We start from the raw sequence: 105,947 nt of genomic DNA on the forward strand, positions 1-105,947 counted from the left end.
TGACAAACTCGCTCTTTTTCGTTCTAACCGGCCAAAGCGTGTATCTTCTCAAACGCCACGCTCTCAATTCTCGCGATAAGTTGTAACCTTTGAAACACAACAAGACGTCCCTTATTTCGGAATTTCTCACTACTATTAACGAAGAAGAACAATTTTTTACATTGCCAGCCCACCATGCTGATTGGCACATCCTACAAAGCAGTTGGGAAGATCTTTTCCACTAAGATACTCACCACCACTCTAGGACATCAAACCATGGGTACCAGCCTTACAAATCTTATGTCCAGAGCAGCATGCCATTTTATCAATGGTACCGTCTTGCCGTCACTTGGTTACAAAAACGCATTTCCCTCCCCTTATTATGCATCGCGATAAAAACAGCCACAGTCAACACGACCAACTCATTTCAGACAACGTTGTCTCACCGGAAGTACATCTGCTGGAATCGTATCTATGTTTGTCAAGAAGTTCTGGGACAAACCATCTTTTATCATAATTATACCTTGTTGCATGAGAATGTTCATAAACTCAACTTACCTTTGTCGCCAATATACAAATCAACTATACCATGCACCTGGCTACGAAAAATCCTCAACGAGCTCCTTGACTCATACAATGATCTTCAGTCGATGCTCAGCTCTATGTCTGAAGCCAAACTTCTGAAGGAGCAAATGTAAGCCTTACTACGACTGATGAAATTATGGCTAGCGGCTCTTACTTCGCAGACATTGTCACAGATTTCGAATTAATTTCTCTCAGCCCTTATATTCATCTTGCAACTCCTTGCAACGATGTGGGCTCTATTCTACACTATCGGGTTTCTCCAATCATCTCCTCGACACTTGTAGTATGCCAGATCCCTGGTCTCATACGTTCACGCTTGGCCATTACAGAATTCGTTGTGAAGTGAGTATACGATTACCGTCCCTATACCCAATACAAGGTTCGTTGAGAGTATTCCCAGATTTTTTTCTTAAATATAAGTGGTCAGGAAAGCATTAAAATTTCGTTGATGTCATGAATTGTACAAGTCCCTTCTAAATATTTTTCGGATAAGTCCATATCCGCAGATTAGCGTCAAATGCTGTTCAGAAATCATCAAGGTGGGACCTAAAAGCAGAAGAACAACTAAGAGAAATGGATGTTGTCATTAAGGGTAAAAGCCTTGCGGTCCCGAGGTGGTCTATAAAGCAGTGACCACCGAAGAACAAATATCAAGCAAAGGCGAGCGTCGTTTACCAAGCATTCTGACACCGTTGCACACATTCATTAGTTGCATGAGAGGCTTCAACGGCATGAATTTGATATTTTTCGAAAATCGGTCAAGATTTCTAGTTCAGAATTTCAACAGCTTAATGTTCATTAAGCTTCATGGCCATCATTTAGCAATATGGAACCCGAGTAGTTATATAAAATCAGGGCTACGTCATCATAGGTCGCAATCAACATTCAGACTCGAGCTGCAATGAAAAGAGCAACAGGATCCACTGTGGCAGTTTTTGTAAAGTGTTATGGAAGTCTATTATGGTTCCGCTATTGTAATTGAATGATATAAAGATATATAGGTGTCTGAGGTTTTCCTTTTAGTTATATCGGTGCTCAGTTATCTAATTAGGTTTGGAACTGCGTAAAGCCTCACCTCTGCTAAGTGCAAAGAGACAGTAAGCAATAGTCTACCTTCCCTTCGAACAGTTAACCAAAGTTGAGCGCCACGACTTCAATTGCGTTCCCCACTTCGATTTTCATCAGTACAACACCCACATTTAACCCGTTATCATATACAAGAAAACGTATTTTTTATCGTATTAAGAGGATTTTGATAAAATATTCATGGTAGTTAGGCGTGATACAGGATGCTAAAGATATAGGCCTAAGTGGTTGTTTTTTTTTAGAAAAAACTAATGAACCCATAGCGCATTAGAGACAAATATCTAATAAAAAATTCATAGAGACAACTCTGTTCCATTTCATATGTAGTTGGTACTTTGATAGTACCGTTGGTACCGATACTTGGCGAAAAAATGTAGCCTACCGATGGTGCCGATGGTTGACACTATTTCAAAACGTAGGTAGATACTTCGCCGGTACCGGTACTTTTTATATAACGGGTCCTACTACAAGCGCAATAGTTGCCCTTATTAATGGCAAGCTTTGAGCTACTCCAGGTCAAGATATATGTGAAGTAACTTCTTGCTACTAGGCATTTGTAAAATAAAAAAGAACAACAAACGCGAAAACTTGCCATTAAGGTTTGTAGTGGCTTGGGAGCCACATCCAATACCATTATATGAATTGTGGAAACATATGCGCCATTTAGTTACTGAAACATTGTTCATGATAAAACTGCAACTAGCATTTCTGCAAGCTGCAATCTGGCTGCAGTTGCAACTTGATGAAACCACAATTATTGTCGTTTAATATTTGGAAACTGCCCTAAATAACTTTATGTGAAAACGCCGTTTAGTGCGTTACCAGGTGATTTCATAACATCCTAGTTTTAACTGAATGTAATTCCCATTGCCAACGCTTTGCCTTTATCGTTCACACATTCTGAAATGTTCGTGTATATTGTGTTGAATATTTCCGTTCACATCGCTCCGCTTTATAAACTCGTGCTGATACGCGAGTAGGCCCCGCAGACAGAGAGAGATCGAATCGTACGAACGTATTACGTCAGTCGTGTTAAAATGTAATTTGTTAGACTTGTTTTAATTGATGAATGCTAAGTTTGTGATTGTGTAATATTAATCGGAACCTGTACAGCTCCTACAATAAAGGATTGTTTTCTGATAAACTGTATCTGTTAATCGTAAGAGCTTTCGGCTAGTAACAGTAGTAACACGTTAAGGTTAGAGATTTCTAACCGCACGCAACCGGAGTCAGATCATTAATTCGGCAGGTAAATTAAGTCCGAATAACATAAGTTAAAACAAGCAGTGTCTCTGCAGGTTTACTTGAAATGAATTTTATACAAAATATCTGTTAAAACCTTGAGAAAATTTTCTAAATTTTCTTGAAAAAAGTAATTCAGTAGGCTACTTTTTTCCTAAAGTACCGACGGTACCTATACTATACCTCTAATTGCCAATGCATATTATATAACGTTTAAGATTAACAGGCGATGTATGCGGACTGACAAGTTGTACACGGCGTCTCAAAAGTGAACACTATAATTTTGGTGCTGTATGGTCCACACGGATACGATAATACAATTCATTGAAAGCATTTTAAAGCGGTATTTTAAAGCGGTAATTTTAAAACCACTTAGCTTTGTGGCATACGCCAATGCATGCTAAATATATACGGTTTTGCTTGCTAATGCAATATTACCGTGATGGTTATCAGTATTTTTACATTTTCACAGGCATGTGTTAGGCTAGTTGTACAATTTTTTATCGATTGAAAACTGACAGCAGCTGGCTAGTCTTATTAGACCTACAAAAAGTGTTGAAGTTCACAAAGCTAAATTTGGCACATATGTACATAAATTATAATTTTTTTAATGAAATGGCCCCCTAGAGCACTGTATCATGAAAATTTGGGGCTGGTCCGAGCATTCGGCTACCGAGGCGAAAAATACTCTACAAATGGAAAAGTTAATCGCTCGATTTCTATGCGTTTCGTAGCTGCACAATCCAATGTTCGATAGCTGTAGGCAAATTCTGAATTTATTCCAATAAAATTCCATTGTCAATAAAATGTTGATGATTGACAATTGATTAAAAAACCATTACGATTATTCTTGCACGTGTCAAGCATTTGAACTTTGCTGCTTTTTCCCGGTCATTGTTTGCGGAGCTATCATTTTATCACATTATAATGGTTAACCTTTATTTTTCGTTCCCCCATAACTAATGACGAAAAATAAACAATACAATACGATACCCCAAACCTGTCCCATGGCCCCAGCCTCATGGTACTTGTCATGGTTTCCCTTCTAGCATTTTATTACTTAACCCATATGTCCCACAATGCCTTTCAGCTTCCGTCTCGTGAACAAAAAGCTCAGCGCCATGTTTTGTTATGATGCAGAAACGTGACTACTGACTAGGCCTATTTGTTGTGTTGGCTGCTACTGGATTTACATCTGAAGACATCTCATACTTAGTTCTACTGGCGTATCATTTGACTGGTTTTGTCAATTCTGTTTTTTGATAAGTTTATGATATAGAGCTTTTATATAGTTACGGCTAGGTGGTGGTTTTCTTGTAAAATTAGGCTAGGCTAGGCCTGTTTCACGAGTCGCCGACTCCTGTTACCGGTCTGTTCGGTAACCCAGTTGTAAATAATCGTCTTGATTTAATCCATTAGTCAGTGCATGATTATACACACAACTTGAGATTTTCTATTGTGCATTTACCACACTAAAAAGTTTGCTAATTAAATGTTGGTAGGCTTAAATGGAGCTAAAGTCCGCAAAAAGCAGAAATTTTGACTTTCACAACATGTGTACATTATTTCAAGTAAAACGTAACGTACTAAATTCAAAAATTCCGTACATTAGACCACTTTGTAGAATTATTCCTGGACACAGATTTGAACACCGAAATTCCAGAAATATCCGGGAAATTCTGGACGCATGGCAACCCTAATATAGGCTGACACCAACAAATCCCGAATAGGCTTTGTAGGCTATTAAAACCAAACAATAAACTTTTATCCAAAAGTTACTAAATCTTGTAACATGACGTAGGCTAATTGTCAGCGCACCTTTATTTTAAAAATAGTATTTAAAAAGTGATTGAAAAAACAAAATCGTCTGGAAAATGACCTTCATTGTAAATACTTTTGACGCCATCATTTTCTGACTAACAATAGCCTAGATCTCTTCTGCGTTACGGCAGCCGTTTCTTGGATGGAAAGATTTTTTGATCACCTATACTCGTAGGCTTATAATAATAGAAATTGTTGACCCGCTTTGAATCTTTTATACATTACAAGCGTTCTGGGCATTGGATTGTAATAATTTTTCTCAGGTAAGTAGCATATGAATGTTTTTACATGATATTGAAAAAAGTTGAAAATAATTTTCCAAGTTCTTATTCAAAACTCTTTGAACCCTATTTGCAATGGATTTATTCGATATAAGGTCACCCTACGTGGTCAGCATAGAATGTAATGTGAAATGCATAAGGTTTGCAGAGGGTGTGAATTTTATAATTCAGTTTTTATTTCTTCTAGTTTGTTTTAAAACTTTATTTGATACACAAAACAACATTTGGGTCACGTAGCTTGTGTACCAAAAAATCTTGCTGGTTCAAACCCAACTAAAACAGGTTACATTCAATGTGCTACAACAAAATTGTGAAATTTATACCATCAAATTCTGAATTACAGTTAACAGTTTTTACAGTGTACTCAGTCTTTCCTCAAATGGAACCAGTCAACGATATTTCCGCCTGTGTATGACATCAACATTTTTTACTTTCACACTTACCGGTACTCATGCTGAGTTTAAATAATCCAAACAAAATAATCGCATCTAGGCTAAATTCGATTGGCAATATAATTAAAAACCAATTGTATGTGCAAGCTGACTACCCAAGCATGGTTTCTCTGCCTATTTTTGTACTGACAACTAAGATTTATTCTAAGTAGAAAAGGTCGTCGTCACGACATGGTCGTGTTGTCTCAATTATAGACCCTTTTCCAAGTTACTGTCTTAGTGGCAACATTTTTTTCATAGCTTATACTTACAATAGAAAATGTCAACCCACTTTGGTTCTTTTTTAAATTACAGGCGTCCTGGCCATTGGATTGTAAAGGTTTTGTTCAGCTGAGTTGCATATGGATTCCATTATGCAACAAAAAAAAATTTTGAAAATATGTTGCCTTGAAACAAAAATTAATATTAGAATAGTGATTTTTTGGTAAAATTCAGATGCTGGGTACTTTCATCGATTGGCTACCTGACCTGACTTATGTAATGCGCCGCAGTTACCACCCAAACTTTTATGCATTTTATGTGGTTTGCTGATCATGTATATAAGGGTCAAATCGAAGAAGTTTTGTGTATAGGATTATGTATAGGATTTTGTGTATTAGGGTTATTGGGGCACAGGCAAGTGTAGGTCACACCTATTGGGTGACTATCCATAATGGGAAGTTTGGAAACTGCACGTATAAGATTCATCAACGTATACATTTGTTCGTAATTTCTTCTTCAGGATATCATTTATATAATGAAAGGCCAGTATGAAATGCTTGCATTTTACCACAGAGAGATTTATGCTAAAAATTATTTAATATTAAAACTCCAATAATTTTCTGTCGCAACTAGGATTTGCCTAGTTCTTAGCATAATGAATGGAGCTGATTGCTGCGATTGAAAAGCAGTTAGCTTGTACTTGCAATTTGTAAATGCTTGTTTCTTGTGACATTATTTTGTGGTGCCATGCCAGAAATGCTGAAGCCGATATTTATGCCAGTAACTTAACTTATTTGCTCCTCTGCCAAGCGGGAGATCTCCATCATACAAACTTTCCATACACAGTGAAAGGCAGCATTCATTGAAGGTCTTCACGTATCGGCTAACGTAGTAGTACTCAGCCGAGATATTTTTTGATGTGATTTGTACCTTGCTCCAGATTGCCATGTTAAATTTGGAAACTACAAACCCAACTCTCTAGGGCAGCGGTTCTTAAACTTTTTTGAGCGCGACCCAAATCTGAGTTTCATGATCACCTCACGACCCAAACCTCAAACATAAAAAAATGTATTTTTTGTAAATTTGAAATTTGGATAATAAATTTGAAGTTTAGGCTCTAGTCTAGTACTACTCTTGTACTATGAAAAGCTAAACTTTCATACTATCAAGCCTTACTGGTACTACACTGACCTATTTACTAAACCATTCAGCTCCAAAATACATTCGTAATCAACAAATCTTAACCTAGTCTTTTTAGCAGCTACTTGGCTAAGTAGTTACGCCTAGTGTAGCTGCGCTGCCATTGAAACTCTTAGAAACTAGGTATGATGCAATAATCTAGGTATGATGCAATAATAATCTAAACTTATGATGCAATAATCCACTAAGAAGCTAAATGAAATGCGTATGATGAAATGCAATAATCCACTAAGAAAATTGAATTTTGACAGATTTGAATCACTATGTCGCGACCCATTTTCTGACCCTCCGCGACCCATGTTTGGGTCGCGACCCATACTTTAAGAACCCCTGCTCTAGGGTATACTAGCCAGTATGCGAACATACCCAGTATGATCAGAAATCGCTAATTAAATTTATATTTTTGATTTTTTTAAATTAATTTTCACAGGCAAGATACTAAAGATGGATGATACTAAAATTATTCATTAACTGAAGTGATTATCCTTAAATTGTTTAGACTCAGCGCGCACATACCTACTCACTTCCACATACAAAAATCAAAGAAAGATAAATGAGGTCTTGGAGTCGTCTTCAGTTTTCATCTTAAGATTTTGTTTATTATCGCAATAGAGGAGTTAAGTTATGAGGCCAATTGTAAAGTGACCAACCTACAGCGTAGCATTAAACGTTTATTCACATACTATTGTATTGTTTGCACTGGAGACATTGCCTTTGTTTGCTTCACAGCACTTGCTATTTTTAGTACAATGCAACAGTATGCGTGAGGCTTTGACAGTGAGTCTTGCGACAAAAAAATAACTGTCTAGGTAGTTTCAGTGTAAAGCTTGCAATTAAACCCTAGGTTTTGTGTTTATCATTTCGTACGCTTGTCTTTTCATCTTTCAAGCAGTGTTATTAAAAGTCATGCAATAAATTTCTTGCATTTAGTGCATTACAATAACCGTAACAATGAAACTTGGCTCATTATTGTTACGCAACAGCAGCAACTGAAATTTAAAAACTAACCAACCATTGCTTTTTACTTTACAAACCACAAAACACATATACAGTCGAAATCGATTAATCGCACGGCTAAAGGCTATAGAGACAGTAGCACGTAAATGATTTGAACAATAAAGTAAAACTTCACGAAAAAAGGCCTTCTCTACAGTGATTATTAACCACAAAACTACGTTTCATTTAAGGATTGTTACGGATCGTTACATCACAGTAGAACAACAAGACTAATTTTTATTTAAGGATTGTTACGTCGCAAAGCACAAACCACGTGTCGAAATCGAAAAGAAGGAAGTTCACTTGTTGTGTCATAATGCGTTCTGTCATTCCAAAAATCGGCGGAGGAGCAAAAATGCGTGCACCGGTGTTTAAAAAAGAGAATAGCGGAGAAAATGTAGGAAACGCATACATCGGTTAATCGCATAAAAAAGCTTGGCAAATTGACTATGCGATTAACCGATTTCGACTGTATACATTTATGTTATAAATGTGAACTGTAAACGCAACTCTTGAAAATTTACGGTCAGATATAGTTTTAAGAGTCGCGCTTGCAGAATAACATTTTTATTGAATGTGTTTTGTAGTTTATAAAATAAAAGGAAAAAGTCGAAGTTATTTAATTTTTAAATTCTAATTGTTACCATTGCAGAACAATAAAGATAATTAATCTAAGTTTCTTATTATTATCACACACTAAATACAGGAAATTCAATTCAGCAATTGCAATCTATTTAACTGCATGATACTGATAGACAAATAGGTGCAATCTAGCGCTGTTTTTACGACAGGCCAATTCAGCCTCCGCGACTAAGAAAACACTACTTAGTTTTTATTAGTTGAGTTTACTTTATGCACTCTATTGTATACCCAACAGTTTCACCTAGTTGAGCATTCAATGTCTCTAGAGACATCTAGTTTTCAGAAGCTTGCCTGCGAGTGGGCATCCACTCAAAATAGTAATGAGCCATTCTGTACTTCCAATCGCCACTTTCGCATTTATTTAAACAGACAATATATTGTTTATGAAATCTAGAATTAGGACTCATTTGGTGACAGCTGCTATATCATTCGGATTAACCTTGGGATGAATAACTTTTCACTATTGAAACGACTTCAATAAAAAGTTAAGTGATTGCAGCTGTCACGAAATACAGACCGTGATAACTGATAACATAGGTATACAGTCAGACAAAAACAACTTCATTATGTAAATTTAGGGAGGAGTTTAAAAAATCTTTTCTACTCTCCCACTACATTCTTTTTAAATATTTCTAGCAGTACTGGCCATTTCTTGCTCATGCATAAAATAATTATATGTAAATCCCATTTTTTACACAGACTTCCAGCATGAATATATCATTGCGACAAGTACATGGGTAATACAAATACATACATAATCACTGGCGTCCATTTTCCTGGACGTGCGGTGGGCCCTGGATGTTACAGACCTCAAACAACCAAAACAATTTACAATATGGTACTTAAAATATCGTTGTCCAACTCAATATTTTCTACCAATTTAAGTGTCTCGCCATAGTGACAAGTGTGGCACAGCAGAGAGCGCAAGGACAGATAAACAAGAGTGAGAGTGGAAAGCTGAACATGTAAAATGAGATAATAATGATAACAGGTAAAAGTGCAAACAACGCGCAACACTTAAACTGAGACATTATGGCACATTTTAATGTGGTTTATCTATGTTGCCAGTTACCAGTGTAAACCGTGAAATTCTTAAAATGTGTGTGTCTAAAAATGAATTCAATTCGTAGGTTGCAAGCAACTTTTCACCGTGTAAATCAACTTTAAAATGTCCAGCCAAGCCAATTCAAATTTGTGATAAATAATATCGCACTAATTTTTCGATTCGGTCATCATTTCACAGCTGAAGCGTCACAATAAAGGATGGCAATGAAAAACATTACAAAATAAGTTCTCAACAGCTTTTAAACAAGATCAGTAGATAAAACCTTTGGAAGGATAAACTTTGTCAAAGAAAGGTAAACACACCCATTGTTCTCAGAATCGGTCCCATAATTTGTTTTTAATAGCACCTTGTTTTACATACATCAATTCTTTCGCATTCAGTCTGCAACCAAACTTCATATTAATCATTTGCTTGAAAATGAAACATAGTTATTTGCCAGATTTATTTGGGCACCATTAGACAACAAACAAGCGACCCATGGCCTATATCATCATAGTTATGACTTGTTTCAAAAACTTGTTTTATGTTACCATTGTATACAGACTAAACAGGAAAACCAAAATGAAAAAAATAATTTCTAAGCAATTGAGTTAATGACCGCAATAATTTAATAGATACTACAAAGACAAAAAATTATTACTGACTGGTGCAGCCCTATGTAGGCACTTTTATTCTGCCCTCAATCATTGGCAGGTGCGAGCATCTATACTCTATAGTTTCTTAATTCACAGAACCTGGCATATCTGTGCAGGGCTCTCTTGCTGTTGTGGCTGCAGTAGACATGTTACATAATTGCAAATTGAGTTTTCTCAAATCTATGTTCTTTTTTGTTTTGTCTTGCTTAAGGTGTTTGTAAATATTGTATAATGCAACGTTCAAATAATGCCGGAGGGTCAGGAGCAAACTTGTGGACAACTGCAAATATTGGCTTAGGATCATCAGGAAGCACATTTTCAGGCCCTGCAAATAGAAGCTTATCAAACCCGACTGTAAATGTTTCTGTGAGTACATGCTATGATAACTATGATGATATAATGTTTGTAGCGTATATAGATCTACTGTGCTATCTCGATTGTTATTCGTGTCTCGTTTAACTGGCCTTTGATAATCCAATAGCCTGGAGAAGCAGCTTCATGAAGCAACAATACAGTAAAATAAATGAACTATGAATACTCATGTAGTTATGTTATGGTAAGCAGTGCAGATAGTTAATCTCGGGAGCACTGCATGTGCTATTGATAAGCTGTTATTCACCATTTTACGCAGTCTTATACTGTCATGGCACCTGCTTTCAATGTTTAAACCATTATTGTGCTCTAGGGTCACGAAGCGCTACCTGTGTATGGATACAACCAGCCAACAGCCTCATTACATTTTAAGCCAAATTGGGGACAACCAGATTCTGACCCTATGACACAACAGGTGAGTAACCTTGACAGGTTATCATTTTTGCTAAACTTTGCTTTTTATTGCTTAAAGTATTTGTAGTACTGTATATAATTTTAATTTGTTGATAAATCTACTTGTTGTTCATTGGCATATTGCTCAGTTTAAATCAGGAGGGCCCAACCAGTCAATTGCAAGGCTATTAGACAAAAGTTTTTTCTGTGTAACTTTTTGTTTTGTGAGTTGGGTCGACCGCGTTTTCCAAGTAATTGAATAAGTTTATTTATGTTAAGTTTTATTTATTTTCAACATGCTTTCTTGAACAAATGTTACTAATAAACTGCTGGCCAAAATTAGCTGATTCTAATAAACCAAGTCTTTGGTTTGGTAAAATCAACTGCGTTTAGGCTTGAGGTAGACTCACGAAGGGGTATTTACAACTCTTAAACAACTTTTAAAATCGTTGTATTAGTTTCTATATAGCATGAAGAATTTAGCTAGCTTTGATTATGACATGTGTAGGGATGTGCAATTCATAATGTCGAATCCTTGAGAACCAACGGAATCCAAAATTATTCGCCTCCTATTTTTGGAACCGATATTATTCTGATCATTGCTCACAGAGGCTTTGATCTACATCGTATAATCTTTTCCGAGACAATTATTATACATGGTTTCACGCAACACGAGGTTACTACTCTACACAAATGTTTAAATTAGTATAAATTTGAAAGTATTTACCCATGACGGTGATTAATGCATCAAATTGCAGTGAAGTGTTAAAGGCGGCAAATGTATGTGCGACTGCACTTGCGTTTCAATAAGTTTGTGGTAAGACTCCCTAGGAATTAGGCCAACACGTGTTTATGATCATAAACAATTTATTAAGCCTAGAAAACAAGATTAATTTGGATTAGCTTTAACTCAGGCGTTCAGCTTTTATGAAATTAGCAATAAGGTATATAGTGTTAAATCCCCTTACGTAATATCAAAATTAAAAATTTATGGACGAAGTAGCGCTTTTAATTTTCCGCATGTGTTCACTCAGCAATCCTGATCATGATTGTTTGCAATTAAGGCAGATGATATTAATGTTTTTATTATCTATAAAAGTGAAAAAAATGCATGCATCAGTTCAAATTCGTTTAAAACAGTTAAAAAAAAAAAAAAGCAAAATCCTGTCCAACAAGAGTTGCATCCTATCACAGTTGTGAAAAAGACGACCTTTTGCTAAAGCATGTCGAAGTAGAAAAATATTTCATCTTATGTATCGTTGTGTTTTTAACAATGACATGTTTCTTGGTCAGCTTAAAGATAACAAGCCTATACAAAAGCCAATAGTTTAAATGAAAGTTAACGGCAAGCCTGTGAAGTTCAGAGTCGACACTGGAGCGGATGTCACTGCCAGTTCTACAGAAGTCTACACAAATCTCAACTCAGCTCATCTTGCGTAGACTGGTCAAATGTTAACAGGCCCACGGAAAGTAAAATTAAAGGTTCAAGGGGAAATCAACTGTCCTGTATGTTGCGACAATATATTTGTCACTCAAGATATATTCGTTGTTGATGGTCTGTCGAAGCTTCAGTTAGGATGGCCTGCTTTGCAAGAGTTATCTACTTTCAATACAATGGATATGTTAATGCAAACAACTTAATCAAAATGTTCATTAATGTCTTCACAGGTGTAGGGAAGTTTACACACAACTACAACATCCAGATGAATGAAAAAGCTAAACCATATTCCATTTCTATTACATGACCAATTGAGTTTAAAAAAAATACAGCAAATGGAAGACCCGGGCGTCATTTCACCTGTTACAGAACCCACCACTTGGTGTTCAGGAAGGCTTGTTGTTCCTAAAAAGAACGGTGCTGTGAGATTGTGTATAGATTACACTAATTGGAACAAACACGTTTCACAAGAAAGAATGATTTTACTAACTGTCGATGAGCCTCTTGCGCAACTTACCAACGCCAAAGTTTTTACGGAATTGACACAAAGTATGGCTTTTGGCAAGTACCTTTGACAGAGCAATCCAGACTCCTGACTATTTTTATTTCGTCTTCAGAAAGATACTGTTTCAATTGTTTACCCTTCGTGGTGACATCAGCCCCAGGACATTTTCAGCAGCAGATGTCAAGTATCTTGCATGGTCTAGAACAGGACTTCTCGAACTTTTCTGTTCTGCAAAAATTTTACCCCATTTTAGAAAAGATATTCCATATCTTCCTGAAGATACACCCTTGATAGGTGACCCTAGCTCGTACACGTTATCGATATTAAAACAATAAACCACCCATCACATATCTCAAGTGGTGTTTTTGCCTCTGGCAAAATCATACAAGTGCAGACAATCAACCGAAGTACAGTGACTGTAGCCTGCAGTAATAAAAGAATCTCGTAATGGAAACAGTAAAGCGAATAAAAAATAATCAAAAAACAATTCAATTTATATAAATGAAGTTTGTTTCGCGACCCACAGTTTGAGAAACCGTGCATTAGACTACAGAGTTTCTCCTATTTGTCGCCGCAGTGTTTTCCTCAAACCTTAGTATTGGACCGTCCCGGTCTAGAAGGTGCTCTTTGCAGCATGGACAAAATCGTCGTGTTTAGCTCTACAGTAAAGCAGCACAATGAACGAGTAGTGAGTCTTCTTGAAAAATTAATGGATGCTGGAGTTATTCTTAATGATAAATGTGAATTTTCATTAAAGTACACATAATCGACGCCAGCAGTGTCAGTGCAGATCCAGAGAGATTTTTAGCCGTTTTGAGTCTGCAAAATGTCAGCAGTGTGTGCAGGTTGTTAGGAGTGGTCAACCAACTTTCTAAATTTCTTCCAGGTTTGACCGACATTACTTTGCCATTTCGAGAACTACTCAAAAAGGATTTTGAATTTTACTGGGATGAGACGCATTGAATTGCTCTTGATCTTCTCAAAAAGCGCTTGACAAACTCTCCAATTCTTGTTTATTAGAACTCAAATAACACAATTGTTTTGTCAGTGAGTGTCGTTTTATTGCAAAGAATTGACAGTGCTACATCCTGTCGCATTCGCTTCTAGGTTATTGAACATCATAGAGCAAAATGATGCTCAGGTAGAAAAAGAAGGCCTAGCAACAACGTGGGCATGTGAAATATTTAAAGATTATCTTCTAGGTTTGCGATTTACTATTCGCTCTGACAATAAACACCACATTGGTGAACATCTTTGGCAAAAAAACACTGGATGAACTTTCTACTTGTCTCCAATGATTTCATATGCGACTTTTATGTTATTCTTTTGTAGGGATGGGCCGATACGAACCCAAACCCAAATAGATTCGCCGAATATCGCCTTTATGGAAGATTCGGGCGAACACGAATACCAACAATGGCGAACCCGAATACAATATTACTTATAAATTTACTGACTTTCGTAAAAAATGATGATCTAGTTTCCCGACAATGCTAAACTAGAGTCAGCAGTACTTGCAATGAAGGTCGTTTTCCTAACGATTTTGCTTTTTCAATGGTTTTTTAAACACTATTTTTCGAAAGAAAGCGATTTGTTTATCGATTATGTCAGTTTAGAAGCATGACTTGACAACTTTTGGAGGAAATTTTATTGTTTGGTTCTAATACGAATAGATTCGGGATTTGTTCGTGTCGAACTTCATGATATTTGGGTTCGCACGAACCCGAATAATCTTCCTCGCGGCACATCCCTATTCTCTTGACATTGTATGTGTTGCAAGAAAAAAGCTGGCCCCAGCAAAAATTTTGTCAAGATTGCCTGAAAGTAATTTGACAACAAAATCTGATGAACTACATGAAGAAGTTGAAAGTTTTGTTAACGTGATACTGAATTTGTTTCCAACATCAGAACACAGACTGGAAGGAATCCGTAAGGATGATATTTGTTGTAAAGTTATTGAATATTGAAAAAACAGGATGGCCTCGGCAATTAAATTCCAACATAGGGCATTTTCTCTCGAGTTGGCAAACATATTATTTCACCGCTGCTTCCTGCTAAAGGTAACGTGTCTCGTTATAGGGATCACGTCAATTGACCGTGAACAAATTCACCGGCGACACAAATCAACCGCTACGCATTTTATTTTTATTTTTTACGAAAATTAGCATTGTTGTTTATTCAAATTATATGATTTAAGTGATAATATGATTTAAGGTCAGTTGGTTCTAGGTAAATTTACGTCACGGTCAGTTGTCCCCCGGTCAGTTGTCCCCCGGTCAGTTGTCCCCGGTGAGTTTGTTCGCGGTCAATTTCCCACGGTTAATTGTCGTGGAACCCTCGTTATACCCTTCTCTTTGCAACGAGACATTTTCACAAAAGAACATTTTAGACACAGGTTTAAACAAGTGTTGTGAGAGAGCCAAGTTATCTGTCTGGTGGTCATGTATCAATGAAGACATAGAAACTTATGAAAAGAATTGTAGTATTTTACCCAGAACAGCAAGCAAGCAACAGAACCAATGGTACACATCAATCTACCATCTTACCCTTGACAAAAAACTGATTGCAATTTGTTTAAATGGAAGAATGGTTTTTATGTTTGTGTGGTTGATTTTTTTCCAGGTTTATCGAAATGTCTTTTCTCATTTGTGGTTCCCGCATAGTCCCGTGCCAACATGGTTGTCAAGAACTTGTAATCTATCTTTGCTTGCCATGTTATATTCGATGTTTGATAATGGTCGTCCATTTTATTTTTTTACGTTTACTAAATCTTCCGACCGATACGGCTTCAAACATACCGTGAGCAGCCCTTACTGCCTGGAAGCAATGATGAAGCGGAGAGAGTGGTGCAGACAATGAAACGTCTTTTAAAGATGAGTGACTATCATTACTTGACGCTACTTGTCTCCCGATCAATGCCGCTTAAATGCGTTTTCACTCCACTTTAACTGCTAATAGGAAGACGGCTTCATACGACAATTCCAATGCTCCCTCATAAGTTAGTACCACAGTGGAAGTACTTAAAAGAATATCAAACTGTCTAAAATGACATTAAGGCATGACAAAAACACTACTTTGACAAGTGTCATTAGTAAATTATTCTACTTTCACTTAGTTGTACTTAGGCTAGGGCTGGAGAACCAGCGACCGGCTTGCCTATTTAACGTGGCCCGCGTCAGAATTTTGTATTACAGAGTATACATACAACATAGCATCAAAAATATTAAATGTTTATGTACAAGTATACCCTTGCGATGACTTTGACATTATTGGCCATTTATATTCAACATCCCCACACAACTTCACAATGATGTCAAACTTCATGTTGCTGAGCATATTGTTAGATCCTTATATTGTCATTTAAAATTTATTCTGGAAAATGTCTTTTGGGAAAAAAAGGAAAGATTGGTTATGAAGGTAGATTGTTCCAGAAAGAATGGACAAGTTCTTATTTCTTTACTTAATTAAGTGACAAACCTTTTTTGTGGCAAACATGTTGCTAGCAAAACAAACAAATAGCTTACTACAGATGGTGCTCCAGCCATGGCTGCTTCACAAAAAGGATTAACAGCCAATAGTACTAGCATAGCATCTTATGAAATACATCGGAGCCGGAGCTATTTTTTAAACAACTGGCTACAGCTCCATTTGAATTTTTCGTTGAGCTCCAGCTCTGTTGAAAATGCACTGCTCTGGGACTCCAGCTCCAAAGCCCTGGTCCTGATAACAGTTCTAAATTCGGGGAATATTAAAATATTAAACAAATACTAAACAAATTGTGAGTCTATGGAAACTTGCACGAAGACAAAATCAGGAACCGAGATTTCAGCTATGAGGAATCAAACCAGTGTTTGGGTAACTTTTTTATTCCATTCACGTAACCGTAGTTAGGCTTAAATCTAATTAGGGACTTTGTTGCTGATTGTATGAGTTTGTGCAATGTTCTGTATACAAGTGTATGGAGTATTAGTAGCCTACGTAGTCAAAAATATCAACAAAAAAATCTTTTGTTTTTTTAATCTCACTCACCTTACAACAGTGCGTACTGGTTTACTCCAGGTCAAAAGATCTCGCAAATAACATTGATCCATAATATTTCAAAAAGGAACATCAAGGTCTGGAAGTTGGTAGTAAAGTTAAATAGAATATATACATTTAAAAACATGCAAGAATCATCTTAAGCAAATCATGAGAGTTGAATTTAATCATTTTTAAGAAGGAAAGGAGGTAATGATCGGACCATGTATGTAAACCAATCTAAAGATATTTCAACAAAATTTATTTCACTCATAATTTCTAATTCATTTACATTTTCATTTGATATCAATATCATCCGTCGCTTTGCTGTTGTTCTTTTTTCATTACCACTTCAACATTATGCATCCAGTGATTATGGATATTTATGAAAAGAGTTTGTAGGGGCTTAATGCGTAGGTTTTGCCAAAGACAAACGTTCATCGTATGATGCCCTTTTAGAACAATGTTCTTAAATTTCCATCATTCTTGCATTCTTGACCAGCATCATGTCTTTTTGTGTCCACGATGGTGTATTAACTTAAATAACGTAACAAAGGATATGAAAATGGGTATTACACTGTCATACAAATTTGCTGCCATTTTTTACTTTGCAATTTTTTTATTGAAAGGACTTGTTATGCATTAAGACAAATAAAATGTTTAGGGACTAGTGACTACCGTAATACAGGACCCCCAGTTTGGTCAATTTTCTTACTTTTTACAGGCCTCATCTACAACTTTATGGAAAAATGATCCCTCTGTGCATGGTGGTAGTTCTGATCACACAAGGTCATTCTTGGGTACAGAACAATGGGGTAGGGAATCAGGTGGTGCACCTTGGGGCTCAACTTCTCACACAGAATCATCATCCAGTGCGACTGAATTGCCTGGGTCATCCTTACCACCACGAACTACAGATCCAAGCATGTTTAGTCATGTCACAAATAGTTCATGGCTAGCAAGCAGAAAATCTCCTGTTTTTTTAGTGCAGCAAGAGGTTGGTAATGTTTACTTTGTCATTGGAAATTGCAGTACCTGTTTGCAACATTTATCTTTTACTAGGCTGATAATAAAACAGAAACTGCCGAAGCCAACTTAAATGCAGCATGTTCAGAAGGAGAAAAGGAAGTCTCAAATCACGAAGTAACTGAAGAAAGGTGTTTTTTTAGATTGTGTGTATACTGTATACTGTAGATACATTTTTGTATCTACTGTATACTTGGTATTACTGTAGATTGGTATCTTTTGGCATGGTATAATAATAATCTTTATACTCAGACCATGGAAATTCTTTGCACAATCCTTGCCTTTGTGCAAGGTCAGATTGTCACACAGCTTTTAGTTTGTTTTTTGATTTTTTATGTAGTATTGCCTGGATTTAGAACTGTATGCCAGATCCAGTGAAAAAAAAAGCAATTGTCGCTAATGCCTTGCCATAGCGTTACTGGGAATCAGACATGAAACACACATTGTTTTTGTGAACCCAGCACTCGTACCACTTGGCTACCGAGCTGATATAATTCTAATATGAATATGTACAAGTTGAACTATATTTCTCAATTGAGAATTCCCAAATAAAATTATTACTGGTATTTTGTGAATTCAAATAATCTAATTAGACCCAGCCTACGCACAATTCGTTGTACGCATTTGCAAAAAATGTGTTTTCAGAAAATTTCATGACAAATGAGCTTCAGGTCCTAGGAAATGCATGTTAATTTTTTGCAGGTACAGTTTTTGTTGTTTTTTGGTTATGGCACTACTATTTTTTGACAAAAAAAATCGACAAATAATAAGACGGTGTTACCTTACATAAAATCCAAACACTGATTGATTCTGTTGGCCAAACTTTGTTATGACAACTTGGTCATAATTTAATATAAGATCATGATGGATGTACAAAGAAGCGAGGCCATTTAAATGACTCTCACCCATGGTCGATAATAATGTTTTATGTATTTCAGAGTACTGAAGGTATCATCAAGAATAAGGCACAACTGGCAAAAACCAAACTTTATAGTCTACATACACTTCATTAATCCATTTGAGTTACCTTCATTAGGGCAATGGGAATAAAATTTGAATTTGCCAAAATTATATAGGTTATAAATTTGTCGCATTACCTAGGAACAATTATGACACATCAATGTGACGCTATACTAATACATACTTGCTAATACTTTGACATGGTTATAAAACAGCAATATAAAAATAATATAAAACGCCTACTTATAATAAACAACGAATGCAATACAAATTAACTATATTTTTATACAGTCAACCCTCGATTTAACGGACTTCGATTTAACGGACTCAATATGCGCAGATCTATGAGTAAAAGAATGTACCAAAAGAACGGTTTTTATTGTTTTGGAATTCGCCAGGCTACTTGCGTGAATGCGTGAAACGATAAGAAAGCTGTCTCTCATAACGTCACAATACTAGCGTATTGTGATCTATCAGCGTAGTGTATACGTCACAATACCAGCGTATTGTGATCTATCAGGGTACTCTGTACTCTGTTAACAAGAGCCTTCATTCGGTGCAGCTTAGAATCAGTTAGAACCTGCATGTGTTTAGTACGGTGCATAATGTCTAAGCCAAATGAAACACGTAAACGTGTGAACTTGTCGGTGATGCAGAAACTAGAACTGATCAAAAAGCTTGAAAAAGGGGCCAGCGTTGCGAGTGTTTGCGATCAGTATGGTGTCAAAAAACAAACAGTCTCAGACATTAAGAAGAGCAAGGACAAGCTGTTGAAATACGCTACGTCTTATTGTGTTGATGCGGCGTCTTCCAAGGGTGGTAAAGTGAGCAACAGAAAACATATGAAGATGGGTAAGGAACAATCTTTGGACGCAGCAGTTATGAAGTGGTACGTTCAACAACGGTCCAGTGGAGTGAATGTGCGTGGGACAGAGTTAATCGCAGCTGCTGCTAAACTTGCTACCAGTCTTGGCTTAACCGATTTTAAGGGCAGTGATGGGTGGCTTTGGCGATTCCGGAATCGCCACGGATTATTTAACGAGGTTCTGCATGGCGAGGCTAGTGATGCAGATACGGCAAGTGTGGCCCCCTTTCGCGAAAAATTAACAAAGCTGATTAGTGACGCAGGCCTCACCCTATCTCAAGTATATAACGCAGACGAGACGGGAATTTTTTGGCGTTCTATCCCGAAGAATTCTCAAGTCCGTCAGGGTGAGGAGAAGACCAAGGGGAAGAAGACAAGCAAGGAAAGGCTGTCGGTCCTGGTCGGGTCCAATGCGACCGGTACTCACCGACTAAAGCTAGTCGTGGTGGGCAAATCGAAGAAACCACGGGCATTTAAGGGATTAAACGTCGAGCGTGACCTGCCAGTAGTTTACTACAACTCTAAGAAAGCTTGGTTTAACTCTGCAATATTCACTGATTGGTTTTTCTCGCATTTTGTGCCTGCGACTCGGAAATATCAAGAAGAAGTGCTGAAGATTTCTCCTGATGATGTACGAGCGATTCTAATACTCGACAATGCCCCAGCGCACCCTAGTGCAGAGAAGCTTGTAAGCGCTGACGGCAAGATAAGGGTCCTTTATCTGCCCCCTAATACAACATCGGTTATACAGCCAATGGACCAGGGGGTTATTAGCGCCTTGAAGAGGCGCTACATCCGACGTTACTTGGATGAGGTCCTGGTCATTGTAGAGGACGAAACAGATGCTGAGGTCGACACCAGGGGCCAGCGAACCTTAAGCAACATAAAAAATTACAATATTCGTTCAGCCATTTATAACTTTGCAGCAGCGTGGCAAGACATTAAGGTGTCTGTCCTCGCAAATTCATGGAAGAAAATCTTAGAGGACAAAGATTCAGAGGCCAACTTTGAAGGAATAGAGGCAGGAGATTTTCTTCAAATGTTGCAGCGTGGTGGGGAGGTATCCACCTCCATCGATGATATAAGAGACTGGCTGGACGAATTAGATCAGGACCCAGGGTATCAGTTCATGTCTGAGGCCGACATAGTGGCATCTGTGGTGGATGGTGGAGAAGAGGAAAGCAGTGACGAGGAAGAGGCGATTGAAGTCACCAAGGTGAAGTTGTCAACTCTACAGAGTTATATCGATGCCCTCATTGATTACTCCGCCTACAGCCAACTACCTGAGATGGCGCACCAATATGGGAAGCTCAGGATGATCAGGGAGTATATCATCAAAGAACAGCATATGGGGGGTCGCCAGACAAAAATCAACAGCTTCTTTGCCCCTGGCCGCCCTGTTCAACATGGTACTCCAGCCAACCCATCTGTGTCGTCTCCATCTCTCTTACGCATCCCACCTGCCCCTGAGAATCTGGACAATGATGCCCCATGCTGCAGTCATCGTCCCGCCATCCCTGAGGTTGATGTTCAGGAGGTTGGACATGATGAGTTGATGATCATCTCTGACTCAGATTAATCTACATTTAGCTTGTTTACTGTAAATATCCCTGTGTACTGTAGTCGCGCAAGCTATACAAAATACAAACAAGGAATGCATTTCATGTGTCTTTAAACTGCTACTGTGTTGTACTGTACAGTATTTGGTTTATTAAGCGTGAGCATCTGCGCAGTATAAACATGTTTGGTACGCGTAATACATCTCTCCATCAAAGTACTGTAGTGTTTTATCGTAGGCGTGTTTTCCAAGCAAAAGCTAGAATTTGCGGTGACAGATGGTCTACGCCAGGGGTTGGCAAACTACGGCCACACACACGCCAGTCGCGCATGTATTGCAACATGCTTTCAGAAACTAACCGTACACTTCTCACGCATTGTTTGATTCAATTGTTTGATCATAAAATACAAATACGGTAGCGGCTACCGTAGTAGGCCTTTGTGATGAAGATTGCGTAGCTTTAAACGTAACTGAGTGTGAAATGCAAAAATTGTGTTTAATATGAATATGCGTTTATTTACACACCGGGTAAATTTTCCTACTTTGTAATGAGAGTGTGCGGCCCGCCGGCTGCAACATTTTTTCTAATGCGGCCCTCAGTACAAAAAGTTTGCCCACCCCTGGTCTACGCTATAGCAGAGTACTTGACTGTACACTGTACAGTAGTGGGAGTACGTTATTTTCGATTAACGGACTTTTTCCAGCAACGGACTGCTGCTGGTCCGCATTTGTACGTTAAATCGAGGGTTGACTGTATTTTACTTTTTGCCAATTATACTGGGTTAACACGGTTGAGCCACCATAAACTTTGTACACAGTAATTGCAAGGAAAGGGTTGTTTTTGTTTGAGAACTGAAACGTTGAACTTTAAATTGAACGACAATGCTATCCAGAAATGGATAAAACACTATCCTTCTGTGATAAGTAGAGTTTGTATTAGTGGAAACATTGACGTGATGAACTTGGTTGAGTTGTCTTCTTAGCATGTTAAACTGACTCTTGTAAAATGTTTCCCGTGGCTAAACAAATTTTCATATATGCCTTTTTGTGCATTCTTTCTAGGGTATAAATGAAGTTTTTCTTAGGCACCATTGCCTGATTTAGATCAACGGTTGAAGATTGTAGCAAGTTAAAAAGTGTTTTTATAACTTCCATCATTCTTGTCAGGATTTCCATTGATATCAGAAAGTTAGATCACTGATTCCTCGCCATAGCGTTAACGTCTTTCCCCCATGCCATTGGCAGTTAATCGAAGAGTCCAAGGATATTTCAATACATCAGTGCAGTTTCCTAAACGTAAGGACAGCAGACAGTTTTTTCACCCACCATGTTTGTCAATGCTGTTGCAACTATGTACAAGGACTCTGTGTGCATTCTGTTGCAATAGCTCCTCGAATAGCTAACACTCTTTTGTTGGCTTCTGCAAAGAAAACGGTAGTGGTGGCAGTGAATTGAACGGAAGCAGCATGAGTAAGGCATAAATTGAAATTATGCGCAGCACACTTGCACAAGAACCCTTTTCTGTACGACTTCAATAGCATTGATGAGATCGTTTGTGCACTAGGAGATATCTTCATTGCCGTTTGAGGAGCCTTTTGATGACTTTTTTGCAATACATCTCCGAAATACATCATAAAATGAAGAAGGGCGCGAAAGTTTCCATCATGGAACTTGTCAGCAGATAGCTCGCCAGGATTTAGGATTCATTTGAAATACTCGCCATTCTTCACTTGCTTTTCTTGAAAGGCTGAGTTCAACTGCAGAGTAATACTTCCAGTTTCATTCATTCCTTAAAGTGAGAGGCAAGCCCAAAAGCAAGTTGGCTTTAAATTAAAGAGTAGCTGTCAGTAAACATAATGGTGAAAGAGTTTTTAATAACATGTAGTGGTTAAGCTGTTGTTGCCAAAGTTATATCTCAAATTTCGCTTCTTATGACGGAGTGCATGGTCATTGTGACGTCATAACGTAAAGGCTTATTTACAGCAAAATGTTCTTGTGATACACTCAACTACGCTTCTATTATACCTCTTCCTATTTACTTGTTAGCCACAGGAAACATTATATTCATACTTTATCCAAATACCTGAGTTGTCTTTATTCTGTTATTGTGATGTAATAAGAACTGCAATATTTGTCATAATTAGCGATGAATTTGTGTTTTTTAGCTATTTATTTATGGCAAGAACTGCTTAACCGCTACATATTACTACAAATCCTTTCTCCAGTATATTTACTAGTAATTACTCCTTGATTTGGGGCCAAGTTGTTCTTTTGGACTTGTCCTCACTTTTAACGGGACGATCTGTCTCTCTCACCTTTGTAGCTGTTTGTCCTTTTATGCAATATACATATTTGCTTCTATTGTTTTGAAAATCTGCTTTCACCAATGAAACCCATGCAAGTATATAGCACACCTATTACACATTCTATTACCAATGAATTACCATGAATCCATTATCTTTACAACAAGAAACAATTAAGGTTGTTAAAACTTGTATAATGACGTGATGCTACTCTATTCCTGCTTGGTGTAATTAACTAACTAGTGTTTTGTTTTCACTTGGTTATGTATAATGTGTTTTTATTGTCTTTGTGTGCATTAACAGTACTCAACAGCCAAGTAAACAACCTATAGTACCGGCGGTTGTTGAAGATTCTGAAAAGCTAAACGCAGTTTTGCAAATGGAGTCCCAGACGGATAAAGCTCAGAAACACACTGACGATTCCACAGTAGCTGAGAAATCTGACAAACTTCCTGGTAAGCTTATTATTCCAGTTTCAATAATTAATGGGCAGAATTTAGGCAGTAACTAACAAATTTCTATCAGATGTTGTGCTAAAGTGCTAAATAATTGATATCTGTTCTCATTAGTATGCTTACTATGACAGTTTTATTTTCGATATTTATGAAATTTTCTTCTCATAATTTTTTTTTAATGGACTGGATCTTTGTTTAGTGTGCATTATTTGCTGATGTAGAATGTAATTTATTTTCAGAGTCGGTGCCGGCACCATACACAGATGAAGAAGGCTATAAAGTTAGTGCACCAGAAGAACCAAAGCCTGAACCTACAGATGTTGAAACTTTAAAAGAAGGCCAATCATCATCTGATGACAATGCTGTTGGAGCAACAATTGAACACATCCAACAACTTAACTTAATGGACTCCTATGTTGCTCAACAACAAGTAATACTATGCTTTTATCTTGGATGCTTATTGCTTACCTTCCTTTTTCGCTTGTCATATCACAGCTTTTTTATGAATATTATTGTGTTATTCTTATTCGTTTTTTATGTTCAAAGGCCAACTCAGGTATAATCATGTATATATAGTCAGTTGGGGCAAAAAAAAACATAGGGGTACTTGGGGTAAAAAAGGACAACCCCCCCAACTCCCCCTAAGAATGATTTTTTTGAAAAAGCTTTGCATGGTTAGAAACATCATTTATTTGCATAGTTTTTTAACATACAATACAGGCCCAGAGGTAAGTACTCTTCAGGAACTATGCAAATCACTAAATTGACCCAAAAACGGTCCAAAAAAACTTTTTTTGCTCTTTACTAAACTTTTTGTGGATTGAAAACGATGGTTGAAAATCACAATCTTTTTATGTGTATCTACATGATATTTCAGTATGATTGTACTCCAGTACTTCAATTTTGATTTCTGTTAACCTTTCATTCTATTCTATGTTGTCTTTTTTTGCCCCATAATTACACAATGTGTTGGGGCAAAAAAAGACAGCTGTTTTTATTTTCCCTGTGCTTGTTTTTTTTTACCCCATCTTTAATAACTTTTATTTTAAAACAATTTTGGTTGCTATAAGGCATTAAACTAACATTTTAATGTTTTACTTGCATTGTCTCAGTTTCCTGATCTCTAGTAAATACATTAAACCTAATGTACTGATGATTCATTTGAAATTAAGTTAAGCGAGTGAAATTAAGCGTGAAGTTTCACTCTCCAATCATTTTGTGTTGTTCTTTGTAGTTAATTGATTTATGTACCATTCCACTTTGTTGAACTCCTGCCAAATAGCTATTCAAAAGCTTAACCTTCTTGTAAGCATTTACCAGTTTCAGAAGTCTCTGTTCAGTAGTAGTTTAACCAGTCCTGGTAGCATTGTGTTTCTCCAAAAGATGAAGAAGGCAATCCAATTTTGGAAAAGACCAGTCCACAGGAAACTGAATGGTCAAGTAATGTGGAAGAAATGCCATCCACCTCATAAATCCGCAACATTTAAGCTGTTTCCACACCGTCGACGAGCACCACAGTACAATCACGGATCAGAACAACAAAGGACATCATCAATGAGTTGCAACTTCACGCTCCCGAAAGGATGAAGTATGAAATACGGCTTGTGTCAAAAGATGAATCGGTTTCGATAGAAAGTGTGTTAAAATCAAGGGGACGACAATCAAATGACAAGAAGAAAAAAAGAAAAAAGAGTGAAGATGAATGGAAGCATTTTAACAAATGAAGAATTTAACAAGCAAGTTGAAAACTTTGAAGCAAATGGAACAATTGCAAAAAAGAGAAAAGCTGGGAGAAGGAAAAGGAACGCAGACGAAGATGAAGAAATAAAATCACTGGACTTGGAGGAGGAGGAAGAAATAGAAAGAAGGATGGAGCAGGAAATTCAAAGAGAAATGGATGAAGACATGAGGATGAGATGGTAGAAGAGTCTGACGATGAATCTGAAGAAATGAATGACAAAACAAGAGAAGACACAGTTGTTAGAATGGAAGATGTAGAGGAAGAGAGAAGAGATGTAACTGAAGAAACTGTAAACGAACAGAAGAAAGAAAAGAGAACATTTAAATTGGAAATAAACAAAAAGCAAGTTGGAAAGTACTTTGCAGTGTTTTGGAAGAAGCCAAAAACATATTATTGGGGAAAACTTCTGAAGGTCTTCAGAGACGAGGTTGATGGAAAGATTGAGCAAGCTGAATTTAAGTTTTGGGACAAGAAATCAACTTCAAAAGATGCAGTGTATTGGGACTGGCAAACAAAGGAAGTGCAAAATAATATTTTGGTTTTGCCGAAGAAGAGGAAGTGAAAGAAAAATTTGTGTTCCTAAGCAAATATGGACTTCATAATGCATAAACTTTTTTGTTTGTTTGAACAAGATGTTACAGTTTCATCCTCATCTGTATATATTGCTATTTCTTCTGCTTTGTATTGCTTTTAATAAACAAAATTTGCTGTTGAAATTGATTGTTTTTTTTTACCCCAAGCATGGTTTTTATTGCCCCAAACACTGGGGAAAAAAAAGCAACACAAAATATTCGATAAAAATAAAAAGAATAAACATAATGCTCCAATTTTTTGGATACATCAATGGAATATTAATATTGATCAATAGAGGGTAAAACTTTACTTTTTGGCCCATTTTTTAGCGAGAAAATCAAAAGTTTGTCAATTTCGCATTTTTTTGCCCCACTTGACTATATTTATTAATTTTACATGATCTTATGAATACTGCTATGACAATCTGATATTTTGTTGGCCATAACTATCTTTGCTGACTCAGTGAAATGGTGTTACAGCCCATGTCAGATATAACATAAGTTATGAAAGCTGAAAAATGAAAGATCAGTTACACAACTTTTTAACAACATGTTACTCGACTTCTCAAACTCTATGGTTCTGCGACCCCATTTTAGAAAAGAACTTTCTATGCGACCCCTTGTGCGGTAGCCTATACGTTAATCATATTAAAACAATAAACGTCCAAATACAAATCTCAAATGGTATTTTTGTTTCTGGCAAAATCATACAAGTGCACACAGTTCACCGAAGCGCAGTAACTGTAGCTTACCGTACTAAAAGAATCTCATAGATGAAACAGTAAAGCGAATAAAAAATTAACAAAAATGCAATTTAATTTATAAAAATGAAGTTTGTTTCACGATCCGAATATTACATTTTGTGGCCGGGGTCGCGACCCACACTTTGAGAAGACTTGCTCTACATGAATATGAACAAAAGTTTAAATAGTATATATAACTTAATGACATTAAATTGTAGCGTTTGAAAAATAAAAAAGATATTTTAAGCAATCCTTCAGTTCAGGTTTACATTAAATGTAACGAATGGAAATATATGTGAGTCAGAGTTTTGTTTAAGTACATATACTGATGTTGAATTTTCCTGAGCAATCGTGTTGCACTTATAAAAGTAGCACTAAAAATTCTCTACTATGTGATAAATTTTGTGCTTACAGAGTTCACAGTTGATTAGTTATGTTTGCACGAGACGATTTATGCAGCAAAATCAAAGCAAGCTTTTGCTATCTGAATTCTAACACAGATAGCACCAATTAAACTTACAAGTAGAACCCTGGTAAGTAGGACATCGACAGGACTCTTGTCGAATAGACATGGTCATGGCGCGGTGTGGATTTCACACCAGAGCATGATGTCAAAATTGCTCACAAGACCTTAAGCATAGTACATGTTTACATGATTCTGTTGTTTGTAAGAAATAATATTTGCAGTATTATCATTCACATTACCTGGTAGACGTGGTTCTTTGCTTGATCAAACGTTTTTTTGGACTTTGTTTGTGACTCCATTATTCTTTTAAGATCACAATGAGAAGTGTTAAAAAGTAAAAAGTTGTCACATTAGATTTGTTTTCCGTAAACAACTATACATATGCTATGGGTTAAACCATGCGTGGGTGCAGTAGTAGGCCCACAGCAAGTGCGCGCTTACATAATGGCGAGAAGACAGTCCTACCTGCTCACAGCTCAGCTGCAATTTAGTAGTTACGAATTTACAACTGTTATGCAAACATTTTAGCGTTACAAAACAATAGTTTAATGGTCAAGTGAAACGGGCTTCAATTTGTTGTAGGTATGTGCCGAATCAAACCAGAATCTGATTATTATGCACAAATATTGACGTTTTTGCTATCCTGACAAATCTGAATCTTAACGGCATATTCAGGTCGAATACTCCATTACTGTATTTGTATTGTATGTATGAGTGCATGTAATGTAACGAGATGTGAGTTTATTTGTTATCAAGACCAAGGGAAAATAAAAAAAAAACTTTTCAGCTCCAACATTTATTTACCAGGTAAAAGGTTGTGAGACTTTGGTTGAATATTTACTCGATCTCAGGACGATAATTAGTTAGCTTAATGGGTTCGGATTCACACAAATATAAAAATATATTATTTGCATTCTCATGAATCCAAATTTTTTTCGATTTGGAACAACCCTAGAAGAAATTTTGGACTGCGTTCAAGTGATCACTAACCAGGATTCTACTATAAATATACAGGTCATACATATCAAAAAAAATTCCCATTAGGGGGCAGTAAACTTTATCCATGAAATGCATCGTGGTTGTGCCAAGTGATTATAACCCATGCTTTACCAGATACTTACTGAAAACAACTGGTGATCCTTTGTTGTATGATGGCTTGCAATTACTGCATTTATTTGTGGTTTCTTGATATATGTTAAGCAAATTTTCTTCATTTAGAATTTTGCTGCTCAGTTAACTGGATATCAACTGGCAATGCAACAACAATATGCTTTGGCTGCTCAGCAGCAACAACTAGCTGCACCAGGCATGTTTTTACCAAACTCATACATCATCCCTGCACAGACCAATACACATGCAGGTAATTGAATGTATGTTGACAGTTATTTTCTGTTGCAGTTCTCGTATGTTAAAAAATGATAACACTATTATATAATAAACTTATTATAATACCGCTGCACAAGTAAATCTTAAAGACATAAATACAAACAGAAGTCATATTATGAGATTGTGTTGCAAGTGTGAAAAAAATTTAAAGATGTTGAGTAGCACTTAATTACATTTGCAATCGACAAATTTGACATGTTTGTGTGTGTTAGGTTATGGAGACCCTAATTCTTCTGGTCAGTTCCCAATGATGGCACAATATTCACCTTATGCGAGTTGGCCAGCTACAGCTGGTATCTATCCCATGTTGCAACAACAAATGGCAGCTGTTGCTGCATCAGCATCTCAACCAACCTCTTCATCAGCAAGTCAGGTACATTGTCAAGATCAGTCCTCCCCGCTCTTATTTGTTATGATTATATATTTGAAAAATGGGTCTTGCGTAGAAGAAGTTACATTATAATAATTAATGATTATTAGAAGATGCCCTTAATTGACTGTAAAAGCTAGGTTAAATTTTTATTTATTTTGACATTAGTTGTGTGGGTTTCACAATAAAAATAAGCTTAATGTCAACATAACCAGATAAATTATTGCAAATGCTTAATGTCTAATGGCACACTACTTGGTGGTGTGGATAAGCGATATGCAATAATTTTATTTGTTATCAAGATCAAGGGAAAATATAAAAACTTTTTCAGCTCCAACATTTATTTACCAGGTAAAAGGTTGTGAGACTTTGGTTTACTCGATCTCAGGACGATAATAAGTTAGCTTAATGGGTTCGGATTCACACAAATATAAAAATATATTATTCGCATTCTCACGAATCCAATTTTTTTTCGATTTGAAACAACACTAGAAGAAATTTTGGACTGCGTTCAAGTGATCACTAACCAGGATTCTACTATAAATATACAGGTCATACATATTAAAAAATTTCCATTAGGGGGCATTAAACTTTATCCATGAAATGCATCGTGGTTGTGCCAAGTGATTATAACCCATGCTTTACCAGATACTTACTAAAAACAACTGGTGATCCTTTTTTGTATGATGGCTTGCAATTACTGCATTTATTTGTGGTTTCTCACCCCTCTTATTTGTTATGATTATATATTTGAAAAATGGGTCTTGCGTAGAAGATGTTAAATAACACCATGTAACAAAATTTTGCGAAATTTTTAGTTGCATAAAAATGTTTATGTATTGTGTTTTGCTACTCGGAACTAATCACAAAAATACAAATATTTTCCCTGAAGTGTCCTAAATTTTCAAGAAATATCGCTTTTTCTGATTTTACCCAAAAGTTTTTAGTATTAATAAGCATAATTTTGTATAAAACTCACAAACATGCTAACACATAGAAGTATTGTCCATAATATAGCCTACTAATGCATTATGTAAGGATCCATATTGCAAACATTCCTAAAAACTTCAGAAGTGGTTTTGTTTGCGTGATTTGCGTCTATGAACTGATAAATCTTCTCGTATTATGGACCACAAATAATCCCCCATCATGTTGCAACTCCACCTTCCTTGGTATCTTCTTTCCATATCAGAAATGTCCTGGTGAAACCTTTCACCATGTTCTTCGCTTACATCACCCATATTTGGACTAAAAAAATCAAGGTGAGAGTGCAGGTAATGCATTTTCAAGGACATACGACATCCCAATTTTTCATATTCCTCCATCAGATTGTTCACCAAAACTTTATAGTCATCGCTTCGTTTACTACTAAGAAAAAAATTAACTACTTCTCGAAATGCCTTCCATGCTTCTGCTTCTCTCGTAGTCATTTTATTTTCAAGTTCTTTTCACTGGAGCATAAGTCGAACCTGCGGCCCAGTAAAAATTCCAGCCTTCTTCTTAGCTTCTGACAAAAAAGGAAACAGGGCAGAAATATGCTGAAAACCATCTCCATCTTTATTCATGGCCTTGACAAATTGCTTGACAAAGCCAAGCTTGATGTGTAAAGGAGGCATTAAAATTTTTTCCGAATCCACCAAAGGATCGTGCTTCACATTTTGTGTGCCAGGAACGAAAAACGTTCTCTCTGGCCAATCTTTTCTAGAGTAGTGTTCAGTGTCAGCTCGGGAGTCCCATAAACAAAGAAAACAAGAATGTTTTGTATAACCTCCTTGTAATCCTTTCAAGAACCCAATCATTTTGAAATCTCCACAAAGCTGCCAGTTATATCTGACATAGTTAATACTTTCAAGAAGCAACTTTACATTTTTGTAATCTTCTCTCATTTGGACAGAATGGCCAACGGGTATAGATGGATTACTGGTTTCCATTATTAAGGAGGACACATTTCAAACTTCGTGAAGAACTGTCTATAAATAGGCGCCACTCCTTTGGGTCATGAGCAATTCCTATTTCTTCGAAAAGGTTATCAACATTACTATAGAAGCAAAGAGAGCCTGCCACAGAAAAATACCTTGAAAATCTTTCATGCCTTTTTCTCGACAAAGAACATCGACATGACGAATCTAACAAGTTCCATTGTTTCAACCTTGAAGTCAGAAGTTCGGCATTTGACTTAGTGAGCCCCATGTCTCTAACTAAATCATTTAATTCTTGTTGGCTTGGGAAGTGTGGTTCTGAAATCATGTCTGTATGAGAAATGTTGAATTCATCATCGGAGTCTTCAATATGTTCAGACCCTGCTAAATCTTCTGGAGCTTTTTTGCTCGGTGGTTTGGGCAGTGGCAACTCACTGCTATGCGGAACAGGTACAATAGAAGACGGTATAGAAGGATATATCATGTCACGTCGGTTTTTAGTTCTTGTAAACCTTGAAATGTCAACCATACAGAAATAGCAGTCATCTGTATGATTTTGGGGTTCTCTCCAGATTCTCGGAATAGCAAATGGCATCGAATGCCGGTCTCCTCTAAGCCAGCCATCCAAATTTGATCGGCATGTTCCGCAGATCACACGAGGTGCCCAGTGTTTATCTTGGTCACCAATTTTCATGCCAATATAAAGTTCATAAGCGTAAGAAAACTTTGCTTCTACCTTTATTTTGTATTTCACTTGCTTTAAACTAATGTATAGACCACAGACATAGCAAAAACAATCAGCAGACAGCTTACATTTACGTGATGATGACATCCCTCAATTTATCCAGAATCACGCTACCTGTGATTAACCTGATAAGATACCAGTAACAATAAAATAGCCGATGAGGCAACCTTGGTATACTGGTTCACTGAGACTATGCCAAGAATGATCATTGTTACGATACAGGCTACAATTATGAAGTTAAAATGTTGGGCCATTGTGACGTCACACTGCACCAATGTTATAACGAATTTACAATCAGAGTTAGAAAAAACAGAGTGCTGAAAGTTTAAAAATCTTAAAATAACATTTTTATACAACACTTGAGACAAAAAATTGCCAGAAATATGTTTTACTCAGCAATATGTTTCAGAAAATATTAAAAAATCGTCACAACTAAATTTTTGTTACATGGTTTGATGATTGATAGAAGATGCCCTTAATTGAGTATAAAAGCTAGGTTAAATTTTTATTTATTTTGACACTGGTTGTGTGGGTTTCACAATAAAAATAAGCTTAATGTCTAATGGCACACTACTTGGTGGTGTGGATAAGCAATATGCACTTTGCGATAAAAGCACCAAATTTTCAGTACTGTTACTCTTATGATAGAAGATTTGTTTTTAGGTGTGGAATCATTTCAGCTTTTACTTCTGGGGTTGTTGTGGATCAGCGTATTGTGGTGAATTTAATTGTTATTACAGATCAAATCGAAGATTTAGTTATACATTGTCTTATGCGTTTCTTCATCTTTTGTTTTTTGTGCGATAACTCGCATAAATAACATCGAACGTTTTTGAAATTTGGTATGTGGGTGGGGTTTAACAAAATTTCGTTTAAATTCATATACGAGCATGATCACTTCACTACTTTTTTGGGAAATGCCTGTCTCATATCTTTTGTCGCTTTGCTTTCAAACTTTGCCCATTTAAAGATACATGACCCCCAACATACCACTTTAATGATGTTAACATCCATTTATGTGATAGGAGATTAGGGCATTTTATTGGGTTATTTGGGATGCTACGAAAAAATCACTTTTGTATAATCTTGCATAACTTTTTGGTGCGTTAAGATAATTTCTTCAAACTTTGTGGTAGTAATTAGCGTGGTCATGGAGTGTGTTAAGAAAAAAATTATTTGATCACGTGACCATCACTATGGGAAAACGCCTCTACAATCCCAATTATTACTTTCATGTTACTCAAGTGTTTACCATACAACAATGAAACTTTGCTTGGTTGTTCACCTGTGTGCTCTCTCCGTCCAAGCAAAGATGAATACCAGATACCTACAGTAAGTCACATGGTCTGAGAATAACAGGCGGAAATCCGGCTTAAACGTAAAAAATTTACATTTTAAATGTAATTTTTTTATTTATTTTGTCAAAATTAATTTTAATCAAAATTACTTCTAGCAGACGCACTCCCTTGAAAGGTATAAAATTTAATGCACATACTATTTCTTTTAGATGAGGCTGAAAGACTTTAGTGTTTTAGTGGTTTTTGCATCAATTTTCTTGAATCTTTGTGGGTTTATTGCATGTTTAGGGGAAAATCTTTTCCATTCAAAATTTTTAACCAGAAGTTGATTTTTTGGCAAGAATTACCTTGGTAATTTTAAGATAATATTTAACAGTTTTATTGCATAAATTCATTAGTCTGATCGTAAGTAATGTATTACGTTATTTTCAGATCAATCATGTGACTACTTCAACTTGAAATTACCAAAAAAATTGTAAATAACCACTTTTTGGCATCTAAAAACTCCTTTATGCTTTGAGTTTTGTTGGGAATTTCCAACAATTGGGCAACGATCTAAGCCTTTATTTGTGTAAAACATCATAGGTTATTCATTGAAAAACGCATTAAGAAGCTGTGACTCTAAATGTGAAGGTTACTTTTTCGGCATTTCAGCCCAAATCGTGTAATATAATCCTACTCAACATATTTCAACGAATCATTCAATCTTTGGTGATATTTTCAAATTTTAAACCATATCATAGTTAAATTGAACAAAAATGATATAACCACCCATTTTCATAATTATGAAGACGTTCCAAAAGTCACTAAAAACTTTGAAAAATAGGCGTTTTCGGCATTCATACTAGTTTTGTTAGTTTTTGAAGGTACTAGAATGATGAAATGGTGATCTCGTTAGCTTACGAGTACTATTTAAACGATTTAGTTATTTAAAAAATTACTGAAGTCTACCTACATGAAAAAACCAACATGGGCAACGTCATGGAGAATTAATCAATACTCTACCAAGTAATTGGACTCAAATTCGACTAGGCCCATCCCCACCTAAAATGTTTCTTTCCAGCTCAGGTAAAGCAGCGTTATGTTACAGCATTGTCCGTTTCATGCATGGCCATATATATGAATTAGTTAAGACATAATAAAAGTACAGTGTATTGGCCATCAACTGTAATAAACGCAGCCAGTTGGTAAAAGTTAATTTAGTTCCGAATGCATTTTTGGTTTAATAAACATTTACAAAGATTTTTCTAGAATGAAGCAATAATTATATCTATTGCAAAAAGATAATAGTCAATTTCAACGTACTTTTTATGTCACAGTCTTTTGATTATGAACAAACAATGTTTGTTGATAAACTAACAATTGTTGATCGCCCGTGTCGGTTTTCTGTTATTTAGTGTCACTTGCATTCCAATATGCCAAACAATTTTTGATGATAGTATATTTCAGAAATGGAAAGACTTGAGGTAAACAGCTCGACTCGAGTCAGATTTTTGGGAAAACTTTTGTTTTGCAACTTCAAAGACTTGACTTGACTCGTATTAACGGGAAAATTTTGTTTAATTGCCTCAAGTCACAAAACAAATTAATTATTTCAAATCATTATAGAATTGGTTTTATAGTTGTGAAAGAATTTATTCAAATATCACTATGCAATATATTCTATTGAATGTGCAAAAGTGCCAAACATGAATGCAATCAGATTTTATGCTTATATTTACATTACTAGTATTCAAAAAGCTGTTGATTATCAACCTAAAACTAAGTCATAAATAGTGACTTGGCATGTGTTAAGATTTGTCTTGGGAATGTAATGAAATGACTCGACTTGACTTGGACTTGTGCTGTTAGTGACTTGGCTTGTGTCATGACTAGGGCCCGCAAAAGTCAATAAAGTCAAAAAATTTTAAGGACCTCGTCTGACCACGAATCAAAGAATAAAGTTGTTTTCAGCACCTAGGGGATTGTTACTAAGAAGTTTATAGGTCAAAATAAAGTCAAAATTTTCAATAAAGTCAAAATTTGTCAGATTATGGCTTTTGACAAAATTCTTGTGTTTCTTGAGAGTAATTTTTGTAAAAATCCTCGAGGAAGCATTGTAAATCAGGAACTGCGACACAATGAAACCATATTAACCCATAAAACAGAAAATAAGTCACAATGCCCACTTGGATCAGCAGTAACTTTTATCGCAAATTTTCCATTGTTTATTCATTGTTGCGTATTTAAACAATTCTTATAAAACACTTCCTCTTCATAAACGTGGTCTTTTCGAAGATCAACAGTTTGGATTTTAGAAATAGCCTACTGACATTCTGTAATAGGCTACAAAAATGCCTAAGCAAGCTAAATCGTCTTCAGCAAAAGTTAGACAGATTTGTCGAGATTTTTCTGATTAATTGTTTAATTTGCTGTTTATTAGAATTTACCATGCGGAGAAAATCGAGGCAAAGTGCCCTTTTCACAAGGACAAAATAACACAAGCTACCTAAATCTATCGCCAAAAAACCTGACGCACTTTTTATAATCCATAAAACACCTTGACTTTTCGACAAAATATTACGTTTGGGTCTGAAATCGACAAAATATTATGTTTGGGTAACTGGAGAGGGAACTGTGGCCTCTACAAATAAGCAATTTCGTTAGGTCAAAATAAAGTCAAAATTTGATAAAAATAAAGTCAAAAAAAATTTTTTTTAGGTCAAAATAAAAATGGCTCTAGTCATGACCATTAATACTTGTTTTCATCACTGGTAAATTCAGCACCATCAAACAGCTACTTCAATGGTTTGTGCTGATATTTGTGTCTATTTTCTGTGTTTGCTACAAATGATTTCGGGCCAATTAAAATATCTTGTTTAGCTTAAGTTGGTTGCGGCAATTCAGTTGGCATATGCTGATCCACAACAAAGTCCAGGTCTGTTTCATCAGCTTAACTGGTACCCTAACCCGGAAAACTAGTATTATTAAAGTTTGGACTAAGTACTTATCCTGGTTACATCATAAGCAAAAATATAAGCAAATACAGACATCAACAATAAACATGCAAAAATGTCTATAATGAAGTCAATACTGTTTATGGCAAATTAGCTCTTTGGTTTCTTTTATAAAATTCAATTAAATTGTGAATACTTGTAAAACTTTTGTGGCACTTTGTTCTATAAAGACAGTATTGTTCAGCTTCATGTTTAATTCTATTATTTTGTTTTTAGCCAAATAGGGCAGCAACACAAACACCTCAGTCTCCATCACAAAGTCCTTCATCTCAGCATCAAGAAGGTGCACAACAACAATCTGACATTCTTGCAAATGTTGCTGCGATGCAACAAAATAATATCAACCAAGCCATGGCTCTCGCTGGTTAGTTTCTTGACAATTTATATAGAAATGTTTACTAAATTAGCAATGGATTATATGTGTATAAGAATTTTAGGCAGTTATTTGTATTCAATCAGACCTTGTTAATCGAGACCCAGGAATCTTCACTATCGGACATAACATTGTTGAGAATGAATTTTTTCCCACGCATTACTCTAAAAACCTCACTGTCCAACTTTGACATGGTAAAGTTGGAACAAATATGCCAAATCAATACAAAAAACTCGCTAATCCGACCAGCGACAAGTGTTACATCTAAGCATTACGGTTTGTCATTAAAGCGGTTGTTTCACATAGGGTCTGTCGCTTTCATTTCAATACGTCGAGATCAGTTTCTCTAAATTGTTAATTTTATCTCATGTTTAGAGTTTGATTGAGACGAGTTTTACATTTGCTTGCAGTGCTCTGTAAATTGCTTCACAGTAATATGCATACAAATTCACTAATTCATATACTTTTCTAAGCCTACAGTTTTTGACAAAACCAAGTAGTCCAGATTTACGAGGTCTGACTGCATTATATAAATTCACTTCATTAAAAACAGAGTTGTCTTTTACATTGCAGCTGGCTATCCCATGATTCCAGGGTATTACGATCAAAGTGGAGCACTTATAATAAATAACGGTAGAGGGTCTGGGCCAGTAAGGCTGTTCACTCCAGGACCTGTATTTATGAATGGTTCTCAGCCTTGTAAGTATTTAATTAAAAATAGTTTATAGACTAGAGCCGAGGTTGCCAACAATTTAACCTTCACAGACTATTTTTCAGCCAGCCAAATTATCATTTTATGCTCTTGGGTCACCACACATACCACATAAGAATGTCCATTTCATTGAAATTTAATGCAAGTGTTACATATATTAGACATTTAGTGAGGCGTTTGTTCCTCCTTGGTCTGAAATTAGGTTAAGGTTTTTTGACTCTAGTTATGTAACTGCATGAGGGGAATGATACCGGGTTTTAATTGCTGTAACAGATGAGAATGTCTTTTCACACGACACCAGTATGTTTTTGAATTTTAAATTAAAACTTTCATTGCTTTTTGATTTGGTTAAGAGTATTCACTTCTAAAGTGACACCTGAAATCAATCCATCATCAAATGCTTGATATACAAGGCTTGGAAAGTATTTTGGACAGTGGCTACTATGTGCTGCGTGACATCGTTCTCTCATATAAATTAATCAAAATGTAATAGCATTGCAAATCTTCTTTATCTAACCATGATTGCCCTAGGCCAGTGGTTCTTAACCCCTGGGTTCAATGTGTCCCTTTCTGCCTTATTGTTGAGCGCAATTGCAACTATAATGGTTTCAGTCCAAACCATGTGAATCGTATTCGCTTGAAAATTCACACAAATAGTTTATCAAAGCATAATTGTGACGATACAATAGGCTATGTTAACTAAGCATGTTGTTGGGGTTGTGAACTGTTGTTAATGACTATATTATAAATAATTATTGCTTAATCTATTGTTTGCTAATCTGACCCCATTGGTAGCGAGTTCATTAACCCCTTTACCCAGTTAAGTATCACAATACCAAAACCAAACTGTCAATGTTTGGAATAATTATTTATTATTAGTTCTCAACGAAACGGCTACTGTTTCCAGATCACAGATTAAAGCTGCATTCGGTAGACTGTAAATCATAGACTCCCAATATCAGAACTATTGCATTGAGCGCTGTGGTACGAATGACGCAATTCTGAAGTAATCAAAACCAGGCTGTGTATGCTAAACACGGCCAAAATATAGTATAGCGCTTGTTGTTAAACATTATAATATCATCAGAATTGCACAAGAATTCCGTAGGAATAAGGGCTAGTTATGACAATTAGCACAAAACAAGACTCCAGCAAAAGTTTTTGTAATGCGTTGGGGTCAGTAGAAAAGGCTAAAAAATAAAATCTTCACACTTCATTTGAACCAACATTTGATGGGCCTGATTAAAACTTTCAACAAGTCAAGTCCATATGTGCAGTGGGCCATGTTTGCAAATTCCCAAATTGGATTGAAAAAGGAGTTACAAACCAAATCTTCCATTAAAAGATCACTTTAAAAATTGTCTGAGATTTAGTAAAAAACCACAATTATCATAGATAATCGTAAAATGCTGTACTAAATCATCATCATCAAACCAGTTTTATTCTGGTGGCTTCCCCATTGTAGAGGGTGGCTGGATACATCTCTGCTCTCCAATTTCGCGGGCCTCATACCAACTTTGATGTAATCATTGTGAGGTGTATATAATGCGATATAGTATATGCTGCTGTATACCCAAGTGTATACCGGATCAAACCTAGAGTTTGCAACCGAGGAATAGTATACAGCTTAGGTCAGTGATAGTGGAAGTCCCACTGTGACAGTATATTGACATGTTTATTCACCATCATCATCTTCCATTCGCCTGGTGTTCAGGCCTGGTCTTCATCCCGAAACAAATTCAGGGTCATGTTTATTCACCATAGTTTGTAATAAACTCATCTGTAATAAACTGATGTAACTTCCAATAATATAATTTAGTATGAGCTCACACAGAGCGCGGATACACCACTGGTAGTTTAATGGAATGACCTTAGTCAATAAAGCAGTCAGCAGGATACCCTTAGAACACATGATTAAAGGGAGCAGTAAACAAGGAAATTTATGAAATTTTATGGACAATTAAAGTGGAACAGTATGCAATGAAAGCATGCTGATTCATCAATAGGTGGTGTAACAGTCTGGGAGGTGATGGCTAGACTAGGTAAAAGCGGTTACCAGGGCAACTAATATACTGACCATCACATCAGCAATAACAATTTCATTGAAACATTATCACAACAAAAGTACAAAGCAGTCAACCTGTTTTGTAGGATGCTGTAACGCTCACAATGCATTCGTGTGGTTTGCATTTGACTTGTTTGTACTTGGATTGTTATATCAGTAATGTGTGACCTAACAGATACATTCTAATACTACATCGCAACAGTTAGCAGTGTCTCCTATAAGTCTCTGAGCCAAAAAGGCGTAAAAAGTAGGGCTTCTGAACACTTTCTTTAATGAAGTACCAACTGAGGACGAGGAATTGTTGGAACTCTGGGCTGATTTCCAAGAACTAGATTATTCAGAGTTTTAGGTTTCTCTTCTTAAATTTCCCGAATATAAAAATCTTGCGGAAAAAAGTGTTTACATCTTAGTAAAGATGCCTATGAATTATTTGTGTGAAGGATTTTCCAGTCTTGTTGACATCACGTTAAAAATAAGAAACTCAATACTTAACATTTGATGCGAGGAGGAATTGAGAAAGAGCTAACACCATGTTATGTCCAAATTGCCGAAACTATGCAAAAACAAACAACCCACTAAATCAGCTTCTGCTTTTACAGTTTTGCGTGCTTAATTGCCTGAGCCCAGTATATGACTCATATAACTTATATATGTGTATATATATATAACACTTCACCAACCATCTAGTTTTTAGTTTGTTTTACTTTTTATGCACAACTAAACGTTTCTATTTTTGAGATATACAAAGTTCTTGAAAAATAATAAAAGGTGTACCACAGAAAAAAGGTTGAATAGTACTGGGTTAATCGCTTAAACACACATGTTGTTTTATCACATACAAATCTCCTATCTAACATTAAGTAAAAACACCAGTTAATTGCACACCACTTTAAGGAATAAATCAGATTATCACATAAAGTTTTTTTCTCAGTTGCTGCATTAGTTCTGTTAATTGCATATATTTTTGTGTGCAAAATGTGATGATTTTCTAACATGTCACCTGTTTTAATGCAGTGATGCCTCCTCAGATGACCGGTGGAAATGGATCCATGTTTCGATACAATCAAAGTGCTCAACAACAAGTGGCCGGTAGGATTGATTGGGCCTGGCCGTCTGAGGCGGGTTGCGCTCACCTCAATCGTTTGAGGCAAGCGATTAATTGCTCCCATTAAGCGGACTTAGTCGCTCGCCTCAAATGGGCGAGGTGGCATATATACGCTTATAAGAAACGATATACATTTGAAAAAGTTGCCCTCCTGGCGAGAGGGGCAATTCACCGCCCACCTGCCAAAATTTTCATGATAATTTAACTGTATATTTGCAGCAAATGCTTTATATACAAACCAGCAAAGCATGAGTGGTGGTAGTACTCCTGTTCCATCTCTTAATCAGGGCTTTAATCCTGCCATACCACATGGAACTTCAAGTTCAATAAACAGTTTGGGAATTGGAACATTGGGGACAGGTATGGTATTTTGAATCATCTACCTTCATATTTACGACAGCTGCATATATTTTGATGTCCTTATAAACCTGTTGTATGTGGTAAGAAATTCTTACATCTATTTTTATGTTACATTTTAAATTAGTTCTGTTTTTAGTAAGGATGTGCCAAATGGAAAATAAATTTGCTAGTGTTGATTTAGAGCATTTGGTCACACTTAAACTTTCCCAAAATGGAGTTGTTGCTTGCGATACGTCTTCTGTATACTCTACTTCAGTACTTCAACATATTTTCATGTCCCTTTGTTGAGCTTCCTCAACCGAACTTTTTCGACCTTTTGCTGAGCTTTCTCAAGCACTCTTTCGTCCCTTTGAAGTCTTTTCACACCCTACGGTGAAAACCACTTCGACGAGTTTCAGCGACCTCTTGTGAATTCATGATTGATTCGTAACAGGCGATGAAAGACAGATCCAAACTCGATGTGATTTTCAACCGGTTGGTTAGCAAGTTGCAGAAACTGGATTAACTGCCAACAGACAACACAACAACTGCAAGATACAACTAGTAATCACTTGCCAACAAAGCAAGCTGAGAAAACCAGGGATTGACTGCCAACAATTCAAACTTTGAAACCTAGCTTCAATTGCCTACTCGGCAAATTGAAGTGGAGAACCAGGCTGCCTTTAAGCTCTCAGCTGATCAGTGACCAGGCGAAGAAAACAAAATAAACTGCATCAGTGACAAAGTTTGGGACCAAATAAAAACCGGAATGCAAGCATCGGGAACCCGCCGATCAGGCGAACCAAAAAGACATTCTAATCAATGGCCAACACAACCAACTTTGGAACTCTAATCTCACCAATCAGGTGTGTGATAAAGAAACTGGAATTTACTGCCTACATGGGAGACTTGGGGACCTAACTGTTGGTGAGTAGGTTAAACTGAAAAAAGGAAACGGTTTCGTCTGCCTCCATAGCAGAGTTCAGGACCAATTAGAAAGCGGAATTTACTGCCTCCACGGTAGGGTTTGGAACTTAACTATAGCAGACTAGGCTAGACCAAACGAAGAAACCGGGGTCAACTGTCTCCACAACAGGGTTTGGAACTACTGTATCTGACTATGTCTAACTAAAAAAACAGGATCTACTACCACCACGGCAAGGTTAAAAACAACATAATGATTTAAAGCTATGTCTTTCAAAAAGGCCTACGGTATTCCAATCCTGCCAAAAGACAACCAACAAGAAAAGTTAAAAAACAGTTATTGAGATTTCAAACTATACTGCTTGCCAACAAGCCAGTAAAATAAAAGTATTATGAGCTAGATTTAAAGCTATGTAAAGTCCTCACGGCAATAGCTACGGCAGTGGTGTTGGGTGGATTGTACTTGGATCAGTTCAAAGACCACAGTTGTTTTACGCGCCCCTATACGCAGCCTCTTTATCCTGTCGTCTTATAAAAACTTTGATATAAAAGTGGTTTTATAGAAATGGAATTGATAACACCATCTTGGAAATACCAATGCCAAAAGACATCAAAAAAGGAACGATTTTAAATTGCATGGCTACTTAACGGCCGTGATAACACTCAACTAATTCAACACAATAACAAAACTGAAGGACCCAACAATAACACACGTCATAATTACAGCGCTTCGGCGTACTTAAAGATGGTTTGTCCACAACATAAATTTGTTAGCCGGTGGAGCCATCTCGCTGCTAGAATTTTTTGCAAAGTGTTGGTAGTGTTACTTACTGGAAATGTTTAGTTCAATTTCTTGTCATCGGCACATACACTTCTGCAATTCGCTATCAAACGTATCAGTACAGTATGTGTCAATGTCTAAACAAGCCCACTTATGATGTCACTTCATTACTAATTTACAGATAAACGAAGAACTGCTTAATTAAAATTATCAGTTAATTTTGATTAAATCTGAGTTTATAATTTTCTCAATAAAATGCTTATGATGCTTCCAGAAGTGTTGCAAGTTTCGAACACATTTGCTAAATTGACCTTTGCAAGTAACAGTAGCTTACTTTACAAAATAAATGTACACTCGTGTATATGTCACAAACCATATGTTAGGGAGAGACTTAATGTGCAAAATTTACTGACTGACAAACATCTATGTCAGGTGAAGATCAAGTGGGGATCTTGGTTGATTCTTCATGTCTTTTTTACTCAACCTGTCTTACCTGTACATAAATTAGGAAGTGTCACAGCACATGGTTATGTTGAGCTCAATTGTTTTTTTCTGACAAGGTTAATAAATCAGGTTGCATTTCTTTTCTGTACCATTTCCCAACATAGAATCAAACTAAAGTTCTTAGACATAAAACAAAATTAAACGAAAAATCATACTTTGAAGAAGAACAGTCTTTCATCCCTCTAAAAATTATTAAACTAAACTTTGTCATTTTCACAACTAAAAAGCATTGTCTCATTTAAGTTTTCTTCTACACCTTGTCATGTTTTGTTTTTTTACTTCCTTTTGTTTCAGCCAAATTTCACTTACATGTTTGCGTCACCATATAGCAGGGCTTTTAACCTTTTTCCACATGATGAAATGCTTTTCAAGACATAGTCTGAGCCCGAATTATGCTTAAGGCTTACTTACAGTGCTTTGTAAAAGAAAAAACTTGTGATAACAAGAACAAGTGTATTCATTAATGCCAGTTTCAATTTTTGATGCATAAGCCAGCAGTTTTTGACCAGTGGGAAATAAATAAATAACCTATATATCATTTGTATACAAAAGTCAAACTCATGACAGGTTTTGTTGTAAATGAACACACAACACACATCATACACTACAGCTAATTGTTTAATACACATTTTGCAGTGTAGCCAATAGCCTCATACACCCACAGTTTATGTTTAAACATTCAAGTATTATCTATTAATAATCTGCATAGATTTTGTATTTGTGGTACTTATCAGAAATGTAATGATTTGGTAACATTAAATTCATAAAATTGAAGTGTTTGGTTGATTACATTCAAGTATGTTTAGAAGTGAGATTTACTTAAGCTTTAATAAAAAAAAAAACTGTTAAAAACCAAAATCGGGCAATTTTGGTTTTGTAGTTGGTGTAAATGGGAAAACAAATAAAAAAGGTTAAGAACTGCATGTGCTGCATGCTAGTAACAACAGTCATCGTAATTACATTTATACTGGCTTATAATGTATTCAAGGAAATCTAGTGGCAAACTGTATCATTTTTGAAGTTTCTTATATGTACATTTGTATACAGTATATCTGTGTACCTGACATAGTACTGTAAAGTAGCATGTGTTATCCTTTTTGTGCTTTTTATTATTAAGTTTTTATTCTAGCTTAAACTTAACGTTCTTGGAAGATTTTAAACAAGCCATGAATAAAGAGCTGGCAAGTTATGGTGTACAAATTTGAGATACTGTATGCAACAGGTCTCGTCATAATGAGTTCTGTAACATATTTCCAAACTATATCTATCTTGGAAAATATGGATATCTTAAATTTGCTTTTGCAAGTTGATTAAACAATAAACACCTCTTTCAATATCTGCAATCCTTGATTTGCTTTATTGGACGTAGCCCATCAAAGTTTTTCTCTTACAAGCTGATTACGAAGTCACAAATAACCTGCTGTGTTAAATTTTGTTGCCAGGTTTACTTGGATTAGTAGAATTTAGTTTTAACTAAGTTAACAGTAGTTTGGTCAACAGTTAAATTATGATTTGGTGACAAAAACTGACTCACTAGCACTTGTTTATTTTAATTTTTGTTGTTCGTGGGAGTACCCAGGCTACTTGAATGCTAAGATTTGGTCTTTACATTTGCATGTAATTGAGTTTTGTGGTGGTGCTTGTGTTTCATCGTTATATCACCACAGGACCTTGCACATTTTAAGGCGCACCTGAAGGTTTTGCTGCTTTCTGTTGGTTTATTGTGTGAGAGCATATTTTTGTTCCCGTATGCTGTAAACCATTTTTTTTGCTCCCAGCAGTCAATGGCGAAAACAATATATGATTCTATTTGTATATAGTTAAGTTTTCAATTGGCCCAAGTAAGTTTTTTGAGCTGGTGTTTGTTACTGATCATCATAAAAATTTTACACAAACATTCGGCACTTTTCAAAGTTCTACTAAAAAAATTTTCTTCCATAAATTTTCCTTACATCTTTCTTGCTTCCATTTTTCTTTCATCTAATGCTAAAATAAGTGACCCAATTCAACTTGGGTCAGTGTTGGAATATAACTCACAGTTAGTTAAACAAGTTTCTGTTAAATGGGCATGGTATCACTATTTCAGCAATAATTGTCCAATAGTGTTCAAATTTCAGCCCAGAAGCCGGGCTCATTTTCATACGTATTTCTTGCCAATTTAATCAAGTTACTCTGAACTTGGATTTTAACTCAAAATATTTTAATGGGTGTTAACGAACTAATGAGAACTTCTATTTATTTTTCTATTTATTAACTTCTGGAACTAATTTCTCATCGCTGAGTAGTGTATTGGAAAATGTATGGGATCCACCTTTACATTTACCTTTAAAATTTAGGAATTGGAAGTGCAAGTTCCACTCCACAAAGGCGAGACTCTTTTTCTGACTACTCCAAACACCAACAACCACACAGTGGCATCACTCAGTTTTATAGTTCTTTAGGAGTATCACCTGGAGGTGGAGGTGGTATGAGTGCGATGTCTCCATCTCCTGGTCCCCTGGGAAACATTATGACTCACAGTCATCATAGTCTGAGTTCGCCACCTCCTTCCATGTCTTCACCAACCAGCATGATGATAGGTATAAAATTTTATTTCTTAAAGATTACCAAGCTGTTTACAGTATGTATACATGTGATGTTAAACAACCAATGGATACTTCTGAACATTTGATGTTAACCAGTGTTTCTGATGTGCTTACATACGGTGAAAATTGCTAAATTTTGGGTTGCTTGATTGGTTGCCTGATGTGATTTTACTTATACTTTAGGGAGTGGAAATCGTATGTTTTCGGCTGCTCCTGGTGCTGAGACTAAGTACCGCAATGGGTCATATGTTTCTCCTGGTATTTTTGGAAACTCTGGGAGTTCACTCTTTCCTCCGACAAGAATTAGGTTAGTTTGTAATGTTTACTTACTTTTGCTTTATTTTTGTAGTTTTCTTTATATTTTTCTATACCTTACAACTGGATAGCACTGGTATTAAATTAAACTGGCAAGTTAAACAAGGGCCGCCGTCGAATTGCCAAGAGTGCACATACCGTCGTGTGATAATTTTTACTTCACAAGTCTTATTTCACGATTTCTGTTTTCTAATAATAAAAGAATTTTACTACTACATTACAACTTGCCTAAGTCGTTGCATATCACTTGGTCCCAGCTGAATTTCTATTGTTTTCTATATTAACAAAGCTAAGTTCTCTTTGTCTAGTCGCCTAATTCGTCTCACTTTTTGCTAATTATTATGAACACTCCTTTTTGCCACTTTATGCATTGCGATGCTAAACAGCAATCGAAAAATCGCTTGGTTTTCGACAATATTGCTGCTTGAACGTGAACACTGCTTGTATCTTATTGTACAATGTACAGCAAATTAATTTTTGCATTTTTCATTTTTGAAATGTTCAAATGTAAAAGAAAAAGGTAAAAGATTGCTTCATACAAATGAACTTAACATAAAACTTAAGCTGGGCAAAAATTTGGGCTAATTCTGAAGTTCAACTATTGCCAAATTAATGTTGGTTTGTCAATACTGTATTTTGCTTACTGATTAATCTTGTTTAAAGCTGTAAGTATGCTGAAACATTAATCACAGTTCGGTACATCTTGACATGCTTTTAGTACAATGACAGTAGACTTGCTGAAAATATTGCAGCTGAAAAGGCTTTTGACTTAGATTTTTGTTTATTTAAATCTTAATTGTGTTTGTCAAGTTATGCAAAAACCGTAACAAATTACTCATAACTAAATTATGCGGTTTTAATTTAACAGTTAATAACTGTTTTGTACTTACTCATGGTGACATCTTTTTTTGAATTTTTGAGTAATGTTCAATGGTTTATTTCTTACAGAATACCCCTTCCAGCAATCTCAGCAAAAAGATATGTCATCTGATATATCTGAGCCAAGAGGGTGTAGTAGTTTAAAGTTAGTTTGTCGGCCATTACGCTATTGAACAGATGTTGGCTTGCCTAGCGAATGATTTAAAAGGCAGCTTTGCATTAATAGATGTGGTTAATCTTCAGAAAATTTACATTAATATTGCCTAACTCCAATGGACCAACATACTTCTGCGAAAAAACTGATTTTTTTAGGAGTGTATGTTCCAGATTTCTCCTGTATGATGTACCTCTATTGGTCCTGTAAACTCTCCTGTCTAATGTACAATATGTGTGCAATTATTTTGTAGCCATTTGCTTTTTAAAGGCGGTGCGCTAGTTATGACATATTTTGAGTTTAATATTGTGGTTGGGGTAGCCATTATTTTAAAATCTTTGTTCGTCTGTGTGCACATTCAGTCAGCCTTGGTTTTAGTCCTTACTTAGGTTGCCTTTTTTGCAGCATGTATATCAATTCTTTTTTATTGATTGACTCTTTATGAAGAAGAGGGTAGGAAAAGAAATAAAATTCAAGGACACATAAACAATTGTGGTGAAAGACTTAGCTTTTACATATGGTATCATAGTTTTTATCCTGGCACAGGAAAGTCTTTGCGTGATTGCTTGATCCGGCAATGATTCCTCCAGCCCCGGTTACCTAGCTAAACTTAATGCAAGTTTCGATAGTCACATAATTTTTGTTTATTTTTTTGGTGATTTATGTCATATTGCTCGAACGTAGAACTGTTTTCCAGGACCACTGAACAGGAGCAAGTGTCGTTAATGTCTTGCTCAAGGGCTTTACAACGGTATTGAACACGGCTGCATTATTGTGAGCGCAGCGCTCTAACCACTCGGCTACCTAGCCGATGTGTAGTGTTGTTGTGCATTTTCACCTCACTACCCTAATCTCCTCTGCTCTGGATTAAATACAGTAAGATTTTAAAATTTGTGAGGCTAAGCTTAAGCAGAAATACAATTTCCCAGAGATCTAAACATTTTTATATGGATAAAGTTTTTGTGTTTATTTACTTAGTGTTGTTTTGATTTTGTGTGCAAAGACCAATTAAAGATACAATGATGACCGCTGGAAGAAGTAAACTGCTTGATGATTTTCGTAACAACAGGTTAAGCAACCCATTACTTCATGAGCTTGTCAACCATGTTGTTGAATTTTCACAAGATCAACATGGTTCAAGGTATATGTGATTGATAATATGTTTATTGTTCAACCATTTACTCTCACTGTTAAAACATCTTAAAATATGCTTGGCACTGAAGTTTTGAAGTGTTCATATGTTTCTCGATTAAGTCTAGGACTATGGTCACATGGACATAACAGATGTTGCCAGTTTGAGGAAAAAATCTTAAAATTTCTGCAGTAGGTATGTAGTGGTAGTGCAGCTGACCATTAAATCCAGGTTTTATAATTGCGAGTCCAACACTCTGGCCAGCTCAAGTGTTGTGGAAACGCATTCATGAAGATACAAATTATATTTCCATCATGATAACTGATTTATTTCAAACAGTTGATTTTAATCTATCGGTCCTATATCATGTTTCAAAAAAGTTACACCTGCCATTGCCATTGCACCTTGCCACTGTTTATGTAAAAGCTTCTAATTTTAAGCTATCGAATATATGTTACCTTTTTAGTATCTGTTCTATTTCGTTGTTAAAATAAAAGCATTTTATTGGTTACCTTTCGATCAAGTATGCACATTGCACAGGTAAAGGTTTGAGACTCATATTTCAGTGAAAGCCAATGCAAAAATTTATCATGTAATATTTTTGAAGACAAGAAAGTAATGCAGACAATTTAATAGTGGCACTGTTGAAGCATGTGGCACATTGACATTTACTTCGATATTAATCACCTTTTATGGTACCAAACAAATATTTTTTAGATTTATTCAGCAAAAGTTGGAGCGTGCAACACCAAGTGAGAAACAGCAGGTTTTTAATGAGATCATTGGATCGGCTTATCAATTAATGACAGATGTTTTCGGAAATTACGTCATACAAAAATTTTTTGAATTTGGTTCTTTGGTAAATATAGTACTTGTTTTTAACTTTTCTAGCTAGCTATTGCATGACAAAGCTCGTTTGCCACATTTTTAGTTGACTGCTATACTGTAAACACAGGCAAATTGTTACGTTTACGTGGAATTATTTCATTGGTATACTTAGTCAATTTGTACTGAAACTCTGTGGTCTGTGATGGAAATTAATGTCTGATATGATTCAACATGATATAAAGATTTCTGAGACCATGGTTTAAGAATATGTATTAAATACATATTCAGTGAAAATGATTAGAATCTACATTACGAATGAGCGAATACGAATTATTCCAATGAAAAACAAATACCACTGTTTATCGTATATGTTATTTGATGTGTAGGAACATAAAGTTGCTCTTGCAAATTGTATTCATGGTCACGTTTTACCACTGGCACTACAAATGTATGGCTGTCGAGTGATACAAAAAGCACTTGAATGTATACCACAAGAGCAACAGGTAATGTAATGCAGTAAGTAAGATTTGTTTTGACCCTTCTTTTGCCATGTGATTTAAACCTATTTCCATTTGTTATGTCTTGATTTGACATGAAGACTTTTCTCGTTTATATGATGGCAAAAGAATGGATGTATTTAGATGGAAAATACAAAGTTAGGAATTTTCTTGTGCAAATATTTTCGTGTTTCAAATTTTTCTACAGTAATTAATTTGAAATACAGAATGTTGTATCAGTCTTTTCAAATAGGCTTGTTTGTCAATGCTGTACAAATAAAATGCTGCATGAACCAACAAGCCTCTCAACTTTCAACTAATTTTAACTTCACCAAACTGCACTAAAATCATGTTGCAAACAAGCATTGGTGTTTTTAAAACTTATTGACGCTCTAAATCAATAGATAGTGCTTGATAAACAATAAGGTCTTCAGTTTTTGTATGTTTAACTACTAAAAATAATAATATTTATACTGATTTGTTATTCCAAAGTGGACATCTATATACAAAATCAAAATAAAAAAAATCATTAAGATTCACCGAACTATGAAGAAGATTAACGTTTTATTTTAATTTTTTATCCCCTACTATGTTCTTGCATAGCCTTTTATTTTAGTATACCCATTGTTACAAGTAATGTAATCAGAAAGGATTGACAATCTGGCATTAAGGCAGAGGTTTTCATTTCCGAGCTTCGGCCATGATAATTATTAATGCGAAAAGAATTTCCTCAGTTCTACAATTAAGATTATAATCATACTATACAAGCCTGACTTGATTAGCAAGCAAAGTATCACTATAAAGTATGCTGTAGTACTGTGCAACAATCGAGCTTCAAGCAAACAACAGATTAAGCTAAATATGCATCAAAATCGGTACATTTAAATTAGATGCCAATTATTTGCAAAACAAAGCAGTGGGCTTACTAATTTACGTGTAACATAACAGCAGGATGTAGTTGGCACCCTGAAGGTTAACTTCATTTATATTTTTCTACACAAGCTTTCGCGAGCGTAAGCTCTCCTTTTCAGGTGTACTGCGAAAATCAGTATAATTTTAATTTAATTTATGTGTAAAGCATCTTAATTGTTAACAACCATGATTACTGTTTGGTGGTTTTTAGTTGTGTAATTTTAGTCATTTTTATTTGCAGCAGTTTTTCTGTAAGACTCATTCATATTTTGCTTAAAGAAAGATGCCTTTTTGTAGGTGGAAATAGTCAAAGAACTTAATGGGCATTTGCTGAAATGTGTCAAGGATCAAAATGGTAACCACGTTGTCCAAAAATGTATTGAGTGTGTTCCTCCAGTACATTTGCAATTCATTGTAGATGGGTTCAAAGGCCAGGTCAATTTTCTACAACACACTTGTATCTAAGTAATGTGTAATATTATTTCACTGTTTTGTTTGTTTGTTTTTCATCAAAGGTTGTTGGTTTGTCTTCCCATCCATATGGGTGCCGTGTGATGCAAAGGATTCTGGAACACTGTACAGATGAACAAACTGCTCCAATATTAGAGGAGTTGCACCAAGTAAGTTGATGTTGATTGGTTGCAAATTTAACCTTGTACTTAATTTTCCTAATGATGCGATAAAAATGCAAGTATTACACTACACCAAGTAAGTTGATGTCGATTGGTTGCAAATTTAACCTTGTACTTAATTTTCGTAACGATGCGATAAAAATGCAAAAATGTTTTTGCTATCTTGCTAATTACTTAATCTGAAGAAAGAGATTAAACTAAAATCATTATTTTTTAACATAGCACACAGAAATGCTTGTAAAAGATCAGTATGGAAATTATGTGATACAACATATTTTGGAACATGGACACCCAGAACAGAAAAGTCAGATTGTTAATGAACTGCGAGGAAAGATACTTGCTTTAAGTCAACATAAATTCGCAAGGTAAAATATTCATCAAACGCTTGTAGTAAGTGGATTGTGCTTTTGCTTAGTTGTGTAATTATTGAGTGTAGTAGATAGCCTCTATCAAATTTTATGAAGTATTTATTTCAATTTTCTTAGAGAAACTCATTTTACCTGATCTTGGAAAAGTGCAACTGTGTAAACCTTAAATAGGTAGGTTTCCACAAATTGCTCTTTACCTAGGTAAGGCAATATCAGCATCGAATGGACATACTATTAAAGGTATGAAATACTCTTTCAGTACTGAACATGCGTATATGTATTTCATCAGCAATGTGATTGAAAAATGTGTTAGTCACTCATCCCCTCAGAACAGAGCATGGTTGATAGAGGAAATATGCCAGGAACCTGATGCTTTGTTCATCATGATGAAGGATCAGTATGCCAATTATGTTGTTCAGAAAATGCTTGATGTTGCTGAACCCCAACAGAAAAAAGTTTGTATACTGTACATTACCTGTCAGTTTTCGCTACCCTACAGTGGTAAAGTGTGCAACTTGTCAAACGGTATTTGGCAGTAATGGTAGAGGAAACTTTTTTCAGGCTTTGATCCACAAAATCAGACCTCACGTGCTTACACTTCGAAAGTTCACGTATGGCAAGCACATAATTACAAAACTAGAAAAGTTCTTTCTGAAGAATGTTGGAACCTCTACATCAAGTACGTCTGCTGGTGCAGGAGATTTGTCAAGTTCCCAGTTAAGTCCTGCTGGCTGGGTTTTGGATAGCTCAGAATAGCTTTTTGCGAGCGCTGTGCTATTTTATCTTCAGGATTTTGAATTTGAACTAATTGTACTGTGTAACTGCATTAAAAACATGTGTAAATTGTAAATATGTTCATAGTGAATTTTAATACGAGTTCTTTCTATGTTCAAGTCTCTTTTTATTTTTTTTATCTTTTGTCAAATCTTGTAATTATTTTGCCACTTCAGAACATTTATTTTTGAATTAATGTAACATTTACTTGAGATGTTTTGTGAATATTTGTGTATTTATGTGCATTGTCTACAGTAGATCATGAGGAAAAAGTTCACAATTATTGGAAAGCAGCAATAGTACATGACAGCTTCTGTCACTTGCGGTTGTTTTCGAAATGTTATCCCACTTTTGCAAAGTTGTGTTTTAGTTAATTCCCGCAATGGTAATCATGTCTTTAGAACGTTAACCTGTACTGTATATAAAGTTGGTTATCAGACAATTTTGCAAAAAACTGGAATGGCACAATTTGCTAGTTTTGTGCTGTAAGTAATATGTTGTTAATGTCAATCATGTGTTATCTGCGTAGTGATGTTCCTCTAATAGCTAAATGCATAGCATTTTGTTTGTGCAGGATCGTTTTGCAAATGTTCATAATTTAAGGATTGAAATTTAGTTTTGTGCTACGGGTGGAATTGTGCATAACATAAGCCCATGATATCTTTTTCTATAGTTCAAGTTGGCCTCCATTAGAACTATGGAGTTGTTTGTATATAGCAGTGTACAGTTGGGGACAGGAATGTAAATGTATAGTACTCGTGTACTCACACTGCATGATTATGCTACTCATCGGTACGCTAAGTATAGTAGCTCCTTTTGTAGATTCTACGGCGTAGAAAATATATTTAGTTGTCGAAGCGCTAAAGAATTTAGGTGTTGTATCCAAGCACGCCTTGGTAAAGCAAATAGAACGTCTACGGATCTATAAACGTTTCTTTTTTTGGAAACAAAATATTATTGCTTTGTGGCGTTTGTTATTAACTGCCACTGTGTTTGGATGCTAGTAAGGCAACTGCCCAATTTGTTGTATGTTCTTTGCGACAAAAGCATGGTTTTCAGTTTTGGATAGTCTTATTTCAATGTGATTTTATCAATTTCTATCATGCCTGATGTAAAAAGTGTATTAAGATGTTGATGTAAATATAGGTCAAGTATTGTTGCAAACGTTTTAGTAGAAGTTGTAAATACGATCTTGATAACTGCTTTTAAAGTCTGTGTACGCTCACAGACAGTTTACTTTCTTTAATCGACCGAAATTTATAAGTAGAACACAAAATGATATTAATATTTACGTAACATTTTACATAAAAAAAAACTGTCAGGTGAAACGTGCTGATTTTAAAACATTGCCTTGTTGTTACCAGGATGTGTATTTTTGGGCCACTCTGTTGTTTCATGTACAAATTGTATATTTTCTGTTCATAGCAAACTGGACTTTAACGAACTCTACTGTGATTTTACTTTCTTCCTATGTAATAAATATAGCTTTAAATACGTTGTATCATTCCGCCGTTTTGCCTTTTACCTCGTTTTATTTGACGGTCTATCACCAGTTATAAATGTATCTAGTTCTCAAGATACCAGGAATCTGATTAGCCTGCGCTTCGATTTTTAACAAAATGGAGAACATTTTGAAGAATTATTTCGAGCTAAAACTTCTCGTATCCCAGTGATCTTACAGTATTTGTAAAAATATTAATGTGCTCATTTCTGGATGTCACCGTCCCGCCTGTAAATACCGATGCTCGTAAAGTACTGTTGTTGATTTTATATTTTGGTTATTGGCACTGCCAATGAAGTCGGCTGTTGATGGGTATTATTGCTTATCCATGCATTTGTGATTTGTCGGTCACTTTTCTGAGCTGGGAGTTTAATAGATTATTAAATTAATCTAACTGTAGACTCCGTGGGGTTAATGCGACCACCAGCAACTGGAAACATAGTTATGTTACATTTTTGTGTACATACTACTTTGTTTTTTTCACGGTAGTGCATTTTACTCGCTACGATATACTTCGATTTTACTTTCATAAAATTAAACACACTTTCATTATTAATAAATAGTAGCTAATTTTTAGCCTCGTACTGGAAGTATGTGAAGTAAACAAGGTCAAATCACCATGATTGGCAAAACTGCTTGGCTGGAGTCCCTATTGCATGTGTCTAGTTATTTACATAGCACTGCAAACCTTCAACCGTTTTACTATGATATGTTTGAATATCGAAAATTTCCATGTTTCAACATATAACGCGATATGTATTATGTGGTGAGATTCGTTTATCTATGACGTAGAACTTCAGTGGGTTCGTTTTATTAACTTTTTGACGTGATCTATGATCATATTTTACAGTAATTTAAAATTTCTACATGTTAGTCTTCTGAAACGGTATCCAAAACTTTTTATGGTTGTAAGCTACTGCAACGTCTAGCGCAAGGCACTTGAACACTTCCCTTTAATTCATTTTCTTCGCCACTTTTCGTGCATGACTGACCGATTATTATTTGGTTGCTGCATAAACACCTTTGTCGAGTACGCTTTTAACTTTGATTTTGGTTTTCCTTGTTCAGTTTCATTTAATAAAGTTATATCCGTTTCTGTGTCTTTCAGACTCGTCTGTTTTATTGCTTGTACTCACTGAGAAGGATAGGCGTTATAAAACCTTCACTTGGAACACCAGGGTTGGGGTAATCGAATTGCATTCGAATAAAATAAGGATTTGCCTTTAGTAATCATTCAATTGTTAAGGCAACGAAGGCATAGTAATCGATTGATTATTCGATTTATAGGCTAGTACAGTGAGATTCAACTATTTATTCGTAATGAGCTTATTCGTTAGACTACTACAGTGGATTAACCCTATTCTAACTAGGCTTGGCTTCTCCCGCACACTTTCATAGCAAAACGTGGCATACAGTTGCATTGTTTGCTGTAGAAACTTGAAATTTCGTGACTTTTCCTAAAAAATGTTCAGCTATCTGTCCATTTTTGCTTGATAAAGTTGGATTTTGTAATTTTTAAGATATTGCGATATTTTCATAATTTTCCTCTGCTTTGCTCTGCTCTCGGCATTGAAGCGTATTACTCATTTACGCACCAATACCTCGATTAACTATTCTCTTTCGTTCTCTTCTCGCAGTCAGCTGGTTTTCCGCACAGCGGGGTCGCGGCGTAACAAGAAGAATTTCTAGAAATGTGTCACTTTTAGAAATACTTAATTTACACTAAATTCACTTTCTTTAATTTTACATTTATGATGTATACAGGAAGCCAGATGTTTTTCTACAAACCTGTAAAAATCCGATCAGTTTACGACGTATAGTTTTCTAGTAATTAACGATTGAAAATGTGTGTGCGGGGTCGGCCATACCTAGTTTTTTAGTAATCTCGCGAGCCTGGTTAGGATAGGGTTAACTTAACAGAGTTGAAATAGGTGTTAAGTAGTCGCAAACAAGGAATTGCGAAAAACAAAAATGGGTGCCTCCAAAATAAGCTTGGACTGTAAAATTGAATTGAAAGTTTTTTGAAATAGTGCATTTATTTAGGTGATTCTACAATATTTTAAACATGTCTATGATTTATCTTTTTCTGGTGATTTCGTGTTCTATTTTTCATCTATCTGATAAAAGTATCATGTTTTATGTGTGAAACCTTTGCGCCCTGCATGAAAACTAGGGATGTGCCGTGAGGAAGATTATTCGGGTTCGTGCGAACCCGAATATCATGAAGGTTGACACGAACGAATCCCGAATCTATTCGTATTAGAACCAAACAATAAAATTTCCTCCGAAAGTTGTCAATAGGGTTGGATTATCCAGATAACGGTTAACCGATTAACCGCAGGTTTTTTTCCATCTGATATCCGGATATAATTCTGCCGGTTAACCGGCTAAAAGAGTATCGTTGCGAATGCGTTTTACACTTTTTAGTAAGTTTGAACATTCTTTGTTACGTAGAGGCTGACTCCCGCTCAGCGCAATTAAACCTTTGTTCACACTTCTATTGTCTTGTACTTTCAACTACGGTACTCGTAAAATGCACGAGTGAAATTTACTATCACGTCATAAAGAAAGCATAATGAATGATTCTTTTAATAGAAGATTGCATTCTCATGGCAAGGTAAAGTCTGTGAAATGTCAGTTGAAAAGCTTTGGCTACAACCTAGCTTGAAGTGACTAAATTTAAGAGATGGAATTTAAACGTTTCAAAAGTGATAATCCAGTTTGGGGCTACTTTCTACGATCAAGAAATGGTGAGAGGGCAAAATGTGAAACCTGTGAAAACACGATTTCTTGTAAAGGTCTCACTTAGCAGTTATTATCCGGTTAACCGGTTAGATTTTGACATTTAATAATTCGCTTGTGCACTACTCGTGTGAGATATTACACAATGAACATATCTGTCATAAAGACCGCATTTGCTGGCGGTAATTGTTTGAATATGAGCGAGGACGATTGATGGTTGGTGACTTGTTTTACTTCTGCTTCGATGAATGAGTTCTCATTTCTCAAATTTGCGTGACTATGCTGTTAGTTGCTTGATTCTGTCTATACAAATTACTAAATTATAAAGTTCCCATTTTATTTATTATAACACAAAGGTTTTCACCTTCGGGCAAAGCTTACTGAATGTTACATAGCGCTGTAGTAACCAGTGAAATCGATCACACGAAAAGGAAAGATTGAAAACATTACATCAGTATTTATATGTGACACACCAGTTCAAACGAGGAAATTATCTGACGTCATTAAGGAAAACTCAAATCTGGTAAACACTGAATTCCAAGATCCCAAATTAAATTCCAAACATCTCAAAACAACTCGTGAGTCGTGACGTAATCGTCACAAGATAAATTCCAAATATACGGATATATCCGTTATCCGGATAGTAAAAATTATTGATATCCGAACTAACCCTAGTTGTCAAGTCTTGCTTCTAAAATAAACGTAATCGATAAACAAATCGCTTTCTTTCGAAAAATAGTGTTTAAAAAACTATTGAAAAAGCAAAATCATTAGGAAAACGACCTTCATTGTAAGTACTGCTGTCTCTAGTTTAGCTTTGTCGGGAAACTAGATCATCATTTTTTACGAAAGTCAGTAAATTTATAAGTAATATTGCATTCGGGTTCGCCATTCTTGGTATTCGTGTTCGCCCGAATCTTCCATAAAGGCGATATTCAGCGCATCTATTCGGGTTTAGGTTCGTATCGGCCCATCCCTAATGAAAACCGTCCACGGACCGCTGTTTTAGAATACGAAGAGTGCCATCGTGGACAACCATGCTAAACCAAAATGGAGCAACACGTAGACCTATTAAACATTAATGTGAAAATTTTTGCTTTATTTGCAGCAAGTTTTAAAAAATTTGTTTAATATTTACCCGACGCAATAAGCCGATACTGAATTACATTTCCCATATTTTTATTATTACCATCAAAATCCAACATTTTACCAATTCTTTTTCTGTACAGTCCTACTATTATAACCTATAAGCTTAATATTACTTTCAAACAGGAAATTTTAATTTTTAAAAGGATAGGAAATTTCTTTATCATTAACGATCAAATGCAAATTATTTAGCCGTGCTTAGTTTTTTGCTAGTACAAGCAACATCTTTGACACGCATTCTACTTTTCAAGCCGAAGTTGACGGGCTTCAAGAGATTCATGGGGATTCGGGCTTGTATTTTCGAGCTCGCGACTACACGTTAGGGTTAGGCCCGCTTCCACTCTGCTTGAAATACCGCACTCTCCTAGTTAAATTTGCTTCTCCAAATTTTCAGAAATATTGTCATTATGATGTTTTATGTTGTAATTATGACATTCTGTAAACAATCTATTATGACGTCATCAAATAGCATCCTGAATTAGATTTCTATGTCGTTTTATAAAATAGCTCTGGTGCTCGTTTATAAACTTTTTATAACGCTATCGCATTCAACGCGGCATTACTGATGCTCACAAATCAGTATGGTTCCTTTTTTATTTTTGAAGTGGAAAAAGGGGCAATCATTGTTCTTTTGTATAAGTATTAACTGTTAACGCAACTATAGGGGCCCGTAATGTGTTATTTGTCATGGGTCTATTGATACTTTGCAGCAGTGATTCTCAGCTGTACATTTTACAGCTCTCACTAACTTAGTGAAAAAAAAATTAGTTGTACCAGAATTGCAACAAAGGAAGTAAAAGAAATCAAGAATTAGTGAATTGTCTCAGCAAGGATCCCATGTACGAATTACTAATGTTACCAGGTTACTTCCGTCCTGCTGTGTAAAATCTTTCGTGGTTTGTGACGACATTATATATTTAGTCTTGATCGTTAAGCTATGGCAATAAAGAAATAGCTATTTCAGCAGGGTTAATTAGTTAGCCTAGCGCGGCCCTAGCGTAATGTCAAAGCAGCCTACCAACAAAGCACTCGCACTCTTCAGCAAGAAAATCGGACTTTCAAAAGGGATGGGGAAGAGAAATATTTTCAAATTGAAATAGATAACAAAGCTCATAGCCTTTTGTGTCCTGTGGTGATTAGTAGTGTAAAAGCTTTTAACGTTGAGAGGCACTACAAAATTCATTCTGCAAAGTATGATGTCTACAAAGGAGAATCAAGGAAACGGAAGTTAGAATTAGGCCTACTAACAAGCAAAACAGTGTCAAATTTCACATTAAACAAATTTGCATATTTTTTGTGTTCTTGTGAGTTGTTGTTGTTGTTGTTGTAGACTGTTGTTTATCATGCGCCTCCTTGCAAACCTTAGGTTTGAAATTTGGCTCTGGTACTAAAAAGGTTGAGAATCACTGCTTTACAGGCATCTGCCTAAGATAACCATAGTTTAGTTACCCCACTGGTCGGAGCATAACGAGCGAAATTTTTTCTCTCAAGCAAATTTTCAAAAGTAGTGGAAATATGTAGAAGATGTCGATACGTCTATTTCGTTAACATCGAAGAAGTGAATGGTCGAGTTTGTCGAGAAAATCTCGGAAAAGTATTACGGGAGCACAATATGGATGGCAGCTTACTATAGTAGCCATTAAATCACTGTACAATTGCACTGATGTTTATGTATGATAAAGAGCACAAGATATGATGTATCCAGATGATGCCTCGTAATGTATCAAGCATATTCAGATGCTGCCTCGTAACGTTTTCACCTGTACTGTTGTTCGCCACAAGACTAATGTTACTATTTTCAAAACAAAGCGTATTTTTCTGACTCTTATTTTTAAATCAGTTCGGAAAATTAGCAATGCTTTTTGTAAACAGTGATGTGTGCTTATTAAAAGCCCCAATTATTACTGCTTACAGTTATTACATCCAGTGAACAATTTTGAATACATTTATTTTTCGTTTTGTAGTTAACGACAAGCGTAACCTACACTGCGACCTACAGATATGCGTTGTTTAAATTGCCGTGGGCAACAACACGAAATGACGACTACGTGTTTCAGCAACAAAAGTGAATAACAAGGAAAACCGGTATAGCTGTATAATAGACTCCTGCCAAAGGGTGCTGATAATGACAGACTTCGTATGATTTTTTGAACTGCTGAGAGTTTGTTCTCAGTATTTTAAACAAATCAGTTTAGTTCTAGAACACTGAAGGAAGAGTTGTTGTATTGAAAACATTGCAATACAGTTGAGTTGTTCATTCAAGTTAGAAATAAGCACTAAATAAACAAATGCATTTTAACGGAAACAAGCTATGCTAAAATATATTGTTTTAGATTTATTTACACGTCCGTTTTTTAAACTATCGCAAAAACATGTCTGCGAAAATGATGATGAAATCTACAACTGATACCTCCTCTTTAGCAAGCTTTCCAACCAATTCAGAAAGGTATTGCTGTACTTGCACAGTTCCATTTTGTACAATGCTGAATCACGTGTTTCGCTTTTAGAAATTTATTTTGCCATTAATTTCATTCTCAGCAGTTTTTTCCACAACCAATCAAAAAGTGGAAACCACGAGACAGTCTTTATGTCGAATGCATATAATCTACAACTACTTGAAGGGTTTAATGCCCTTAGATCCCAGGTTCTCCTTTGCGATGTCACCTTGATTTCAGGAAGTTCTCGTTTTCCCGTTCATCGAGCATTGTTAGCTGCTTGCAGTCCATATTTCAAGGAAATGTTTACTAAAGACAACCACACTGGTAAGAAATGGGTTTTAATTCATTAATGTACTGTAGAGCGCATAACGTATAAATACTACATATCGGCGTAAAGTTGGTTTATCAGAGCGTCAACTTTCACTAGCAGACAATTACGAACTCCGGCTCTAGTCTTTTTGATTCAAATGAAGCGGCTTTGCTTTGTTTTATCGTTCTTGTTTTTCTTGCCTGCTTCTTTTTACGTTACATGCAATGGCGGTACTATAAAGTAATTGCTTTTATTGAATTGCAAGTCTGAATGACATATAACATGGATTTTGCCCGTTTAGTGTTGAAATCAAAGTGGCCTCTCCGTGTCCTATTGCCGTTATAGTTTTAGAAACATATGTTTATAAACGATAAAAGAAGTCTACAAGAAAAACAAGGATAAAGAGAAAACGCCGAAAAATACACTATTTAAATTAAAAAACGACTTTTGCTGAATCCTGACAGCCGTTTAGCTAGCCGCAAAAAAGTTATTTAGAACAAGGCTTAGAACGTATGCAACAGTGATATTGCTTGCAAATTACTGCACAACAAAGCAAAGGTGTAGCCAGCGTCCGGAGTAGTGGTGGATTATGGGGTTGGCTAAATGGGCAGCATTTGGGGGACCCCGTGAGTTGAATAACACATAGTTATAACAACAGAAATGACTAAATTCTGGTCTTAAATAGAGTTCATTTGAGTCTGTTTATTACAAGAAAACTAACGTCTGGCATTTTCTTGTATTTATCCATTCTCCTGACATTATTACGTCATTAAGTCTCCATTTCCATTTCACCCACACATTTAGGTGCTGCATCATAGATATAATATAAACATATTATTATTATTATTTGCGTTTATATTTATAACTATGTGCTGCATACATTCAAAGTACGTCGACTAGCGTAAAATCATTCACAAGCCACCATGGATCGGTGAAGTTATATCATCATAACCAGCGTTATTTCGTTCTAAAGAAACCCATTAATTGCAATTTTCCCAATCATGCTTAATTTTTAACACTAATGCGATTCAAGCCATACTTTTCCGCATCAAAAGAACAACGTTCTGGAAAAAAGAGATTCTTTACAGACAATTTAAGTTTCGCGGTTCAACTTCTACTTTCATTCTGGACCTGTAGCCGTTAACGGTCTAATACGCCATTTGAATGACATGTGCCATATAGTTCACTTAACAAAAAATTGCGTCAATAAGTTCCTGTTACTAAACAAATAGCGGGTAGGCTAATTGTTCAAATTCACGTGCTCAACAACATGATGAGAATCAGTATTACCGTTTCAGAAGAGGTAGTTAACCGCAATATTTTAGCATTTAATAAAACCTTGTGTCAAGTCAAAGATTTGGATTTGTGTTTATACTAATACAATAGATTTTGATATTTCTACAAATGTCAAATGCGAATCTACTGATTTTCAACTGAAATTATCACAAAAAACACTTTATTCCTCCCAAAACATTTAGTCCTACATGAGTTTGATCGATCGATCATACAGACAGTGGAATGGTTGCAAATGTTTTTAACAATTATGTAATGACAAGCAAACGAACCATACATATAATTTGTTACGTTGTTGGTGAGTTAAAGAAATACGTCATTTGCTTGTCTTGTCTCTGCTCTCAATTGCCCCTCCAAGCTATACGGCTCTGCAGGCTTCTGACCAACAATCGACAAGTTGACAGTTTGATCTAACAGCCTAATTAATCTTGTTTATTATAAATCCACGTAAAAATTATAAAAAATTGACGTGCACATTAAGGAATCTATAGCATGCAGGTGCCACACTTTCCACTATAGAATACTTAATGAGATTCCAAATACTGTAAGCTTTTTGAAAGGTTTTGTTATAGAATGTTACTCGCCGCTTTTAACAGCCAATAGTAGTATTTGATTCGCTATAAAATACGGCAAATGATAAGACAAAATTTTATTGTACCGTAAACAAACGGCTGTTTAGTAGAATTAAATAGCGGTATCTATTGGCATAGTTCTACTTCTAGACTGGTCTCGACCGCATTAGCAACTTTGAGAAAAAGTTGGTAGTCTGACCACCAGTAAGATCTTTGAATACGCATTCTCGCAGGCTTGTCCATGGGACATTTTTTTCTGTCCCATTCCATCCCATCCCATAGCAATTCATGCCTGTCCCATCCCATCCCATCCCATGCCATCCCATCAAAATACAATTCAATAAATGTTATTAAATTTATGGAAATTTAAGTCTAATGTCTATTAGAATTGACTACATGTACAAAGAGAGATACAAAACGACAAGATTTATTGACTTTGTTAACTTTAAAGTTCAGAAAAGTTGTCTATCTATGACAATTTATTATCATTGGTACTCATATTCCGAGTCACTGTGCTCATTTAGCAAATTTTCAATGCCATGGGAATTGCAATTCGTGCTGTCCCATCCCATCCCATCCCATGGGACATTTCCCATGGGATTCCCGTGGGAATCCCATTCCCATGGACAAGCCTGGCATTCTGATGATCTGATTCTAAAATACTATTTGTGGCCGTTTTTATTGATACAGCTCATATTTTCCAAGTTTAGCATTATAAACTCTAATAAAATAGTGTATAACTAGTCTATAGCCAGCTGTTGTTACATTACAGTAAAGATTTGTGCAAAATCTTAAATAACAACGTCGATTTAAAATAACAAAATATCAGTAACCAGCACTCTAGCAGGACTAATGGGGTACATAAGCGCAGCTCGCTCAAAGACCTAGCACCTAATCTTGGGACTACATCAACTCAAAACTTTTACGTGCAGTAGGCCTATAAACCGATCCTACAGTACCACTCTTGCCTAATAAAGAGGGTATTTGCCTACTACCAAGCATATGCTGTTGAATTACATTGAAGAGCAGAGCAAAGTTTTTTAAAGTCGGCTCTGAAACACCCAGCACCTCCGCTTAGCCGGCTCAAAATGCGTGGAAGGCGAAATTTTTGTTTTCTATGGATGCAGCTTTCATAGTACTGTGCTCAATATTGCAAAGGTTATAGTAGTTGATAGTGAGACCGCCGGTCACAGACGAGAAAATGTAATAAATGAAAAGCAATAAAGACCTAAAAACTCCCATACAGCCTCCCAAAATTGGGTTAGGGGAGAGGGGGCATGGGCTTTCTCAAATACGCAGGTGTTAACAAGTTTTTCTTGAGTCATCGACGTGTGCATGTAATTTTCGATTAACCTTAGTTTTACTTTACAAAATAACAATGTTCAAGGCATTTTAAAACCAAACAAAAACGCAATGCAAATTAAATAAGCCTAATTGGAAAACATAAGATTAAATTAAAGCAAAACATTAACTTTGATATATATTTTCCCTTTATACAACAGTGTATAATTGCTCATTTATGGCACAAACTAGTTTGCCATAAAAAATTGGTGGGGGCTTGGTCCCTCCTTTATATCCGGTCCATGCATGTCATCATTTATAAATGCAAGCATTCGTTAGTACGTACACATATACAAGCCTTTTGCGGTCCTCATGTAGCACATCGCAACTTTTTCGTTAGTAAGTAAAAGATTGAGTGCAAATAATACCGCCATGATGTGGTCTTGTGCTAAGTAGGCCTACATAAGGCATATTAACATACTGTAAGCCTTGACAAAGTAAACGCAGTTTTTAAAAGTCAAATGAAGTTGGATACAAGTCATCTGTTGCTTTTTAGCTCTTTGTTTGAAACCAATAAAAATTGCCAGCTGTGGCTTTAGTCAACATTGACACAATGACAGTTTGTTAGTTTGCCGTGAGTTGGTGTTTCCCAAAACATGGAGTTTTGCTTATTGAAAAGCACATAATGAAACAAACATTATTGAAACAACAAAAGCAAAATCGTAGTTCAAATTAAAATGTTTTTGCTATTATTCTTAATGTTGATCGCTTTTATCAATAAAACCTTATTTGCAGAACAAATCAGTCGCAACGAAGGAGCCAAATATACCTGGTTTTCGGAATCAATTGAATTGAGAGGCATTAGCAGTGAAGGCTTAAAGCATATTGTGGAATTTATGTATACCGGGAAGCTGCCGATAAGTATGCAATCTGTACAGAATATTTTGGCTGTGGCAAGGCATATGCAGGTAGAGTGAAACGTTAATTTTAGTTAAATATACTGGTTGCTGCAAATGCAACCTTTCAATTGTGTCTATACAAAAACGAGATATATCTACAACAAAAAGTGAAAATTTAAATTTTTTGATCGTCCATGCCTGACTGTCTAATTTTAATTAATTTTGGCTGTCAGATAAAGCAAGTCTTAGATTTTTGTATGGAATTCCTCGTTTCTGCTGTTGATGTAAACACATGCGTGGATATAATACACATTGCTGAAGTTTTTAACATGACTCAACTGGAAGAAAAAGCTTACAACTATTTACTTGACCGGTAAAACAATAAACCTTGCAAAATATAGACTAATTAAGCCTTATATAAATAATGTTATAATAAATATTTTCGTTTCTTGTTTTTAAACAACCACCATAATATTAAGCTAAAACTTGTATTCATAGCAATGAGTTAGTGATTCCAATATCCCGCTATCCCGCGGTTCACAATGAGAAAGGATCAGGTGTGCCATGAATAATAAATATTCGATTTCATCTGGAGTGGTAATCTAACTATAAACAAGCGGCTTGTAGCGACAGTAGATAACGACATTTTAGGATATTGACTTTTAAGAGAAACACTTACATCGCGCTGAAACTAGAAGGGTTTTGCTGTTGCTGCGTAGGTACTGCGTTGCTACTGCTTAATTCCAGAAGTACAGTACTTAAATTGCACAAATGGATTTATGAATACTAAAATACACAAGTTAATTTACAAAGAACAAAACCTGTTTAATTGTAGCATGGCCACGTGTAATATTTAAGTTCATTGTGGGGTGTAAAATCTTGTAAGTTTCGACAGTTGCGATTATACAGTACACTCCGACAATTTATCTGGCACCAAACTTCTCAGATAACTCGGAAACTGCACACACTTACCACAGATTAAGAACCACTTCCATAGCCTATGCTGATGCAGACTCACAGCCAGAAAGGTACTGGGCCTTGCCTTGAAAAATTCGAACCCCTCCTGCAAAAACTTGATAAATCTGAAGTCATTTAATTAGACTATAGTAGGCTGCAAAAAGCCAAGTTTCCATAAAGGGCCATTGAATAAATAAGCCCGTTTATTGTAGTACGCCACCCGTGCTTTTGTTATTGGCCATCTAATATTATTTAGCATCAGTTATATTGAGGTCAATACGTGGTAATACAATCATGATGAAAATTGGCCATTGCTAATAACTTATCAAACTTTTTGCCTATAAAAAGAGGATTTTCGAGGCTCAGTTGGCCTATGTCAACTCATCCTACATTTTGTTGAGTGGCAGAGATTAGCTATGGGCCTGTGCCGATAATTACTACCAAAACAACAAGTGGTAAGCATTTTAGGGTGCCACGTACGGAATTTTTTACTGAAAAGGTTGCCGCAAACCAAAAGAGGTTGGTAAACACTGCATAATAGGTTTATGTATATTACAGAATGTTATATAGCATTGTTGAATCAGTTTTTTCCAACCATTTCGAAAAGAGAAAAACACTAAAGTATAAGAATACAATGAAATAGGTTTCCTGAGTTCATGAAATCTAATCAACTCCAAAAGCTTACCTTTGAAAATATGAGCCACGTATTGGAGAGCAACGATCTCAAAGTTATGTCGGAACTAGATGTATTCGCTGCTACTTTGAAATGGATTATGTATGACCACTCCCGGTGAGAAAATGCCAAATAGACGCTACAACAAAGGCACTAGAGTTCATATAAGTTGATCATATCGTTTTTCCGCATCTTAGCCAGGTGTACATTCGCAAACTGATGGAAAAAATCAGATTTCCTCTTATGCCTCCTCGCGATCTTATGGTCCATGTTAATGTAGTCGACTTCATGAGAAGCAAATGTAATGATCTTCTACTCGAGGTAACATTCGGTGTAATAACGTATTTTTACTAGAAATTTGTCAAAGTTTATTTAACAGAGTGACAATCAGAAATATAACATTGATCATTGATTTTAAATAGCCTACCACAGCTAGGATCCAAAGCATTGTGAAAACGTAGACTTACAAGAACATTACATTATGATGACTTATTTTACTTTGTTCCAGGCAAGCAGTTACCACATGCTTCCGCATTCACAACCGATTGTTCCTTCGAATCGAACAATGATACGTTCTAACGATCAGCGTCTGGTAGTTCTCGGGGGAGCAGATAATACTGATGAAGTTTCAAATCAGTTAAAAGGTAAATAACAAGTTAAAAGCGAAACAGTTGCTGGTATTAACCTTTTAAAGGGCACTACATAGCCCCGTTTGATTTTTATTGGGATTTTTTGAATTTGTAACATTTTTGCCCTAATCAAGAGAAACTTCAAGTTTCAAGTTGACAAATTCTGTAATTTGCGAGTTACAGCGATAGACCCTTTTGGGAACATTGCCCACGAGTTGCCATATTGGTATACTTCCCTAGTTGTTCGCTTGTTTGTATTTTATTTCTTTCAAGTTTTGTCAACTTATTTATCTATCATGCAAACCTGCATACTTTCCTGCGTCTCACCCATTTTTGGATTCTATGTTATGACGTCATCATGACATCACAAAAAGACATTTTTTCAATATTTTTATTTGATTGATAATAAAGCAATTTTTTATGACAACTTTTACCAACAAAAACTTGTAGCGCACATACAGTACAGTTACTAAAAGCAGTAACACAAAGCAAACAACGCAATGACAATAGAACACACACCAAAAAACACTTGAAGATATGTGGTAAACTTCAAAGCACTTTGCACATTTGAGTTGAGTGTTCCCTTGGCACACTTGGCGTCTTCCCTGAGAGTAGGAGACTTTGCAGTGATCTTTGCCTTCATATAGTAGCGCCACAGAAAATTGCTAGCGATGTTTACGATGGAATTGTCATTCCACTTACACACAAAAACCTTGCCATCGTAGTCGTAGTCAAAACTCCCACAAAGTTGCTTCGATAGATCGGATGAAGATAGCATCGCTTGACAAGCACCTGCATTTCTGTTTTCACGAACTGCTCCAACTGGCCGTATATTGCGTTGTTCCAGATTTGAAAATAGATCGTAGCTGGAAAAATTGTCAAAGTAGAATATATGCTTTGTTATCTTTGACCGGCTTTCCATAATTTCTACCATACATTCATCGATGTTTAGATGCTCATGAAATACTCCAAACTGGACCAACGCTTGATTGATTGCATTATACAATGGCAGTACTTTGGTAGATCTTCCTAGACTCGCCTTCCAATGACGACAATGAAAATGCTGTTTTGCGTTATCCCCTTTGACAGTCTTTAAAATTTGGCGACATTTTAGACACATCATGGTATGAGTTGCTGTCTCAACCATGAAGTAATCGAGTTCCCATTTGGAATTAATCACCCGTTTCTCTTCTGCCACTGTTCTTTTCAGTTTTAAAGACATGAAAAAGTGTTAACAAGATTTTAATGGCTTACAGTAAGCCGCTTATCTAAATTACTCTAACATAGGTTAGCGTGAGCATAACCTTGAGAAAGACTTTGATTCTTCACACTCCACTAGCAACTGCTTTGATAATACGTCAGCCGATTATTCATACGGTAACTCCTTATGACATCCCATCCACATTGTTATGTTTTGTGTTAGTCTGTTTTTTCTAGTATTTATAAGCCTAGCCTAGCTTGAGACCAGCAGCTGGAAGCGGAACTGCGTAAGTCTGTTTGGTCTGTAACATGAAAACGCGGCATTAAGCCAAATATCCCCATACAGTAGCCAAAAAGTTTTTATCAATGCACGGCCGCCATTGCTCATATTTTAATATACATCTACCCGGATGCACAAGTTATCAACTACGGCCGCAGGAGCTTGGAAGACCGCAGGTTGTGTACCCCTGATCTAGAGATAGTATTGTCCCAGGGATTCCATATTCATCCGTTAAATCGAAAATATCAAAAAGCAAACAGACATACCTATGAAGCGGCCTTTTATGAAACTTTTGTGATCATGGTGGACCAAGTGGTCAACTTGTCTTTTAATTCTATTGAAAAGTGTTTTCGGGATAATTCTTATAATCTACGTTTAAGAGAGTGATTGGGCGGTAGTTACCAGCCATCAACAGACTTTTGTTTTTTTAATGAAAAATGTCAAAAATATTTCTATTTCTCCTAGATTTTTAATATGTTATTCTTGATGATAAATACTACAAAAAACCGTTGAAAAACCTTTTGTAGGAAATGTTTTGGGGTTCAAGCCAAAAATTTCATATATTGACCCGACTAACTGTAGTGCGCCGCTCTAACAATGAATCCAACTGCTGTTGTTTAAGAGAGATTTGTTGTATCAATGACATCTTTATCGACGTCAGTTTTAAGCACGACTTTATTAAGATTCTTAAGTTCTGTTTCTATGCGCAATTGCACAGAATATGTGGGTCTACTTCATCCGAGTTGCTATGAATTTTTTTAAACTTGGTTAATTTTTTTCAATATGTTCTAAGTATAATTTATCTTCTATAAAATCGAGTTATTCAATTTCCAGCAACCTTTTTCCCTTGGGTCTATGTTTGAAATTAGGTACCTTCCAAGGTTGTCCGACGTAATTTTGGCACACGTGTAGGATACGTTTTTCAAAAAAGTTATACAAATCCCTCTTGAGTTGGTACGACCATGCAACAGAGTCGTAATGATTGGAGTCACTATTTTCAAAGACTCGAATTGACTCGAACCCCTTTCTAAGGATGTACTAAAGTGACTTCACTTGGCTCGAGTCATCGTTTAAAATGACTCGACTTGACCCGAGTCAATTCTTTTTGATTGTTTTTTAGCATTGAAGTAAAATCAGTCTGTATTGTTTAGTCGACATACACAAAAGGGTAACTTAAAATGATTTTATTTGTCTACGAGTAAGTACGGTGCAGCCAAATAAAGCAAATTTTGCAATAAACCTAAAAGTTTGCAGCTGATAGAAATGGTATTTTGTTGTCTGTTTGGCTTGGTTTTGAATATTAATCGACTCGATTTGATTTGCGACTCGAGTTTGATTAATTTGTTACGACTCTGCAATGTGAACAATAGATTTGGTCCCATATTCCATTTGCCACAATCTTGCGATACTGGCAAAGCTATGTGTTTCTTGCAGTAACACAACGTTATAATTTTGACCTTTTAAAACCCCGCAACATTAAATGAGGCTATTTTTAGTGATATCATTGGAAGCCGATTAATTGCAAAGTATATTATAGTTTTTAAAGTAAACGTTTACATCTAGCACAAAGCGAAGAAGTTTTTGAAGCAAAAGATATTCATAGAAATCACAAACAAACGCATTGGAATCGTTAATATAGTGTGGCGTTAGTGGGCGGTATTACCGGTATGTACACCGATACTTTCCGTCGAGCGATGGCTTGCCACATTCTCATCGGCAATGTCGCAACTTGCAAGGGCTATTCCACTCGATTTTGAGCACTTAAGGCATAGTGCGCGGCACTTGCCTTGTCCGTTTCTTTCATCTGGGTTTTGGAACTGCTAGCTGCTAAGTCTTGATAAAAGGGTATTGGATTCTGAACTATAGTCTTTGTAGGGCTATTGTTGGTTTAGTTTATTTCGGGATAGGTGATCCTTATTTTCTTGGCAATCACCTTGTGCATGACCAGTTTTTCAGCAAAATTTACAAGTTTGTTCTTGCCCTCTTTAGTAACATAAAGTTTCTAACCATTCAGATAGATGTAGCTCGGAATCGGGTTTTTTCTCTAAATCGGTTTTATTCATTGTTGTTATTCGCATACTAGAAAGAAATCCTCTTTTGTCTTTTCTATGGATGGTTTGGTAAATCTGGTCGTAATCGTTTTGCATTATGTAGAGTAGACGATCTCATTGTTTTCTAATGGCATTGGAATCTACCCGATCACCACATATATGTTGTCGCTTTCGAATAATTTCACGCTGCCGACTGCAGAACTTTCCTCAAGTTTTTCGTAGAGTTCAAGCACATTTGCTCTGTTTTTTTGCTGTAACATCGATCAAATTTTCTCGGCGCTCCACATTGCCTGCAAGTTTTGGTAAAGAGAAATTAATGGTTTCCAGAAGACAATAAACTACGTTCCCTGTCATTTTCATTTCTGACCGAAAACTAAGGCAATTTGGCATTTTAATTTCCTTTTTCTTCTGATTGCTTTTAACTTCATTAGCATAGTTTACTGCTGTGAAACTGACATGGGATTTGCCTTCCTTCAATAATAAGATGCTTCTTGTAATGTAGCCAAACGCTTTCTGTGTTTGTTGGCCATGTAAACTTTCCATAATTGCTGAGCCATTGCGTAATTTACATCAATCACGTTTAAAGCCCCCAAGCCTTATGCCGAAATATATAAACGATACGAATTCAGACAATACGTTTACATCAAAAGAGACGTTTCAATGTTCCTTTCTTTTTACTTTCTAGTGTTTAATCGAGAATTGACAGCTTACACACTTCTACCAAGCATGGACAATGGAGTGCATTCACATTGTGTTGCTGTTTTGAATAACTTTTTATATGTTTTGGGCGGACAAAATCACTTTGAAGAGAGGGGAAAAACCTCGGTGGCAAATGTGACAAGGTAAAAACAAACTTATTTTATTGAAAATTGGTTATCGAAGTAGTCTATATAACTTAATTTACCGGCAATTTTGCTTTGCTTAGGTATGATCCTCGGTTTAACACTTGGATGAAAATTGCAAGCATGAACGAACACAGAGCTGGCTTTCACGTCAGCGCTATTCCCGCATATAATAGGTTATATGCAGTTGGAGGAGTAAACTCTGTAGGTCGGCTTTCCTCAGTGGAATGCTACTGCGTTGAAGAAGATAGATGGAAATATGTAGCGTCAACCCAAGTAAGCAAATAACGACGAACAAACACAATCCAAGGCACTCACACAGTGATTCCCAAATTATGGCATTCGTACCAGTAGTGGAGTATGCAAATTCCGACAGACACACGCATTTTTTATTTGGCATTGTGTTGCCTGGACTGTTCGCCAATACCTCTGAACGGAAGCAAGCGTCGCTAATGCTTTACTCAAAGGCATTGCAACAGTAGCGCCAAAATGCATGGTGGAGTACCCTGGGGCCCAGCGTAGGTGCGGGCTCTTTCACTAATAAAATTAAAATTAAACCGCATATATGCCAAGTTTAACTTTATGAATTTCAACACCTTTCTTTAGGTCTAATTAGACTAGCCATCTTGTGTTGAGTGGGGTCGAAAAGCTTTAAAAATTGGTTTTACTATTCCCGATCATGTCTACCGACCCAAAATCTGCGGCGCCTCAAATACCAGTTTAAAACGTCTTAAACGAAATGTATTTTGGTATCTATGTGGACAAAACAGCAGTCAAATTATAGTGTTCACTTTTGAAACTTGTAAGGCCGCACAGATCAATTTTAAAACGCCGTAGACCCACCTATTAGTCTTATACGTTTTACTGGGTAGGTTGTTGTTAATATGTAATCGCAAACAAGGAAATCTAATATACGAAAAAGACCGAAAACTTCAAAAGGCCTATTGTTTGAAACGTTAATTTCATGAGGAGGTATGGGTATGGAGGTATGGCCCAATGCCCTCTCTGAATAGGCTAGGATGTGCATAAAATAGTATTTAGGAGGGTCAATGACAGACTCTCTGAATTTGTTTTAAGGTTTTGACAATTTTCTGAGCGGCATTATACGCTAATCTGCTGAAATAGATTTGTCCCCAACTTATTTAGAAAAAACTTATACAACTCAATAGTGGGCTACACCACGATTAGTTACATCAACGAAATTTTAATTATTTATTGACCACTTACATCTTAACAAAAAAGTCTGGGCATAACTCTCAACGAAGCTTTATTGGATAGGGACCGTAGCCGTACTCACTTCACAATAATTTTTGTAATACAGTATCATATCCTTTCAAAATATACTTCGGACAACCTTATTAACTCCGTACCAGCAACTGCAATACTCACTTTGTATTGTTGGAAGTAGGCTCTTTAGAAACTTTCTCTCCATGATCCATACTCAAAACTACAAGAAAACTGGCATGTTTCACGGTTTTCACGGTTTCATGTTTTTGGTTTTGGTCATTGTTTTATAACAATTCTGTCTGAAGGTTTCACCTCATAGTATCGTACTCAGAGGCGTAGCTAGTTTTTTTGCTCCCGGGGACGGAAGCAGTTTTTGCGCCCCACTTTTCAGAATAAATGAGAAGTGCAAAACCAAAAGTTGCAAGCTACAGTAGAGTTTGCCGTCCGAGGTATGTTTTCTGGGTTTATTGACTATGCTAATTTTCTGTGGCTCTATGCCTAACTTTCTTTCTATTCATATGGCTACGCCTGGGGGAAGATTTTCCCCTTGATCGCCATAGCTACGCCTCTGATCATACTTAATACACAGTATTGCAACGGTTATTATGGCAATATATTATAGCAAATGAGGAGTTACAAAGGAAAAAAGCATTAAACAAAAAGCTTGGAAACACCTATTTTCCCCAAAAATTCAGTTCGTTATAGGGGTGCTATGTCCCAATTACATTCCCGTAAATAAATTCGTCTTAGCAAGTCCTTTTTGAGTCATCGATGTGTGCAGCCGGCTTTCAATTAGTTTTAATTTTTTTAAATAACATTTTCCAGTGTAATTTGAAACTATTAAAACGAAATAAACATGCAATTCAATTTAATTAATGTTGAGAAACTTGAAGGTTATATTTAGGAAAAACTTTAAATTTGATGAATATTTTTGCATTAAATAAGGTACCTGTACCGAATAAGGCCCACCTAACACTTTTTTGAAAATAACTCAAGAACCATAAATGAGAATAGACTGAAAAATCGTATTCCATTAGTGAGGGTATATGACTACAACATATTAAAACCACAATACCTGACAACCCCCCAAAAAAATTTTATAAAGAAATTAAAAATTCCAAAAAATGGGCCTTATTAGGAGCATAGGCTCCTAATAAGGCCCACCAATTTTGTGAGTATTTTGATTCAAAACATAGTAATAGACAACATATAACATTATTAGAAATTTCACATTTTAAGTTGTACAAACAATTAAAAAGATTCCACTAGGCGCATCAAAGTAACTGCAACAATTTGCCAACTGATGACTGGAACCACTTTTGAAGTCTGGACATCAATTAGCCAAGCATCTTGTATGGGCCTTATTAGGCGCATGTGGCATCCACCAAAAAAATGTCACATTTTTATCATCAGAAAAATTTTAGCAAAAAAAAGTGCATTATCCTTTTCAATACTAAGTTGGTTGTTACATGAAAACTTCAGCCGGCTGACAACAGTTCATTTAACCGGCCAAATTCTCACTTACTTTTTTTACTAAATTAACAAAACCACCTTAACTGCAAATATCAAATTTTTGTTGTGCTCTAGCGAATCGGTTGATCACGTGACAAGGATGAAATCTGGTAAACCATCATGAATTTATATTAGTTTTTATGTAGGGACAAAATCTTTCATTTATTTGCACGGGTTTGCGAAATATGAGCAATAGGCCTTATTAGGGACCGGGCCTTATTCGGTACAGGTACCTTATCAGTTTATTTTTGCTCATTTGTGACACAATGTAGCTGACCAAAATTTGGTGGGGGGTCCCAAAGTCATGGGGGCCCTGTTCCCTTTAAATCCGGTCCTGCCACTTGGTAACGAACACAGGCTGCTTTGTTGCGAGCCCGTTTCTTGAACCACTCCGTTACCGAGCTTACCAATATTTCTTGTTATGTTTTTCATATTGAATTATCCAGAACGCACTTTGTGACCACAATGGCTCAGTGCATCGCGATAAGCTCTATGTAAGCGGAGGATTCAGTGATGGGCATTTCAGCGACGCAATGCTTTGCTACAATCCTAAACATGACATTTGGGAGCGAAGGTCGCCATTGCAATTTCCAAGAGGATGGCACAGTCAGGCAACTATCAAAGACAAGTATACTTTGCATTGTATTTCTATATTTCAGTTTACTCATTTGTTGCAATATTGTCTTTTGCCTGTGCGCTATAGTTACGTCACATTTCAGACACCCTATTCGCACGATAAACATTTTCTACAGGATATATGTCATTGGCGGTAACACAGGAATTAACAAGAGAGTGGATGTACTGGAAACGGAAGTATATAGTCCAGATTTTGATCAGTGGACAACAGTTACCCCTATATCTATGGGTCAAAGCGAAGCTGGGGCCTGTGTGGTAAAAGCAAATATTAAAAAAAATGTGATGGTAGAAGTATTTACTTTTAATCAAATTTAAGACGAAAACTTCAGTTTACCAGAGTGTTACCAATTACAGTTACTGACAATAATTAGTTCAATATTCGGAATAAATACCGCAATAAATTGTTTTGGATTTTAATTAGCAATCAAAGATCCACGTGTGAAAATCGTGCAGAAATGGAACAATACTGTAGCCTACTTTTAGTTTTTCTTTTTAGGCCATGTGTATGCTTTAGCAAACGTTTTTATATTTACGCAGCTTGAAAACAAAATTTACATCGTTGGAGGATATTGCTGGTCTGCTAGACGTTGCATAAAAGTTATTCAAACCTATGAACCTGAAAAGGATGAGTGGGAACGAGTAGGCAATCTTCCTCGTGGATTAGCCGGCTTACGACTGTGCACCCTTACCCTCCCGCACCACTTAGTACGCTAATTAATCAATTGTGGTCTTATGTTGCAATTTTCTTCACTGTTTTATAAACGGCGCGGATCCAACAGTTGCAAACAGACTATATGTTTAATGGGTAGCTTAGTCCTTACCAGCACTTTTATGAGTGTGATTACACTAATTTCGAGGTGATATATTTTGCATTAACACTACAAAATGTAATTACGCAAGTAAACTTGTTGCAAAATACTTGAATCTGTTTATTTATTTACACACTACAATTAAATCTATACAGAAACATAAAACGTACACAGCAATTGTAATTTGAGTTTAGGCCTATATACAAATTATCTTTACACAGTAAGTACAACAGTATATGGATAACAATCATTTATGCAACAAAACCGTGTAAAAAGCAATGTTTTGTAATTCAAGTAATAATTAGGCTTATGTATAACTTCAATGCATTCTAGCTGAGATCATTGCGTTTTCTGATGTGCGGCACGAATGCTATTGATAGTGGACAGCGGGTACTGGTCGGAATTTTGTTCCAAGACTTTTAGGACATATTCATCGCAATTCGTGATAGTGAAGCGGTGCTTAAAAACTAAAAAAATATATGTCTTGTATCAATTAAATGATTTAAAGCCTACAGGAAATGCTGAAGAGTAACACATACCTTGAATAGTTGCACCAATCGCAAAGTCGCTGGGACCGTAGAAGTCAGGATTTTCAACAGACGAATTCGGTTTTGATATTCGAGTTGCCTCTAAAAACTTTCCTCCAATTATACCGGAGTTGCGTTGTGGAGGTTCAAAGATGCTTACCATATCATCTGATAAGCGATACGATATAATGAAACGGCGGTTGCGTTCATCTGGACGTTCGGACTCCTAAAAGTTACATAAAAATTAAAAACAAAACAAACCCCACACTCAAGGATAGGAAGCATAACAAGAATGAGTGATAAAAACAACGAATTTAGCATACATAATTATATTTATTTCTTAAATTAAACGATTTCGAGAAATAGGAATAAGCATGTTTCATTTACCATCATTGCCTCATATCGTAGTATTTTATGATCATTTTCCAACATCTTGATGAAGTCTTTCTTCGGTGGCTGAGGTACTAAACTCAAACAGTTCTGCAAAGAATCCTCAAGAGATCCAAATCCATTATAAGGAGGTAGTTTCTAAAACATATTTTTGTTGATGAAATAGCAAAATTGAAAAAAATGGTCATACAAGCACTGTCCAACGTGCAAAATAGCACTTGCATTTCGTTTTAGTTAACGTTTCAATTCGTGTTAACGTAAACGCTATCTGGGTTTGGAGGCCGTGTTAACCCTTCATCGTTAAGGCCGATTTTCACGACGCGTGACGAAACTTGCCGAAGAAAACGGAACTACGCCTTTGGTCGGATGCGTTTACTTCGTCATCCGTTCGCTTTGGTCAACTTTACCCGCTAATCATTTTGCAGCGTTTGCTAAGCTTCACGAAGATAGATATTTGAGGTTTGGTGTCTTGTTATAAAGGAGGCATCTTGTTAAAATACAATATTGACCATTATATTTTTGTTTGCTTACAACCACTCGACTCATTTTAATTATGGTGCATGTGATATGTAAATTTTGCAACAACAACAATGATATTTTTAGCCTGGAAGCAAGCAACATGTATACAGTAGTTGCATAAAACAGGACCATAATTCACAAACTAAGATTAATTCCACATAGTCATTTGAGATAGATTTATCTCCTTATTTATTCTTTAGATTTAACAGCATGTGATTGTATAGTTGTGTACGAGTAGCAGTAGATTAATACTACTGTACTTATAGTTACAGTAGGCCTATATGCTATAATACCAGTACCGGAAAGTATCCATATGGGGTTATCGCCACCGGTAACTACAGGCTAGTTTTACACTGCCGTCAAGTAACCTTAACCTATCACGTACTCGTCACTACGTTTCAGTACTTAGCTAACAGTAGCCTATCAATTAAATCTGGTCTGTAGTTTACATATGCGATAGGGCGGATAGGCCTATAGTAGCTTTTTTTGCAAAAAAATCATTTAATGGATAATTCAAAAATAATGATAAGCTTGAAAAAATGCTGTACAAAAAAGGTATTTCAAGAATAAGGAAGACAAAACGTTTAACAACCTTAAGTATTTATTAATTAATTATTTGTCTGGTATCTATTATACTGGTAAGCAAACGATTCATACCATGCGTCGTCATACCTTTGACAGTGTGAACGCAGAATATTATTTAACTTCGCCTTTTTTAGCATTCTTGTAAATCAGGCAAAAGCGCCTAAACTGGCTTTTATAGCAACACTGCAGTAAAAACCCTGCAATTGCACAACCCTTAGGGGTTCCTTTTCGTTTTTCCCTAATCATTGATTGTTTTTGAGCGTTAGTAGTATGCAATATGGGGTGCTGGCACAATTTGGGATTGTAAGGTTTTGAACCGGTACAGTTTGGGATTTTTAGGTCATGTGACTTTAAATGGTTAAATGAGTTCAAATTAGGTCACGTGACTTTTAAAGGGTGCTAGCACAATTTAGGAATTTAAGGTCACGTGACTTTAAAAGGTTAAGTGAGTTAAAATTAGGTCACGTGACTTTTAAGGGGTGCTAGCAAAATTTAAGATTTGAGGTCATGTGATTTTTGAGTGGGTGCTAGCACATAGAATTTTAAATTTTTAAAAAGGGTTATTATGATATTTAAAAAATGTTAGGAATCTCATCTGCAAGATAGTATTTCTTAAAGTAATTTTTTACCTTAATGCATAGTGTCAAACGTAACTTATAAATGTATTTCCAGAAATGTTTATTGTAATTTGATTTGATATATCACCTGCTTTTGGTTATGTATAGGCCTATAATTTTAGGCTTTCTAATCTATTACCATCATATTTTTCGTTGATATGTTTAACTTTTTTATTGTCATTGAGTAATCCATGAAAACATTCCCAGATGAAATCATGAACAAAAATACAATTTTAATCATCAGCAACAGTCATTTTGAAATATGCATCTCCAGTTAAAACACCCAATGTTGGAACTTGTGTAATAGCATGAACAATATATTATCATACTTCCAGCATGTTCTTGGTATATTGGATGACAATAAACTTCATGAATTTTAATAATAATTTCATTCCTCATGTTTTATATTATCATATATATAATTTCTTAAAGTATAAAAACAACTTAAAAAATAAAATATCTTACAATATAAAAAAGAAGAGATTAGATATGTCAGACCAGCCGACAATAAAACTGTAATTTTGAAAATACTCATAAAAATGAAGTATTAACAGATTAATCTAAAAAAATAGGAAATGTGGAGGTGTAAATACTAATAAAACTGGATTGTCATATGAAGCATTAACAGATTTAACAAATAAATTAAAAGTATTAAATGACAAAGAAATTAAAAAAGATAATCATATTTTTAAATAATCCAAATCAATCACGTATGTAAAACAATCAAAATCATTTCAGCATAAAAATGAAAATATATATGAGAATATAAAAAAGCTCACGGATGCAAAAATCCAGATGAGTGTTTTATTAATTAAGATACAAAAACTATATTTCTTATTGAAAAAAAATTTCAATAAGCAAATGGTTCAATTTGTGAAAAAATAAAACCGTCTGATTTTAAAATTTGGCAATATAATGGAACTTTTCCAAAATATAACATTATCTATATTTATTTTTTATCACAATGGTTGAAATATAATTGTAAGCGGAAATTGAATATTTAAAAATAAAAAAGTGCTAGTATTTTGGGGAAATAGTAAAACAAATAAAGATGATATTATCAATTATATTAGTAATTATGAACAATTATTTCTAAAGTCTAAAAATAACTTAAAAAATAAAATATCTTATAATATACAAAGATGAATCAATCAAACATCTTAGATAAACCAGTTACAGATATCAACACTCCTTCATTGAACCCAGTATCTTATAATTCGTATCCCCCAACTTTAAAAACACTAGCCAATAATTTAGCTTCTAAAGCTCGAAAACATATTAATACATTTGCTGACTGATTGTTGTATTGTACACCACAAGAACTTAAAGTTTCTGAAAGTATCCAAACAATTTTAAATCAATTAAAGTAAATTTATTCAAAAAACCTCTGAAAAGTTATAATCTTGTGAGATTGACATCATTTATGAAAAGTATGCATTAAAACAGCTAAATTAAACGAAGAAAACTGTAGGAGATAAAATATGATTAAACCTTAGGAAAATGAAAGGTGTGAAACCATCAATCTCTCTCAAAATGATGTTTAAAAAACAAAACAAGAAGAAAAACTGATAAAGAAATGTAAAAGTATAAAAGAAGAAGATGGATAGAAATTCTCAAAAAAATTTTAACAGTAAAACAATTGAAGTATATAATGAAAGAATGAAATTGATGACATGATAACAAAAGCAGCAAATCAATTAATAGAAAAATTTCTAACTGACTTAGTGAAGGTTCAGGGTGAATAATTAATTGATTCTACTGATGTTCATTATCTTAACAGTGCTAAACTTCTAAAGGGATCATGTCATATCGATTTACAAAAAAAGAACTTAAAAATCCTATGAAAGGTTTGATAAACACTAAGAATAATGATGATGAGTGTTTTAGATGGTGTCATTTAGCGAATGTATTTGCTGATTAGGTGAAACGTAATCGTGATAGAACAAGTCATTTCAAAAATATGTTAACACATTTAATTATGTGTCTTGGTGGTGGGCTTCAGGCACACTGATTGCATGTAGAGCTTTGTAGAACTTTTTATGTTTATGCTGTTGTGCTTTCTGATAGATATATATTCAGTTAAAAGGACTATTAGGAAAAATGAATATTATTATCTTACCTAAGATAAAATGTATATCAAAACAAATGTAATAATATCAGAAAATTAAAATCAAAGAAAAAATTAAAAATGCTTTTCAAAAGAAAACTTTATTAACACTTAAATTTATGAAAATAATGAATTACACGAACAAAATTTTCTTGGTTTAACCAACGCTCAAGTTAAACAAGTGAAAGCTGCTAAATCAAAAAGTTCTGGTGTTACTTTAACATTATCAAAATTACAAGTTTCAAGACAAGGTGGATTTTTAGGAACTCTTTTAGCATGTTTTGCAGGTAGTATTTTACCCAATTTGATAAGTGGATTGACCGATAAAGGTTTACCATTACCTGGTACAAATACAAAAGGATTAGTTCTGCCAGGTTCAAGTAAAAGGAGAAGGGGGTAAAATTCAATGCTTTAATGAATCGCAAATGATTGGAAAAGGTTTGTTACTTGGTAAAAATTCACCATTTAAAAACGTTCCAATTTTAGGTTTAATTCTATAATGTTTAATATAAAATTTATTACAAATACTCACTCAATTTAACAGAAAATCAAAAGAAAAAAATTGTTAATGCTTACAAATGTAAAACTGAAGTAAGGATAAGATTATGATACAGAAATATTCAGTCAAATAAAATTTCAACACTTAATTTAACAAATCAACAGATTAATGAAATTATAAAATTAAAAGCAGCCGGACATTGAGTTGAAATAAAGTTTAGTAAAGCACAATTACAAAAACAAGGAGGTTTCTTAAGTGATTTACTAAATTATTAAAATTTATAAAAACGAATTTCACCGTTTCTAGCTAAAAAAGTTATATCAACTCTTGGATTAGCAGCAGATTCTGGAGCTATTCAAGGAAAGTTAATGAAGCTGTACAATAAAGGAAACCTCTAAAATTCATACTAAGGATAATTAATATTTCGATAACTTTGCACTGTTTTCTCCTGATAAAATCATAAAGTATATGAGAACTACAAGCAAAAACATTATTTACAATTGTTGACAAATTCAAATCGTTAATTCAATTCTTTGTGGACACTACTGTATTTATTACATCATGGAAAGAAGTAAAGGAAGATAAGCAGACAAAGCTTTATTAAATTTTTGAGATTTTCGGGAGATTTTTCACTAATTATATGTCATAACATACAAGAGGGAAACACATTGCGTAAAAGAAAGAAGAAAAACTAAATGTGTTCCTGGAACTGAAGTAGTTTACAAAACTAAATGAAGTAAACAGATACTAAAATGTAAAAATTAAATAAATAAAGTAAATTAAATTAATGCACTAGTTTTAATATAATAAAGCATAGTTTTATCAGTAATGAGAAACAAGGCGGATTAATGAAGTTCATATTTGGTATTTGTTACAGAGGATATTTGTTACAGAGATAATAATATGAAGAAAGGGAAATTGAAATGTGATAAAGAGATGTTAGATAATCTTTCTAAAACCAACACAAAAGGTATTCGGGAATCATTTGACAAAAAACTTGTACAAGCCGCAATTGGAACGAAATAAAAATTAGAATTGGATGCAAAAATGGGATAAGGCATCATGGGAAACTGAACTAGCTAATGAGTTACATAAACCAGCAAAAAATAAATTTCTACTGTGTCGAGTTTTTGTTAAATTTATTGATGAAATTTGGGCAGTTGATTTCGGTTTAAACTCAGTGATTTAGCAAACGGCTATAGATATTTACTTATGGTAATTGATGTGTTCTCTAAGTTTAGTTGGATAGTTCCATTGAAAGATAAAAAGGTGAAAGAGTTGCTAATGCTTTTAAGAACTTATTTGTTGAAAGATTCCATAAATTTTTATGGACTGATAAGGGAAAGGAATTTTATAATAAGTACTTGGATAAACTTTTAAAACATCATAACATTAAATTATGTACAAATGAAAATGAAGAAAAGAGTTCCGTGGTTGAACAATGGAATCGAATAATTAAGACTAAAATGTGGAAGAAGTTCAAAGAGAAGAATTCTACTCAGTACTTGAAAATGTTGCCTGAAATTGTGAATGAGTAAAATAGGAGTTATCACAGGTCTATTAAAATTCCTCCTGTAGAAGCAAGCAAAAAGAAAAACAAATCCTTTGTTTTTTTTTAATTTGTATGGTGACATAAAAACAGAAAAAGCAAAACCAAATTTGGGTGATAGGTGATACTGTTCGAATATCAAAGTATCGGCGAAAAACATTTGATAAAGGTTATACACCAAATTGGATAGAAAAAGTATTTGTTACAACTAAAATTCAAAACACCAATTCTTTCACATACTTAATCAAAGATTGGAACAATGAACAGATAAAGTGTTCATTTTATGAAGAAGGATTGTTAAAAAAAAATCAAAATAAGTTTAGAATTGAAAAAGTAATTCATAAAGATAATAAAAAGAAGTTAGCTTTAGTAAAATGGAGTGAATATGACAGTTCCTTTAATAGCTTGGTTCCTTTTTCAGATTTTGAAACGGTTTTGAATCATTCAGTTTTTCAGGCAACGTTCAAACAAAAATCCAACACTGTAGTATTGGACTTGAGGACCGTATATGGATAAAACACATCAGAAAGAGAAAAGTGTGACTCGTCATAGAAAATTACGGTTGACTGAGAATCAGTTTTAACGCAATTGTTTAGCAAATTTCTTAAAGGCCATCTGTAAACTTCGACGACAGAAAGATTAAAATGTTGGAACAGTGGAAAATTTTGCATAATCTTCACAAATATACGATGTCTATCGCTTGATATATTATCAAAAGAAGATATTAAAAGGATACAAAAAGCATACGGAAGACTCAAAGTGAAAATATTTGATGAAAATGGAATTGTGATAAAGGTAAAATCAATAGAAGATGATAAAATAAAATTGATTATTCAGAAAAGTTCTTATGGTAACAATTTACTTTGAGTAAGATTTCTAACATTTTTTAAATACAATAAATCCCTTAAAAGTCAAGTTACATCAAAATCCTACATTGTGCTAGCACCCTGACCTCATAAAGTCATGTGATCTAATTTGAACTAACTTAACCCTATAAAGCAGGGGTGTGCAACCTTTTGTACAAGAGGGCCAGATCCCAACAACTGGTTGAAACCGCGGGCCACACCTTTAATTAACATACACGTAGTTAAAAGCACAAAATCAATAACAGTTTCTTTCGTTATTGGTCTTGTGACTTTATTAACTAACTGCTCAGCAATTGACATCTTTGTGAATTGCGTTCTTGCTTTGCACAAGCTAGCCGTTAGGCCCTAATCGTCTGTGTGTGACGCAACAATGCCCTAACGGTTAGGGTATTGTTGCGTCACAGACATTCAGCCAAGGTTTGATTCAGCACTGCAAGGGGATTGGAATTGATTGCACATAGCAGACTAAACTAAATTAAAACTCGTTTCGTGGGCCGCACACCGTTCAAAATTGTCACTTCTCCGCGGGCCGCATATTTTTCCTTTCCGGGCCGCATTTGGCCCGCGGGCCGCGGGTTGCACACCCCTGCTATAAAGTCATGTGGTCTCAAAATTCTAAACTGGGCCAGTTTAAATCCTCAAAATCCTAAATTGTGCCAACACCTCCATATTGCATACTACTAGTGTTATATAAGCATAGCAGGCCAGTAAATATGTGGAGACCCAAAGGGCACAGCCCATATTTGAATAAGATTGAACCTGGAGAAAATGAGTTTTATTTAGTTTTTAAACAATGTATTTACAATACTTGTTTTTAAGCCTCATGCAAAAAACTCTTTGGCTTCTTTTGTTGCCACAAGCTAGTTATGCGTCTGAGTCATAATTAATATAATATACTAATCCATGGTGAAAAACAAACGGTACAATAACATACCATTTTCGGTAATTCACTTGCTAAGCCTGAAACTGGAATAGGTTCAAAACTTGTTTGGCCGAACACTTGACGGTAGTAACTATAAAATTAAATAATAAACATAATAAATCTCGGGATAGAAAGAGAGCTCATTGTTATTTCCATTGCTAACTTTACTTTTTGGTGAAGTCGTCACAGTCATATATCAGAACTCTTCTTCCATAAATGAAAAGTGTTTTTCCAATAGCAAAATCTTGTGGATTAAACCATTCCTTCACTTCGTGGTCAGTTAGTTCCATAACAATCATTGGGAACGAAGCTGTAAAACATAAAATATTAAGAATGTATCATTCTTCTTTCGCTAAGTGTTCTCAGCTAATACAGCAATATTAATGTACTGTATAATAACATAACTATAAAACAGTTGTCAAAGGGAGAATATGTCTCCACGGACTTTGCAACAATAAAACTTGACGACGATTTCTCACTGCTCGAGCTCACTCGTCTACGGGCATATTCCATCGGTCACATTTGTTTATACGCTTAGTTTTTTACTTGTCTTGCCGTAATTAGGAAACGGATTTTACCACCAAGTCATGAACATCACAAAACGTTGGGCACAATTGCAATTAATGCACAATTAAGCTGTAATCAGTTTGTAGCTGAAAGCTTACTAGAATCACAAGATTTGGCTGTTCTGAAGCAACACAATAAAAGAATCAATAAATCTACTTCAACGTACACCATATTTAACGCCCAATAAAGATCGTTCTTAATACAGTTTATTGACATGGGTGAACCGCGGCCTCTCACTTAAACGATATTTTAACAAAGTATGTTTTGCTTACAGTGAATGTCACTTCGATTTTTCGGTAGACGTTGTCGTCGTAAAAGCACAGGAAATGGATCGTGACCATCATTAGGCTTCTGTACTTCCCGAATTTCAATGGTATCATCAACAAGAAAGTAATGTAATACATATGGTCGCATTTCTCCAAACATAGAATCACGATCATCCCACACGCAGTAAAAACGAAGCACCTGCATCCGAAACAGTGATAAAACAGGTCTACCGCACTTATAAAAAATGAAAAAATTTATGTGATAGTTATCAATTACCTTTCGGTCCAACTCAAGATATTTTTTCAATTTATCGAAGTCCGATCTCGTGGTGTACGATCGCAAAGGTTGCTTTCTACTGTCTGTGTAAGGATCTTTTGGAACTGTTTCTGGCTCATTGAGTACTAGGCCTTCACTTTCCATGAAGTTCTGTACAAAATTTACAGCAAGTAAAAATGCCATATTCATAATGACATGAAAGCTAACTAGTAAGTAATATAATTCTTTGAGAGTTGAGGATGAAAGGTTTACCAGAGGTATAGTTACAAGTTACAGCTTAGAATATGTCTGAAGGAGTGAAGATAGGAATCAGAGTTGGATCATAGCGACCAAAGGATTTTTTTGTCGATGTCATTTTCACCATTGGTATTTTCAATCGTGGTGGATGTGGTCACAGAAATAGCAAGAGCAGGTTTAAGGTAGGAAATTCTATATGTGAATGATTTGGTCGTGTTTAGTGATAATATAGAAGATTTAAGAGAGAAATTTCGAAGAAGGGGACAAGGCATTTGAGGGCATGGGAATGAAGGATGACAGCAAAAAAAGGAAGGTGATGGTTAGTGTGGAGTAGTGATGAAGAGTAAAGTAGATCCACATGAATGTGATGAGGAGTATAGTCAAACCTCTTTAATCCGAACCACTTTGTTTCGTCATAAAATGTCGGTTTCGGGGTATTCAGATTATCGGAAAGTGAAAAATCAATCAACCTTGCAAATGCAGACTACAGAGACTAAAAATTTGGTAAAGGAATTTGTTGGTGCGATGTGTAAAACGATAGTCAGTGAAGATGTAGAAACGACAGAAAAGCTACGTAATGGGATGGATAACGTAAATGAGTTCAGTTCCCCATTAGATAGGTTAATTTCTAGTGGTGGATGTGAGGCGACGGTTACAGCAAGAGAAAGGCTGAGATGGATAAAATTTACAGAACGCGAAGAGTTGTTGTTTGAAAGAAGGTATTCTTTACAGTTAAAAGGAAGTTTATGTACATGGGAGTTGCATGAGGTGAGTTATGTTATAAGTAAATTGTCTTGAGAAAACAAGGTGGAAATTTTGAGAAGAACTGAAAGGGCTATGGTTAGAGTTTTGTGTGGTATAAAGTCGAATGAGAAAAGAAAGTTAACTGAGCTAATAGATATACTTGGATTAAAAAAACAGCCAGTTGGGCAAAAGCAAGTAGTGTGAGATGGTATGGGAATTAACTAAAACTCTTGCAAAGAATTATCAAATGTAAATACCACCCAAGAACTGTTTAAATTAACACATAAAAAACGTACAAAAACAGCTTTAGTAAATTATAAGGTAGTAAAATGCTATTTAATGACTGTTGTGGTTGGAAGCATCATGATATCACCAACCATTGTAAATTTGTCGCAGTTTGTGATACGAAATGATTTTCCATAGAAAACAGCATTTATGCCAACATTTAGATCTTTCCAATGCCAGTGGTTTCCTTGGTCATCTTTTGGTAGCCTTTGCCTTTTTATCAACTTACCCTAAAATGATAAAGAAATTGAAAATTAATAATACTTCAGTATAAGCATAACATTCACATAAGTCGTACAATCTATGATTTACCTTACTATATATGTGAATAAACGTACTACAATATACATAGTTTGTGCTTTAGACAGCACCAAACAAGTTCATTTCAGGCATGGGATATGGCTACATGCACTGTGCTTGAAGTGATACACATTGACTAGCTCAGTGTTTCCCAATGTGTGAGTCGTGATCCAAAGTTAATAATTCTTCTGGGTCGCTTGTTTTTGTAAATATTTCCAAAGCAATAAAACCAAAATAGAAAAGGCCTTTCGAAGCTTATGGAGTTAAAAAAACACATATAATTGTAAAAATAAGTACATTGGCGTCTTATCGAGGAAAGATGGTGAGAGTGACGTGTGTCATACGTCGCATTATTATATTTATTACACATTATTACCTCAAACTTACATTTTGTTCAACAAAAAAGTCTCGCAGTGAAGAAGTTTTAAGCACGTGGAGATTGCAGAGTGATTTCATATAAGACAGATCAGGGCAATAACGCACAGTTGAAAACGTTATTGAAAGTTAAACTGCAAGTATTTTCCAGCAGGCAGACCTTTTACTTGCTTGATTTTAGATTGAAAGGACGATGGCAAAACGATCATAAAATGAAGGTTTTCTTAAACTTGGTGTTACTGAATTAAAACCAAACCGAAATGTATGGTATATTTGAAAGTCTCTCTGCAGAGTCCTTGAAGAAAAACAAGTTGCAACGCCACTCAGAAAAAATCATCCAAATTGTGTTAACAAGTCTGCTGAATTTTTTGAGTGCAAGTTGAAATCAATTCAAGGACAGAAAAATGTTATGCCAGCATTCACAGCAGAAAATAAATTAGCTGTCTACTCTTCATACGTTGCTTCCTACGAAATTGCAAAGCTGAAAAAAGCTCATACAATTGGCGAGGATTTGCTAATGTCAGCTATGAAAAAATTTGCTAAAATAATGATTGGTGAGAAAGAAAGTAAAAAATTGAATGCAGTCTCTTTGTCAAATAACACATGGAAAAGACACATAGTAGACATGTCTGATGATGTTCTAAAACAGATTCTATCTCAAGTGAAAGAGTCTCCAATTTATTCCATTCAATTGGATAAATCCACAGATATTGCTCATCTGCCTCAGCTTTCTGTCGTTATTCGCTACATCTACAATGCAGATGTATCAAAAGATTTGTTATTTTGTAAAGCATTAAAATTGCACACGAAGGGTAAGGATACTTTTTTAATGTCAGAATACTTTCTTTACAGTGTACTCCATTTCTTGGAAAAAATGTGCTGGAATTTGCACCGAGGTTGCAGCAGCATGTACTGACTTCAAGTCTGAAGTAGTAAAACGAATCAAAGAACAAGCACCAAGTGCTGAATGAACACACTCTTTTCTCCACAGAATAGCCCTTGCTGCAAAAAATTGATCGCAAGAACAGGCACGAAGTGTTAAAGTTTGTTGTAAAATGTGTGAATTTGATTAAAGCAAGACCGTTAAATCAACATCTATTTTCGTCTTTGGGCGCCAAAATGGATGCTGATCATAAAGCATTGCAGCTGTACACGGAAGTGTGATAGCTATCAAGGGGTCGTGTTCTGAAACGTGTTTGCGATCTGCGAGAAGAAATTGTTGACTTCCTTGAGGAAAGAGAATATTGTTGCATTAGCTAAAAAGTTTTGTCAAGAAGATTTCAATGCAAAGGTTGCTTATTTTTCCGATATATTTGACTTTCTGAACACTGAATTTGTCTATGCAAGGCGCTAGTTTACATTAATTAATCACACCACTAGAGTTGCTGCTTACTACAAAAAACTCATTCTCTGGAAAAGCTATGTGGCTCGAGATGAATATGATATGTTCCCTGAACCAACATACTATAAATGTGGCAAAGAAGTTAATATTAAGCAAACCATAATCCGACACCTGTAACCGTTTGTCCAAAAGACTGCAAAACATGACTGCAGAAGAAACAAATCGTATTACTTTTGGGTCCTTCAAAACAAATACCCAAAAGATTCTGCAAATATTCACTTTTGGGCTTCCATGAACAAAGTGTATCTGACTATTTCAAAGTTTGTAATTCAAAAACTGAATCCATTTGCGACAACCTGGCTTTGTGAGACTGGCTTTAGTGCAATGTGTGTATTGAAAACAAAGCATCGAAATCGGTTAGAAGTTGAAGCTGACCTTTGGCTGTACTTAAGTAAAGTAACACCACGATTTCAGAAACTCACTGACGGCAAACAAGCATAGTATTCTCATTAGTGTGATTATGAAGTGTTTTAATAAAAGATTTCAATACATGGCATTTTATATGTATGAATATGGTTGGGTCGCAAGATAGTACCAGTTTCATATTTTCTTCAAACTTGGGTTGCTTTGAAAAAAGGTAGGGAACCACTGGACAATTAACTTCACCTAACAAAGTTGCTGTGCACTTACTTGAGTTGAAATTTTTGCAACTAATTATTTTTTAAGAATGAAAGTTTTAAATTTGACTACGAATTTTAGTGTTTTTTGAAAAATTACTGTAATGATTTCTACAATATGTAACTGTTGTTTCCTAGCCTACTGTGATCTCTAATAAAGTCCGATAAATTACATTATAAAGGGAATTTATGGTCCAAAAATATTGCTACACTACCTGAGGCATTCCTGAATTTTCAACATGAGGCTCAACGACGGAGATGCTATCATCTTCCAAATAATAAAATACTTCCACTGGTCGAACACGATAAAACTCTTGAGGGGATTCATGCACTGTTTCTTTAAAGTACCCATAAAACTTCAAGACCTAACACAAAAAAGAACTCATATCGAAAAAGATAATTAAATACAAAAAAAACTTAAAATTATGCAGATTTGGCTGTAGCCTTTTTATAGAAGCAGTTTTTATTACATGACATGCAATAGAACATCATAAATCATCAGAAAAACTCCCTATATACGAGCTTATCTACTTAAAAAGGCAGAGACAAAAAATATATTTTATCTGGTCCCATGAAGAGACTTTCACAATTTTCAGATATACTTCAGATAACAAATCTCATAACATATAATACTTTTTTATCAAAGGCAAGATGTGCTGGAACAAACGTTTCAGGTGGTGATTGTTTTGCTTGTCCATAAGTCAAGGTTGGCATTTTGTTGGCTAATTCATCAAGATCAGACTCAGATAACTGATTAGCAGTCAACATATCACCACCAAGTCCAACCACAGGTGAATGTTGTTGAGCATAGCCATTCTTAAACTTCAGAGTGTTGCTGACATGATAACGTGTTTTCTGCAACATAAGTTTTATGTAGTTATTCATTTTAAAAGAAAAACTATTTGCATGCTGAAGTATATATGTTGAGCAAATTGTTGGCAAATATAAAGAAACAAGCATGACAATTTAATTTTACCATATGTTTAAATTTATCATCATAGAATAAACGACACAAGGTAGCTTTTTAGCAAAACACACATGTCTCAAACGGAACAATGGCTTTTAATTTTAATTCAAAACGTTATGGTATAAGAAATTATCACACAGTACTCATTTTGCAGAATAAGATATGTAACGGACAGTGCTGTAATGACTCGAGTCAAAGATCCTAAAAAACTCAATTTGACTTGAGTCACATTATGACAATATGAAGAAAAGAAGACTTTAGGTAACAAAAAGGAATATTTTTCAAAAAAAAGTTACAAATCTCTGTAAAAAGTATCAAGATACTAATTTGTAGATAGTTATGTTAACCAATTAGTTAACCAGTTTAATGACAGTTAACCAATTTAATGCAATGCGTAATAAGATCTCAAAATAGTTTTTACGTTAAAGGCATTGACTTGACCTTTACTGGATTCACAGTTAAAACTGACTCAAATTGACTAAAATCACAACTTAAATCGACTCGACTCAGAAAAAAATGAATTGGTTACAACCTTGGTAACAAGTAATCAATAAAAGCTTTTTTCTCTTAATATGGTTTTTCCTTGTTTATATATAACTTTTTTTGAAGTAAACCAAGTTTTCAAAGTTCTTCAAAAGAATTGGTGACTAATATTACCAAGTAGCTGTCACAGTTCAAACAATTGCATCGCAAATACTGTTTAAAGTTATGCTTGCTGTTATTTTCCCATGTCTTTATCCAAATTAATTTTTTTGTTCATAGTGTTGCTTGTTGTGTTGTCACAACATTCCATTGTTAACAACTTGGCAGTAATATATATTCTGCAACAGTATATTTTAGCAGCAAGGATCAATCCAGTTTTCTATTAAACAAAGAGCTCTTATATTACCATTAGGTAACCCGGATGCGTTACAAACGGTTACTATAACAATCAAATCGTAGCATAAAAAAGGGGGAAATAACAAAAAATCATCTTAATTTTTTGAAACAATTGCTTGTATCTCAACACCAATTATGATTCAAGAATTTTTACATTTGATGGCTAATATTTTTACTCATACTATAAATGCTATAATACAAAACCGAGTTGCAAGACATTGGTTAAAAACTAGGAGATAATAAAGTAAAATATATAAAAGCAGTGTTATGTTAAAACAGACCATAACAACATTCTACAACAATATCTTCAACAAATGACCTATCTTACATACAGTTGGGTCATGGAAGGAATTTCCAGGAAGAAAAGGTAAACCATCAGCTCTTGTTGTAGCCATCACATGCACAACAAATTGCTACGCAAATGCCTACAGCCTCAATTTGCAAAGTCAGTATCAATGCACATAAGATTATGTTAAAAATTTTCTATAGTAAAATAGGAAAAAAATATTTTTTATGAAAATGTGCATAGCAATGGAATCCACATTTATAAATATTTAAATTTTCATTTTACAAAAATAAACTAGGGATGCAATTACTACAAGTTATGCAAACAAGTCTTAATACTTAAGCTGTGGAAAGTAGATACAACCGTTGCAAGAACATGATTCTTGGATATGTGAAAACTTTAAAATTTGACCCTAACTGAAACTGAATTACTCTTCAAAAAGATATTTTTTTATTTGCATGTTTTTGTTATCAAATAGGTATTTTTGGTAAATATTGCTACTTGGAATCCTGTATATGCCAATAGTACCGCAAACAAAAAAATCACAAGCTGCTAATCTGGCAATTGTCATTCTAGAATTAATAACATATTACTTTCTGTGACATAATAACTACATGTCTGAAAATCCTAAAATCTACCATTAAGTTCAGGATATTTTAAAGCACTCAATGACTCATGATTGTTTTCAGTACAAAAAGCAGTAGGCTATAGCAACCAATCCACCTGTGGTAAGGGCTAAATAAAGGTTACGTCAATGAAAATGAGTCTTTTTAGTGAGCTGCTCAGCCAAGGCTTCGAATGAAGTTTCTGGCATCTGCAAAAAACATTATTAAATATCAAATTGAGTCAATCATTGTCTCAAATCAGAGTCGCAATGAGGATATGAATTGTGTAAAAAATAACATATCGTGCTGTGATAAATATATACAATATTATTCCATAATATATAATATTACTAGTTGAAGAAGCGTATTTTATACTTTGATTAAATTATCAGCTATTTATGAAAAGTTAAACGCTGTTATAAAGGTGGTTAGGTTAGCAAATTTTATCTTCAAAGTAGGCTAACAATTAAGGAAACTTTTCATATAGAGAAAGCTTTTCTTGGCACCAGTAATTAGCACATTGGTTATAGAAATACATGGCACCATATGTTATCACAGTGCCAGACTTTGAAGATTATGGGTCATTTTTCAAACATGTTAATAGTCAAAGTTCTCAGAACTGTGGTGGCATACTGTACAAGGTGCACTTCTATACTCTATTGCCAAAGTGTGGTTGCTGACATCAAGAAAATCCAAAATATAAATATTGGCTATAACCAGAAAGGTACAAATAAAAACATACAAAAATTCATTTGTTTTACTTAACATCACCATGTTTTCCATGGTTTATAAAAATTTACATATTACGCTAAGAAAATTTCGGCCTAATATACAAATGCATAACCAGATGAAATCACAATTTGAGTAGCTGGTATCTAGCACACAAAGGCATCCTGTGGTTGTGCAATTGTATATCAGACCCGAAAATTTAACATCATGTCAGAGTTTGAGATGGATAGTGAGAAGTTAAAGCTGAAAAAGAATGTATGATATCTAATTAAAACTTTACAACCAACACAAAATTTTCATTACTGAGTTCTCGCTAAGATCCAGGCCTTGGAACATTTAGCATCAAATCATGAATTTTCAAAGGGAAAGACTGTTATTGTTAAATAAAATTTTGTTTTAGTATGAAGAGCATAACTATAGAGCATAATAGGCCCTTTCCGAGTTACCGCTGCCATTTTTTTGGGTGGCAAGATTTTTTCGATTAGCTATACTTAACAAAGGAAATTGTTGACCTACTTTGATTCTTCTTCTTAAATTACAAACGTTCTGGGCATTGGATTGTAAAGATTTAATTCAGGGGAGTTGCATACGAATTCCTTACAAGGTCACCATAAGCATGGTCAGCAAAGAATGCGATGTAAAATGCGTAGGAATTTGAGTTTGAAACTCTTACTTACGTCGCAAGCTACCCTGACCACGTAACATGACTTCATATTAAACTAGTCCAGTGGGTAGGATTTAAACCACTGTAAGATAAGAACTAGGCAATATATTTTCACATTTTTTTTGTCGTGTAAAGAAATTCATATGCAACTCACCTGAACGAAATCTTTACAAATCATTGACCAGAACGGTTGTACTTTAAAAAAGCATCAAAGTGGGTCGGCATTTTCTATTGTTAAGTATAAGCGATCGAAAAAATCTTGCCAACCAGTCAGTAACTCGAAAAAGGTCTATATCAGGGGCGGGCGACATACGGCCCGCGACGGGATTTTGAGCGGCCCGCAGACAGTTTCCGGTCTTACATGATAATGTGGCCTGCGGCCACATTCTGCCGCAATCTCTGTATTGCATCACTGAATAAGTCCAAGTTTGCCAACCTGAGAAAGATGGCCATGAATCTACTTGTTCTGTTTGGGTCTATATACATTTGTGGGCAAACATTTTCGACCATGAACATTAATAAGACAAAGCTGCATTCCAATCTATTCAGGAATCCGGCCTGCCAAGTACTTCATTTTTTCATATCAGGCCCGCCGACTGAAGAAGTTGCCCGCCCCTGGTCTATATATGGTCAGCATCGATCAGTTTGAGAAAAAAATATTTATGTCATAAAGAGAGCAAATGGTATTTTGTAACCACACTGGAAATTACGCATTGTGCGTTTGTTCGACTGATTTATCGGCCGCTAATATTAATCCAATCTGCAACAAAATGTGCACATTTTGAAAAAAACTGCTCTACCTGTTATTGTTTTAAGATTTTAAGTCCGAAAAAGTCTGGTTGAGAAACGTTGCCTCAAGCTCCTAACGCAGGTTGTCACCTACAAAACTGGAACCTCAATTTGACCAACATTGACCCAATTTTGCTATTTGCGGGTTCCTATGGCTATATTGATTCCCCATACTTAACAAATGGAAGTACCGGTACGTAGGCTTAAATGCGCTGAACGCCTAGAAAATTGATTGAGCTTTCCTGACAATCTGTTACCATGACAACTGTTACTATTGACTATTTTGGTGTGGGCGGCCAGCACAGGTAATACTATGTTAAGAAAATAGACATCAGCAACAAAGTAATTTTTATTTTCAACGAATTCAATACAAAAGTTCGTCATATTACGTCAAAACTCGTTATATTTATGGAATAGTAAAAACCACAGGTTACCTTGTAGTTTTCGCCAACCTTTCTGAAATCCGAACAGTAATCCAAATCGAAATAGTACATAAATTCAATACTTGATAATCCCAGGACAAGTTATTCTTGCCCCAAACCAAAACAGTAAACGGTAAAAAAGTTAACATTTCGAGGACCTAATCTTTGAGATAAATTACCAAACAATATAAAAAAATTATTGAGAAGAGGTCTTATGCTAGGGAAGTGCTATTCAGATAACTGTAAATAGAGCGATGGATGTATAGTTGTTGATTTCGGTTCTAGATCGATTCAACCCACAGACGATTCAACCCACAAACGATTCAACCCACGGACGATTCAACCCACGGACAATTCAACCCACGGACGGTTCAACCCACGAATGATTTTACCCACGGAAAATTCAACCCACGGACTATTCAACCCACGGACTTTTCAACCCACGGACCTTTCTAACCGCGGACGATTCAACCTAGGACCATTCAAACCAGGACAAATCAAACCACGGACGATTCAACCCATCGATGATTCAACCTGTTTACAAAAACATTTACACAGTTCCGTATCAGGCGCGGATACTACTTTTACCACTATACCAATACACATCTTGTGTTGAAATGAAAACAAGTTTATGAATTGTGTTGTAAAGAGTAGGCCTGCTTAGCGAAAAATAAATAAAGCCTATACGTGAATTAAAAGTCAAACCTTAGAAACAACCGTTTGTTGATGAGAATGAAAACTGCCCGCAAAAAGTTTCAAGCAGGAGATAGAACATTTTGAGAATAATTTAAGTTGCCCTTTTCCAGTCAATTTATTATTTTGAAAGTAAACCAATAACTTGTCCTATAGCAGAAAGAGGGATTCTGTGGGCTATAATTAATTCTGCTTACTTCGTTGTGGTTAGTTTGTAGGCCTACAATCTAAGTTATGTTTTACAATGATCAACTATGTAACTTTGGCTGAAGAGCCTTTGACTTAGCTTATCTTACCTGTTGAATTATCTGACTCATATTGTTGCCTGCGGTTAGAATACTCAAACCTCTTGTCCGCCGTAAGGTTTTAATATTACAACAGAAATAGTTTGCAAACAAAGGTTTTTGTTGTAGGTTTTGTACATTTTCTCAATATTATAAATAACCAAGAACATAAGTAATACTACTGCTTATAAATGTCTAATAGGCCTACATAAGTTGCAATCACCATGACTTGGTCGGACAGCTTTTCTGTTGATTTTGCTGATTCACGCAGTTAACTCTATTTATCTCGATGGTTCTCTCAACTATCTCTGCTCGCAGGTAGAAGTGCGAGCTCATAAAACGTGAAAGCGATGGGTGTTAAAATGTTCGACAAGAAAGGCTCTTTGAGTCTTTGCAGCTGTAACGGACAAAACAATATTTTGACAATGTAATTGTAAGATATGTGTAGTTAAAGCTGACATATTGAGACACAGATAAATAGTCAGTGTGTTAAAGTTTAGAAACAGGCATTTCTAATAAAGATTTCTTATCAGCACAGATGCTGGAAAATAACCTAGGAATGTCCTAAAACGAGTGTTCACACGAAGCTATTCAGAGCAAGTTTCCGAATATCAAATGACAGTTGAAGTGTTTGCTCAAAAATAAATTCATAAACTTTAAACAATAATTAGAAAACATATTTGCAAGAAATGATGTAATGGTATTAAAAATGCCAGCCAGGCCGCTACATGGCAAAATTGTTACAGAAAGTGGTTTAAAGTTGGACAAATTGCCGGAAAATAACTATAAAAACTAGCAGATAATATTTGTAACAATAAATAGAAAACGAGAGCTGTTTATAACGGGATCACAAAAACACTGCAAGCTATACGACTGCTATTGCAATAACGATATTGCTAAGGTAGTCTAATTATATTTTCACGAATTTTAGGCCTATTTTATTTTACTATATAATGGGTTAACACGGTTCAGCCACAATCGTGTTTTTACAAAATAATTAAGGGTAACGATATCAGATCAGTTTGATCTGCAGTCGCTTTATTACGAAACATCCATATTCAAAACAACAGTTACTACAAAAATAATTATTTAAAACTAAATTAATACGAGCACAATAGAAAAGATCAGCAAGTCCACTAAATCATCGTAAACAAAGAGATTGTTCTTAAAGGGAAATTTTCCAAATGAGAGCCCTTCACAGAAAAGTTGCCTAAAGACCTCGGCCGCAATATAATACACCTATACTACTGGCTACAAGTCCACACTGCCACAAGAATACTCTGTTTGTCAGTCAGTTCGCGGGTTGAATCGTCCATGGTTTGAATCGTCCGTGGGCTGAGCCGTGTATGGGTTGAATTGTCCGGGGTTGAAAGTGTTGAAACGTCCGTGGGTTGAAAGGTCCGTGGGTTGAACCGTCCGTGGGTTGAAAGCACCGTGGGTTGCAATGTCCGTGGGTTGAATGGTCCGGGGTTGAATCGTCCGACCACCATTGATTTCTTTTGCATCATATTGTTGTTGATTTATTTTGTTCTGCTGTTGGTTCTGTAGTGTGCCTCTGTTTTGTTTTGCAGTGTTGTTGTAATTAATTGAGTTTCAATTTTTTCTATCCGATGTAATTTAGTTGTTTTGCAATAGAATCCGGGGCAGATCACCGTGAGGTGTTTTCGCTGCCCCACACCAACCAATTATGTTATGATACTTTTTAGTTTTTTCTGAGCGGTGAAATAAACTCGCACTCTCTCTCTCTGTCCACTAGGAAGTGGCAGGACATTGCGTTTATTTGTCAAGAATTCTTTTCATTTTTCCCTTTTTCAAACTTCGTATTTCAAGTCAATCAATTTAAGACAAGGAGGTACACGGGCGCTTTTTGAAATGTCTCTTCGCGTCGAGTTATACCACAGCACGTTTCTTAGAACTAAGCAAATTAATCTTTTCTAAGACATTGCACTTGAAAAAAAGCACAAATCTTAGAAATAAGCACAGAATGGTAACCCTGCCTGTGTGTGGTATTTTGTTTGCCAGTATGCAACACATGCATTCGCAAAAGTATCATACTATTCAGCCACTGAATACCACTCACAGAACTGATATATACTTTCACTTCCTTTTTCTTTTACTGTAATATGCTAAGACAGGGGTGTCCAACCTTTTTGGCAAAAGGGTGACATGCGATTTACGAATGATTACGCGGGCCACTTGAGTGTTTACTGCTAATTTCTAATTAAAACCCTCACACCAAAATTCTAATCTTAGAAATAAATTGTCTTGATTATTAACTTATTAAATAAATTGTCTTAATTATTAATAAAATTAACTTGAACAGTTGTGCACCCTTGCACTAGAGACTGTAGCATGTTATCTACCTATTACTCTATTCTCTCTACTATCTATTGCTTTACTATCTATAGTATAGAGAAATAGACAAAAAATCAAACAATAAATGCCAATTTCTCGGAATGTAAGTTCACCATAAATTACGTAGGAGATTCAGTTGATAATATAAGTCATTTCGAAAAATACCGCGGGGGCCACGGGTTGGACATCCCTGTGCTAAGATAACCGAGGGCAGGATAACCAAACTTACCAAAAAGCGCAGACGCATGTTTGCTGTTGAGTCAAATCCTTTACAAGGCAATGAATTTGTTACGCCACAAAGGGGTCAATATTTGGCAGGGGTTACTATTTGGCTCCACAATGGTACCTAATCTTGTTTATACAATTTTAGTTTTTGCGGATGAATACAACAGACATCCTTCAGATTAGATTTTAAAACAAACAATGGGAATGCATCTAAATTTGCTCAAGTACGGTGACTCTATAGTAAACCATATGACAAACACGACAGAAAAATCGTAACATCCATTTTTTGTCACAGTAATTTTATCAAATGTATATTAATCTTAAACGCGGAATTCAACAGGATTATTTAAAGCTGAATCAATGACGTCATACTTTCAACACTTTCGTGTTAACTAAAATAACTGGCATTGTAGTGCAGCCTGGTTGGAGATACATACGTACCGGTACTCATTTTGAGTCGTCTCTAGTTAAAGTGCAATACTAGTCGAGATATGTCTGATGAAACACAGAACAAGTCGACTTTGGTTCAGGAAGCCAAAATGGCTGAACAAGCAGAGCGGTACGATGATATGTCTGAGAAAATGAAGGAATATGTGACCACACTCCACAACCAAACGCTGAGCGTTGATGTAAGTTTTTAAAATCTTTGAAAGATGGTAGCTATAGTAGCCTACCTGCATGGAAAGCTTGCAAACAAACTTGCACTACAAACTGTAGTGCCTGTGCACATCAATTAACTGTTATGTGCTGTTATGTGTTACATCAAACATGGCAGTACCAAAGGAAGTTTTCAATGCACATACATAAAGCAAAAATATTCATTGTCATACTGTATAAGTCTTAATCAAAACATACCGAGAACCAGAATGACTGGCAAGCATTTATTTGACGTCTTTCGCATCACTGCTCACACGAAGAATGTTGAAATATTGCTAACCTTTATCCGCCCATTTTGCAATGAAATCATTAGATTAATTCTTCTATGGCTTTTTTTTTCATACAGTGTTTGGCTGGCTTGAATGTTACATTTGTGGTACCTGTTAGAGTTGTAGGGTAAGCGAGTCGCTACATTTGTGTGATTTTTATTGCTTTGGGTGTGATTTTTCTCAGCCTACTATTTAAAATTTTGGTTAGAAAATGAATGTTGCCACCAAAACTTTTGTTGATAGTCTTTACGACATTTATTGCGTTGTAGGTAAAGCAGTGATCTTCACACATAGTGAGCGGCCCGGACACTGGTTAACTTTTTAGAACATGGCCCTCAGTGAAAAAAGTTTGGACAGCTCTGGCTTAAAGGACTAAATTGGATTATTGCATAAGGATTTTGTCTCAGTTGCTGCTTTCGTTCTGTTAATTGCATAGTTTCGTAATCATAATATTCAATGAAAAACATTCGTTGGTGATGTGTTTTCCGACGAAATAGCTTAGTTCACTTTCAAATTCGCAGCTGGTTTTCTTCCTGCGGAATAACAGACAAAATAATTCCAATCCTCGTTAAGTCGTCATAAATGTCATTATCATCGTGTGTCAGATTACATCCAGTTTTGTTTCGTCTGTCTTACTTGGCTTTTTATGATGTGGTAATTTGGTCAAAACATTTTGCATCTCATCAGCCGACTCTCCATATGTATGATAAACAGTGCATCACTGCTTTGTTAAGAGACAAAATTTCAATTTGTCTGTTTGTTTTGTCGTGTTGTTGAAATGAATTGACTGTCATGTCATTGATTATGCTTTTGGCCAACATCCAAATTTTTTAATTTATACTGTAGCATTCCTAGCCTATGACTGTTTAGGATTAGAATGTTGTGCATATTGACAAATTAACTCCATCTGCAAATGCACTGAAGCTGCTGCCACCAGAACATCAAATGGACACTTAAAAATTTGAAATAAATTGTCAAATTTTTTTAGAAAAGTGAATTTTTCTTTGAATGCTTTCAACAGCTTGTTGATTTCATGGGCATATCTGTAAGAATCTTTGCTGTCTCTTTCGAATCCATTCAATAATGAAAAGTGAATAGCCGATTTAGATTTCAGCTGACTTTCATAAAGTTGAAGTTTCCTTATAAATGCTTGTACATCTTGATAGCTGTCTTGGATCAATTTATTTTTGCTTTGAAGTTTTTAATGGGGTTGCCCTGCATGGTAAAGGCAAAGTAAGGATAAGATAATAGGGTTTTCGAGCATGCTTCAAACATATATCAGATCAATGGAAAGTTGCTGTTGCAAGACTCGTTTAGGTGAATTTAGTGGGTGTGTTGGACATTTTTTTGTATCTTTTTCCATAATGCATGCTTGACTAATTGTTATAATAGTCATGTTTCATTAAACAAATGTTATCGCTGTGTGCATTACATGGCCTTAGCTCGAAGTAGTATAACCTTAGCCCTCCTTCAGAAACTATACACAGTTTGATTAGGCTTATATCGCTTTCAGATTTCAATAATGATCATAAATCCAAAATTATTTGTGATTATAGCAAGTTACTTGTTATTACCATACATGTAAGTTTTTTCCAGCGGTAAAAGTTTATGTTTTCTTTTCAGGAGAGGAATTTGTTATCTGTTGCTTACAAAAATGTGGTCGGAGCACGAAGGTCGTCATGGAGAGTTATTTCTTCAATAGAAGGAAAACTAGAGCCGTCTGAAAAAAAGTCAATAGCAAAGGCATATCAGGAAAAAGTAATTTATATTATCTTAAGTAGAGCTGGATAGCTTATTAGCTGGTTTATCACAAATATTACTTACAAGAATTATATTTTTGAGTTTAAAATTGTGTCCAATAATGAGATTCAAAGAGTTCAGGTGAGTTTGGCGAACTAATTGCGAATTTTGCTGGTGATCTGATCTTTGATGAATCCATTTCAATATTTACCAAGTATATGTCAGTGAACACTTCACTATGAACAAAAGCAACAAACCCAACCTCTCTGTTGGCTACATAAATATGACCACATGTAATGTCAGTGGCAAAGCCAGTTTCTAAATTTTGCAAAGCAACTACGTAAGAAGAGTACATGGAGAAAAGAATATAGGTTCCCCCCGTTTTGACCTTCAGTTATCGTGTGCAACTTCATAAGTTAACATTTTCTTATTTTTCGCCATCAACCTTAATTGCAATAGAAAGTTAGGCACCTATGAAAACAGATCAAGTAATGGTCTTAGAAAGTTGAAAACCCAACTTTGCAAAAGCACTGTAGATATACTTGTACCCTTGAGCTTTTCTTGTATCATTTGTCTATAAACTAATAACAGTATATAACACGACTTGAAGTAATGGTAAAGGTTACTATTTTCAAATTTTTTTATATAACAAATAATTCTTAACTAACAATTTTGCCAAGTTTACACTCACCAGATAAGTTGCACTAGCCGCTAAGATCCAAATTGTAATTATAAGTAATTAATACAAAGTAATATCGTGATAATGTAATATTGTTACATGTGTTATATATAACACTGGTCTGCATAAAAATTTTATTCGTATGATGCCAACGTTTTCTAGCTAATTTTGGTGCGCTGATTTGAAAAATGCCATCCTTTTTGGCCTGTCACATGAGGTTTTAAAGTTACGGTCGAAAAAAACCGTATAATTTTTTGCTTTTACGTTTTACCACCCACTTTTTTGTCAAAAGGATATCACTTATCAAGATAAATTTTATCACAACGAACTACAGATGTGAAAGCTATGTATGTGGTACCAGAAAAAACTCAAGAGCCTTCCCTTTGGCGTCCTTATGGTATGGAGGGAGCAAAAAAACATCACAATGACTGTTATTTTGTATGGTAAACATTAAGGGGTTTAACAGAAGAAACAAATCCAATATCAAGTACCCTAATTTGAAGTCAACAATGAGGCCTGGTCCACATTGTGATGAAATTCCTGTGCCGAATCCTCTAACAGAGATGCAATGTTCCTCAGAATCTGAATCTGAAAGAAATGCTGGTGATGCAGAGCACTATCAGGAAGGAATAAACGATGACTCTCCAAAGCTGTTTTCACAAACTCAGCTGAATGATCTCACAATAGAGATATATCTTTCAAAAAAATACGCACAACTTCTAGCGTCAAGATTATAGGAAAAGAATCTTCTGGGAAAGTTTTTGCGTGGTACTGCCACAGAGAGAGAAAACTTTACAGAATTTTTTAGTAAAGAAAATACTCTGGTTTATTGTAAGGATGTTCAGGGTTTAGTTTAGGTTTGGCTGTGCCATCAGTACTTGGTGCACATTCTACTGAGATGTCAGAAACGTATGAAAACATATAAATTCTGTTTCAAATGATAAAATGCCATGAGCGTAACTGATTTGATATGTGCTGATTTAGAAGTTGTGTAGCTCTCATACTTGGACTTAAAGATGGCTACACTAAATTTCCCTGTTTTCTTTGTCTCTGGGACAATAGGGCGGATACTTCCCACTACTCCGAAAATGTGGTCAGCAAGAGATAAGTTTCTGCCAGGATGTAAGAATGTGAAGGCACATCCTCATTTTGCTCCAGCAAAAGATTTTTTACCACCTTTGCACATCAATTTAGGGTGCATGAAAAAAGGTATGGACAAAGACGGAGAAGGATTTAGGTACCTGCAAGAAAAGTTTTCGTCTTTATCCGAAACTAAGCTGCAAGCAGGTATTTTTACTGGACTTTTACAATCAGAGAACTGTTAAAGGATGAAAATTTTGAAAAAAATGTCTGTAACGGAATTGCAAGCCCGGAAGGGATTAAAAGTTGTTATCCAGCAGTTCCTTGGAAATAACAGAGCCTCCATTCCTCCAATTACAAACAGCTTGTTGCAGATATGCTCGATGCCCTTTAAAAAAACTTGGATATAGTATGAGCTTCAAAATGCACTTTTTACACTCACACCTCGACTACTTCCCAGATAACTGTGGGAAGTCTAGTGAGGAACAAGGTGAACGTTTTCACCAGGTTATAATGGTGATGGAGGAACGCTATCAGGTTAAGTGGAATGTCAGCATGATTGCTGAGTACTGCTGGTGTCTTAAAAGAGAAGACTCTACTAAATATGTGAGAAAAACAGTAGACGCGCATTTTCAATAAAATAGATACTGAGATAGTGAACCGCTGTGCTTTCAATAACAATCATTTTACTGCTGCTGTTGTCATATTTCAAAAATCTTTGTTGTTTTATCATGAGAAGACAAAGATGTGTAACAATTCTGTGCAAACTGTGAACTTTTTCGAGTCAAGCTTTCTGTACACCTTACGTTATTTGCGATTATTCAAGAAAAACACTATATCATGTGTAACAGGTATCTCAAAAACCTGTTGTGCTAGAATAAAAAGGACCACAGATTCGGAATCAGTGCCATGCCGCAAAATAAGCTATATTTGCATGTTTTTAGTGAAAAAATATTTTGAAGTTAAAAAATGCAGGCCAGTGTAAAATACAACAATGAAACAATAGTACACTTCATAGATGGCAACTTCCACTTGTAATTTGTGAGCACTTGTTTATGTATGAAGTGTATTTGTATATGATTACTAGTTAATTATTTTTATATTGCCATGTAGATAGAGAGTGAGTTGCGCAAGATTTGTCAGAATGTGTTGGATTTATTGGAAGAAAACCTTATACCTGCCAGTAAAGAAGATGCGGAAAGTCTGATTTTCTATTATAAAATGCAGGGAGATTACAGAAGATACATCGCTGAAGTGGCACAGGGGGATAGAAATGGTATGTTATACAACAATCATTTGTGGCAAACACTTGTGGGTATGTATGTTAATTGTCTAAACTTATAACCCCGCTATATAATTTACTGCTCAATTTCTATGGTATAGTGGGACAACACCTAGGAGTATTATTGTATTTAACCCAGTTTCTATCCCATTTTTGTTTCATCAAAGTCATTAATTACATATTATCACACTATTACACATCCTGCAAAGCTATTTAAGTAAGCTCGACAACAATTGGACAACAAGACAATATTCTGTATTAATCTTGTTAACCAATCATTTTCAAATATTGCAAAATCTCTTGTTTTATGAGCTTCACATGGTCATACAGTTACATTTTTCCAATTTAATTTTTAATTTTTCACTAATCTAACTGATACCCAATTGATGTTGCATAATATCTGTGACGTACCTGGTCCCTGTTACTCATTTTTTTTTCGCTTTTAGTAAATATTGTATAGCCTAAATATATACTACAAAAACTAGTATAAAAGCTTGCATATTTCGATTTGTAAATCTCTTACCCATATTTAACTTTCTGAATAATCTCCTTGCTTTGAGATAATATTGATGATATGAAGTACTTGGCCAGCCAACTTATGTATGGATCGCGATATTAATATGGATGTTGTAGAGATGATAAATCCTTCTTCCTAACCAGGCCATGCTTCTATATGCAGAAGCATTGCAAAACACAACACCTATGGGGCCTGGTATTGGAAATTTTCTTCTTGTGATTAAGCTCTCTTTGTGAACTGATTCTATTCTAGTCTCAAACCCTTTCTTCAACAGATGCTAAATAGTACGGTCTAACTTTGAGTGACGTAATGTTAAAGTGGAACTTTTTGATGGGGATCACAATTTTGAAAACTTGATGGGTTCTAAAAGAGTAGAGCTTAACTGAAATTCACACAGTACATACATTACAAACCTTGACTACACCACAAAAAATTACATTGCACTTGTGCCTAAAAGGTTCTTGTTGCAGTGTAATATATTCAATGATTCTAGATTATTTTCCTGTTAAATTAGAACGAAGGCCGGATGCAGTTAATCCAGCACTTGAAAAACTTCGTTCTGAAGCTGCTGATGATGCTGTGATTGATACATTTTAAAAATAACTTATAAAGCGTAGGGTACTCATCCTTCTTCAAACTCTACCACTCCAAAACATCCAGTGTAGGAGGAATCTTTTCTTTAGTAAGCTGCTATTTACGAAGATATGGATTCTTCCTCACTAGTGTCATCACTGCTGGTTAGAGTTTTTTCGATACCCATGTTGAGTAAGTTTTCCATGAGTGAAGCCTCCTTTTGCATAGAAGCACCTACATCAGCATGGACTGCAGTTTGGGGCTGAAGGGCTTCAGTTTCTATCATTACTTTCATCTGATTGCTATGTGATCTTTTAAAATATTTTGATTTATATTGTGGATGCAGCCAAGTAGAAATATCATATATGGTTGGTGTTTTGGATAACAGTAGAAAGGAGTTATCTACTTTGCAGGGATTCTTTTGTTGTCTGTTGGTACATTGAGCTGTGCTGCTATTGACACTTGCCTGACTTTGCCCTAAATCTGAATATTTTATTTTCAAACTTTTGACAAGAGGTAACAGTCAGCTACTGTAACATATTGGTCTACTTCAATAAAATCAGTAGCAAATTTCAGCGGTTCCAGTTCTGCCTGCAGCTCTTGTAGTATCTGCCAATAACAATTTTTCAATTCGTCATGAATAGCTCAGCCCCTGGCTATGTTGTTATTACAAATAACTTGGCGAAGCATCCATTGCAGTTGGCATACTCTCTTCAACATCTCAAAAGTTGAGTTCCAACATGTGTTAACATCGAGAACAAATTCCAATGCTTTCTCTGAAGATGAATTTTTGTACATTTCACATAAATGGCACTGTATTTGAAATGAGTCATTTCTCCAGCTCTAACCATATTTGAACCGTTGTCAAACAGCAACTATCTGAGCAGGTGATATTGAATAGTCTTTTAAAACAACCGACTCTATCCATTCAACAATATTAGTGCCTGTGTGTGCTTCATGTACATCCTTTGTTGCCAAAACATAGCTGCAGATCTCTGTTCTTGAGTCATTTCCAATGACACAATCGGCGGTAATGCCTATGTATGACTGCATTCTCACACTAGACCACAAATCTACGGTCAAGGAAATATGAAAATCGTTCTCTAAACTTTAATACTTAAGCCGCTAAAACAATTAAGTACCTTGAACAACTAGGTTCGTCTGACGTTGGCTACGACCATTAGAAAATCTGCAAATTTTAAACCACGGCTACAAAACAATGTTTTCGACTTAAAGCTAAACTTAAGCGAGCAGTAAGCCACAGAAATGCCAGGCCTAGTTGCAATCTTGACGCGCGTGTGTAACTTCAAAAGCTGCTTTTTCCCCTTCTCTCTTTTTGTGTATGGATATTCGCAACCGCATTGTGTTGCAATCGCATCAGAGGAAATGAAACATTTTCTTTGGTTGTAT

At 35.4% G+C, this 105,947-nt stretch overlaps 4 protein-coding genes across 7 annotated transcripts in view; 3 read left to right on the forward strand and 1 right to left on the reverse strand.

Moving 5' to 3' along the window:
* The first annotated feature begins 10,381 nt into the window (after window positions 1-10,381).
* On the forward strand, window positions 10,382-54,801 carry LOC143447672 (pumilio homolog 1-like). 2 transcript variants are annotated; one of them, XM_076947766.1, is made up of 22 exons: window positions 10,382-10,552; window positions 10,872-10,973; window positions 17,636-17,908; window positions 17,974-18,068; window positions 23,927-24,078; window positions 24,318-24,508; window positions 28,819-28,960; window positions 29,199-29,359; window positions 36,531-36,678; window positions 37,261-37,386; window positions 40,479-40,553; window positions 40,789-40,929; window positions 45,454-45,696; window positions 45,886-46,009; window positions 48,054-48,191; window positions 48,900-49,041; window positions 49,397-49,513; window positions 50,717-50,854; window positions 50,935-51,039; window positions 51,274-51,416; window positions 51,709-51,874; window positions 51,981-54,801. In XM_076947766.1, exons 1-22 carry the CDS (start codon window positions 10,418-10,420, stop codon window positions 52,173-52,175), a joined length of 3,252 nt encoding a protein of 1,083 aa, XP_076803881.1. In that variant the 5' UTR covers window positions 10,382-10,417; the 3' UTR covers window positions 52,176-54,801. The 2 variants fall into 2 exon arrangements, with proteins under 2 accessions (XP_076803881.1, XP_076803882.1); XM_076947767.1 differs by lacking the exons at window positions 51,709-51,874; window positions 51,981-54,801 and having other exon boundaries at window positions 50,717-50,774.
* A 5,071-nt stretch (window positions 54,802-59,872) lies between these two features.
* LOC143444309 (kelch-like protein 13) lies at window positions 59,873-75,300 on the forward strand. 2 transcript variants are annotated; one of them, XM_076943503.1, is made up of 12 exons: window positions 59,873-60,028; window positions 60,121-60,344; window positions 64,272-64,444; window positions 64,609-64,748; window positions 65,976-66,122; window positions 66,203-66,326; window positions 66,514-66,649; window positions 70,851-71,007; window positions 71,091-71,283; window positions 74,193-74,374; window positions 74,499-74,637; window positions 74,920-75,300. In XM_076943503.1, the coding sequence occupies exons 1-12, from the start codon at window positions 59,955-59,957 to the stop codon at window positions 75,094-75,096; spliced, it is 1,866 nt and encodes a 621-aa protein (XP_076799618.1). In that variant the 5' UTR covers window positions 59,873-59,954; the 3' UTR covers window positions 75,097-75,300. The 2 variants fall into 2 exon arrangements, with proteins under 2 accessions (XP_076799618.1, XP_076799625.1); XM_076943510.1 differs by having other exon boundaries at window positions 59,886-60,028; window positions 60,124-60,344.
* A 52-nt stretch (window positions 75,301-75,352) lies between these two features.
* LOC143444322 (EF-hand domain-containing protein 1-like) lies at window positions 75,353-93,918 on the reverse strand. Of its 2 annotated transcripts, XM_076943526.1 has the most exons (12): window positions 93,773-93,918; window positions 91,698-91,788; window positions 89,476-89,697; window positions 89,058-89,207; window positions 86,241-86,378; window positions 84,883-85,032; window positions 84,612-84,804; window positions 83,941-84,082; window positions 83,785-83,863; window positions 76,106-76,246; window positions 75,731-75,944; window positions 75,353-75,658 (listed from the first exon to the last, which is right to left on the reverse strand). In XM_076943526.1, exons 3-12 carry the CDS (start codon window positions 89,608-89,610, stop codon window positions 75,531-75,533), a joined length of 1,470 nt encoding a protein of 489 aa, XP_076799641.1. In that variant the 5' UTR covers window positions 89,611-89,697; window positions 91,698-91,788; window positions 93,773-93,918; the 3' UTR covers window positions 75,353-75,530. The 2 variants fall into 2 exon arrangements, with proteins under 2 accessions (XP_076799641.1, XP_076799635.1); XM_076943520.1 differs by lacking the exons at window positions 91,698-91,788; window positions 93,773-93,918 and adding an exon at window positions 91,021-91,189.
* Window positions 93,919-98,037: 4,119 nt separating this feature from the next.
* LOC143453458 (14-3-3 protein zeta-like) overlaps window positions 98,038-105,947 on the forward strand; it is a 12,789-nt gene continuing 4,879 nt past the window's right edge. The window contains exons 1-3 of the mRNA XM_076954799.1: window positions 98,038-98,369; window positions 100,290-100,424; window positions 103,279-103,441. Coding sequence (XP_076810914.1) covers window positions 98,232-98,369; window positions 100,290-100,424; window positions 103,279-103,441 — 436 coding nt within the window. The 5' untranslated portion in view covers window positions 98,038-98,231. The remainder of the gene's footprint in view (window positions 98,370-100,289; window positions 100,425-103,278; window positions 103,442-105,947) is intronic.

This window comes from Clavelina lepadiformis, chromosome 1, assembly GCF_947623445.1.
Source record: "Clavelina lepadiformis chromosome 1, kaClaLepa1.1, whole genome shotgun sequence".
NCBI classification, from domain to species: Eukaryota; Metazoa; Chordata; class Ascidiacea; order Aplousobranchia; family Clavelinidae; genus Clavelina; species Clavelina lepadiformis.

What these genes read in the sequence shown, in the direction of transcription:
- LOC143447672 (XM_076947766.1), top strand. Translation starts at nt 10,418, where the DNA reads ATGCAACGTTCAAATAATGCCGGAGGGTCAGGAGCAAACTTGTGGACA. An exon ending in CACGAAGTAACTGAAGAAAG is followed by an intron (nt 18,069 to 23,926) that starts GTGTTTTTTTAG and finishes GTGCATTAACAG; the next exon opens with TACTCAACAGCCAAGTAAAC. An exon ending in CCAAGCCATGGCTCTCGCTG is followed by an intron (nt 36,679 to 37,260) that starts GTTAGTTTCTTG and finishes TTTACATTGCAG; the next exon opens with CTGGCTATCCCATGATTCCA.
- LOC143444309 (XM_076943503.1), top strand. Translation starts at nt 59,955, where the DNA reads ATGTCTGCGAAAATGATGATGAAATCTACAACTGATACCTCCTCTTTA. An exon ending in GTAATGATCTTCTACTCGAG is followed by an intron (nt 66,327 to 66,513) that starts GTAACATTCGGT and finishes ACTTTGTTCCAG; the next exon opens with GCAAGCAGTTACCACATGCT. An exon ending in CAGGCAACTATCAAAGACAA is followed by an intron (nt 74,375 to 74,498) that starts GTATACTTTGCA and finishes CATTTTCTACAG; the next exon opens with GATATATGTCATTGGCGGTA.
- LOC143444322 (XM_076943520.1), bottom strand. Translation starts at nt 91,083, where the DNA reads ATGGCTACAACAAGAGCTGATGGTTTACCTTTTCTTCCTGGAAATTCC. An exon ending in ATCTTGCCTTTGATAAAAAA is followed by an intron (nt 89,208 to 89,475) that starts GTATTATATGTT and finishes TTTTTGTGTTAG; the next exon opens with GTCTTGAAGTTTTATGGGTA. An exon ending in CAAGTGAATTACCGAAAATG is followed by an intron (nt 76,247 to 83,784) that starts GTATGTTATTGT and finishes AATATGTTTTAG; the next exon opens with AAACTACCTCCTTATAATGG.